The sequence below is a fragment of the Falco peregrinus genome, chromosome Z (assembly GCF_023634155.1).
Source record: "Falco peregrinus isolate bFalPer1 chromosome Z, bFalPer1.pri, whole genome shotgun sequence".
Lineage (NCBI taxonomy): Eukaryota > Metazoa > Chordata > Aves > Falconiformes > Falconidae > Falco > Falco peregrinus.
The window spans coordinates 71,755,730-71,863,020 of NC_073739.1; the positions used below are offsets into that span (position 1 = coordinate 71,755,730).

Here is a 107,291-nt window from a genome sequence, read left to right on the forward strand (position 1 = left end):
AAGTAATACTGACTTTGACAACAGTTGATATTTCAATGAAACAAAGGAGTTCAAACCTGAGTTCACTCATCCTTAGGGCTGCAGGTATTCTTGTAGATTTAAAATACTAGTATTGAAGAGAGGAAGCTGGTAAGGGCTCCTAGCTTAGCATGTATGTATTTATTATAAAAACTGGATTTCAAAATTAGACATAAGTCTTTTTAAGAATGAAGTTTCTAAGTGAAAAAGTAGCTGAGATCACGTGTGTTCCTGGTCCTGGTATTTGTACTCCTGGTTCTTTTACCGTCATTTTTATGAATTGTTCTCTGGTTTGAAGTGTAGTCCTGAGAGGTCCATAAACTCAAGCTTGAGCTAACCGAGCAGTCGAACTGACTGCCATGGGGCATGCATAGCTCACCTCAGGTCAGCACCAGCACCATTTAGAAGACAGTTAACTCAGCTCCTAGGAAATTGCTAAACTTGGAACCGTAGATGTACGATGTTTGTATATGGCTCTAGGTATTGGCTAAATTTCCTTTCCTGCTGTCCCCACAATGTTTCTGTTCTAGCATGTAATCAGTCTTGGTGACACTCTCCTCTGTTCATACTGGTGATGTGACTTTGAACTCTTAACTACCGCAAGGCTGACTTTTAAGAAAAACTGTTCTTACATGTGACAGAATTGTGTCCATATTTATAGCTAGTAAATCCTGTACCTTTACGATAAAGTTTTCCATTCAGGTGAGGAACTGTTTACTTGGAAAGTACAGACAATGATGTAAGGTCCAGACCCCTTTTACGAACTAATGGTCTACTGTGTGTCTTTACTTAGCCCTACTTGTCCAGGCTATAGGAAACCTAACACATACTTCAGGAAAATTGAGGGCTTCAGGTTAAGAAACTGTAAATGGTATTACAGTTTTCTCCTCCAAGCAGGCTAAAAGTAATAAAAAGCAGCTCCTGTCAAACCTGACTCATGCAAAATCAACAACTTGTGCAAGGAGCATCTATTCTGCGCTAGTGTGTTGTAAGAGGTTTCTCATCTACTTTAACTGTCCAATACTGCACCCCAGAGGTAGGAGAGCATTGCCAACTTTCTAACATGAAGGAAACCAAAGCGTAATGCTTCAGTGCCCTTTTGGCCTTCAGTGCTCATTTTAAGCACCATCTAGGACAATTCAGACCGTTCATAACCACTCCATGTCTTGCCATTGAATGTCTTGGGTTTGCATTTGAGAATTACTGTAACTAGTACGCTTTTCCAGGACAAAGGATTTGGTTGCTGCCAGTACACCGAAACCATCGCTAGCTGGTGCCAGATGATTAAAAGTGAGAAACTAGTTGGATGTGTCAGCAGTTTCTCATTGCAGCGTGCCCTGAAGATGCATCTTGGCTCCATTTTGGCACTGGCCTGAGTACTCAAACTTCAAATGGTGGTGAGATTCCAGCTAGACCACATGTTTCTAGATCGCTTCCCCTTTTCTCCTCTCCTCATCATATACTCTTTCGTGGCCATTGAATTCTGCTTAATTGAACTGAAATCCAAAAGTAGCCTGGAGCCCAGAATCTAGGTCAGATTCGCCTTTGAGTTGCAGCAAATTTTGCCTGCTGTGCTGGGCTTAGCTGTTCAGTGACAGATGTGCGCTCCAGACATGGCACTGCAGACCACTTGCAAGCCTTGGCCGAACATGGTATTAGCGTGTGTAAGCTTTGTGCAAATCTGCTGAAGCCTAGGCAGGTTCTGAGTGTCAGAAGACCCCTCTAGAAAATGAATGCACTTGTGCTGCCCCACAAATGACTGGAATATACTGTGTGCACATATTACAACCAATGGCTAAGCAAACCGCCTGACGGATGTGGATTCAGCGTACGAAAAAGACGGTTTCAGATCACAGAGTGCAGCACACTAAACATAACACAGTAGCATGCAAAACACCCACCTCTCAGTGTAACTCTCTGGTGTGAGTACAGTTAACTTTTCTCAGTAACAGAAAAATAAAAGTGTCGTGAAAACAGTGATTTTAACAAAATAAGTAGTTAACGTTGTCTGGGGAGCAGATTGGGTAGTTGCAGGTGTGGATTTCTGTTCCTAAATCTTTGATTCATGGTGTGGCCTTAGCTATATCAGGTCCTACCTCTTCATTTTCTCACATGTTTTCCCACCTTTTGGAAAATGCCTTCCTTAGGTGGAAGATAACATCTAAAAGCAAAGCATCAGCACTGCTGCAATTCTGTTGCCTTCTGAGCTGTTTCTCTTTTGATTCTCTCTGGTGAGCATAATTTCACTGCACAAAGCTTGCAGTCATTTTCATTATCTGTCTGTCTTTCTTTTGATTGACAAGCCATTTTCTAGAAAGTCTTGCCTGTCTGTACAAAATAAGGACTTACTGGATCTGATGTTTATAAAATGTAGCTGATTTTACCAGGCTTTGGAAACCCTGCAAATCCATGAATGGATTGTGCCTTCCATCTGCACCGATAAGGTACTATTCCTGTATCTCATATTGTTAATTTTATACTGCATACCTGCAAGTTATGGCAAGTGATCCCAGCCAGGTCTTTGGGTCTTCCTAATTATATTACTCTAAGTGTTACCATACTGAAAACAGGGAGAGTGTAGTTTCTGTAACAGTTTTCATATGTAGGAAAGTAGTCAGTTCCTTTTGGAACTAAACAGTCCCAAACTTTGAAGAACTCTAAAGTGGGGATTTTGCTCGTAAGTTTGCTGTGGTTTCAGTGCGAGAAGCCTGGAACTTCCTACTGTCGTGAGTCTTGAGGTAAATGTCTTCCTTTCCTCATTTGACCTGAACGGTCTTTAATGGATATCAAGACTGTCTAGATACTGGTTCCACGTAAAATCCATTTTTCTGGATTGTGGTAATTTTGTCTTTTGTAGAAGCATCCTTTTACAGGCATGCCTCCAAGTGGCATTTTGTTGTAACTTAAGTCTGAGTTTTATTTAAAACTTGAAGCAGAAAGCCAAGTACTCTGCAGGTAAATGACATGAATTGAAGAGTCCAATCTCAGTTTTGTAAGAATAAACATAATCTCTAAAATTGTCTACTCTTTTTCAGCTGTCAGTTTCCTTGTAGTTCTTTCCCATCCTATTTTGATCAGTAGTTTAATCAGTTACATACCAGCTTCCTTAGGTTTAACTGAATAGTCAGCTCTACAATAAGTACAATTCCAGTTTTTTTCTGCAAGGCGGTCTTTGCATATGTACAGTTGGAAGAGATTGCATATATAAATTTCTTGCCAGCAGTAGCAAAGGCATCATGTGCTGTTATACCTGACTGTTGCACATCAACAGATGGTCAAAAGTAACTGAAGTTTGCCCTTAGTTACAGGTAGTTAAACACCTTTCTCTGTCTGAAAATGTCCTGAAAGATCATAGTTCTTTCTTCTAGAACCCAGCATCCCACACCACCTCAGAGTACCAATTCAGTGAGTCAGAACAACAGGAATTGTTAGTGATGCTCTGTTCTCTTTTTGTCGTTTTCTCCAGAATGCCTTCTTTTACATATTCTGATTGCTCCTTGGTATTTTTTGTTTTCTATATTGATGTGCAATACAGTTTCATGTTTTCTGTGAAAACTGGAATGAATAAAATGTTGAATTAATGAGATAATGTATTTTGAGTTTTGTAAAAGGGTTGCAAGAGAGTTTTTCATTTAGACCTTACAGTTTCCTAATTTAGCTTGTAAAGTCAGCCTTATTACATTGCCCTCTGGTGGTATGAACTGGTAGTTTAAAATGCTTGTCACACGGTGATGGAAACTCTGCCTTGAGGAATTAAATAGAGAAAATTCACTTTATGCTGCAATGATATTACAGTTCAATATCAATGTGAAATTAAACAGCATTTCCTGCTCTGGTTGAATACATCATCATTCAACTATATAGAAATGAGTTTGCTTAGAACAATCGCAAAAATAAGTTTGAAGTAAGCTATAGTCATTTTACTGTCCTAGAAACTTCCAGTATGATCATTTGTCCTAAAAGTTTTCCAATATGATGCGTTACAAGAGAGAATTGAATTTTAAAGACCAAGATACTACTACTACTGCTACTACTACTTGATGATGATGATGATGATGATTTCTGATAAGCACAAACAACATACTTGCAATAAAACATGACTAGATATAATGAGAAGAGTTTTGTGCTGTTTGTATGAAGGCCTAGAAACTGTGGTAATCTGTCTGTTGCAGACAGAATTCCATTCTCATGCAGAACTCATAGATTACGACTAGAAAGTCGGTATTTTATTTTACCCAGAACCCTTTTTGCCCATGTATATCTTCCTAGAATGCCTAAACAGAAATAAATAATGAACAACCAGCCATAATGTGCCATGTTCCTCACCAAAGTTAAGTTTCTTACTATGTCACGAAGTTTCTCAGATACACTAGATTCTGCACAGATGTCTGGGGTGATGCATCCCTGCCTTAAGCCGATTACCTGCATTACTTTCTGTGAGAGAACAAAGTGGAATTTTCTGCTAATTATTCATCTATAAAATTTTATCTTGTAGGTGTGTTTAAATTAATTGGCATGAGTTTACTCTCAGTGTTACTGGTTCTGTATCTGCATCAGTACGCTGCTTTCAGTTTTGCCTAATTTGTAAGAAAAAGAAAAAAAAATTGTGGCCCACAACGTGTAGCTGAAATAAAAACTCTGCTTCTTGACCGTCCCCCCTCATAAGAAGAGATTTCATGGCGTATAGACAAAGCATCCAGTGTAGGCCATGCTTTCTCATCATGTGTTAGGGTAACTAAGAGCCTCCCTCTGCAGACCATGACTATGTGTGACTGGGGTGATCTTGGTTTTTAATGGGTACAGATGCTTGGCAGTAATAGGTCATATTTTGGCACACGTTGTTTCTTTCTTGCTCATGCTATGAAAAGAGAAAGTTGTCATCAGCTGCTGTGCAGAGGTTGTCTGAGGAGAGGCAGGTGAGCCTCTCAGGCTCCTGCTTGGGGTGTAGGATGTAACTCAGTGGCTCCCACCTCTTCTCCCCCTGCTGCGTTACCCGCCTCTCATACACTGCAGCACTGCTCTTCCCTCCCCTCCTGTTTCTGGACTGGTTGTGAACCTGGGACGCCAGCATTGTGTTCTGTCAGATTGCCACGTGTTCTTGCTACAAGCAATGTGTGAGCAATGGAGAAGTGCAACTTGATCACTGATATACCAACTAGGTAAAAGTGGACTTTAGAAGACAAGTCAGACAGGAATAACTAAAATTAGCCTTAGGGTTGTTCTTGGTATGGAGTCTTAGATCACAGGAAACTGAAAGTTTGCATGTACACCAAATTTTTTTTTTCCAAATGTATTACACTAAAACGTCAAGCAATACATTGCCAGTCTTTCTTATTACTCTTGGCATTTCTTCAGCATTTTAAGATAATAATTTCCTCCAGGCAGTGGTTTAGTCTTTGTCTCTGGAAAGAAGCACTACAGATGGTGGGGTTTAAATATATCTGAGCATGGAACAGTTTCAAAACATCTTCCTTCTAAAATCATCCCCAAAAAGTCCACCTGAGAATGAAAGCGAAACAATCAGGGCAGCCAAACAAAGCTGACATTGGATCTTAGCTCTGATCAAAAATATGCCACCATGTTTTGTATATACTTCAGATATTGTATACAGAATCCAGCAAGCTAGTTCGTTTTTCCTAAATATGGAATGAAAATTAATGTGTCATCTAGCAGAAATCTCATTGGATTATTTATAATTTCTCTTAAAAACAGTAAAGTGTGCTGTGACACAAAGCATTGTTTTTGAAGCTTTTTTAGAGTTTTTTCTCTTTCACTGGCATTTATGAAAAGATATTTCCATTTTGACTTTTAAATTAGAGAAAACAGGGTGAAGCTCACACGGTGCTTGTGCCTGCAGTCAGATTGGAAGGTTGGAGAGGAATGGACTTAAGTGATGTTTGGGGGTCTTGCCCTCCTTTTGGGTCTCTCACCAATTCAGTCACCACAAATCTTTGCAGTGAGGATACTGTCAATGGAGCCTCACGGTGGGAGGGGGAATAAAATACTTGCATGCACTGATGGAGGACATGAGCACCAGTGCAAGGCTTCTGGCCTGCTCATGGCACCCCTTTGCACTGTAACATGCAAATTCAGCAGAGGTCATTGTGCTTTCTGGAGTACTCCCAGAGATGTCTGTAAAGGTTGAAGTTCTGAGGATAGTGGAGATAGCTATAAATTTGCTATACATTTTTGGGAGAAAGGCAAGTCTGTTTATATTCCTTTTAACTGCTTCAGTCTTGCAAAGTAATTTCTTTCTACCTGTTTCTGTCACACTCAAAGATGTAGTTCCAGAGTATATCTGAGGTAGGCAGAGGAACCCTGCAACATTGCTGGGTTGCGTCAGATGAAACTGGAGAAAAAGTTATCCTAGTATTTGCCGTAAAGCTAAGCTTTTTGAAAGACTGTCTTAAGATTCTTGGATTCACTGTGGACCAAGTGAAGATCTGTCTTTGACCCTCCAGCACCTTACAAGCGGGAAGCACTTAAACTCTCATTGCAAAGAGCCCAACAACTGAGTTACATCATTACACAAAAAGCTCAAGTAAGGATGACTTATTTGAGGTAATATGTGCATCAAGTAGACCAAAATAAACAATTATCTCAGTGGCAGCCACTCCTTTTTCTTAACACTTGTTTTCTGCTACCTCTGTCCCCTGTTTCGTCTCCTGAACATTAGGACCAAGGCTTACAGCCAGCAGATTTCCATTGTACCACAACCGGTTGTGTTTTTCTCACTTGCCCTCTTGTCTCTCTGCTCGCCTCCCCCAGCTCTTCCGTACTTTCAATGAGCTTTGCTTGGCCTGCTAAATGCTTAAAGCTTCATTAACTGCAGAGCAGTGGAGCCTGACCCAGCTCTAGCCTAAGGGACAGTGGTCAGTAAAAACCAGCTAATGCCAGCTGACCTTCTGACCGCTGTAGCATGAACATAGCGCCCAGTATCTTGTTTCAGCCCAACTGTCCCGGGGTTTACCACAGCACGAGGTTAATCTTGCCTGTGTATAGATGGGCTGTAGTTAAAGTGGTCTGGGATAAGTGGCAGGACCCTTTGACTGGAAAGACCAATAAAACAAGTAGATCTGCATTACTGATTTTCCTGTATTTTTGGGTCTCTTGTATGGAGCTTGCATTGGATTTGGATAAGGAGAGCTTTGCCCACATTCAGTCCAGCTACCACATTTTGGCACCAATGCATTTATTTTCTTCAGCAGATGCACAAAGAAAGAACCACATGGGCTTTTCTACAAAAGACACCATTGATGCAGTGAGTCGCATGCACTGGGAGTGATGCTTGCGCATTTCTCCTCCTTACACTGTATGAACCATGCATGCTCAGTGCCCTGAGCTTCGTCTTAGAAGTAAAGAGGACCCCAACCTCAGTGGACAGTCTCCTTCACAATGCAGGCAGTCTTTACTTTGTGAAGCTAAAGTTCCCAAAGTTGAGTTAGAATGGAATGACACAACAGTAGAAGCAATGAGACATGATGCATATGAATCCTTTCATCTGATCTAAAGCACACATGCAGGCTTGATCTGATAGGGTAGAACAAATGGTTATAGGCAAGAACTTAACATTTTGATGGTACTGTAACTTGTACACACATCCTTTTCTCTGGGTATGTTGCGTAGCTGTTATTTATCTCTAGTGGAGAAGCTAAAACTCATAGTCATGAATCTAGGACACATTGTGTTGGACAACGTTGTGCTCAAATGTTTCACAAGTGTCTCTCCCTGCCCATTGGAAACCAGCCTTTCTGTGGCATTCCTCCTTCTTCCACAAACTTGTCAAACTTTCCTGGGAAGGATATGAAGAGTTGGAAAGAAATTTAGAGAATGAGTAAGCTGTACGCCAAAGGGATTTTACATGCTTTTTTTAAGACTGTCAAACAGCAGTACTTTGTGTTGTGTCAGTGGCTGTGAAATCAGTGGTGTAGAGCAGAATAGAATAGAACAGAACAGAATAGAATGGAATAGAGTAGAATGGAATGCAATAGAGTCGAACAGAACAGCATAGAATAGAACAGAACAGTGTAGAATCACTCAGTTGGAAGGGACCTACAGTGGTCGTCTAGTCCAATTGCCTGATCACTGCAGGGCTGACCAAAAGTTAAAGCATGTTATTAATGGTGCTGTCCAAATGCCTCTGAAGCACTGGCAGACTTGCGTTGACCAGCTCTTTAGGAAGCTTGCTCCAGTGTTTGATCACCCTATCTGTAAAGAAATGCTTCCTCATGTCCAGTCTAAACCTCCTCTGGTGTAGCTTTGAACCATTCCCAGTGTAATCCTTGATGCACTAAAAAGCTTTCATTTTGGAAGAAACAGTGCACAGTGACCCATACAGAGAAGCCGGAGTTATTCTGGAGTTTGCCAATTTCTGTAAAGTAAATTTCAACTTTGCCATTTCTAGCTGCTGCCAAACACCTTATTCTCTGCTGTGCTGAACCATGATTGCAAGAGGCAGCATCTTTTAGTCACTTCAAGGATCCACTACTCTGGTCTGTAATGTGATGAGAGAGCAGATTTTTTATTTAAAATGCTCTTCAGCTTTGCAGGTATGTCTTTGTAGTAGCAGAAGTTTAGCAGTCTTCTTTTACGCTAGTTCAGATTGTGTTATTTGTGGACCTCATAAACTTTGCTTTTCCAATATATGAACTCCGTAACACCTGTATAAGCTCAGCCAGAAGTGAAAGTAAGTTAGGGTGAGTCGCATTGCTTTACAGGTGCTATGCGCCCAGAGCACTCTGTGGTTTCCTGCAGCTCACCTGGTGAACAAAAACCATTTGCCTTTGCCCACAGGAATGATGTTACTGTAACATTGATCTAGATGCAAAGTATGAATTCTATTTTCTTGCACAAATTCTTGGCCAAGGATCTTTTTGGGAGGTCAGATGTTTAACTGAAAAGCTAGGCATACAGCTGGACAGCAATAACTACAGATTCATACTGAGTCCAGCATGGATTTTAGTTTTGTTGTTTATGTTTTCTAATAAAAAAAACCAGACCCCCAAGATGATCTTCTGTGTAGTTTGCATCCACAAGATTCTCTCTGATGTGAAGCAGCTTACAGGATCAATCCTGTGTATAGAGGTTGATGAGTAGGGACAGAATAATGCTTAAATAATTATTTGAACAAAAGAGCTGATCAAACATCTCTCAGGGCAGAATATATACTGTAATCCCAAGAAAATCAATAGAGGCTGGAAATGAGCTAAAGTCTAGATAAACTTGGGGATTTATGCTTGCAACATTCTAATCTCTTAATTAACAAGACGTTCTTAGCTGCACCACTTCACTTTTTGGTGATCTCAGCTGACGGTATGTCATCAGGTTCTATCTTTGTATGGATAGATCACAAACCAGCCCGTGTCCTCATACACCCTCCTTTCATCCACTCATTTCTCTCCTTGCCCTCATGAAACCAATTGTTCACATGCTCTCACCCAAACCTCTTTATCTTTGTTCCCAAGCCCTCCACCGAATTCCCATCCCTTAGCATTACCACCTCCCTGCTGTTTAACGCTTCCGCCGAGCCACATACATGGGGGCTGCTTTTACTCTGCTTCCAGAGAGAGTTTCTGGGCCTGAATGAGGGATGGCTCCACCCAGCTGATACCAAACCTAAAGAGGTAGTTTGGATATCACCGGCTGTTACACACCTTTTGTCCTACGGCCGTTCTTACCCGTTGCTACACCAGCTGCTCTGTTGGCTCCAAGTGGAAGTGAATGTGTCAGCCCACCAGTGCCTTGTATTTCCACTTGCCCTAAAAATCCTCTTTTGCTCTGCACCTTGGTGAATTTTAGAGGCACCGTCAGTTTTATCGGGTGCTGTGCACAATTTAGACTACAGGAGATCAATAGGATCTCCCAGCTAGAGATCTGTGGAATGCAAAACAGTTAAATGGTTAGGGTGGGGCTGATTCCCATGAATGCATTGTTTATAGTTTCTCAGCATTTAATTCTAAGGCCAGTAATAGGCTTCCTGTCCCTCTGGGGTGAGAGGGAGTGCTGCTGGAACCATGGACCTCCCTGGGGTACAGGGAAGTGTGGCAAAGTTAAGTGTCTGCTCCCCTTGCTCCTAACACCTCCATATATCCTGCTGGCCCTGGATGTGCCAGGGTAATGCTGGAGGCACATCCTGTGGTGATGAGGAGGGTTACACTGCAGTAACTCCCTGTCTCTGCCTCATGCTTTGGTTTTGTTGCCCTGTTTGCATTTTGCTTCACATGTGCTCAGAGTTCACAAAGGAAGGGAACAGAAAGGCTGGAATGAATCTGTAATGTTCTGAAAGCACTTCAAAGATGCCAATGTGACTGCTATTGCTGCAGTAAAAATGCATCTTCCACCTCTGTCACGCATGACGTGCTCAGATTCTGCCTGTTCTGAGGGCGCTCATACCAGCCATGTAGAGTGCTGCTGCCCTGCTGGCCCTGCTCACCTGGCTGTCCCTTTTCACATCTGACACATGAATTTTTATGCTGGCTGAATAATTACTCTCTGAAATTAAAATGGTTCCAACCATGGCTGAGATTTCTTACTCCAAATTAACATGAAATGTTGCGTGCATGAAGCCGGTATAGACTGGAAAGGGAGGGGTGGGGTTGCTTTGTGGCATCCAGTTCCCACATCAGATGATATGAAACGAATAAACAAGTTGGCGCCAGGAACTGGATTTTCACAGGCTGGCTAGAGGTGCAGTGGAAGATCTTCACTATGGGAGAGCTGTGACTGCAAACGTGACTTGAGCACAACAACTTATGAAGACAGTGAGATATTTACTTGAGCGAGCTTGGAAGGCTCAGACTGAAGCAGATTTGCTGTTTCTAGCAGAAACAGATTCCCCAGGACAATGTAGACATTTCAAGACATCTGCTTGCGGATTCAGACAGGGGATATTCTCATCCTAGAGAACTCTTCTCCACTTGATCTCTGCTATTATAAATGCCACTTAACTTCAAGCAGGTGAACAGAAGAGCTGTGAAATGAGCAAACAACCTGTTCAAATAGCTAGTTACTTAATGCTCAAGAGGACAATAAATATTGCATTGAAAATCCTAAGATCCATGCAGAAAACTTGGCTCACTGAGCTTAACAAAGGATGTTGTTTGGACTCGGTGATCTTTAAAGACCCCTTCCGACACAAACCATTCTATGATTCTGTGGTCCATCTGGCACAGGATCTGTGTCTGGTCATGTTCCTTCCCAGTTTGCTGATATGCTTAGGTAAATTCCTGACAGTGAGCAGTTGACTAGTTCCTATGGCCTTTGGAGACTGACAGGTGGATCCTGCAGGAACGCCTGCAATCCTGCGTAGGCTGGAGCACAGTATCCTATTGCCCATTCAGCACGCTGCAGGAGATGCTCTGTTGCTGAATCAAGGTGATTTATTCCCCTTATAAAGTTACTCAGATGCGAACTGAGAAGGCCCTTGATCATGTGAGGGGAATTCAATATAGGCCACTACTGGCACTGACATTCTGACAGAAAATAAACAAACATAATTTCCTGCCTTGTTCTTTCCCATGCTGGAAATTGCATTCCCTTTCTCACTTTCCCAGGCCCCCTCCCTTTTCTTCCCCTCCCTCTGCCTGATACTAAACCTGGTTTTAATGAAGATGCTGCTGCCAATAAAACAGTGGCTATATTTGTTTAATGAGCCTGTTCCAATGTGTCATGTAATTGCTCCATTATTTCATTTGTCAGCCTCTGGATAACAAAGTTATTGGTATTTGCCTGATTTTTCATGCTTGAATTAAAATACATCAGTAAATACAATGTCAGCTGCAGAGAGGAGCTACCAGCAAACGACAGGGATTTAGGGCCTTTTTTTTTTTTTCTGTCTCCTTAAACAGTAATTACTCAAGTAAATGAAACTTCTGGGAACTATTATTTCCAATCAATTTTTAACTGCTTGCTTCCTGGAAGGGAAGACAAGGAGCTTACTGAGTGAAGCATAAACAAGAATAAATACGGAGAGACTTAGTGAAAGACTCACAGGGAAGGCAGATAGTGTGGTGTTTCTGCTAAATGTTATGCCCTTCATATATCATATAACAAAAGAAAAATGAAGTAAATGAAGTGACTGTTACCGATGTAATGTTTTTATCCTTCCCTGAGGAGATATACGCAAAGGGCATTTCAGGTCCATTTTCTTATTTTCCTTTCCAAAGAGTGGGGCTTTTATAGCATGATCACTGGGAAATCAGAGCAGGAGGCTGCGAGAGGAAAATATTCTTCAATCCACATGGTTGGTGCTGTAAGGGAGAGACTAGACCTGGCTCCCATGATACCACCTCCTGCCCCACAGGGCACCTTTCTGACCTGCAACAGGGAAGGGAAGGGGAGGGGAGGGGAGGGGAGGGGAGGGGAGGAGAGGGGAGGGGAGGAGAGAAGGGAGGGAAGAGAGAGGAAAAAATAAAGTCTGATTAAATTCCACATTGAGCTTTCATTAGACCCGAAATGAGTGGTTGTGAAAGCAGGTAAGGGCAGAGTGTGACCCATAGTGATATCAGGCCCAGCAGTCATACTCAGAAAATGAGTGCATAAAAGCAGCTGAATGCTCTGTTGACTTTTTCCAAGAAGTTACTTCCAAGGAGGACTGATTCTGAAATCATCTCAAGTAACAAGAACAGAGTTTCAGTAGCCTTCTCAAGCTGCAGAAGACAGCAGCTTTCCTTCTGTGTTGCCATGCAAGCCCAGGCTTCTATAACCCCTTGAGACATCCTGTCATTGATTACCATAGAGCATCAGAGAGCGGGAAACTTGGAAAGCTGCCTGGGACTGGAACACACCTTCTGTTTTATAAAATTTATAAAACAAAAAAATAGATTTTTTTAATAAAATTTATTTTTGTAAAAAATCTGTGATTGCTGCAGGACAACATCCTTTCTAGCTCATTTCATTTAAAGGCAGGGCAGCAGAAGTGAGGTGAGACCATGTCACTGAATGTCCTACTGACAAGATAAGCTTAGTGAGCAGCAGAGACACAGAAGAGACCAGGGGAGGGGACTGCAGCATTCTCTGAGGCAGATAAACAGAAGGGTTCATGTTAAGATGTAATTAATAAGGTACAGCTGCCACTTGGGGACTGTGCTACTGTGCTCTTGCATCAGATATTCAGGCACTTTCATCATGGTTGTTCTGACAAGACTGGAATTCAAGCCTGTAAAGTGATGCAACAGTGCTTAACAGCTGACAGCAAGGGATTAGTTACCTCTGTGATGGAAAGGGGTGAAAGAAAACCTAAACATACAGTTTAGATTCTGAATTAGAACACAAAGGAGGATCTCCAAAATAAATGAGTGCTGTAGAAAAGATGTGTGACAGGTGAAGTTATATCTGCTGTCAAAATGATAAATTGATCTTTAAAAAATGATAACATCTAGAAAGTGCTAGTACTTTACTAAGGCTTCTATATGGGGAAAAGCTCCATGGGAAAAGCCTTAGGAGTCCCTTGCAGCACAGGATGGGAGATCTTGGAGCATGGCAAGGCTCAGGTTTCCAATGTAAGTTGCTAAGAGTTTATATTCTAATGATATTGTATGTCTTTGTTCTCCTGAACATTTCTTTTGATTATTGCATAAGGAATCATGGGATCAAAATACCTACCTTCTTTTAAATGGAATTTGTTGAATTTGTGAACAGACAATGTTACATGGCTGCTCATCTGTTTAAGAGAGAAAATCTCTGGATTTCAGTTCCTGCTTCAAGCTGTGCTTTTGTGTTTGTATTAATTGACTGTTTAATATAAATGTTTAAGTGTGCATTGGAGTAGAGGCCAGAGAACATCTGTGTTTCCAAATCACCAGACAACAGAATGATGATATTCCTAGCTCAGCATCTTGAATTCTTTTCCATGTGGTGGTAAAACTAAGCAAAGGATGAGACCATACTGTCCCCATCTGTCCCCATCCTGAGAGCTTTTTACAGGGCTAGTTCTTACCTCCAGGGCAGGTGCACCCTCTGCAACTGCGTAATGAAAGGTACTTTCCTTCTGCTTTATCCAAGAATCAGTCAAGGGGAGAGCAGCACCCTTTCGCTAGCAAAAATGAGCATGGTGGAGCAGCAGCTTTTTAGAAATATCTGTCTTCCAGAGAGGGCAGGGTACTTTGTGACCAGACAGACAGTCACTGCTGGATTACCCTGTGATGAGTTCTTGCAGGAAGACTGGGAGTGGAAAGTTACACATTGAATGAAATTTCATTTGAATATTCTTTGAATAGTTTTGAATACCGTAGAAACTGGTAGAAATTTTGTGCTGCTCATAGATTTAACAAGTCTATAGGTACTATTTAAAAACGTAGATTTGTATGTGTTAATAATTCTTCTGAAGTTAGTAATCAAAAACAGTAGGCATGAGCTCTGTAGAGTGATTGAAGTGACTTGCTGAAGTTTTTGAGTCTGTAGGATCAGAACTTCAGAAATGTAGGGGAGAGGAAAAAATAAAGTACTTCAAATGGGCAGCGGGTGCATCTATTTGACTGATACACAGTGAAACGTTTGCTTCGCCAGTTACCAGGCTGAGGCAGATCCTGTGTATATTTATTTGTACAGGCATATGTGTCCCTGTGTACATGTTGGACAACAAACACTCACTGTACTGGTTACCAAGTTGCATTCATACTTGAAACAGGAATTACAGGATTGCAGGTAAATTACACTGTAAATTATAATGAATAGGTTAGAATTTATAATAGTTGAAATATCATTAAATAAACCGGAGAAAGTCCCAGGGAGAATGTGAAGAAATATAAAAGGTTTGTAAAACATGCTATTAAGAGTGGCTGAGAGAACGGGGTTTGTTTAAACTGCAGGAAAGAAGACTGCTAAACAGCCACAGTCTGTCCACGTAGCAAGACTATTATAAAAAGGTCATCAGTAGTATTCTGATCTGGGTGGGAAAAGAAAAAACACACATCATCTTTTGTTGCAGAGGTGGCTTGAAGTGAACCATGGGAGATACTTCTGACTGGAGTGTAACACTGGTGTGGTTAATTGAAGATTTTCACAGCATGTTAGTTTTTGAGAACAGTTTGGACAAACATCAGTCAAAGATAGTGTTGGCTGTACATGATCTTGCCTCTGCACAGGTACTTAAACTGTGCAGGTCTCTCTGAAGCCCCCATTGCTGTGATACCAGTCTAGCCTGAGCTTAGTAGAGTGTAAAGGCTTGTGTAAAAATCACAAGGAAGTGAGATGTGAGAACTAAATAAAACAAGATAAAATGCAATGTGGATGCACGAGACATAGATGAAGGCAACCTTGTTGTATCATTTTCTTTCTGTAACTACTTTTCTTGACAAAAGCACTTTACTAGATCTCATTCAACATAGCATTTGGTATGATTTCTTGAAGAAAGTTATTACCTGAAGTGAAGATTGGCTTGTAAAGAACTGCTCAGGAGTTTGAGACTGGTTAAATGAGAAAAAAAGAGTTACATTGAAGTGGGGCTTACTAGTGAAGTTCCCCAGTTCCCCACTTGAGACAATTGTTAACAATTCTATTAATGACTTTGATATAAAAAGAAGTACTGACTAAATGCAATGAAATTCATTTGTGCAAAGTGCAAAGTCATTGCACTTAGGGACTAATAACAAGAATTTTTGCTATAAACTGGGAGATAATTAGTTGAAAATCTTTATAGGATGACTGCATGTAGAGAGAATGAGATGGTAGTAAAGCAGTAAATGAGATCTTGGGATGTGTCAGTGAAATATTTGGTAGCTATTAAGAGGAATTAATGTTTTTATGCATCTCTAACTTCATCTGAAATAACATTAGCAATTCTGGTCACTTATATGCAAGAAGGGTAGGGGCTCAAGCCTAGAAGAGAACTACTAGCACAATCAGGGGAGCAGAGATGTGTGGGAGTAGACTTGAAAAAATTTACTTAGTCCAGCCAAAGAAGGCTGAGAGGGAATACTGTAATTCAACTTGGGGAGTGAGAAGCACTACTTACCTGCTAGAAAGTATCTGGAGTAAGAACAAATGGATATAAAATAGTTTTATGAAAGGGAATTCCTAACCATTGGATAGGTTAATAAACAGTTTCCCAATTGTAATGATGGAGGTAAAATGCCAAATCCTAATTGTTTTTAAAATGGAGCTTTGTAAATTCTTGACAGGAGATGTATGATTTGATGTCAATGGTAAGAGGGCATCTGCCTCGCAAGCTCTTGCTTTTTTGCCTTCCTGTCCTCCAGTAATAAACATGCATGTCTTTTGCCATCACGTGCTGCTGTGGTAACTGGGGACATGAGAACTGCCATCCTGGATCACACCTCCAGTTCATTGCATTTGATAATTTGATTTTGGCAACAACAGCAAGGCAAAGCTTCAGGGGAAGTGCCAAACTGCTAAAGAGGGCATGTGATCTAGCAAGCCCCTGAGGGATTTTCCTCCTACTCAGCACACAGAGACTGGTGTGTCTCCTGAGGCATGAGAATTTCTGTCCCTTTTAAAAGTTTGTATACAAATTCGTCTAATGTGAGTATGGATGTTCTTATAGTCTTCATAAACATGGAGTCTCTTCTTGATTCTGCTGAAATATTCACCTCAATATAATCTGAAGAAACTAACTGTAATGTGTGAATTTTCAGTTTCTTATTCATAGACTGCCACTTTGCTTCTTCATGGCAGGCACATCTTCTCTCCACTTAATGGAGATCTTGACCATTTAGTGTTTTCTTTAGTAGCATTCCAACTATTTCTAGTCCTTCTATGCTTTTCTCAGTTGGAAGATTTTCCATTTCTCCAGTGTAATTTCTCTTGCTTTTCTTGGAATGCCCTTTTGCTGTTGCACAGTTTTTGAAATGATGTGGCCAAAGATGAACAGTGAGGAGCTGCTATTCAGTCCACTGGAGAAAAAACACAACTCTTTTCTGCTTTTATTTGTACTTTCTGGGTATGGACTTTTTTGATACTGCATTTCATACCAGTAGCTCTTGTGTGTCTTTTTGAAAATTGTACTTGAAAGAGATATTAAATCCTTAAATCAGAGTAATGAAATTACAAGTAAGGTGCGTAAAATCCAAGATGAATTTCCACCTATCACTTGTACTGAGCGACATGTCTAAAGGTAACATGGTTGTTCTGCACAATCTGTATTTTGACTGTTTTTAAAAAACCTAATGATTATGTAGCATAGTACAGTTATTTTACTGGTCATGTATCAGAGCTGCCTTCTTCCAGAGATGCTTGTGCAGATGGGAAAGACCCATGGCAAGTGGTTCTCTAGAATGCTGGGTGACATCTCTTATACTTCCATATAAATTTTTTGTTTCACTTGAAAGGTAAGCAGAATTCAGATCAAAATGCTGATTTAAATAGTTTTCAGGGGAAAATGCTAGGAAAGGCCACAGGCCCTCTGTCTGTAACGCTGAAGTTTCACATGATGTTCAGGCTAAGTGTGTGTTTTCAAAACGGGAATCTCGAGGAAAAAGCCATTCAGAGTTGCTGGAAATGTTTCCCTTTAGGACCACTAGATGTCAGGCAGAGCGAAGAGTTCACCCTGCCTGATCCGGGGTGAATTTCATCCCGCTGTCGGGGATTACTGCAAAGCCTGTGAATCCACTCGAGGAAGGGAGGAGGAAACAAGGTCACAGCCCGTGGGCGGGCTTTCCCTGCAGGACTGTATGTCGCATCCGTCACCCAAACTTCCTCTGCACTTCTCTGTGTGGTGAGGTCTCCCCTTACTGGGGTTGCAATTAGATACTGTAGGGACAGTGCATCTTTGGCACAAAAACACCCTGATGAAAGGGCTTTAAACCTCACCGATTTAGTGCAGCTTTTAGATGCAAAATTTCTGGTGCGTGGGAGCTAAAAAGCTGCTTCTTCTCTGAACCAGTTTCATGACATGAGGATAGATGGCCACTGCCCAGTCTCCAAGAGGGACAACAAGAAGCCTTTTTGCTTAACAGGCAGTGTACATAAATACAAAAAAATGCCAGTCCTAGCTCCAGAGAGCAACAGGCAGGAGGGAGAACTGAGTAAAGAAGGAGGGAGATGAAAAGGGGCAAAAATTAAACGAACGGAACTCCTGTCCTTTATGGTTTATTATGAATGTATACTTCATTCTTGATAGCAGCTGAAGAAATGTTTAATCTTGGCAAAAGTAGCTGATCGGCCCAGTGAATGATGACCCTGTGACTGGGTTATAACTGCTCACAGCCCTGACCTGTTAGGGGGAGGGAATCGTGAGTCTCATATTCTCTCACGCTTGGCACACTAGTTGGAACGGAGATATCACATTATACCTGGAGCCCCCGGATTTTACAACTAATGGTATTTGTGTCTATGATGAATTCTCCTAAATAAATGCTTTAGAGGTGTTCAAAATCAACATGTAAGTCTGATTTACCATGTACCAACCTGCGTATTTTTTTTCAGAACTGCTTTTCAACACAATAAAAACTGGTAATGCTCAGTATGTTGCAGGACAGACAAAACTTCACAACTTTGTAGTATGCCATTTCTAAATATGTTGGATTTTCTAAGTGATACGCTTTTAATAAAATGTTTTGATAGATTTGCTAATCAACAATAAAAATCCATAAAACATTTGCACAAGAACATTTTTAGTAATTATCTGCATTAACAAATTCCTAATAGTTTAATTTATAAAAACAAAAATAATTTGTATTAATGAAATTTTAAATTAAAACCTGAGTTCTACAGTGATGACAGCACTTTCATTAACAGATGATGAATAACTGTACCAAGTTGCTGGCTTTCTTTATCTGTGTTGCTTTCCCCAGCTGAAGGAGTGGTATGAATCTGGAAAGAAGTCTGTTTTCTGGAGTTTTTGCTTTCACGGTCCAAATAATTTGCCAAGTTCTTCAAGAGAATATTGCATGAAGTCCCAGAAGCATCAGAATCACTAAAGATGTATTTCAGGAAAGTACATGTAGGTGAGCTGAAGTCTCTGTGCTTCAGACTTTGAGCTTTCTCTGCATGAGTGGATTCGTTGGAAAATGGCAAAGCGCAGCTGTGCAGCTTTGTGCTGACATTTACAAGGTTGTTCTGAAGGTAAGCTGGATTTGCTGAAATTGTTTAAGGAATAGAAAAACAGGAGATGAGAAGATGTGACATAGTTCACCTGGTCTTTCTTACATTGCCCAAACTGCAAAATGATACTTACTGAGAGCTCTAAAAAGCAGGTCTTGCTGCTCCAGGTCTAGAAGACAGGTCTGCGCGGGTGGAAGTCATGTCAGTTTTTTAAGAAGTTTAACAACTGAACTTTGTAACATGCTGCAAAGTAAGATAGCATATCATACACATGAGCACACACAGCGTTACAAGTGTGAAAGCAGAAAATAATTCTTCCTTAAAGATATTAACCGTCAATTTGCAGGTGCAGGGTAACTATTTTATGCAGAACTTCAAGGCGTGAATCAGTGAAAAGCCACAGAAGGAATTACTAGTGCCATAGGATACTTATTAGCAGATGACAGGACAGGCCATGTTGTGTTGCCCAAATGCCTGCTGTTGTGGGACAGGTAGAAGAAAGTAAAAACATTAGAAATGTCCTGCTAATTCACACCAATACTCTTATAAACCCAGCATATTCTTACTGCTCTGCAGTAGAGACACTATTTAGTGAAAGCATGTGAGCTGGCTACTTCTGTGGGTGACTTGCTTAATTTCCAAAGTTGTTGTTGAAAGACTGCTGGAGGATTCGTTCTTCCTTATTCCTTTCGGTACCTGCTCTTAGGCCTGTTCATGAGCGTATATAATCCCTTTTTGAATGTGTTGATCCTGTTGCTTCTGCTGTGATACAGTCTGCTTGCACGTCCTGTGGCAGCCTAGTTCCAAAGTTCACTATCCACTTTGTAAAGCTGTACTCTCTTTTAGCTAGTTTAAACTCTGCATTTTTAAATACTCTCCCAGTAGTGTCATCAAGTTCCCCCTGCATCTAGCGGTGTTGGATATGGTGGATAGCAATTCTACATTTACCTGATCTATTGCCTTCTTGGTTTTGTTACTCTTCATCATACAGCCTCCGCAAGTAAGGAGTCCCAGCCTTTTTGTATCACTTCATAAGGCAGCTGGTTTATTTCAGTGTTCATTTTTCTGTACCTCTCAGCTCTTGTACATCCTCCTTGAAAGGCACAGACTTGTACTGTCTACAGAACCTGAGGTGTGGCTCCACCAAGGCCTTTATATAGCAGCAAATTGTGTCCTATGTTCTTCTTGTTTTGCCTGTCTTTGCTGAGGACACCCAGCATCTTGCTGCCTTTTTTGGCCAGTGCATTGATTCAATGATTTCGGGAAACTGTCAGTGACAACTCTAAGATCCTTTTCTTGGCTCATAACTGCCAGTTTTGAGTTCAGCGTCATGTAGACACGGTTTAGTTTTTTTTCCATAGGTGCACTGCATTGTCTAAAGGGAAGCTTACCTGGCAACCTTCCACCCATTCAGTTTTGTGAGCTCCTTCTGGAATTTGGCACCATTGGCAAGGAGTTTAACTATTTGAAAGAGTGTATGTCATCTGCACACTTGAAGAGATTTCACTGCGAACATCCTTCTCCAGGGCATTGATAAAGTTGTTCAATAAAACTAGTCCCAGCACCAATTTCTGTAAGGACTCACTTTGAACACTTCTTCATCTGAGTAATATTAGTTAAGCTCTACCATTTGTTTGTTATCTTTTAAGAAGCTTTAAATCCATAAAGGACCTATCCTCCACTCCATGGCAAGTTAGTTTCTGTATTAACCTTTGGTGCAGGAAATGGTCAGTGGCTTTTTGAAAATCCATACATAGTGTATCCACTAGTTTCCTTACTGGTGCACTTACAGAGGTCCAGCAGGTCCATGAGGCAGGTTCTCCCTTTGCAGAAGCTATGGCAGCTCCTTAGCAGTACTCTGTGTTTGTCCATGTGCTGGGTGGGTTTATCTTACCATGGCAGGAAGTCAAAACTGCTGCTGTTTGGTTCCCAGTATCTCCCCCAGCAGGCTTTTACCCTTCCAATCCTGTCTCTATTGTGTTCACAGCTGAGCTTCTATCTGCAGAGTGCTTTACCCACCAGACTGAAGTATACTGTGAAAAGTCGTGAATGGAAAGGAAAGAAGGAACAAGCAAAGGTGGACTCTGTTACTGCTTGTGGCTCTGAAATAGAAGAGCTGCTTTAGGTTAGCAGTAAAGAAAGTCCTGCTCGTGATCCTGGAATTATTTTCACAATTTTAAAACTCTTCTCTATATTTTTAACAAGTGATGCATTTTTTGATAGTGGTGGAGTTTCATGGTGGTTTGGTTGTTGCTAAACTGTGTAAGTCCTCGTGCAGTTTGACAAAGACATTAATTGACAAGAATATTTGTCGATATTTGCTGGAGTAGCTTTGGAGGGATGTTATTCTGGTAGGATTCAGTATCACAGATGTAGGATTCAGTATTACAAATGTCAAATGTTCAAAATCATGAGTTGGGCCCCTTTAAGACTGACTTAAAAATAGTAATTTGGATCTCTTTTTCTTTACTTTCTGATCCTTTATGTCACACCATGTTTTTAGACAGAAGCAAGGACTGGAAATGTATTTGAAGACAGCATAAGCAAAATTCTCCTAATTCTGAGTCTAGGATTTTGCAATACAGTACTTTGTAAGTACTGCAAGAGCTGGCAGCACTTCTGTTTTGCAAAGGAAGAGCTCAGGCCCTGGCCTGATGCCACACAGCGTGTGCTTCATGCAAGCACAGAGCAGCTGCATAGCTGGTAGATGTGGCCTTGGAAGATCTCATCTGACTCGTCTGAATTCTGAAGCAGTTCAGAGCTTTTGAGGCAAATTGTTGGCCCATGGAGGGGGAAACCCAAGGAAGTGCAGTGCTCATGCTTTGTACTGAGGGGTCTGTAAGCTGCTGGCAGGTTAGAGCAGTTGAGTCAGGGAACTAGCCTGGTCTGGACTCCTCTAGAGTTCTAGGATCTAGAGAAAGGAAACTGAAAAAGTTTTGTATGTTCTTCTCTTCATCAGGCATACCAGATGCTGTTTGGCCACAGCTGACAGCTTGGATGATACTTTTTCAGTTAGGTGTTACTCAGGGGTTCCTGTAGAAGGATTAACATTTGGCCTGACCCTCAAGTCCCTTCAAAATGCATTGTGTCAAAGTACTGTCTATATGTGTCAATAGGGACAAGGTACACATTCCAAGGGTACATATCTAGCATTTTTGTAGCACCTTGGGGGACATCAGATCATCAGATTGCTAAGAGAAAGCCCCGTCAAAGAGAAACAACTGGGGCTGGAAGAGATTAACAACTGCGTGTAACTCCCCGGTTTTAGCAATTCATGTTGATGCATTAGCCTATACACCGCCATTCCCCCAGTATCCAAAAGGATGCTCTAGGAGCCGTGGCACATGTTTTCCGTGTCACACATTCTCGTCTTGCCTGAGAAATGCTCAGATGAAGCACAGGCATATGAGAACACACATGCAGGAATCGATGAAGGAATGAAGGTGTTCACACCTGAACCTCTTCAAAGCCGCCTGGCAGGCAACAAGATGAATGACTGTATTCTTTATGTGAATAAATTGGATTATAATAATAGCATTCTGCAGCTGAAGCAAACTTTAAATGTTGTGCTCAACCTTTCATGAGAGGATTTAACTTAATTTTCTTAATTAAAGGGAAAACGTTACTTCTTAACAACATGTGCCACACGATGGCAGCATAATCCAATGAGACAAAAATTTTGGCTGTCATGGCTGGGAAACATCGCAGTTTTTAGGAGACAAATGCTGTCTTACAAAGCCACAGTACGTCTGAAAATGAAGCGCTGGCAGCATCTGAATAGCTCTTTTGCACTGCGGAGGCTAAGTGGCACAGTGGGTTAGTACCATAGCCTTTTTCTTCTGGAGACTCAGCCTTACATCCTGACTGAGCCTAGAAATGAAAGCACGTTGGGTGGTCTCATCTCAGTCCCCATTTGTGCATATCACAAAACCACCAGGCAATTTGGCATGGCCAGGAATTGCTGCCTGGGAGAGGAGCGGGATTCAAATAAGGGAGGAACTGCAGGTCACAAGCAAAGCGAACCACCAGATCTGTGAAGGGAGGTTTGTGTAGCACCTGCTCCAGCTGAAGGACAGTCACCGTCCGTAATCAGTACTAATTTTATTATGAATAAGTTTGCACTGTAGTTTATTCTCTCTGTGTGAACTCCAAGTCAGATCTTTATTTTATCCTTCTCCCTACTGCTGTTCATGGGAGTTTTGCCAGTGAGAGGAGCCAGCAAGCACCACGGGATTTGGCCTGTTTTTATGTACAATTATGTTGAACTAATTCATTTAGTTTTGTTTTGAAGAAAGGGTAATATAAATTCTTAAATACACCTCAAGTATCTGCAGCACAGGAGATAGTAGTGCAAAGGTACTGTGTACTAGGGGCAGATCTGCAGGGTCTGGGTGGTACACGAGACGTGACACAGGTGTCTCTCCTCCTCCGTTGCACAGGCTCCCCACAATCTTGATTTGTCTGGAAACAACCCTGGTACTAGGGCAATGCTATTGTCCCCATTTTATTGATTGGGAACTAAAACACAGAAAAGTTAAATCATGTCTATGTTTATGAAGCAGACCAAGAATACTAGTGAGACCTGAGCCTGGGTGTATGGAGACCTGCTGCTTCTTGGAGGAGAAGCTGTAAAAATGAAGAGTATAGCCGAGCGACCAAGTGGGATGGATGGAGAGAGGAATAGGGTACTGTGGAACATGAGAAACTGCTCGAGGCATTGAAATGAAACATGATGCAGGAAATGGATACAAGTTTAGGAGGAAAAATAATAGTAACAATAGAGGAAAAATATCAGGGAAGTTATTTTGTATCATTTTTTATCAAATATCCAGGAGTTTTAAAAAGCTTTTAGAAAGCCAACAGTATAATGAAGAAAAAAATATAAGCAAACAGGAAAAGCAGAAAAATGTGCAATGTCTGGAGAAAGGAAGTTGTAAAGAACAAAGAAAAAACATTAATACAAAAATATACTGCTAAAAATGCAGTTTGAAGCAAATACTTTTGAAGCTGTGCCAACTTCTGTAAATACAATTGCTTTAAAGTGAGGAGATACTATAGAGAAGTTGAAATATTTCATTTTGACATTTTCCTACAAAATGGTTCAATGGTTTTTTTTCTGAATTACAGTTCATTTTACAGCTGAGTTTGTTTTAATTTAAAATACAGTAAAAGGAATCCAGAAGTGACATAGGATGTTTAGGATGTTTCAACAAGTGGAGAATGAAACATTTCATTATACCTGAAAGAGACTTTCTTTTTTTTTTTTTTTTTTTTTTAAAGCAATCAAAAAATTGTTTCATGGTGTCCTGGAAGAATATTGTCCCCAGTTTTTCAGTTCTCTCACTGAAGTGAAAAATCAATTATTTGTGCAGCCCTAGTTGTGTAATGAGGCATGTTGAAGAAAAACTTTGGTTAGAGTTGCAAGTGCTCCTGTACTAAAATTTTGGAATTTTAGATATATCTGGGTATCTGAGAGACATCTGAGGAGCCAAGTGGGGGAAGAGGGGAAAGGAAGAAGCTCACCACGCAGGATTATATCATCTGACTGCAGCTCTCTTTGTTTGAAGGAATTTTGTTGCTTCATTGATGTTGCAATTCTGGGTTTTCAGTGTAGCGTGGAGGTGGACAAGTCCTTCTCCATCTTCTAAGAGTCTTTCCATCTAACTCCATCCTTCCAGGGTAAGCCATTCTCTTCAGAAAGATGACACTGAAGTCCAGGAACGGAGTGATCTATCAGTTCTTCTCAGATTTTTTACCCTGTTCTGGGAAATGGTTGATCACACTAAAAGCCTAAACAGATCACACACTGTTGATCACACCTAGCACACCACCGATCACATCAGAAGCCACTCTTCTGTACCATTTCCATTGTAGCATTATTAAACCAAGCATGTGTTATAGAGTTAGTTGAAAAAAATGCCCTAAATTTCTTAGGAGTTGCGACTGCATTGGAACACAAATGTCACTTTGCAAATTCAGTCCTTCAGAAGGGAAGACAGAAATACTTCCCTGTGCCAGTAGCTGATTACATGCATGGTCACTTTGCTTTATACTGGCCACACACCATTACAGACGCATAAATTCTTGCCCAAGGATGGCATGGCTGTTTTGTACCCTGATTTCCAAATGAAAACACTGCTGACAAATTATGGAATAACCAGAGATCTTTGTTCTGCATGGGGGTACAGAAGACTAAGCAAGGCCACTGTGCCAGTAATATCTCCAAGTGAGGCACTAACGCTCCTTATTTAGCTTTTCCCATCACCATAGTAATTCTAGAAACACAAAGATTGTTACCCGTATTGAGTAAATGACTGTGTAGATAACTAGAAAAAAACTGGGAAAAGCTATGCTTATGTAGTATAGAACACATGTCTTCTCTGAAGTTTTTTTACAAAACTGGTTGCATTATATATTGTTTTCACTCAAAATGCTACAAACAAATTTCCTAGAGGTCATTGTCCAGTGGCTTGTCATTGTATGTTCAGGAAAGCAGGATTTCTCCCTGCTGCCGCCATCTGCTCCAACCAACACAACTTTCCAGATGCAAGTGGTTCAGCTTGTGTTTTATATACCTTCCCAGCCCTTCTGACAAGACATTCCCTTTCATTAGATGATAACTGCTAGATGACGTTGTTGGCAAATGAACTCTGACCCCATCACAAACCACTTCTATGAGAAAAGCAGGGGATTGTCTAGGCTGGCTGTAATGTTATGACTGTCTAATACCCCGGTCAATGGGTGTTTTCCACCACCTAATTATACATCCCAAATGAACTGGCAGCTTTGCAGTAGCTGAATCATTGAAAATGTAAATACTTATTTTTTAATGTGTTTTGCAGATATCAATATGAATTTATATAATTTAATTTGAACAGGATAAACATTGGTTCTTTTAATTTTTAATGTTCTTCCCTGTCCCCTTCTACTTGTTTATTTTTGTTCATGAAACCGTAAGCAGAGGTTTGAAGTGAGGAAGCCTTGCTATATCAAAGCCCTGCAGTTCCTGAAATGCCATATTATAAGTTTGTGAACTCTGAGTTTGTGTGAAGCTTCTGTTATAGACCCTTTGAAAGAAACTTTAAATCAGAAAAGAGCAGTAATGTAAAACTATTTTTATTGAAAATACATCTACAAAGTAATGTTTCACAATCCACTCTGGATGCATACAATGCAGTACCAGTGAGGGATGGGGAAGGGAATCTTTCTATAATACCTGATTTTTGTAAGAACAAAGTTAGTATAAAAAAAGATCACATTCTTTGTGACACAATTCATTTTTCTCAGCTGATGTCATAGAAAGACAGCCATTTACATTGTCTTTGCAATGTATTTCCAAACAGAATCTTAACAAAAAATTAAATTGTTATGCCATAAATTCTACAGTTAATGTTTATACACACATTCTGAATACAGTATCTATATAAAAATATCTCTAAATACATATCAGAAAATGCCTGTCTGTATCCTAGATTGGCATTTTGTTAGAAAAACCCCCAAACCACATTTGTTTTCTTTTAGAGACCTGTTTAGAGCTTTGTTGGTTTGATTGCTCAATGCTCTGTGTTAAACCCTGCACACTTCATTCACTGGAGAGTTCCTGCTCATACTGTCTGGGTTACCCAGCTGGAGGAGATGGGCAGGAGTTTTCAGTCCTAAAAGAAGTCTTGCCTGGGAAAAGATTTGCCTTCACCCAGCATGCTAACATTTTCACTACAGTTACTTGGACACAGTATTTATGTTCTTTTAGTGACAGAAACAACATATTGAATGTTTTTTGAGAGGTAACTGGGGCATAGCAAGGGAATCCTTCATTTCCATCATCAGAATTTTTTGGTAGAGGGAGAGAGAAAGAAGAAAACTGAACATTTTAAGAAAAAAGATCACTCAACACTATCGTGCCTGTCGATTAGTATTTTTTCATTCCCCCAACTGTAACTGCATTATAAAACCTTCCACTTTAACCTTTATAATAATACAAGGCAAAAAGGAAAAACTACATAATTTATATTTCTAAAAAAGGGCTTCATCAGGGAATAATCTTGAAATTAACAAAAAATGCCACAAGATTACAAGTGCATTGTCTCCCTTTTTTCATTCTTTTCTTATCTTTTCCCTGAAAGAAACCTACAATATTGCGATTTAAAATCCTTTCTAATTAAAACTTCAACGTTTATTATAGTACTGACTATTTTGCAATTTATATATTTTTCCTAGTAAAAAGTAAAAAAGCACCCATTAGTTTTGCTTTCTAAAGGGTTATTTTTTCTTTTTGAGATGCTACTGATAAACACCAGGATTTCAAAATTTCACATTGACATAGGGAGCCTTCTTCAGATGGAAAAAAGTAAATCCAGCTAACAGCTCTGATAACTTATCAATGGGATGACCAAGCATTTGGGAGGTTTCCAATCAGAAAACCTCCTGTTGGTCTCAGGGGTTCAGATTTAGAATCCAGTCCCTTTAGGATCTGAGCATCTCACCCTTCTGCACCTTCTGCAGAAGGCTGGCACTGCCTTCTATTCCTATTATTGCTTATTAAGTAGATAACCAGTGTATCCAGAGTATGCTATAGGTTTTTTTTTTCCAAAATGAGATGAGATGTTTTCTGTCCCAGAGGTCCCAGCCTAGGACCTTGCTCTAAAGAACAGACACACAGATTGTTCAACTGAGTTGTGGTGTTGAAATTAAGGGGAAAAATCCAGACTGGAGGTACCTACATATATGTAAATGTTTGCAAGCCAGTGGGAGCTGACTAGGCTAAGTTTTTGTCAAGATCAGCTGAGGCTAATATGAAAAACTGTGTCTAGATAAAATAACTTTCTTAGAAATATTTCAACTCAGCCGATAAAAGAGCTCATCTAGGGTATATTTTTTATTTATATATCTTCCCTCTTTTTATCCTTTCGATTAATGTCCTTCTTTTTATTGTCTTGTTACTATTTTAACAATGATATAACACTAGAGAAAAAAATCAGATAAAAAAAGATCAGATAAAAAAAGCAAAAATCCTGTAAATTTACTTAGCTGGATGCAGTTACCAAGTTAGAAGTATTGCTTGTGTGTTTAGATGTTAGGAATTTTGCAACAAGTATTTAAAAAAATAAAACCGTTTCGGTCTCTGTTGTCTGTTTTTACTTTCCAGTTCATGTTAAAAAAAAGTTTCACAGGACTGAGTAACATATACACTGAATTTTGTTTTTATTCTATTGAAAATCTCTCTTTTTTTATCCCCAGTTAGCACATGTCTAGCAGGACCAGTGTTGTTGCCTGTCAATATTTTTAAGTGGGAAGTCAACATATAACACGATCACTGCTAATTAATTCTTTCCAGTGCTACTATAAAGGGAGAAATCAAGGAATAAATGAACTCTGTGATTTTAAGATACAAAAGGCTGGGAAAAGTGTGTATTTTCCACACTTGTAATGTTGGACTCATGCTTTCTCTACCCTACATCTTGGTTTCACTATCTACTGGCTTCTCACTCTCATTTTCTTGTGAGATCAGTTGGTATGGTTTCTTCATTTCATTCTCCTCTATCACAGAATTACCCATTTCAGCATCCCTGTTCTTCAGCTCATGCCGTGATAAATGTTCAACAATTCCTGCTCCAATGGAGTCTCCCAAGACATTGGTAGTGGTACGGAGACGATCCCTAAGGAGAAATAGTAAGTTAGCCTTGATTTCACTTGTTCAGGGAAACATGCAGACTAGATGTTAAAATGGCCTTTAAACAGCTACTAGATGATTCAGCTGTTTTTTACATATTTCTTTCTCTGAACTGCTAATGCCATTATTTCTTCTACAGAGATTAACAAATACACTAGGATTTGGAGTCACAAACACGTTCATACTCTTGGCAACTTCACAGCAAGAAACAGCTGAGTGATGAAGATAACAAAGGGAGCATATGGCAGATGCTTCTTGGAGGCATTTTTGTACTTTGGTGGTTTGGGTTGGTATCCTATGAACATGTAAGCCAATGAGAATCTACCTTGTTAGGGTCATTTCTCTCCTTACCATGACCTATGGTCATTAATTTAGGGTGGAATAGTGCTGAAATAATGAAAATTAAACTACATCTCAGCCCTCTCAGAAGGCTTTGCCCAGAAGAGGTAGGAGGCAGATTGGCGGGGAGTGCCTGGCACTGTTACTTAGTAAGCGTCCACATATATAAGGCTGTCTGTGGGCATGTGACTAGACAATCATTTGAAGACACTATGTTCTGATAACAACATGGGCAGCTTCTTGCAGGGATCACTTAGGAAAACTGAAGGGTAAAAGCTTCTAGAAACTGTAACTGATAGGTGTTAGATGAAACAGAGGTCAGAGGAAACCTGCCTTTGATTTTCCCCATATACCTACAGGTGTCAGTTAGTTTTCCACAGACAGAGGAATGGAAAAACTGAGGGGCAATACATCTGATGGCTGGATAAAAGAATTAGACAACTGGTTTTCATTTCTCTGTCCATGGAGTGACATGTAAACCTTTCCTAGATTAGATAGTCAGCAGGGCTGCAAAGAACCGGGTTGGATCTGAACCAGCTCTGAGCCTGATTGATGGGAAGGTTTTCATTGCCATCCTACAAAAATAGAAGACTAAAGCAATTATTTGCTAATTTTGTACAGTGCATCTGAAATTTTTCTTAGTACTCTAAGGATTCAGATTTTTAAGTAACCCTTTTGCATGCAAGAGGAGTCATCATTAACACCCCTCACCATCTGCTCTAATACCTTAACCACAAGAAATTGTGATTCTTTTTAACACTTCCTTCCAACTGTCTTCCACAGCAAAAGTACACTGCTGATTGCAGTATTGCCAGAATGTCCCTGGCTATTGTACTTCTAAACATGGTCTAAGCCTTTAGTGACTCCACAAAAATACTTACAAGAACCAGTCCACCGCAATGATAAGAGTGATATCATCTGTAGGCAAACCTACTGATGTAAGCACAATGACCATGGTGACCAGTCCAGCTTGAGGAATGCCTGCAGCCCCAATACTGGCAGCTGTAGCTGTGATGCTGTGCAGAGATGGGAAGAGCAATTAATTGCATTCCATAATAAACTCCCCTTATCACCTGGCAAACGTTAAAAACAGATATGAAGCAAGAAAGCATTTGCTCAGGAGTACATAAAAAGATGATCCCTGTCCCTTACCTGAGCACTGCATAGCTGCAGGGGGGTATGGATCTTAATTCAAAATGTTTACACTAAACCTTTATCCAGAACCCTTGAAACAGGATTTTGTTAGGTGTAAATCCCCTACTAGATGCTAAGGGCTAGACAAAAGCATTATAGCTACATGCCCACACCCACTGAACAAACTCACTCCACAAGCTTGAACATGTTAAAAGAGAAGTTGAGGAGGTAATTTTGTCCTGGCAGATCTAATGCAAGAACTTTTGTTCTCTATCCATCTCACTGTAACTTCACGCCAGATGAAGTATCTGTCCTCCAGCAGCTGGCGTTCTGCCATCAGAAAAGAGAAAGCTGCCAGAAACCCTGTCAAGATAGTAACTTGACAGAAATATTCACACCTGGTTTGAGAAGAATTTATTTTGTCAGGTGGTTTGGCAGGGAGTAGCTCTAGTACTAATGAACAAGGAACTATTGCCCTAGAGTGTGAAGACAGTTAGGCCTTCTGTTGATGAATATTGAATTACGCTGGTGGTTTTTATGGAGAGAAGCACTTCTGCTTGAAAATCTTCTACATTCCTGGTTCCACCGTATGTGTACCGTCAGTGTTCCAGAGTGATAAATACAAGTGTGTCTGTCCTGCAGTGTCCCTCTCTCTCCTTGCTGACATGTATTTCTTCTGCACATGTACCCATCACCCTTTCCTCTTGAACTGTTTGAGTAACATAGCAAAATTAATGCATATCAGTTATCATTGAGTGCTGTTTAGTGGGTTGTTTGCTGTTCTATTTCAAACATGAAGACTTGTGTGCTTGAAAACATACCTGTTTTCTCCACCTCTGTCTGTTGGTGTAATAAAAGATGCTAGTGCCCTTTACACAGCTTTCTCTGCTTGTACCCTGAAAACATCAGGACCAGTAAAACACTATCTCTCCTAGAATCAGCACTGCGATGCTCTTATGCTGCTGCTTTGTACATGTATCTGGTACTGATTGTAAGTCTGTAGCTACCAACAGCTGCATGAGCCTTTAAGAAAACTTAAAGGCCATTAAAAACTGTTCTTATTGACTCTACTAAGCGCAGTGATAGGTGTGTCATGTTACAGGTTTTTTTAAGGTTTACCTAATGGACAATACATGCTGGGGGGCATCTTCTGTGCAGAAGATGTGATTCATTACAGTTACTCATCTGCTGTTAGCAGTTCTTGTGTTTAGCACTAGATGGTTTCATTTAATCCCACATATAACAGCAAGAAGGAGTCAACACAAAGGTGCTGTTATTAGACGTAGGTAATAATGGCTTCTGTACCTGATTGTGATAATCTGCCCAAAGTTCAGATCAAAGTTGTTAACCTGTGCAATGAAAATTGCAGCCAAAGCCTCATATAAAGCAGTTCCATCCATATTGATTGTAGCACCAACTGGGAGTACAAATCTCGTAACTCGTTTGTCCACTCCGTTTATTTCTTCTAGACACTTAAATGTAACAGGTAGTGTTGCAGAACTGAAACAGAAAGAAAGAAGGTAATCTATGATATAAATTCTACAAAGAGGGAATGAAAAGAGTGTCAGGCATTGTGATGACAAGAGAGATTGTTCTGTTTTTCTTAATTTTTATGTGATCTACCAGAATATTTTTTTTAAACATGCAAAGGCTGAACTTAAAGACTTCTAATGACGGACATTCTCCTAATGCTCTTGGAAACTTTTTCTAGTGGTTAATTACTGCTACTCTCTATATAGTCCCTAGTCTGAATGTGTCTTAACTTCAGTATTTTGATATGAGATTCTTCTGCTAGGCAGAGGAATCTATTTAAAAATTCCTACTTCTCATTTTTTATGTTAGGATTCAGTCATCCCTAAACATTGTTTTCCTGAAGTTATACGAAATAAGCTATTCAGGTCTTCAGTAAACAGTAAGTTTTCTTTTTTTTTATTTGCTGGGCATTTTGTTGGACGGTTACATTACTTTACCACTTGTGGGTTAACACCATAGGCAGCTAAGCACCACACAGCCACTCGCTTACTTGCCCCCGCACCCTGAGTGGGACAGGCAAAGACAAAGAGAACAGTAAAAGGATAAAAACACAGAGGTTGAGATATATATAAAAAAAATATTAGTGCATCAAGGATAAGTGGAAGAAGAGAGAAAGAAAACAAAGCAAAAGAAATGATGCAAAGGCAATTGCTCACCACCTCCCACAGGCAGACCAATGCCCAGCCAGTTTCTGAGTAAAAGATGGCTAGCCTCCCTAAAACCCCCTCTTTGACCTTTTGTATTGCTAAGCATGATGTATATGGCATAGAACATCTCTTTGTGTACTTTCGGTCATATGCCTGGTTGTGTGTCCTCCCAACCTATTGCGCGCTCACTGTTGGGCAGACTGAGGAACAGGGGAGTCCCTAATTCTGTGCACTCACTGTTCAATAGCTAGAGCACCAGCCTGCAGTCAGTGTTGTCTTGGTCACAAATCTAAACCACAGCACCATATGAGCTGCTATGAAGACACTTAACTGTCCCAGCCAGGGTCTCTACACCACTTATTCTTGTTCCCCTGCTGCTAGATCCAAATAAGATATAAACTGTAATTCCATTTGAAGATGAATGCAACTGAACATTTGGGCTTCCTGTGCTACAGGAGTACCCAGTCGGCCCACGGGATGCCAAGATCCCTTTCAGAGGCACTGCCTCAGGAGGAAGGATAAGGTGGCTGCCTCTAGGAGCTGCCTGGGCTTGCTCTTCTGAAGGATATATCTCTGTATCTGATCACACCAAGGTAAAGAGGTTTTTCAAGACCCAGCAATTCAGATTACTCTATCTCAGTGACCTCTTCATTCTTAGCTACTTATAAAATGTAAAGTAAAAAAGAACTGTGGAGGATTGTGCTAGAAAAAAACTCTTTTCTGATGGTCAAGCTACAGTTGAACTTTAAGCAATTTTTAAATCCACTTGTAGTATATTATGCTCTTTTGCATTAAACCAGGTTCTTGCTGAGAATCTCGAGCACACCAAGTGCAATGTCTTACAGAAGCTGGAACACATCCTTTTAACACTGTTACTGTTACCCACCGAAGCTGTAGTTTTGTTTTATTTTCTCTTAAACCATGTTGACTGACATTAGTTTTATTAAATCCTTTTAAAAACCATTGCTAATCAAATTCTCTTTTAGGTGTTTCACAGATTTGCAAGGATTGATATCAATATGTCAAATGTGAAATTAATAATTATCTCTCTCTACCAATTAATGTACTGTCATGATTTTCTTAAGTCCTCAGGAGCTTTTTCAATGGTAGAAAACTTAACCAGATTCTACATCAATGCTCACAATAGCTTCTTATCCAGATCTTCGAAGTAATTCCCAACACCAGGGACTTGTATTCAGTAATATAGAATACCTGACCTAGAACATCTGACTTCAGGAGACAGTTTTAAAATCTATTAAAATGAAAGGTGTTTTATGAAAGGTCATATGGTATAGAAATGTATATTTTATTACAATAATGTTTCCTGTCACCATAGATGCAAACAGTTTTTTTTATTCACATGACATGCCTATGACTGCCATCAAAAAAGAGCCAAAGTGGCATTTCTGTTGCAGGTTGTGTATCAATCACTGGCTACCAGGATTTTGAGCACAGAATGTCAGCTGCAACTAAGGGCTGTCAAGCTCACTCAGAACCCCCACTGAACTTTGTTGTTTTCTGATCCATTTTGCCATGCATGTCCTTTGCCAGCTGCATCCTTTACCAGCAAGCCACTACAAACTGCTTAAAAATCTCAAACACTGAGGCTAATCAAAATCACAAGTGTTCCAGCCATTCAGTCAGCATCAGCAAACAGGCTCATTTAATCTCTGTTCAGGGATTCTTATAGAAAATAGAGTTCAAGTCAACATAATAATTATCTCTATCGGAGAGCAGCAGGTCTGAAATAAAGTGTCCAAGTGAATACTTGAATACAGAGCTAACCAACTACATTAGGCATCTTTTTTTCCTCAAACCAGTAATATTATAAAAACAGTATGGCCTTAAGATACTGTATTATACCTTGAAGATGTTCCCAGAGCTGTGACTAATGCCTGGATTAAGCCTCCAATAAATACCCAAGGGTTCTTACGGGTGATCAAGAAGTAGAGAAGAGGTAGGACAATGACAGCATGAATTAGCAAACCAATGATAACTGTTACAGTGTACATGGCCAGCTGACCACCGATCACACCCATATCTTCCATCTCAACAATTTTTCCAGCAATCAAAAAGAGGATTCCAAGTGGAGCATACCTGAAAATAAGAAATCAAATCAGTATTGTACTGAAGAAAACAGAAATTCACTCCTCCATTCATACCTTTTGTGTTTATACACATGCACGACTGTAGGATTTCACTGTAGAGGTGACTATTAAAAAGAAGTTCAACAGTTTAACTCTTTAATTCTTAACTGTTCAACCTGGATTAAACCACAGCAGCAAATGTTTCTGATAGGCTCCATTGGATTCAGGATCTGGTAAGGGTTTCAAGATGTACAGCATGCCTTTCAGACATGTAGGTAGATGAGCTACCTTTGGAATTCAAGTGACATTCAGAAGCTAATTTGGCCAATTCTGTTATAATTCTGTATGTATGCAGGAAGGCTCAGCTGACATAGTTGTGGACTATACAAGTGCTCAGTTCTATCATCTCACCAGTGCTGCTTCCCATGCTGTTGGAAAGGAATGCACAGGGAGCACTGGATAGATACTTTAGCAAGAAGCCACCATTTACAAAGGTTAGCTGCACTGTGGGGCGGCCACAAGGGTGGTGTGATCTGCTTTTTCCTATTGGTGAGCACAGCTACAGATGAAGAAACGGCTATCACTGAGCATAAACTAACATAATTCTGCTGCATCTGGGCTTTTGGTACTGCCTTATTTTTATAAATGTCCACTTGCTTTTTCACACTAAGTTACCATAGAATAAAATTTATCCAGAACATCTCAATTGCACTTTAAGCCATCAAATCCATGTAGAAATTTCTCAGATGTAACAATTATAATTCACTGCTTTATCATCTTAATCATGCTTGTAAAGAAGGAGGAAAGATTTTGGTTTCGTATAGATGCTTCCAGACGGAATAGAATTATTGGAAAAATACTGTTAGTTTTGTATCTGCTATTGCAATGTATCTGTGTGTGCTCTTGGGTATGCTTTTAGACTTGATTTGTTTGTTTGTTTGTTTTCTGCAGTAAAGGAGGGAACGAGACATAATTTCCTAATTACCCTTCTACCTGACAAATAACAAATCTTCGTTGTTGAAAAGACTTCCTACCTAACGTTTCAGTGAAAAGGTATTGGATTTATTTATCTATTGAATACAATAAAGAAAGTAGGGAAATTATGTGTATGTGTAAGCAGTGCAGCTACAATGCAAGGATGTGTGTATATGCTATGCAACTGCAGGAACCAGTTTGGTTGGAAACTAACAATAACAAGGTCTTGCTGCATAGAAATAAGATCATGGCAGAGGTTTGTCTGTTTCCTTTAGTGAAGGCAGATTAGGATATAAGGAAACTTTGATAGCATACTGTTGTGATTGCTATCTTTATGAAGACATAGAATGGCTCTGTATGTTTAACAAGGTCTGCCACAGACCCTGATTTTTCTCATGTCAAAAGCTAAACACACTGAAAGAGTAGGTGTGTTCAGGCAGATTATTGACATACAGAATTACAGTTCTTGTGTTGGTTTATGAAAAAAAGCTACAAGGTAGTTAAGAACCTATTGTCTGACCTCCTGCCAAACAGACTCTTGCTATCCGATACCTGACTGTGATGAAAAAATATTGTTAGTACCTTAAGACGGATTTTATCAAAGGGGCACTTACCACATGATTAGAGCTACCAATCGCATGATAGCCTCATTGAGGCTATCAAAGAAGTCTTTTAATGCCTGACCTTGCTCCTTCATGCTTCCGATCACCAGGCCAAAGCTTATTGAGAAGACCACCAAGCCAAGGGCATTCACTCCATTTACAGAACCTGGAACGGGAACTATTTCCTCTTTCATCTGGGTGAGGGTTTCCATTGCTTCTGACACATTGCTTATTATGGAAGCCACTGTGGATGTGTCATTGGATGGAATACCTACTTTAAACATTCTCTTTTCATAGTTAGTTTTGAACTGTTAAAACAAAAATAAAGATAGGAATTCTGTGAATTACAGCAAACAAAGGTAAAAATCACACATTAAATTATTAATTATTATTGCAGGACCTTTTAATTCTTTGTGTAGTATTTGTTGGTAAAATGTCTTGTGATAAAAACCTGGCTTTCCTGAAAGCAACAAAAATGTATATGAACTTCAAGAGCTAAGTCTTTTACCTCTAGCTTCCAGAATTCATTTTCTCATAAATATGTCAAAATCAAAGATGCGTATTTGTCATTCTCATGAGTTTTGTGACAAAACTTTTGATTATTAGTTTGCATTGTTATAAATTGCCATTTTTCCTACCAATATATTTCCAACTGTTAAATAAAGAGGTCTCTTTTGGCTAGTGAAAATACTTTCATGAGCTCTGGAATTTCTTTCCTTTTTCATCTCCTTGAATTAGAAAAAATTAGACTGAAAGTATCTTAAATGTAACATTCTTCTTTTCTCCTTTGCAATGGCAAAAGCCGTTAGTTTTCTATGCTTTGCCATGGCAAATCACTGCTTTTCTTAATTAAGAAAAGAGTGCTACCTTAAACAGTTCCCTTATGGAATGGGCAAATCAATTTAAAAATCTCAATATGCCCCTAAATGTCTGCTTTGAAAACCCATCTTTCGCCACCTAATGCTTTTCCAAAGAGAAATGTGCATTCTGAATATTTTGTCTGGGCTTAAAAAGCCCTGCAGCCCTGTCCTGATTAAATTCTCTTGAACACAAAGAATACTAATTATCACCAGTAAAATATTTGTAATATATCTCAGGATGCTAGATACTCTACTAAAGCAATGGGATGCTGGTGTCAAGGTTATTCAGGAACTTTGAATTTTTATTCCTTTAGGCCTGCCAACAAAAGACAAACATTAAATCTAGGAGCTGTAGTATTATCAGTAGTATCTGGAGAATGTTTTGCACTTCAAAAGTATTTGAGTGAAATGGAGTACTTCACTCCATTCCAAATGGGAAACTTAAATATCAGCATCTCTCAAAACTGACCTAATTTTCTGATATTCCCCACACATGAATAGTTGTATGCACTCCTTTCACATATTTGCTGTATCCCCCTGAAGGCTTTAAGTCTTTCAGAATTTCAAATCTAACTTGCTTACAGGAGAGTTATGGAAAGTTTCAGATTAAGATGTATCAGAACAAATCTCCATGGAGGCCAAATGCTCTTGAACTTTAAGTGAAATCTGCTGAAATGTTTCAAGATTTGGGCTCTGGTGAGAGGAGACAGCTGAGCTGTTCGAACAGTTGGCTGACACAGAAAAGCCCAGTTCCACTCCCATCCAACCTGTGATAATTTCCCATTGGTGTCAGTTCTAGTTGGATCTCTCAATGACCAATTCTACTTTTTAAAATGGCAGAAAATTACCAAGCAAAAAAAATCAGCCATTTTTGGGTAAAGGCTATGGAGGTGAAGTAGCTCACTGACTGATGAATGCAAGGGAGGGCAAAACATTGAGACTGGAACTACAGAGCCAGGGAAGGAGGGATGCAGTTACCTCTTTAAGTGACAGAGAAATATTAGAGTGGAAATGGAAATTTTCTAGAAGTTCTCACTAAGTTGTTTTTAATTCAGTCCTGACAGGAATGTTAAATTATTGCCTAAGGCTGTATATTAAACACTTCTATTTTTTTTTCTTTTAAATCTGTATAGGTATGACAATTGTGTTATATGTATATCTTTGTTACTGTTTTTCAGTAGAAAAAAAAATTGGGAAAATTTCCTTAATGCAAATATCTGAAGGGTGCAATTATGCCAGACTTGTGGGCATACAGATTAGACAAACATAAAAAATCAAGCTGTTTAATGAGGATTGGAATTAAAGCCTAATTTCCTAATGAATTTTCTATTAATTTCCTACTTCCACTAGCACTTCGTAACTGACTTTGTCCTGATTCTCCTCTGTTACCCTCAGGTCCTTCTCTCATTCTGTTTGAGTAGGTCAAAAGCGACATGTGATACGGCTGTTAGACGGCATTAGATGTGTGCTGCCTCGCTGCTGCCTGTTGGAACAGGCCACGAGTGGGGTCATAAACTGCTTTCCTTTCAGTGGCAGCACAGCCACAGTTTGTCTGAAAATCACCCCCCTCATGTCAGATTAGGTTGGAATTGGCCACTGGGCTCAAAAACAAAGACAGGACTGGGAAGAATTTGGGTAGCTACAGGGGAGAAAGCACAATCACATCAAGTTTCTTACCTTTAAAAACTCCATCTAGAAATTATTTTAGCTTGTAATATTCATATTCTTTCCTTTTTTGGTGCTAATTCTGGAATGCTGTCCCGGCACGAATATGCTTTTAATTCTTTATTAGTTAAACCTCTTTAGGGTTATAGTATAGATTTTAGGACCTCACTTAGCAAAGTCCATTTCCATTTTGGCTACTAGGCTGGTATAGAGAGATGTAGATACTACCTGTTGAGTCACCCTGCTGGTCAGACTTAAGTATTCAGAAATGTTACTAGGGAGTATCATAGTCTTTCTAGACACCCCCCCACCGCCCCACCCTGTGGAGCAGTGGAGAAACAGTTTATTTAGAGTGAGATTCAAAATGAGAATTAGAGCAACAGGAATAGGAGCAATCATTTGCTCTGGGACAGTCACTGGAGATAGCCTTTCTTTCATCATTGCTACATGAGGTTAAGGATAACTCTGTGGATGTATCTGCCTTCTTATGCCCAAAGTTGTCTGTCAAAGGTCATGAGAAGATTCCTGGTGAAGCAAAATAAATTAAAGAAAACCAAATACATGAAATGCAAAGGGGATGTCTATTGAGGAAAAAGTGCAGGCTGAGCTTTATTCTCATTAGTGCTTTTTCAGATGACACTAAAGGCAAAATACAGGATTGCTTGACAACACAAAAGAAATATTCTGTGTGTGGAATGGTGAAAAAGCCAACTGTTTATAAGAAGTGACAGGTTGAAAGACCACCTTCAAGGTGACAAAAAATGTCAAAGGTTTTGAAATAGATAATAGAAATAGGTAATAGTGGAGTTAACTATTACTGCTCTGCAGAGGAACTGTTGATAAGAGATCAGTTTGTGAGCTTTTATGAGATCCCTACTTTCAGGCAGATCTTTGTCTTCATGGGAATCAGTTATCAGCTGTTCACATAGCTTGAAATGACATTTTAATGTCACACTGTGATTCTGCTAATCCTTGTTCTTTTGCAACAGTAAGTAATGTCAGAAATTAGACAAATTAAAACTGCTCATATGATAGATCGTAGGCTTAAGGGTCTCAGAAGAGCTGCTTATGTTTTACTGGAAGTCCACACACCTACACTGATAATCTGTGATGGGCTAGACAACATCACTGAAATCCTGTCTTTCTGAGGATGGTTGGTGCATTTTGTCTCCAGGAAGAGTTATTTTTGCCTGGTAAGACATTAGATGCAAAATACTCTTAATTTTTCCTTAATTTCATGTATAGAGAACAAAAGAGGAACAAGGTAAATATTATTTAGAACATATTTGAACAATCTATTTTTTCTGCAGTAAAATATAAAAATAATGGCATTTCTGAATTTTTTTACAAGACACAGTGCTAATGAACAACTCAAAAATGAATTTTAATTAAGTTAGCTCATTATGAAATAGACAAAGTAATTACATTGTTGCATAATATAATGAATTAGTTGTTTACATTTCTATTATAATTTTGTTTTCGTTAGTGGTACAAGATACCCACAGTCATTTGACTTGAATATATCACATGACTTTTTAAGAAGCAACATTATAACACGGTAGTAGCACATTCCACTGCTTAACTTGGAGACAAAGTAATTGTATGGGTAACTGCTCTGAAAACTAGTAATTTAAGTCAGTGCTCTGAGATAGTGTAATCAGCACTGTTTGTGCTAAGTCTGTGTGATGGTGTAGTCTTTAGTGAATCGTGATATTAAAAGCAACAAGTTTGGTTAAATGCAAGCCTGAAAAAAATGAAAAGAAATTAAAATAAGGCAGTGATTTCCCATCTTCCTAATTAACTTTTTTTCTTTTCCATATAGACATGTCTGAAAATGTTCTTAATTGTCTGCGGAAGACCTGATGACACAGGTCAAAATATATCTTAACTAGCCAAAATTATCATGAGGATTAGACAGCATATATTAATTAATATTCACGTCTGGATGTGTGATCAACACTTCCAGTCCCCTTGATAAGGATGAGTTCAGGAAAGAATATTTAATTCAAAATATCTCAAAAGAAGTGCAAGTATCAGATGCACCTTTCCAGTTCTTTAAACTTCAGCCGGCATCAAATTCCACTTATTCACAGTAGAATGACCCTTCCCAAATTGTCAGACTGATTCTGTTTCTCTTGTCCCAAGCTCACTTGTATTTCTTTGACTTTTGATATATTCCCAGAGCACAACACAAAGAACAAGCAGTTAAAAAAGCAGATTAACAAGCAGACTGTTTATGACTGCTTAGCTCTAGGCTAGATAGCATATTTTAGTTTAGCAAAGAAAAAAATGAGGAGATAATGACCAGAGCTGAAGGATATAACCAAGGATTTTTTGAGATATCCCTAAACTGGGAGTGAATATAGTGGTATAGAGAAAATTTTGAACAAAGTAACCTAGTTTTAAGTAAGTGTGGAATATTTATCTGCAGTCAGCCTTTTGAGATTCTCGACATCCTGATAAAAACCACAGAAGCCCCCAAATGATCAGTGCATAGTGAAAGCAGCAACATATGTCATATGAAAAGAACGAGCATCAAAAAGTGTGCTGTTTGGATCAATGATCTGCTGTTTCCAGCAATCCCTATCTGCCACTGATATATTTGGAGGAGATCCTGATAGAGACAGGGTGCCAACAGGACTTTGATCTTTCACAGGGACAGTGGGAGTGATGAGTGAAGAGCAGAGTGAAACTAAAGCCCAACTTTTCCCAGATTATTGTTCATGACTTGACCTGCTAGGCAAGGTAACTCTTTGTCCCTTTAGACTTTCCTGACCCATGGGGCTGAATGCCACCAGATAAACTTGAAATGGTTCTGCTCCCTCAGCTGAAAGGTTTGATTGAAAGGATTTCTTTAGCTTTTCTGTGGGCTCTTTCTCTCCTACAGGGACTCCTCCTGGCTTCTGGGCCCCACAATGGGTTGCCTTTTTTTTGAGAGGAAGGAGCATTTTGTTCCACCACTCTTCTTGTTCCTAGGGAATAAAATGTGCAAAGAAGGAAGAGAAGAAGAAGCAAGAGGAAGAAGCTTTGCCTCATAGACTTGCTGGGAAAAACGAACAAGAAAAGGAATCCAAAGGATCAGGAGACTGAATGAGGAACAGTAGAAAATTTAGGAAGAGCCTTCCTAAATAAGTCCTTGGGTCCAATCTTCCTTCATGACTCTTCTCCCAGCAGCAATCCTGTAAAAGCTTTCCCAGCTCCATCTAGAAGCCCTCCTCATGTTGGTTACCCTCTCCATATAGCTCCATTTCATTTTGCATGAAAGCAATTCCATATCCAGAAAGCTAGTTTTACCTTGCTGAAATGAATTATGCAAAGGAAAGTAAAAATTTCCATGCTTTGGTGTTACAAAAGTTGAGTGATGGTTGATCTTTTGAGGTTAAAAACTTGGGAAATTATAGTTGGTCCTGTGTGGAGCTGCTTTGGTGTTTTGATGCTTGCTATTGATGGGGAAGTAACAGGTTCAAAACCCGCTGTGGGTACCAACACAGTCATTAGGGGACCTGTCTGCTGGCTGTGGTGAGAAAGAAACAAGAACCTTCCAGTGGGTTTCAGTGCAGGTCTGTCAGGAAAGAAACCTGCCTAGGGATGCTACAAGACAGATATGTGCACCTTAAATATCAAAAGATGTGATTTGAATGTGTAATGTATATGCCAGTGATGGTTTCCAGGTGTGCAAAGCTGTGTGGGGGTCAGTATTACACCCTTCAGTGTGTGACTATGAGTGTTTTGTGTTTTGGCCAGCAAACAGTGTTACAGAACCAGATCAGTGCCAGATGGATCATCCATCTTCATAAATCTTCTAAGAAACATATGAAAAACCTGATGTGAACTTTTGAAAATAAAGTTATGGAGTTAGATGGACAAAGTCATCTGGATACCTATGAATCTTACATATACTTGTTTCTCCTGTCTGCTACAATAAAATAACTTATACCTAAAAATCTAGATTTTGGTACCTGATTCAAAAGGTAATAGTATCAGTATGACAGATTCAAAATCCTGGTGCTTCAGTAAGCATAGCTGCTGCTGAAAGTGAGAAAAAACTTTCACCGAACATTTCCATTTTTTGGAACCATTTTTTGGAAATCCCTTTAAGCTGTAAAGCACATGAGAAATACAATATACTTAGTGTAAACAGAATCTGCAGGAGATCTTTGATTAAGAACATAGATTTAGGACTGCCAGTCACAGAGTCAAGTTTCCTGTTGCTGTAGGATATTTTATTGAAAGAATTCTTCAAGCTGTATCTTAAAACTGATGAGGTAGTTTGCTACCACAACTCCTAACTGAAGATTTTTCCAGGACCTCATGTAGGTAATGAAGGTTAAAACCTTTTCTAATTCCCACTTTAAATTCAGTCATAGTGATACCCACTTCTTACTGTATAAACGTTTTTCTTCATCTTATACAGCTCTGTTCCCACTTTGGTTTCTGTACCCGAATACTTTTAAATCAAGCTTCTTTTTGCTTTGTATGCTGTGTTCTTTTGATAATACCAGCAACTCCTGTCTCCATTGTAATTTTGCATGAATGTTACTGTGTAATGAGCTGAACATACTCAGTATTCCAGCCACATTCCTCTGGCTTTGTTTCTTTTGTTGTAGTTATGTCACCTAATATATCCTAGAGCTGAATTTGAAGGGGTTTAAATTTTGTTTTTCTTTCCATTGATGGCTTCCCATTTCAAAGCAGGAATTACTGTTTATTTCTAAATGTTTTATTCACATGTGATGAAGAGCTATGAGGAGATAACCATAAGATAACCATCTTATGGCCATATCATTCATAAAAGTACCAATTAAGGTACACTCATTCTTTCAGTCCTTCTATTGCTATCTCTACAAATTTACAGTTCTTACAGTAATCTTATCCCCTGCTCAACTATTTCACTTCCCTCATATTAAACCCTTTGTTTTACGGAAGTCCAAAGAGATTTGATCATTGTGCTTCCGTGGTGCACACACACCAAAAAACGGAACCCACAAAGCCCCACAAAACCGCCAAACCAAGCAAGAGAAATCTTCTGGAAGAAAGGTGGAAGAATATTCTGGTACTATCTAGGTTTCAGAAACCCATGTTATTCTTCACCTTGTTGGTTCTTTTGTTGTGGGTTTTTGTTTTTTTTTTTAATGTGTTTTTCATTTTTATTTGTTATGAAGCCTTTACTCTTTCCTTCAAGGTACTTACATCCTTCAGTACAACTGAACTCAAGCTAATATGTTACTAACCACTTAAATAAATTCCCAAATCTTGTTGAAATTGCAATTTGAAAGGCACTATGATTGCTTTCACCAGTTACAGATAATAACTTCCCAATTTGAGACATTTATTAAAAAAACTTGTTGCCAGATCTGTAACTTTATGCCCTAATTCTTTCATTATTTTGAGATACAGATTGTGTAATTCCCTGACTTCATTACATTATATTCTTTGACTTTTGTTTCTGGTTTAGATACAGACTTTTGTATTTCCATACTGTTATTCTGCGTCCCTGTCCTAAGTTCATCATCATACTTACTGAAAACAGAGGCACAGCATTTGTTGATTTTGGATCTGGGTGTAGTTTATCTTTAATGTTGACCAAATCTTTAATCTAGAAAGCCACAGTTTTTATTACTCTCTATTTATATAACTAAAGAAAATGTTACTGTTTCTTTTCAATTCTTCCACAAGACACAACTCAGCTGCACTTTGGTTAAGTTTCTACTTTATTCTCTGGCTTCTTGACCTCCATAGTTCAGCCTTTTTTTTATTTTATCGCTGCAGCAATAACTGGTAAAGAATATCAGTTCAAGACTGTCTGTAGAGTCAATATGAAGCAATTAGATTATGGAAATACATATTATAGGTTTCATTGAATCTATAATGTTCTCCTTTTAAAAAAAGAATGTAACTAGTTACTATTATTTTCTCCATAGAACAGTTAAGGTTAAGACTAGGCTAATGATAGAGGAGTTTGGGAAGCAAAATAGAAGAGCATTCCTATGTACCCCTACCATAGGTCACAGAAAGTCCTCTAGTTTGATTATTTATTGATGCCCACAAAATCATTTCCTCTGTTTCAAACCTATGCATGTTTTGAGCATGACATTCCTGAACATCCTCCAGCCTTTGTGCAGATGAGGCGTATCTCAGTATATCTCCATTTAACATAATACTGGTTGTGAAAAGTAAATTCTGTATTGACTTGAATGAAGCTTCCTGTAGACTTATGAATTTGACATTTTGAAAACCTCTTTTGTTTATTTGCTGTGCCAGGTGTGTTTTCTTCACTTTTTGTAGCACATACCGAGACAATATGATTGAAAGGAAAGCACAGATTTGGCTGGTTTAATTTGAGGGGCTTTTGACAGTTGGCAGCATACATAAGATTTGTTACTGCTGTAAGTACGTGATATTCCTAAAAAAAAATGCTATTTCATTTCAGTTTCTTACTTTGTTATGATCTGGTTGGAAATAACAAAAAATTTTTACCTGTTTAAAGCAAGCTTCCACCAGATTTGGAGGGAACATGTTTCTGTGAAAAAGAAACAAAATAACATGAGATGTAATCAGACTGTAGTGATATCCCAAGTAGGGGCACAGCTAATAAAAGAATTGACCAGCTCATTTTCAAAGGAATCCTAAGACAAATATGTAATTATGTATACAGTGAGTAGAGCTTTGCATATAGCATTGGCCTGGTTAGTGGGTTGGATAGATCCTAGCAATTGCAATCTGTGTATCCAATATTGTATAGAGATCCGATTATGGAGCAGAATATTAGCTAAGTTACCAAATGAACAAAGCTCTGTGGGTCAGTGTTGACTTTTAGTTTTGTATTTATTGATGCTTTCTGAATCCAGATTAATAAAAAGGTTATCAATATTTAATGTATTTCTACTTCTCAGTTTCTGCAGGCATGTAGCTTAGTACAACATGACACTTATCACTCAGAGTCTTGTCATGATTAAGAGATAAACGTTTCTGAACTCTGAGTATTCTTTAATAATAACACATAGACATATAATTATATATGTCTCTCTATATTTGTTACAGATGGGGGTTTGTTTCTTTGCTTTCCAAAATGGTGACATTTCTGAGGGAATTAGAAGCAGCCTAACTGAATAAATCTTGAGGAATCTGAGTGCAAACCTCTTCATGGGTCTTTCTGAAGTCCCCCTTCCTGGCAGCATGACTCTTGGAGGCCTTTCTCCATGTCTCTGGTTTCTCCAAATGGGTTAGTGGAACACAAAATTTTGGTGGCTTTACCTGTGGAAAAGCTCCCGAGTTCAAAACCTCAGCTTCCCTACTCCCTGGAATACATCTGTGACATATTAGCTCTATAAAAGAGGCATTGCAGAGTCTCTGAGCAAGGAGAAAACAAGATTTTATATCTGTGCCCCTCTATTTCAAGCATTTTACTTGCCTGTTCCTTGGATTTATTTCCCATCCATACAATTTAACACGTTGAGTAGATGCACCCAGATTGGTAGCTACAATTCAAAATTAAGATGAATAGCTAAATCAGGAATTCAAGTGAAGTAAGAAAACTGTAAAAGGTTGGAAGTAAAGGAAAGCAGAGGATTTTGGTAATAAGGACTGTGCTTTGGAAGGAGGGGAGAAGACCCATGCAGATAGCAGAAGAGAAGTCTTTCTTTTGTGTATGAAAGAAAGAATCTTTCTTTGAATATTAAAAGTAGTTTCTTCCCTTGCAAGAGCTTGATTGGAAAATAAATGCATGTATTCTTTTGTAGTGTTATAGTGTTTAGAGATATTGGTATCACATAGTTGAAAGAAATTTAGCTAGTTTATGCAGTCGCTGTCTAAAATTTCTACTTTGTTTTCACGTGAATCTAAATATTATTGTCGTTGCTATTGGTACAGAAAATGTGCAATGTCATAGCCATACCTGATTAAATCAAGAAAGGCATCTGCTGCTGTCACTTGCACAATTTTGCCTTCTCTGTGCATGTTTTCTTTAGTACCTTTCCCAGGGTGGATGATGACCACAATGATTATACCAATCAGTACAGCAATGATGGTAGTACTCATGTAGTAGACTACTGCTCGGATTCCCATCTTCCCTGATGCTTTACTATCCAGGGCAGCAATTCCTAGTAAATTTAAGCACAAGGATATTCACCTCATACAGTTGTGAGTAAAGAGTGTAAACTCAGCATGATGAAAACAGTTTTGTGGGAAGAGTTTTGATGACTAGTACATTTAAAGCTACCCAAGGTAAGTTGGCCCTCTTTTGCAGCTCATACTGCCGCTGTTTTCCCATCCCGCCCCTAATGCTTGTTATAATTTTCTATTAGAAGACTTACAGCTTTCTGCGCTTTGTTAACACTTCGTTAAAAGCAGGAATTATTGGTCTGATGCAGCGTGGCACTGTCCATATTCCAGTGAGCCAATTCATGGTTTTTGATTAGCATAGTTAGCATAGTCTGAAAAATGTGCCTTAGAAATGTGCTGCAGCTAATTTGTAATAGTAAGAAAGAAAACACAGTACTCTCAGGTAATGTTGATAATATTTACTTGATATTGTTGATAATATTTAGTTCATGTGTATGAAGTTTTCTTCATACCCTAATGGAATGACCTCAGTTTGCCTCTGTTCCAAGCCATGGGAGTTTAAAACAGATTAAATGCTGTTAGCTTGTTTCAGAAAATCCTTACTATTGTATGAATAAGCATTTAGAGTCTTTTGTAAGCTTTGCAAAACCTGCGACATTAATCCTAATTCTTGGCTTGTCTTAATGCATCTGATCTAATGTGAATACTGGGGTGCTCACAATGGCATCTGCTAAAGTGTTCGTTTGTGAGATTGCACCAGGAGGGCTGCGATGTGTTTTTAAAATGAAGGTGCAGTTCTGCCAGGGAAATTTCTGAGTCTCTGAGAAGGAGTGTCTCATGAGGACTGTCAGAAATGGAAATGTTTTTTCTCTTTCCAAGCAGGTCCAGTTAATGGTGTTCTCCTTTAAAAGCTCCTTTGGTGCTTCTCCTTAAAAGTAAAGTCAATAACTTCCCCATACTTCATCTGGAGGGCTACGCCATCTGTCCCAAAACATTGGTGATGCTTCTTGTTGGAACCAAGCTTTCAAAATGCATAATGAAAAAAAAGGTCAGGAATGGGTATCTTTGCTTTATCATCTCCTCCTATGGACCCCTATATAACACTGTCTAATCCAGACTTCTGTGGACTGCCCAGACATTTATTTTAGATGCCATCTTTGAACATACAACATACAATGAAATCTGGCCACCTTCTTCTCTGGGTACTTGTCTCAGAGGAGAAGTGTTTAAAGGACTGCATTAATAGAAATAATACGGAAACATTTGACTAGAATCACGACCTGGCAAAACGAAATGTTTTCTCAAATCATTGTAGATATATTGTACTTCTGCCTGTCTTCTAAAGGAGAAAATATGTGCTACTGGAGTTACAATGAAAATATTCTAGTCACTGATGTAACTGAGATCAAGGCTGTGTTCCAGGCTCTGATCAAATCTGGAAAGTATAAAATCAATCACATGCTTCATACTTACCCTTGCATTTCAGCTGGTGTTTGCCTGTTGTTTTGACAGAAGCCATTAGAGCCAGTAAGATCTGTACCCACAAAATGAATTGCAAAGGGAGATCACTAGATTTGCACCCCGAATTGCTTGATTTTCGTGTGTCATTGTGGTGGAAGAACAAAAGTGTTACAGGCATACTAAGAGACTGAAAATGGAAATCCAACGTTTGAAGCACTTAATCCTTCATTTCTTTGCTCAGCTTTTCCATCTGTAAAGCCTGATGATAATGTTTGTGGTAAGTTTACCTATATGTTTTGAAATTCTGTGAAGAAAATGGTAGATAGTACTAAGTAATAGATAGTTTTCCTATATTTACAAATAGGAGGTAAGTCCTTAGCCCTCTTGTCAGTGGATGAAGGATTGACTTTTTTTTTTTTGGCTCCTCAAAATATTGCAAATGCAAAATAATACAAGTAAAATTATGCAATTCATAAAAATATATATTTTTTTAGAATTTCAGATCTGCTGCTGAGTTGCACAATGTTTCTGTCAGACAGAATTTTATTTTCAAACTACCTGTATGCAACTTAAAACAAATTGTAATTTAAAAAGTGAAAAATGAACATAAACATACTAGTCCAGTCAATTTTATCTTTGTATATTTTAATTTGTTTTTAATGTTCTTACTTACTGTTTCTAAAGTAGCAGCAATGGGCTATGTATTTTTTCATTTTAGCCAAGCTAAACTTTTTAAGCTTTAAACTTGGTTACACCCTAAGCATAAAAATGTTAACATAGATAGTTTGGTAAGAAGGTTTGGAAAAGCACAGGTGTTAAATCAGTCAGTTCCCAGTACCCTGCCCTTGTCAGATAATAGATTCAGGGCCAGATGCTGAGCACTGTCAGTCTAGAGGGTTTTGCAGCCGTATGTGCTTACTGCTTTGAGCAAGCAAGTCTTTCTTTGTAATCCACATTGGCCACTAGGTTGGGTCTTCTGCAGTTGGAAAATCACTAGGAGTCAGTGTAGGGCACATTTCACCACTGAAGATCGCTGTGTTGAAGGATTAGAGTTTGTGATCCTGTTTCTTTCTTGGACAGATTCTGGGATTGAGTGGTGAACCATGTGCACGTGGTATGTCAAGGAGCAAGAGTCATGCACTTTGTCTTTATAAGCTGCTTTCCAGCTTGGTTTCCTATTATGCACTCTGGCTGTGAGTACAGGGCCCCTTATTTTAGGTTGCTCAGTCTCATTCCTGCTCTTGCTATCACATAAATGACTTCTCAGCTTGAAAGTAGAGAACAGCAGTTCCTCTCGTCTGGAGCTCTAACTGCTCATGGCATATATAGCAACAAGCATTCAAAGCATAGGGATGACAAGCCTAAGGATGAACAGAAGCTGTATGAAGAGGAAGCATGTTCTCACCTCAGAGAGCCCTTACTGGGAAGCTGCTGGGCAACCTTCCCTCCCACTGAAGTTAGTGGGAACTCAGGGAACTCACAAGAGGGACAGTCGGTACCATCCAGGGCTGAAACTGCAAAAGCTTCCAGCATACCAACAACAAGATTTATCTAAAAAAGTGTTTAAAATCTGTTTTCAAAACATGGGAAAATGAAAGGGGTTGAGGTTGTTTTATTTACACTTTTAAGATGTTGACAAGATTACTTAGCACTGAATGGGGCTCTGGAAGGGTCCTTGACGGAGAAGCAATAAAGTTTGCTCCAAAGCTTTCATGTGTCACAGACTATTGTATCCTCAGTGTGTCCTTTCACAGCCGGCCAGCAAAACTCCCGTTGTCCCACGGGAGATGTATGTGCCGCTTTCATCCTGCTCGCAGCTCTCTCCTCCACATTGCTGCTGGCTCCAGCACCTCTGCCTCCGCTCTTCCCTCCCCTTCCCCAGGGGGCCTGGGAAACTCTGCTGTGCCACCGGTCCCCACGCACAGGGATGCCTTGGAGTTGTCAAGGCAACCTGGAGCAGAGTGCCTGTAATTTTTCCCAGCGTGTGCGCGCACACAACATGAATGGGAATGATTTTTTAAGTGTTGATGGGGAGGGAGGGAGGCAGGGAGGGAGGAAGGGAAGAGAAGAAAGAAGGGGGCAGGCCTAAGTCTGTGGAACTGCAAAGAAACCCAAGCCCTTACCCCTGTCCTCTCCCTTCACCTACTCTTTCCCTCTCTTGAGAAGTAAGTGAGGAATCAGTCACACTGTGGGTGAAATAAAGACATGACAAGGAGTTCTCCAGTGTCAGGGCAAAAAGCAAAGCACTACATTGTTCTTTAACAAAAGTGTTAAGAGAAGAAAGGGAAATATTTTGTGTCATAGGAAAGGCAGCAAGCAAGTGTCATTGCAAGAGGAGGAGAAAGAGAGAAAAGTTGAAAGGAAAGGAGAAAAAATCTGGTTAAGGCAACTTGTTAAAAATTCTGAATTGTTAATCTGATAGTTCTGATCAGTCACCTGGCTTGATCATGTTTCTCTACATGATCTGATGGTGCAGCAACTTTCCTGAATAGCTACTATACTATGTCTGGTTTTGTGTCATTTATATTCTTTTATATTGTATTTATGATTCTAGATAATACAGAATTCCAAAATTGACAAATCCAGAGTTGCTTTATATTGTTTTTACTTTTCTTGACATTGAAAGCATGCTGTGCATAATGTATGTGTAGTCTTGGACTATACTAGGGCACACTAACACAGAGGAATGGTACTGTACTCATAAAATATACTAAGCATGTTTTCTTTAGATAACATTTAAGCCAATAATAGCTTTAGATCTGCTTGTTCAAAAATAAGTTCCAAGGCATCATTTTAAAAACCAAAAAGTAAAGCCTAAGCTAAAAAGTCCTACAGATTCAGAATATTTTCTCCTTTTAATTAACATGACTGCATCAACCGATTTTTTGCAGAACAGTCCAATGTCCTCAAGTCATAAATTATGAGCTATTTCAGTCTGAGATTTGAGTTTAAGCACATACCTCATTTTCCTGTTACAGTACCTACGAGTTTCTGTCTGTGGTTTTTTTGTTTTAGGAAGAGGGAATATTCATATTTGCACCATTAAACGGAACAAGCATATTTTTATTTCTAACCGAGCCCCTATTTCTCTGTGTAAACTTCTAGTCAGTAAAGCATTCTTGGACTTATATTTGTCCTTGATGTTAATCACTAACTAAAGTGGTTTGATGAATCAGGGTCCATAACTACCTGTTTTTAAATGGGATCTTTTTCTTTACACTCAACAATAAGTAGTATGCCACTGAAGAACTGAGCCAGTAGCAAGATTAATTTTCTTTTGCTTTTCCTAAAAAAACCCAGTCGCTACTTAGACTGATCCTAGTACCTTCAGTGATTTGTTCATTTCTCAGAGCAAGCAAGACCCTCTCACTGGGATGAGGGGGTGTGCATGTGAGTATATGCATATATACATGTATATAATTTTAGATTGAAAACCGTTAAAAAGCTCAGTTACCACTTTTCATGTTAAAGTCCCTGTTTCGGAAATCTTTTTGCTGACCTTCAAAAACTTTTGGAAAAACTAACAAGTTTATGTGATTGCTTTCCTATACTAAAATTCTTGCATTTGTAACAACCATCTAACATTTTGCTCACAATATTTTTAACCTTTGGTTTCTGTAAAATTACTTTTGATGCACAGTGATGAAAACTTTAAACATATAATAGAGTAGTTCAGTTGGAAGGGACGCACGACGATCACCTAGTCCAGCCGCCTGACACCGCTTCAGGGCTGACCAAGGGTTAAAGCTCGTTACTAAGGGCATTGGCCAAATGCCTCTGAAGCACTGACAGGCCTGGGGCATCGCCCACCACCCCAGGAAGCCTGTTGCAGTGTCTGACCACCCTCTCGGTGAAGAAGTGCTTCCTGACGTCCAGTCTGAGCCTCCCCTGGCGCAGCTTTGAACCCTTCCCGCGTGTCCGTCAGCGGATCCCAGGCAGAAGGGATCAGCACCTCCCTCCCCACGCCCCCTCCCCAGGAAGCTGCAGAGAGCAGCCGCCCCTCAGCCCCCTTTGCTCCAAACCAGACAAACCCAGAGCCCTCAGCTGCTCCTCATAGGACAGTAGTAACCTTAGTAGAGGAACCACAAGTTCAGAGCCTTGATGTGGGCACTTGGCTGAGGAGCCACTGGCACAAGGCTACAATCTGTGGGTATATAACAGAATGCCTCTACTTCGTAATCCTGCTGAGACATAGCAATATGTTCTTAGAAATACATAAAATTATGAAGCAGTTCTGAATGAGCATGCAGAACAAACTGTGCATTCCAGTCCTTCTAGATAATGGCTACTGGAAATAAAAGAAAGCATTTCTATGATCATGATGAACCTTTATTCGACGTGTTAGAACTGAATTGACGGCACTTCCTTGCTAATGTAGATTTTAACATAAATTTCCTTTAGAAGTTTTCGACTCAGTCTTTAAAAACAAAACAGTATGAACAGAGCATCTCTTAATTGCAAATTATTTTCCTGTTTATTTTTTACAGTATCTTCATTAGGAAGTTGCAGTTGCTTGGTAAGGCCTCCTGTGGTGGACCAGTAATAATGGCAACTGGTGACTGAGGAGTGTTGCCCTAATTTTGTTTCTTTAAAGTTGTCTTTCAGTCTCCTAATAAAGCAGTCTTAAATGGGCTACTCCCAACCCCCTACATCCCCTAAGTACTGTGTGATGAGTAAACTCTCAGTGTGAGACCATGAGAACAATCCCTCGTGTATGTTGATGAGGATTTGTGGAAATGAGTAGCACAGTGCAAGGTCATGGTAAAATATGCTGGCAGAGAAATTGTAGGGAAAAGCAATAGTTAGGTAAAGACAGCAGAAGTATTGCCCAAGTTTAATTAACAAGATTAAGCTCTACAGCTTTATTCTGATAGCTGCTAAGCATGTCCTGAGTGGTGCTGAGCATTCCCAGAAAACAAAAGTTAAATGGCATTTAAAGCTTTGACAAGAATTTAAAGTCCTTCGCAAGGCCAGGTCCAAAATCAGTCCAAACTCTAGATTATTATTCTTAATAGCAGTAGTAGTAAAAGAATAAAATTGCAAAGAAAAAAAGCTAACTAACATTTTTGAGGAACTATATGCATTGGTGAAGTTTATATTAATTGAATACAGCTAATGACTTCCTGAAGCCACATGAAATATGTGTCTGAAACATAGTTCTGTATGCCTTTTTGCATGAACTGATGGGACAAGCTGCCCCCAAATCTCAGTTCAACTTACCCTTATTTGGAATATGGAAATTTAAATAATGAAATTAGGTATTTTATTAACTTTTCCAGGTCCATTAGGAACACTAGGCAAACACCTCACAGGAAAATTAGCAGTTGCATTTGATCCAAAATCATGTGACTGTGATTAAGCCAAGCTGACTAATGAAATGCATGGCTGGGATATAGCAATGCAATTCAGTTAGCCAATTAAATGGCTAGGAGTGGCTCCTAAAGGACTAGACCTGCCCCACAGCTTTGTAGTCCTGTCCCATCCCTTGCCACCAGGAAGCTATTAACTTTAGGGTTTGTAGGGTTAGTTTTTCTGTCAATTTGTTATTCTGAATCATCTCAGAATCATGTTATGTGAACACCAAATCTTTAACAAGGGAAGCAGAAAGAAGGCATGTCAGGAAGCAGAAAACAAGCGTTTTGTCAGCAGTCTGCCATAACTTCCAGTTGGCTGTATTGTTAAACTGCATTCTTTGGTGGCAGCACTGCTAAAGCAAGTTAAGCATTCCTTACTTCTCCCTGCTTATCTTTAAACTGGCTCTGTTCTCATCAGGTAGCTGAGAAACACCGCCCACCATCTGATGACAAGGAGAGAGCACCTGGGCTCAGGAGAGATCTGGAGGGCCACAGCTGCTCAAGACAGTGCTGCCTTCAAAAAAAATTAACAGAAAAATATACCACTGTGAAGGTACAGACATGTTCCTGTTACACATAAGAAAAAATTTCACTGTGTGAGCAAATCAGAGAAATTACAGACTTTTAACAGAAAGATGGGATTTAACAACATGTGAAAGAGTCCACATAAGCACTTAAAGATATCAATGTACTTTTCTTTGTGGATCCTCCACTACCACAGCAAGGAGAAAGGTTGTAGATGATCAAAAAAGACTTCAGAAAAAGGACACTAACTTAACCCTGCCATACATAGTTATTTCTGATATTCATAGAATACTTGTTTTGAAATACCCTTGAATGTGGATGCTGGATACCTACCTCTCAGTGATTCTGAAAGCTTTTGCATGTGCAAAAGTGATGCAAACTGAACATTATACTCTTTCTGTTGGTCCCATACTTCTGTGTGGAAACAGCCTAAAAATAATGCCAGCAAACAGATGTAACGTATGCTAGCTTCAAATATATTTCCTCCATCCCTTTCTAATTCTTGTTAAGGGAAAATATTTTGTGACGGACCATACTTTTTCATTCTTTATACTCTTTGCTTCCAATGATGCCCTTCTAGCCACAGTTTATTCATCAGAACGAAAATGTCAAACCATGATAACACAATGCCAGAACATCACTGACTGGGATGAATGGTAGAGGCCCAAGTAATCTCTGGTGGCTTTACAGTGGCTTTCAGTTAACCATGAATAATGAAACACCATTTTGTTGTTATTCATCACTGTGGAACAACTTCACTTTATGAAACTCTGCTCAGTTTCAGTGCATCAAAATTCGTTGTTATCTTATTAAAAAATATGACAGTAATCTATGCTGGGAAGTATTTCCTGGCTCATAAAGTATAGCATTCTGATGCAGCAGGCAAATATATTACAGTCTTAGTTAGAAATTTATTGAGCTTGCAGTTCAAATCAGTTGCTATTTTTATCCTATTTTCATGGTGGGGTTTTCCACAGCCTTGCTCACTTCTTACTTGGCTTGTTTCTATGCACAAGTAACTTGACTGATCAACAGCTCAATATCCAGATGGAGGTCAAAGACAAGTCATGTCCCTCAGGGTTCTGTACTGGGACAAGTTCTGTTTAATATCTTCATCAATGTCATAGACAGTGGTATTGAGTGCACCCTCAGAAAATTCCCAGATGACACCAGGCTGTGTTGTGTGGTTGATGCACCTGAGGGATGAGATGCCATCCAAAGGGACCTGGACTGGCTTGAGAAATGGGCCCATGGGAACCTCATGAGGTTCAACAAGGCCAAGTGCAAGGTCCCGCACCTGGGCTGGGACAACCCTGGCCATCAGTACAGGCTGGGGCAGCCCTGTAGGGAAGGATTGGGGGTTACTAGTGGGTGAAAAGCTGGACGTGGCCCAGCAATGCCCACTCGCAGCCCAGAAAGCCGACCGTACCCTGGGCTGCACCAAAGGCAGCGTGGCCAGCAGGGCGAGGGGGGTGACTGTGCCCCTCTGCTCCGCTCTGGTGGGACCCCACAGGGGTACTGCATCCAGCTCTGCAGCCCTCAGCGCAGGGAAGACACGGACCTGTTGGAGTGGGTCCACAGGAGGGACACAAAGATGACCAGAGGGCTGGAGCACCTCTCCCGTGAGGACAGGCTGAGAGTTGGGGTTGTTCAGCCTGGGGAAGAGAAGGCTCTGGAAAGACCTTTCAGTTCTTAAAGGGGCTTATGAGAAAGCTGGGAACAGACTTTTTAGTAGGACCTGAAGTGACAGGACAAGGGGTAGGTTCAGACTAGGTGGAAGGAAGAAATTTTTTACAAAGAGGGTGGTGAAACTCTGGAACAGGTTGCCCAGAGAGGTGGTAGATGCCCCATCCCTGGAAACATTCAAGGTCAGGGTGGACAGGGCTCTGAGCAATCTGATCTGGTTGAAGACGTCCCTGCTGATTGCAGGTTGTTGGACTAGGTGGTCTTTACAGGTCCCTTCCAACACAAACCATTCTATTATTCTTCCTTTAAAATTCTTCTCTGTGTCAGGAAAACATCAGTCACTGAGGGCAGGGAAGAATTCCGTAAACCTCCCCAGCCTGTGCTTGCTGTTGCTAAATATTTTATAGACACCAAAGTGTTACACCTCCCAGTAAAATGAGATATGTAAATATGGTACACTCAGCTGCTTCATTTATTGAGTGTCTGTGATATTTGCGTTACTACAGGAAACCTCTTACAAGAATATGCTCTACTGTGCTGAGAAGTACGGTTGATTTACTTTTCGGGTTTGCAGTATGACAGAATACATTTGGAGAACCAGTAGGAGAGTACATTTCCTGAAACTCACATCTGCTGGAGAAAGACCCTGCTGTGGGTCTGTTTAGATACCCATTTAACTCTTCGCATTATTCCATCTTTTGCTCACAGTATTGGAATGTGCCAAACAATATGCTTTTTGAAAGGAAACTAGGGAGTAATTTATCTTCTTTATGTGTGCTAAGCAGAGCAGGAGGGAGAGGCAAGCAGGGATTCACAGCAAGCCATGGAGCAGTGATTAGTAACAGCTGACAGTCTCAAACCAAGACTCTCTTTCTTCGGTTACCTCATTGTAATAACAGAGTACAAAGGACTGACTGTCTTCAAGCCAAGAATCAGAGACCCAGGAACACAGAAAATAGCAGCTCACAATTTTTTTTGGTAACAAAACACTGCTGCTACCTGCACAGTGCAATTCTGAAAAGACATCCTTTTATGTCCAGACATTTGGACTAAGCTTTCCTGGAAATGGGATTCTTCTGTTGGGCATAAAGCTGTTTATTTTCTGTATCATGAGTGAAATAAGCAAGTACATTCCCTGAAGAAGAATCATAATGTAACACGGTAAATTATTTCAGTTTAATTAGGAAAAAAGTTAACAGTCGTATCTGATAAACCAAGCACATTAAGTTAGCTTGAATCCTACAGGACATGTTGTTACAAGACTGAAATAAATAAGCCAGTAGTTGTAGGACTTCTTCCCAGTTCCCCAAGGATGAAAATATTAATTTTCGCTTATTCTGAACATATTGCCAAAAGTATCTACTTTAAACATGAAACGCACCACATGCTGGCAAGATACCAGTGATAAAGATACATTTGCCTTCTGGATGGTGTTAAGCACATTACTTAGCACTCCATAAAAATCCATCATACAGTTTCGTAAAATACATGTGGTAGCTTTTTATCTGCTAAAATGCTGGTCTGAGCTTTGGTACACTGTGCCTGGTGTCCTTCACAGACATGTTGTTGTATGTGCAGCACTTACTAAACAGCATTCCACAAATGTACAGCGCTCTGTTATCTGACTGGCTGTATACCATGTGATGAAGCTGTGAACTATTTACTGTGCTATATCACTCCTGATCTACTTTAGCTGCTACTGAAAATGACAAACTTGAGAATACTTATGTGACATCAGAGGTATCATTAAAGGAACAGTCACTCACAATGCATCCTAATGTAAAAATGCATTTGCTTTTACATCTTTGGCATGTAACAGATGTCTGAAGACACACTTCTGTTGAATTTCTAGAAAAATGAAGTGAACATAATTCTAGTCAGAGAGGTGCAAGATTTAAATGGCCTCTTTAAAAAAAAGATAGAGACATATCTCTGTTTACAAAATGACATGGGATTTGGGGTATGGGATTGTACTGATCTGTAACTTGTCACGGCTGTACACTGGAGGCATCACCTTCTCACTCAAAATGTGATCCAGTATTGTTGGCCAGCTAGTTCTTGGCTTCTTCACTAAAACTTCCAATAATAGACTCTACTGCAGTGATAGTGTCTTTTATTTGGATGATTGTCTACTAGGATCTGACACTAGTTAAGTTAATTTTATAGAGTTCACGCAGAAGCCATCATTTGGAAAGAAGCTTTGCCCAGTTGGATGTGACTCAAACTAAGATTTGAACTAATGGTAGTGTGTTACTAATACATCTGTTAACAACCTAGCTTTTGGATTTCTGCTTGGAATTTTAATTTTAGCACAGTTTTTAAAACACTGAGATTATCTGTCTTTGCTAATATGACAATATTAATATTTTTTGAGTGATCTGAAGTTCCTTACTAAAAAACCCTGCATATTTTTATTGTTGCAGTAGCTACCATCTATTCTTGTACCAGGTTTACTTACTAGCAACAAAACTGCTCTGCCTTTTTTTTTTTTTAGAAATCTTGTCAATGACACAACACTGGTTGGTGCATCTATGTCCAACTTAAAAGTGATACATTTTCATTTTACTTTCAAGCTAGCAGTTCATTTGTCTACTGCTGTTTTATCCATTGATCTTCCAGAGAATTTGTCTGAGCTGCTCATGGAGCTGTCACTTTCCTTTTTGTCTGTGTTATGCACACCCTGCTGGTGTTTACATGTTCGTGTAATCCTTTTTCTTTGTTATATTTGTTCCCATGTGCCATGCATTTTTTTCCATGTGTGCTGTTTTGCAACACTATGTATTCTTCCATGGGCTGTTCTTGATGGATTCACACTTCCTTCACTGAGTTTCCTCCTCTCATGCCTCAAGTATAATTGTAATTTCTGCCAAGTTGTAGTGCTATCTGCATTTGCATGAAGCAACAGAAATAATCTTGAATGGAGCTCCATGCTGCTGTTGCTGTTCTACTCCCCGTATTGATACAAAATGAGCTCAGTTACCTATGACAGTGAAGTCAGCAATGCCAACATAAAACCTTCTCAGTGTGGAGAAGTCTGTTCTGAAAGACATTACCCTCAATACTGTATTGACTTGTGGTGCAGGAGCTAGTATAGTGGGGCCTCAGTCCTCTCATAGTTCTGGTAGAACTGAGATGCACCGCTACGTAGTATTATCTATCCATATCAAAAGCAACTGCATGGAGCTCCTTCATGTCTCTAAGTCATTATTTGCATTAGAAATTGCAGAACAGTAACTAATTTGGCAATATAGAGTTCTTTTAGATTCTCATTATTCGAAGAATCACACTTAGTTGGTTTTGATAAGAAAAATTCTGCATATAAATTTGTATATGGCATGAGAAAATGTGTTATTAAGAAAGAATCTAGAAACAATCTGAGACTTCCTTTATCAAGTATAACAGTCTATTTAAAGATTATGGGATTGGATGCAGACATAATTAAAAAAAAATATTATGTAGACTTTTTAAAATTTATGAACTAGCAGCATTTTAAAACACCACTGATAATCCATAAGTTAATATCTTAGTAATAACATACTAAGCATTTTTCCTTTTTTTTTTTCATGGGCCATAGGAGTAAATCCTAATGTAATTGCACGCTAAATTCCAGCCCCCCTACCCCCCGCCACCCCCCACCCCCCCCCAAATTTAATGGGTGACAATCAAATCAACTTTAGGAAAAAGATACTTCCTATTTGCGAATTTAAGGTCCTCTGGTAATATGCCGTGTGAATACTGAGGAGTCATTACTTTAGCTGCAATTAGTCTATTATGTTTAAAGCTGTCGTTATAATTTGGGTTTTTTTCACAATTCAGTAATGATGTTAAGGCTGTTGTGTGAACTCATTATGAAAGTGTGGAATTGGAGTTTCATGTGAACAGGCTTTTGTTTTCCTCCTTTTCTCTCCTTTGTTTTGGTGACCTCTTGAACTTTGGGTCACTGATTCAGTTACAGCCTTGCAACATCAAAGCCGTACATTTTTTATTATGTCTTTCTCCACCTTACAGACTTGTAGGAGGCAAGGGAAAGATGTTAAGATTTCATCTGGAATGCCTGATAGTAGCAATCAGTGTTTTTAAATAATATCATTCAGCTCTTTTCCAGGATGTTATAGGGCTAAGTACATTTGGCTTCCACAATTCAAGTACTATAGAGCTGCCATCTGGGCATCATCTGCTAGCAGGCAGGATTGAGGATATGAATTGCGATGAAAGGTCTGGGGTACCGAAGAAAATATCAGCTGATTTTAAACTAAATGGATGAAAGAGGGGTTTTTTTGATCACTGTTATTGTTGGACTGTGATATTCTGCAAAACAGAAGAGACGCCTATTTACTTTTTAATGAACTATTAAACCTATTATCTTGAATTTGAAAGATTTATTTTCATTATGGATGTGGGTGTTTTGCACAGCTTCATTAGCCTTCAGACAGATATTACCCAGGCTTAGTAAGCTAATGTTCTATAACTTTGTTTTCAGGGATTGTAGAGTTAAGACATACTGCAATTGTAAATATTGGACAAAGATGATTTTCAGTGCAAGAATGTATTCATTAATGAAGGAGCCATTCATTAGGTGAACTCTTGACCAAACCCATTCTCTAGCTCTGAAAAGAAACTATAGTCACTGGAGAATCTCTGATATTATCTAGGTATTCAGATCTAAGTTAGAAGTGGGTGTTGAAATATCAGAATAAAGTATTTAGCTCTGCATACAAGTAGAAAGAAAATAAAAGCTGCTTATGGAGGAAAGACTCAGCATCAGTATGTTAATTCTAGTGCAAATAGTGTACTTCTAGTACTATGATGTACTTTTCTTTTTCTTATCTACCACAGTAGGGAGCTAACAGTATAGCTGACTGAGGATGAAAAACAGATACTATCGAAAAAAATGTTAATTCTGTTTAAGTGTGTAATTATTACAAACTGAAGCCGGATCCTGAAAACAAGCCTAACTGAGGCATCCAAATAAATGTATGTGTCAATGTACTTAGTCCAAAAACCTCTTCACAACTTGTGATACACTTGAAGACCTTCAAACTCTTCAGTGAAGCAGAGAAGATGAATATTGCTTAAAGATTAAGAACAGATCTGATAACTCTAACCACTCAGGCACTACAAGTCATGCTTTCCAAACAGTGACCCCAGCATTTTTTTCAGATAAGTTCCCTTTGTTGTGTGACTCCTGAGTTTTCAGAATATAGTCACAATCTGGTTTTGAGCTTTTCTTCACAACCAGGGGGCCAGGAAATTCAATTTGCTTTGTTACTTGACTTCCAGAGATGTTGGGTTTTTAAGAATAACATTAAGATCTGAAAGCTGCTGTTGGCATGCGAGTTGAGCACTTGGCTGTTTTCTTTATTTGCATGTTTCTTGCTCAGTATTAGAACTGAATTGCTATTCAATTGTGTGAAACTGTAAAGAATTTTATCTTTTTGTTCCCATATGATATGACCTCAAAAATAATGAGTCCTTTTTTTGCACAAGTCTTTCTGTATCCTAGTAGTTCTTCTTTTTGTAGATCAACATTGGTATAGCTAGTTTTGGTAGACTTCTGCAGAGAAAAAAGTCCTTTCAAGACACTGTCAGTAGAAGGAATACATGGAACTTTCGTATGCAGTGAGCAGAGGAACCAAAATTTGAGAGCTTGCCATCCTAGATGCTTTTCTTGCTGCTTTGCTAGATACAGTCTTCACAGTAGCAGGAGCTGAAAGCTTGTGGTGTACTAAACAGCCCTCTTTTACTAGGTGCAAAAACCTGTGAGGAATCTGTATTTGTACTGATTGCACATGTCCCTCTTTCAGATGGAAATGCCATGCTTAGCAATGATGAACACTTGGCCAAGATTAAAAATACTAAATATGCAAACTTTGCTGACCTGAGAAACACTGAGACAGGCAACTCAAGAAAGTCAACATTGAGAACAGGTAGGGGCCTGTAGGAATTTCTTTTTCCCCTTTTCTGGAATTCATATGGCGCTTGCTACCTTCCAGAGACACACAGGTGAGTTTTTAGGTAAATTGGATTAACTTTGCTGTGGTGTGTATTGGTGGCATCATTCAGTTAAACTTGGGAAGATCAAGTCCCAGAGAGAAACAAAGGAAGAAGGTCTTGTGTAAATGACGAAAAATGTCATCAGGGTGGCTCAAGTAAAATATCTGAGGCAGTGCATAGAATTGACAGACTATGCCCAGACCTAGCCAAAACTGATGTTTTCTAGAATAATCCATCACCACAAAACCCAGTCGTTTTTGGAACCGCTGGTATGTTACAAGAGTTTTGCCTCAAAGTTCAGCTGTATAACAGCACCCTGGACCCGCTTGCTTGAAGAAAACTAGATCTGATAGTGTGAGCCTGAAAAAGTTCACATTCAGACACTTTCTGCCTAATCAAAAAAGGCTGGCAACTCTGTAAGGAGATTCTAGGTTTCAGCAAACATTTTGCTGTGCTCATGGCTGCCCAAGGCACTCATCTGGAGGCAACATTGCAACAAAAGAGTAAGGACACCATATTTTACCCCATGCCAGCCACATCTCTGCAAAAATTATCAGCTCTGAAGAAGAACTACAACACAACTGGAAAGCAACTCCTAGCAACGAGGCAAGCTCTTAAATATTTGCAGTGGTATCTTTTAAGAGACTCTTCACGTCATATACAACACCAATTTTTATATTTTGTTACATTCATTTCTCAAGGGTTGAAATGGAGGATATAGAACTGCCTGGAAGAGAAATAAAAGAAAAAATATGGACTATCAGGAGTGTCTGGTTGAAAGGAATTGTAGCTGATGCAGGATCTGGTTTGTGACTCTCTAACATGCAGCTCAAACCCCAGATATTGCTGATTCATAGTTATATCTGTAGTCTCAACAGATCGTTAGAGATTTCTGTCCTGAATATCTCTGGTTTTAACTTCTTATCCTCCACCACCAGTAAGAGCTGTGTCATGGAGCTGTATACCAGGATGAACAAGTATCTGGGCAGTCTTCCTTCTCTTCCAGACAATCCAGCATCTTACTGGAACCCAGACCCAAGGCTTGAGTCCTGTAGCTCTTGTGGTGCACAGTGACTCTCCTCATTCCCCATTGCTTAGAATCCAGGTAAGGCAGCCAGCAGTGCTAGCAAGAGACAATTATTCAGTATCTCTGCCTCCAGTAATGATGATAATGATGGATCTGCCTTATAGAAGTGTGTAAGCCAAATATGTGGATGAAGGACAGCATGTAGGGGATCCAGCAATTTGACAATTAAATGGAAATAATACATTATAGGTCAACAACTTCCCATTATCAAAACATGGGAAAAAAATCAGGGGTGAAAACAAGTGTGGAGTACTTAACGATAGAATTACAGTCCCTGTTTCTAAAAAATGACAACCTTTTGTGTGTGGTTTGGTCTGCAGGTGGTTTTCCTGTGTAGCTGATGCAGTGATCCAGAAAGAACTTGTTGTCTGTCAGATTTTACAGCACTGGTGAAAGGATTATGTATGTTCCTTCTGCTGGTGTGAAAGTACTCCTGGTAGTGTTCCTGGTGTCCCCAAAATGCAGCCACAGGAACTTTCTTGAATTAGATTCTTCTGGTCTTCATGAGCAGTTACGGCACAGACAAACCAACAAGAAAGCAAATACAATGGAGTTGTGCTACACTCGCATGTAGGAGATGGGGACGCAGATCATGCCATTCAGGCTAGAGGTAGATGGGTGAAAGGAGTAAAAACTGAAAGCTGTTAAAGCCTGAACAAAGCCTCTGTCCACCTAACTACTTGTAACTCTTCATAAGTTCTCAGGCTGTTTTTTGTCATACTTTGATAATGGCTATTACACTGTTGTGTACAGTTCTTTCCTTCTTTCTTGACATAGGGTTTGCCTTATCTCTTTTATTTTTAAGTCTAACTTCATGTCAATGGAGTGAGTTTACATTAGTTGAAGGTGAGATGAATCTCAGATCCTCGAAGAGCTTTTCCTTGGTTTTGAGCTGGCTCTTAAAAGAGGTATGTGTGTCAGGAAGCTGGAACTGCTGACAGTAGTCATTGCCTTAGAGCAGTTGGTAGTTGAAAATCTTATCAGGTCAAAACAGAGAGACCCCTTCAGTCTGATATTAAATTCTATGGAGTGCAACAAAATCATAAACCTTTGGGAAATTAGTTTGTCTGATGGTTGGCCAACCTATTGTTTTGTTTTCATTTCTACCTGACAACAGATTCTTACTGAAAGACTATGAGAAACAGAAAAAGATAGCATTCACTCCCCTTGCTGGCCCTCCCTGCATCTAGCCATCAGTGGGGACCAGGGACTTCCTAAATTGCTAGTTCCCCAAATGTAATAGTCAATGATGGCTACATCTATGAACTCTCTAGTTTCATTTTGAAACTATTAATTTCTGGGTTGTGGTGCTGTACAACGCAATTGTGTTGCATGAAAAAGTACTTCCTTTGCTTTATTATAAATGCACTCTCTAATGGCTTCCTTTATTATGAAAAATAATCATGAGATATACTAATAAACAGTTACTCCATCTAAGCCTCTACAAATGAGTCATGATTTCTGTGGACTTTTATGGTGATTTTCTACAGCTGTATCTTTTTCAAGCTGAAAACTTGTAGACTGTTTAATCCCTCCTTGCATTTCACTACAACACCATTCCACTAATAAGCCCTGTCACCTTCTCTGGACTGTTCACAAGTCTGAGAACTCTTGCCTGTCTACTAGTGGCCACCTGAGAGCTTGTGATTTGGTAGATTATAGGTGTAGCATATTTCTCTTTCCCAGGTGTATCAGTTTGCACTTGGAACCATTCCAGTTCATCTGTCGCATTATCAGAGGGTCATTCATTATTGAAAACATGTTTTTTTACAATTCAGTCTTTGATATACCAAATAAAATGCTTGCTCTCAGTGTCCTAATTACCAAAATGCTAAGGATACTGGGTTTTGCATTCTGGACATTTTGCTGCACAAAATACAAACCCAAGTCTTTTCCATTTACAATCTAATGTAGCTGATTTTACATTTAATAATATTTTTGAGGGTTTTAATTTTCAGGTGTGCTTTTTTCCTGAAAAAAAAAATTCATATTCATTTATATTAAACTCAAAAAATTGTTTGGAGTTGTCCCTAAGGTGTTTTTAGTCCTTCTGCCTTTGACTGAAATAGAAGTGTTAATAAAGAGACAGTGTGGATTTACAATGGTCCATTGGTGCTCAGGCAAGATGCTTTAACACTTACATATTCTTCCAAATAATTTTTGCATTTTGTTTTGCCAGTGACTTGCCCATCAGCAAGTCTTGATGTCACTTATTTGAACTAAAGTAAAAACCCAAAATTAAATCTTTGTGGATGGGAGATTGTTACCTATTGTCAACTCAGTTGGATTCACATGCAGAATGCAAACTGAGTAAGTGTGTGTGACAACCTGTTATTCAATATTTCATGAAACAGCTAAAAGTAGTGTTCTGCTAGGAAAAACTATATTTTGCATGAAATTTAAATCAGCCTTTAATTAAGGGCTTCTAGCAAACTTGAATGATTTTAGAGGTTTTTTTTTTAGTTTTGCTATCTTTAATTATTGAAGACCTTGTTCTTGAACACCCTTGCTGTTTGTGCATTACTACTTGCAGAGACTTAAGACTTCCAAAACTACTCCTGCTGTGTACTTTCTGCTTTTGGATGCTGTATATCATGCTTAGGTTTTCTTTTTTAAGGTATAATCAAATTTTATTTTATACAGTGTCATTATAGCAGGAATCTTACCCCTGCTCTTATTGGGTTTTAATTTTTAGTGGGATCTGGGTTCATGTAGGATTGTTACCTCAGGCTCTGTGAAGATACATTGTTGTGTACTTCCTATTGCAAAATTGTTGCAGAAATAGTTCAGAACTGAGTTCTATTTTCATTTTATGATCCTTTCTGTAGCTTCTTGGTCTTTGTACTTGTATAGGTTAAGTTAGATAACACTTTCTGAGTAAGAAGTTCCATGCAAAGCTGTATTTGTTGTATAAATATGTATGACATTTCATTAAGATTTTCTACCATCTATGCCTTGCACAATGCTTTCCGACTTCCAGCTGAGTATAGTTTGTTTCCTCTGGAGCATTCTCTGTGCAAAATGTTTTTCAGGAAACATATTCAGGAAATCATAGTCAAACTAATTGCCAACACACACTGCATCTGCAAATAGTTCTTTTGTATTTTAACTTGAAAAGTGATGTTTCTGGTGCTGAATATTTTCTAACCTACCTATTGATTTTTAAAAATGTAGCTGACTGCTACTTAAACTCATTTTTTTTAACTTATAGAAGTTTTATCCAAAATACTTCAGAATTACATGATATAATAATTAAACTTATCCTGCCTACATTCCCTTGAAGACTATGGAAGGGAACAGTGTAAGAAGGTTCCAATCTTTTCATATCTGAGTGCCTGTCTAAATAATGATTATTAGAGGCTGTATGCCAGACTTGATAGACATTTTCTTAACACAGTAATACAGGTACTGAAGAGCAGGATGTTTAAAGTAATTATGTGTATGAAGTTTCATGTTTATATAATTTTAGGTGATGTTGGCCCAAATGTACAATAAAGATGCTAGCTTGAGATTAAATTGTTACAGAACTTGGGTCAATACTAGTAATATTTCTTCAATTGTTTCTTTATCTGTACAGGAAATCCAAATTAAAAGTTGACTGGATCTTTACTAATTTAGTAATTTTCATGCCCACATTTTTAGCCAGTCTTGGTTTTAGACATACATAAATAAAAGCATGGGATTTCCTTTATTTGTGGAAAAAATTATTTGGATGTTTACATGAAATAGCACTGTCATCCAGTTATGCAAATTGCATGTCTAAATACTTATATGAATGCATATACTGATGTGTGCATGAAATGTACAAGTGCGTAAAATCAAAGATGCCATGCAATTCAGGTTTTATAGTATTCAGCTTTGATAAAACATTTTATTAAAAATTAAAATTTGATAAAATTTTATAAAATTCAGCTTTGATATGCTTACATAGTATTGGGGGCGGGGGAGGAAAAGGGAAGAGTTGCCTGAAAAATAAGTTAGGTCACCTTTATAATAACATTTTATGTATTAAAATAAAGGTTTAAGTGGAAAAATAAGACTCCTAGAATGGTCATGCATTGGTTACTCATAGTAGGTGTTACTACTATATGAAATATCTACAGGGTTCCTCTGTAGGAAGCTTGCAATACAAATATATAGGCAACTCAAATACTCTGGCAATCCAAAAGGTGCTTCACTTCTGGTGAATATGTCAATTCTCTTTTTTTTTTTTTTTTGCCTATAACTAGAGTCAACTGAGATCAGTATACACCTTTACATTGATTTGATAAGTTTTGATTATTTTGATTTCTAAAATAACTTCTTTAGGACATGCAAAGAGCAGAGATTTTTGGGAAAATCAGAGAATTTCCAATTTTTAGAATTTAGAAAATGGGTTAATTGCCTGGTGACCAGCTAAATGGAGCACACACGGCCTACTTGTTTCTCAGTTTTCATGTATGAACTATATGAACTAGAATCAGGAATGCTGTATTTCTTAAACTGAAACACAGGAAATTAAGGCTGACTTTCATTAATATTTTTGGCTTTCAGCTTTACTGTGAGTACACGAGGTGTTGCACAGGCACTGGTTTTAGGTCTGTTAAGCCAGGATGAATTCAAGGGAATTACTGCTAGGCCCCTCCTTTTTCTTCCTGGGAGAAGGATATTGCTGGCCTCGCAGTATTTGTTCCCTTCTCTGGAATCTCGCTGAATGAGAGACTTCCCATCTGTTGAAATTACCATAAATATTTGTAGCTGATATGAGACAGCACCTGGGACCTTGTAGTAAGCGATAGCCTTTTTCCTGCTATAGGCTTGTAGGCAAGTAGGCAGGAGAACACTGGAACTTTATGGACACTCCATGCAGTGTGGCTCCTGCTTCCACAAACCCAGACACAGGATGGATTCCTAGCCTCTTTTTTTGAAGAGGTGATGCACAGATCTCTTTATGAATAAAGAATGTTGGCTGCTATTAATTTAATGTGTTAATACAGGACATTACAACCGTAAAAATGAAAAATGCTTATCATTTGCTAGAGGATACATGTTTTGATAAGATTTAATAGCATTCACTTCCAGTTACATTTCATGGGTCATTTGCTGCCTCATTCCAAATATTGGAAAGGCAAATGTAAAACCCGATTTCTTAAGTTTAATAACATGAGACTAGAATTATGCCTTTACAAAAGACTGGGTACAGCTGCTATATGGATGTGGGAGGCTGTGCCATTGTATCGCAGTTCCCTGTCTTACAACCTAGTTTAGATCCATCACTCCATATGCTAACTTCAGTAGAAGTTTTTTTTTAACTTCATGGTGTGGTATTTCTACAGTAACTGTCAGTATGGTCCCATATACCATTCTTGCTGTAATTATTTCTTTATTTCCATCTCTACACTGATAAAACTGGAATAGTTATATGCTTTGTGTCTGCTGAGCTGTGACAACTTCATCTACATGCCTCCATTAAAATTTTGATCATGTATAGTCATTTTCTTTTTTGCTTAGTAGCTATAAAAAAACTTCATCAGTGCTACACCCGAAAGGAGAAAGAAGGCAGGGATACAAAAGGGACATGATATGCCTAAGGTTATACAACATGTCACAGCATTAATTTTCCTCATTTTACACCCATAAGTTGCTTTGAGCAAAATCTGGATTTGCAGCAGTTGAATCTGTTCGTATGCAGATGCTGCATTTTTCCTGACTTACATAAAGGAGTGGCTTGGATACTATTTTGAGTTCAGTTGTTTCTGTGAATACTATCCTTGTTTCATTATAGGTAATTTCAAGCAACTACATCTACAACTTGGCTGCTAATTGTGATCTCTGCTTATGTTTTATTTCATTGCTTGAGTCACTTTGTATGTCTTTCTTTTTATCTTAGTGAGGGGATAGATCATATTCCTTATTACTTGTTTTTAACATTGTCCCCATTCACTGCAGTCCTTTGAGTGCTGAAATCAAAAGCATCATATGTACATCCAGGGTTAGTTAAGAAACACCCACACATGGAAATGCCAGCTTTCTGCACTTTGTCAACACTTTCTATAGTTTCTGTAGTGGAAATACTATGAATATGTTGAAAAAAACCTGAGGAGAAAATCTTGTGTGTCTCAGCCTGCCTAAAGGAAAGGAACTTTTGTCTCCTGCAGTTGTCAATATTGTAGCCTGTTATTGAAATGTTGTGTCAAAGGTAGGGAGGTTTCTGTCTTCCAGAATACATGAAAGATAGTCATGGCATTATTTGAATTAGAAAGGTGAGTACATATAAAAATAGATGTGCTACACACTACATACTAAGATGCTTTTCTTCTTTGAGGTAAATTTTGCACACTCAGTCTTCTAAACTCTTACTATACAGCCTTCTTTTGTGTAAGAAGATTCACAGTCTTTATGTTTGTACAGAATCTTGCACATAGAATCCTTGTGTGTGATTAAGGTTCATTTGTACCATGTTAGTGCTATGCCTATTAACAGTTTGGACAAGCATTATCATCTAATTCACAGTGTGTTGTACTGGTATTGGTGACTGGGATCTTTCCTTGAATCTGTTACAACCTTTGGCGAGACAGTGGACCTCACTGTTCCACTGTGTCTGCATTCCCTTTCTCTTTCCCCAGCTTGATTTATGTTAGTAAACCTATTTTCTTACTGTTCCTGCTATGTACAACAAAAATTAGTCTCAGATCTTGACTGGGATTTTTATGCTTTGCTATATTTTACCAGACAAAGATATTTGAAAGAAATGCACAGGATTTGATACTAGTTTACTTGCATCTAAAAGTAGTGGTCCCTGTATAACTAAATGCCAAGCTTCCAAAATTTTTGGGAAGGAAAAGCAGCCTGTCTATTAAACTGAGCTGAGACAGGAATTGTGCGAAATATTTGCAAATAACCCTTATAAAATTTTTCTAGCTTTAATATTTGTCACAAATGTTATGATCCTACTATGCTTTTTATAAAGACTGATCATGCATTATTTTTGTGAATGTAATTGCAGGAAATATATAGTTTGGTTAAGAAAATTTAACTTGTTCTGATGCCCTTATATTCAACGAATCACTGAAATGTGCAGGTAGAACTTGGCCAGTTTGAAAGGATGGAATTTCAATTTCATTATGGTCTTGCTGTAACAGCTCAAAAAATGTTAATGTACAGTGCTCTTAATGCTGGCGCAAATCTTGCAGCCTTTGCCTACTTCATGATGAGTTTAATTGTTATCATATACATATGCATATTATTTTATATACCTTTTAGGGACAATGCATATTTAAAAATAATTGTGTCAAGCAATTTGTTTATGTTAAATACTTCAAGTCTAATGAAATAAGAAGGTATAAAATATTTTGAACTCCTACAACTGCAGCAGATTCAAAACAGAAATGAAGCAAAATTATCAGACCTATGTTTGCATAAGAATTCAGGTCAGATTTGGCCATAAAATAATCCAAATGGGAGTTTCATCTATTTCTTTAACTATTTATGCTGCCTCCCATATACCATGCTTTAATTTTGCCTTTGGCTTTTTAAGAGATACTAATTGGTAATGCTGACTTAGGAGTTCTCCTGTTTGAAAGACTGTAGAGAATAAAGACCAGCACTGAGTATGCAGGTAGATTTGTGTCTAAACCACAAAAGATAAAGAATACAGATATTCATATAATCATATTTTCCTATAAACAGTGAAAGATGGTGAAAGGTATGCAAGTAACTTCTGTTTTCTCCCAAGCAGCTGTTGGTACATGTCTGGTAACATACATATCAGGAGATAGAATCTCATAGGGAAAACTGCATACTTGCTTGAGCCATGTGTCATAAGGCAAATGTGAGTAAAAACCTCTGAATGTGATTCTGCATTGTTTCTTTCATGAAAGTACCAAAACAGTCTAATAGAGAAATGTGACTGCGTTGACTTCACCCTTTATAGTATATTTTCCCAAGACTCTGTGAATAAACATCAGAACTCTTTACTTGTGTAGCAGAAGTCTTCAGTTTCTCAATCTATCTTTCACTTACATATAACTATTTTTATATAGTTTATACATATATATGTATTTATAAAAAATATAGTTATGTTTTTATGGTTCTAATTTCTTCGACATTCACAAAATTTGCACGGGAATGTAATCATCCCCAGGCTATTTCTAATACCTCAGAGACCATGTGTTCTGATACTGTCATAACCAGTCATATTGAGCACACTTACATAAATACAAATGGAAACCCAGAACATTGTATCTGAGAGGCACTGTCATGTCTGCAGACAGCAAAAACATGTATTCAGTTAATTTCCAATCATAAGAAGAAATTATATTATCAGTGTGCAAGACCCTGGAGGAATCTTTTTGAGCTTAGTTAAAAGGCATCCACTTTGCTTTGCCAAAAAAAATACAGGAAATAAAAGATTTGACTCATGGATGCCAAGATTGGTCTTGAGACTGACTTTAGAAGCATAAGAATTTTACCCAATGAACTATCTTATGATGTGTTAAAAAATAAACAAATAACATCTACAAAATTGCACAGTAGTGCACATGTAAAGGTTATAGTTCATTATTATTTAGTTATTCAATAATACCTGTATATTTACTTGGGTATGACAGTTCTGCAGCAAATATGTAAGACCATCTTCTAAAAAAAATAATTGTGTATGCTATATGAAGAATATGTGTGGAAAACAGTTTATCCACAGTTTTTAGCAATAAACAGGGAAATGTCTTTTAATCCCCTGAAAAAAGACATAGTCTTATTGTATTTTGCAATTTTAAAAAAGAATGAAATCTGTCATTTGTGAACTGCAACCAGTTTTCTCCGATTGTTCTCTGCCTGCATAAAGAAATTTAAAATATTAGTTATTCACCTTGAAAATTACTGTCTCTACTTCAAAGGGGAACTCCTAGGAATAATCCACTTAATATTACCAGGCACTTGTATGATAATAAGACAGATCTTATAGGTAGATAAGATTTTCTTTGCCAAAAACCTTTGTGTAATAAAGAAAACTATTGTTATGAAAAAAAGACATAAAAAAGGATAAATGGCTCCAGAGAATTTAAAGAGAAAAAAAGCCATCAAAAAGAGGGGTACTGTTGAATCCAGAGACTGAAGGTTCTTTTCAGAATAGAATTAGTTGGAAAGTAATTATTCTGAAATTTCACAAAAGACCTGGTGATACAGTAAATTAACCTGTTTTACTGCAAGGCCAGCTCCTTATGACACTTGTGACTCTCTGAGGTGGATTTGCCGATCTGTACCTGAACAAAGTGTTCCTACTTAGAATTTTGAAAGTAAATTTAAATCCTTATGTAAGACGATCTACCTAATTTTCTGTTTTAACTTGAGCTCTCTCAGAGAGCCAATATGGGTGCAGAGGTACAAGGAACTGAGCAGGTAAATTCTCCTGCAATAACTCATCCTACAAAATGGACCATCTGACACTGAAAAATGGTAAATTTGTCTCCTTTTCTGCTTTTAGTGGTTATTCTATCAGTGTCCAGCCAACCTGGAGAGTTCTGCAGGTGAAAGATACAAGAAAACATTGAGGAGATACAACCTGTCATCAGTTATATACTGGTTGGGAATAAAACCTGTTATTGTTTCCTCTACAAGATTTATAAATTTCTGTCTAATTTCAGTGTTCATTAAACTTTCAGTATCTGTATAATACACATACAGAAACAAACCTTGCTTTCTCCTTGAAATATGTGAAGGCAAATGATTTTGTAAATGTGAATACCCTAGTTTCTGCTCTTATATTAACAGGTTATATATATATATATACATACCGTCTTTGATATCTGTGAAGATGCAGTCTATGTTCATTTGCATTTGTGAGAAGAGATCTTAACATTAAAATATTTTGAAATCAGTGAAATTGAGAACAGCTTATAGTCTCTGGATCCTCTGACAGTTAAGGTAGGGTATTAGGTGTTTAGATCTTAGGACTGCAGAGTGGGCAGTTTTAGTTAAGTTCTCCACAAGTTATACCACTGATATGCCGATAGACCAAAGTCCATGATTTCTTTTCTTCAGATAATTAATAGGATAAACAACACAGATGCACCATCAACATTCATAAAAAAACCTCAGGGCTCTTCCATGAAACTTAGGTGGAATGAAATGGCGTACATCATAATGAGAAATTAAATATTGTATCTCTAGCACAAGGAAAAACTTAGGGCTTGAAGCTTGATAGAATTGATGACCAGGAGACAGGAAACCAGAACTGATGGGAAGAATTTTCTTCCAAACCACTCAGTCTATCCCATCTATCACCTATTTTTTCTAATCTGTTGTTACAAGATTAGGATGCAGACAAATGTTTTACAGATGTGAGTTTATGGTTATTGGTTATTGCCCATGATCACTAGTTTATACTTTCTTGGGTCTTGGAACTGTTTTTCTGAGACACATTATCTTTGATAACAAAAGGACATTGTGGAGGAAATACCTGTTCAGAACATAAAAGAAGAAAGTGGGGAGCAGAGTCAGCTTCATAGCAACTACATACAATAACCTGTACAGTTAGATTGCCTTGGAATTCCATGTCTTCTAGGACATAGAATGTTCATTTGCTATGATTTGGTGTGTGTAGCTTTATCAAGTTATTTAAAAGAAAAAAAAAATGTTTCTTTTTTTACCTGTGACTAAACTGGATACAATTAGTGGCAGGACCAACATTTGCAGCATTCTCATGAGTAATTCTCCTGGAAATGAAAAGTACTTGACTTCCCGATAGCTCATCTTGTATGATCGGAGAGAAAATCCAAGGATTACACCTGAAGAGAGGGAAAATATATCATGACTTTCTCTTATAAAGTAGTAATAACATCCGAATGTGAACATCATAATTTCGTATTTAGTTGACGTATCTGATTGTAAGATGCACTTTTTAGTATGCCCTAGATTGCACTCCCGATTTGTTCCCACAAATACCAACTACTATTATGAGTAGTCCTACTGAAGACATTACATTTTTTTTCACTGTAACAGAATCAGAAGGTTATTCGTGCTGCTATATTTTAAAATCTGGATTAATCTAAAATGTACATCTTGAGCACTAATGAAAAGGAAACAGCCCCTGCTACTGCAGCAAAGTGCTTTGAATTCTGGAATTTTGAGTGTAATCATATATGCAATGCATAGACATACTAACTACCAACCTGCATAAGTCTTGTCTGTGCCTGTTTACTCTGTGGGGCCTGATCCTGCCGATGTGCTTCAGATTGGGTGAGATAACCAGGACAGACATATTTGAGAATGCCCTTGTGGCTTGGTCTTTACACAACAAAACAGCATCAGGAGGTCAGTAGTTTTACACATGCCTACCTTCAGAAACACAAGCACTTGTGAAAAAGTGGCTAATAGGGGTTGGAAGGTCTTACTGAATGATTAAGTGGTGAGTTTCAGTGCCTGAGGGAGTGGAGTAAGGGAGCGCCTGGATCCATTTATCTTGCTGGGAACAGATAAATAGTGCTTGAGATAATTTACAAATGGAAGTGATAGGTTGACATGTGACAACCTAAACTTCTCAGCTAGAACTTTGTAGATTTTGTGCTGTGCTTGACACCCACTGCTTTATTTGCTTCTTTGGTTAGCAAATAACTTATTTTGTTATTATTGTAACTAGTTACGTTTTACTGAATGTCAAATGATTTGGTGCCTATCTGATGTAGGTGTTCTATATCCAGCCAGGCAATACATGGCTTTATCTGGAACACCTTAACCATACAGATGGTAAAACTCAACTATCCCTCCTTCCCATTCCTGAATTCATGTTGTTCCCCACTGTCTAGTACTGGCATTTGTGCTAATTGTGGCTGTATAGAAAGTTGGATCAGAGAATTGATCCTGCTGCAAAAAGAATTTATTTTACTTGGTTAATTTTCATCTAAGTCAATTCCCAGAGATAATTTGTTTGCATGACTGCAAAAGTGTTGGTATCTTCACAAGGGAATGTACCTTGGTACATTGTACAAGGTACAAGCAACGTACCTTGGAGTAGGGTAGGACTGCTCTTTTTGGCAGATAGGGAGACTTATGTTTCCTAAAGCTTTTCATGAAACTGTGTGGTCAGTGATGTGAGGCAGAAGAGCATTCAAGCTCACTTCTAGACCATGTTAGCACTTGGAGATGTCCTGAAAATGCCATAACATTGAACACTTCCGGAGACTACTAGTTCCAATTCTTAATCACTTTGTGGTTTTGCCTTCTTTTTTTAAATCAGATTTTAGATTGGTACATCCATACAGCAGACAGTATCTTCATGCCAAATTTTACTAGCTAAAATATGCTGTTATGCCTCCTACACTAGCTTGCTGCCATCTGCTCATGTAAGGCAAGAGCTATAACCCTTGTGTTAGTGACCACTGTCTGATCATGCTGCTAGAGACTTCAGCAGGTTAGCTAGGTTAGAGTAGTCCAGAAATATCTTGTGTAGGATAGAAAATTTCAGTGTCATAGAATGGTAGAAAAATGATTAGAGGACAACTGGAACCAAGCACAGAGTTCACACTATGGAAGAAAGCGGGGGGACTAGAAGGCATTTGTTTTAGTCTCATTCATGTTCTATAGACTCAAGTAGTCAAAGTGCATTTTGAATAAATTATATTTTTTTTTAGGTAAAAGTAGATCATAAAATGCAAAGAGGAAGGACCTCTGAATTATTCTTGATTAAAGACCTGCCTTAGAGTTTTCCTTCTTTTCAGTAAGGTTCTAAATTCCCCTGCACTGTTACTCATTATTTTCTTTTTATATGGGAAACACATTTCTCAGATATAAAGAATCCATCTGGACCCATTGTTTCAGAACTTAATGAGCACTACATTTTGACAACGGGATAACAAGCAAATAGAGCTAGGCCAGTCTCTTACTTAGACCACAGTCCTGCAATTAGTTCCACATGAATTAATTTCTGTACTAGTACAAAGCCTCACTGAATTTAGTAAGGGTTTCTGAGGCTGCTATAAGAACTAGTTCTGACTCTATACTATAAGGGCTCGATTATCTGGTCCGCTACTGTCCACGCAGTACAAAGTAGCCTAAGAAAGAATCAGGACCTGAGTCAATGGCTGTTTGAATGAATATTATTGATAGTGAGAATGAGTTTCTGAAGTTCCATGTAAACCTGTTGAGCCAAAAATTACTGCTTTTTTTTTGTTCTAAAGTGCTCTATGCGTAATTACAGGATTACCCAGCACTGAAGTTGCAAAAAGAATTTCTGAGATGTGGGAAAAATGTGCTTGGTAATGTATTCTAGTGAACTGGTTGACACCCAGTAGTTACTAATTCTTCAGCCCTAATCTTAGCACTGCTGTTAATTTATATGCAGTCATGCCTAAGCCATAAGAACCTTTCCCTGACTCAGTTTCTTTCCTTGTAATATAGGTATAGTAGTAGTTGCTTCATAGATGTTTCTGAAAATTGATTGTGTTCACATAATGACCTTAGCAGTGCAAGAAGGAATTTAAGCAAATTATTTCCTCACTGTAGTGTCTAATAATGAAAGCAGAACCGCATAATTTTACCCATCTCTTTTGGTTTTAGAATATATGGTGATGATACTGGGTATTACATCCTGTCTGAAAGTCAAACTTGGCAAGGCAGCTTTGACTTCTTTGACTTCACTTCTCAGAACCAACATTCACATGTTTTAAAGAGTGAGGTAACAGCATACAATGATGATTTAGAGATAGGCACAATGATAAAGTATCAACATAAAATTGGGAAGTTGGACCTGGCAGAAGGTACTAAACCTCTGGAAGGTGTGCAGTATTTCAACAACCATCCATGTCTTTGTGTGTGGTAAGAGTTGTAGTGCTTAGCACCCTCCATGGTCAGGATTGAGAAGATTAAATACTGGAGCTGGCCTTTCTCTGTAAAAGTTTCAAGTTTCTGACTAATTCTGAGAATTTTAATGAAGCAAAGCTTTGTGTGAAACAAGTTCCCACAACCTGTTGTGCAGGTTTCTGACTACCCTTTGTAACAGAGAACAACTAATCAACAATCGACACTATCAGAGCCTGACTTCTCAAATGGTAAATGGTGTACCATTTCTGCACTGCAGGGAGGAGTAGATTTCTCAACAGAATTTGTTAATTTTTTTCTGGAAATAATCAGCAGTGCATGTTTAAGTTAAGGAGCTGAATTCTACACATGTGTATAGTTGTATAACAGAACCACTTTGCTGAATAATTTATACTGTTCATAATGAAGAAGCAAATCAGATTACAGTTATAAAAAGATTTTTGAGGTGTTCTTGTCAACGGTATCATCAAATTTATGGAAAACTTGGTTTGCACATAATCTTGATGACAGAACAATCCTTGAAATAAACCATTTTAGTGCATTTTTATACCAATGTAGATGTTTAAAATAAAATTCAATCTGTATGAATACAGTGAAGAGAGGATTTAAAACTTGAAAGGAGAAGAAGGTGAAAATAATTCTGACAGTGATGGGAATGAGATGGAAATGGCAAAAATGGCAGATATGATTTGGGATTGCTTATACCATAGATAGGAATTCACAGTGATGAATGGCCTAGGGTTTTCACTTCTAGGTGCTGCAGTTCCAGAAAGGAACAATAAAGTCTTCATGTCAGGCTTTAAAAACTATGGGTATACCTGTAACCACTAAGAAAATTACAAATTCTATATAAAATTTCTTAAATGGATTAACATCAAAGTGTGATGAAGTGATCATTAAACTCAGGATCTGAAGCAACGAGACAAAACATCAATACTTTTGTAATAGTTTTTTAGGAACAGATTTGTTATGGAGATGCTGCTTCTTCTTTATTTGTTTTGGTTTTTTCACAGAAAAAAAATATTGTAATGATATACCAGAGCATCATCAACTTACATAGAATTTCTTAAATTGAATTTGGGAATAAACTTCAAAATCCTCTATGGAGAAAATGAAGTTCTTAACTGTATTACAAAATGCCTTGGTCTCACAACAGTAGAGAGCTGTTTCACATGATAGTTTGTGTTGCATAGAGGAAATAGGTTGCACACCTACACGTGGGTTTAAACCACCACATCAGAAAAAAAAAAAAAAAAGAACCATAACTTTTAGAAGATAAGAGATGGGGCTTTATTCAGATCTAAATGCTCATTCAGGAACTTCAGAACTATCCTCCTCCTTGGCTCACTTAGAAAACTTAGATATAAAAATTTAATAGAGAGGATTGCTTTTTTCACTACTTCAAGTAATTCATAATTTTAAAGAGAATAAGGAAGTTTTTAATTGGCATGATGTTTTTAAATGAACAAAAGCAGAAGCTTTGTTGAATAACTGAAGTTTTTAAAATGAATCCTTATGAGCTTCTGGTCTTCATTTAATTTCAGAAACATGCAGGAATTAAGGCCATACCATTATTTGGAGTTAATATTTTCTACAATGTCCATGCTCTCTGCTGTATTTTCATTCAGAAAGTAGAAAATCTAGGCAGTTTCACTTTTTAATTGATCAAAAATCACTCAAGCATATTTCAAGAGGAAATTCCAAGGTGATATATTAATGACAGTACAAGAGCTGCCTTTTCTTTATTAGTGCTTTCCAGTTCAAACAGAACACACCAATAAGAGTTACATACACTTCTGCTCTTTACCGGTAAAACTCAAACCACTGTTGAATGAGGTTCCTATCAACACCTTTTCTGTAATAGGTGAGGTATAGACCTTTTATTTTCTAACACGAAATAGAAAGATTCATAGTAACTGGAAAATAATACCTTAAATTAGGTAGAATAGTGCACTAAAGTAACAGCTGTTAATAGTCCTCTTCCAGAAGACCTTATAACCAGCAAGCAAATAACATTTTGTTCTATAACAGAAATTGGGCAAAAGCCAGTAAGAGAATCAGGCTCCTACCAGTTTAATGGGACACTGTACATTTTTGTTAGCTGCACAGCCATTTCGTTCTTACATTCCTGCAGAGCTCTGGAATGAATGCTTTTGTTCTTTGGGTCATTTATTTCTGCTTAATTTACCATTTTGTTCTGACACCTTTTCCTCCAACAACTAGTTTCAGATAAGGCCACAACTGTATTTGCTTGAGAGAAAAAGTTAAATTAACTTCTCTAGTGGTAAGAAATACTTCAAGTTGCCAACAAAATCACAATCATTCTTAATCTTTTTCTTTGCTTGCCACAAGAACCACAGACTCACAAATTCATTTGCATGCTTCTGATTTTAATTTTTTTCCATAATTTCATATTGAACCTTCCTCCTACCCTCACCCCCCTTGTATATCACATGCTCCTTCCTTACTTTCTGGTTTTCTTTATGTAGGTAGAGAGGCATGTTCCCTTTGAAACCGTTCTGATGAACCTAAATGCTAGGTACCTAATCTAAATATTCAATACCTAAATACTACAGCAGTCTTTTTTTGGTGATTTTTTGTGACTTTTACTGATTATATGTTAAAAATTAGCTCTTACTATGCTAATTATTGTTTAGTTGCTAACTAGTTACTTTTTTTACTCAATTGATTTAATTTAGGACTGCAGTGGAGTTGCTGCTCTTAATCATGAGGACTATTTCTTGTATAATACATACCTTGGTACTGCCTTATTGCATCTTTTTGACCTTTTTTATCCTAAAGTTTTAAGATTATGACCCTCTCTAAAGGTTCTTCACACAAACTATATTTGATGGGAAAACCTAAAAAGTACTGGAGAAATGCCCTTGGTTCAGGAGAGACACTTACAGGCTCTTTTGTCCAAGTCCTGTGTCAGGCAAATTAAGTAAGGTAAGGAAAGGCATGTACAGCTTCAAACTGAGGGGAATAATGCTGTGAACAACACTAGATTGCTACAGTCAGGAAAATAATACAATTTAAGCTGATTCTTTTAATAGAAGAATTAAGTCTTTTAATAGACTAGACTAGAATAGAGTATTTCAGCTGGAAGGGACACACAACGATCACCTAGTCCAGCCGCCTGACACCGCTTCAGGGCTGACCAAGGGTTAAAGCTCGTTACTAAGGGCATTGGCCAAATGCCTCTGAAGCACTGACAGGCCTGGGGCATCGCCCACCGCCCCAGGAAGCCTGTTGCAGTGTCTGACCACCCTCTCGGTGAAGAAGTGCTTCCTGACGTCCAGTCTGAGCCTCCCCTGGCGCAGCTTTGAACCCTTCCCGCGTGTCCGTCAGCGGATCCCAGGCAGAAGGGATCAGCACCTCCCTCCCCACGCCCCCTCCCCAGGAAGCTGCAGAGAGCAGCGAGGTTGCCCTTCAGCCTCTTCTCCAAGCTAGACTGACCTAAAGTCCTTACTTCAAAGGACTTGTCAGATACTGAGATGAGCTCATTTGGGGGCTAAACCGGGGAGGAACTATTTTTTACTGGGTTAGATTTCTGCCAGATTAGTTCCCTGTACAGGTTTACTGCTGTGCTAGGTGGTGGTGGTGGTGCTGGTGTAATGGCAAGGGAGGAAAGAAAACATGTGGAAGTGGGAACATGCAACCAGGGACAGAGGTAGGACTGGCTTTAATCAATCACAGAAACATACCCTTAAGCAACCTAATCAATTACTCTTCCTATGACAATCCAGAACAATCCAGGAGCTAACAGGTAGCTTAAAATTTCTTTACTTCTCTTCTTCTGAGGCCAAATTCAGAGTAAATGTTTTCCACATGAGCTTTCTTCTCTGTTTCATACATGAAGAAGACCAAGTATCAACTGTCTTAATAAACTAGCTGGTATCCCTGTACAGTTGTCACCTGACAGAGACCCAGTAGAGAATCTCACACGTACAGGTGTATATATATTTGTGTGACATCTTCCTTCTCTTTTAACTGGATGATGCCAATGCAGTAGAGAGCTTAAGGAGCTCTGCACTAAGTAGCTTTTATAGGTGGCTGTACTGAAGTGGAATATGTTGGTTAATTTGGACACAAATAGCTGCCTCTCCTTTGCTTGAGAGTTATCATGAGGGGAGTCACTGGAGAAGTTCCATAGAAGAGCTAGACATCCTAGGCATGATTGGGATCCAGAAGATCGCAGTGGTGGGATATGTTGTGGTATGGGACGGTTCTAGCAGCAAGGTGATAACTTACAGCTTGTTGACAGTTCTGTCATTGAACTACCTGGTTTATTTGTATATAAAACACATACCTGCTTTAGTCAGGGTGCAGTACACTTATTGTGCACAAGTAGACTGACCATGGCAGTTCTGGGTGGCAGGTACTGATTTGCGGCAGGCCTGACACTCTCTGGGAGTGCTAAAGGCATTGCCCAAGGCTACAGCATCTACTGTGCATGCACAGATGCACCCTGGAGCTCTCAGAGACTTCCAGACACCAAGCAATTTAGCTGAAACTGCTGTCTCAATTAAGGTGTGAAAGATCAGAAAACACCAGGCCCCAAACCCTCCCATTCCACCTGGAGAGAATTCCAAGGCTGTAAAAAGAGATATGTCTGGAGAAAAGCAGATGTATAGTGAAGTAAGTTACATTGATGTCAATGAGTTTTTCCATGCATCGGAAGAGAAGTCAGTGTATCATCTTTGCTCAGGGGTCACGACAGTGCCATGGTGTTCTCAGCTATACTGAAAAGGGACAGAGCAGCAATCACTGTGCATCAAGGACACCTGCCTCCTGAGAATGACTCTGAAGGTTTGCTTTGTCCAGTGACAGCTATCGCCTCAATAAAATCACACCAGACTTCTAACATCATTATTCAGTTCCAATCTGCAAAGATTTAGAGACATTTTATAATATTTTATTTTTATTTTATAGTATTTTATGGGCATTTAGAGGTAAATTAACATAGATACATAGCCATTTAATTTGCAGCTCAGAACTAAGATGCTCAGAACCTCTGCCTGTCACTGCCTAACTCTGGAGGTTGCTGAACTCCTGGAACACCTTCATAGCTATGGCTGGGCACTCAGATGTTTTCTTTACTTGTAGATAAAGCAGCAGCTCCTCAGATTTTGTGGACAGAAAGCATACCATAAGAATGGGGAGTTTGAAGTTGCAAGGAAAAACTGATGTAGCCATCGGTGTTTTATGAGGTACTGCCTAAACCAGGATGCTTCTAATGCCAAATCTGAGGATATAACAGCATCTGTGTGCAGTTAAAACTATTTTAAAAAATCACTGAAATCTGTCCATTGGTACTTCTTGGCTCCAGTGTTACACTCACACATTTGTTCCTTTCCCTCTCTAGTTATTTGGTTCATTTGCCTTCCCCAATTAGGAGGTAATTTTCTTCCTTTGAGAACATGTCCAAAAGGTTGTTCTCTTTTTATCCAACTTTTGCTTCCCTGTTTGCCTTTAATTTTTTTCTTAAGTTTTTTCTTGTTTTCCTTGAACTGTTTCTATATTTATTTCCCATCTTTGATTTCTTTTTTGTTATTTATAAGACAAGAAATTGCAGGGCATTTGTAGGGGATTTGGAATGAAGAGTTTTCACTGCTTGCACTGAAGCCTACTGTTCTTTGTGGAATGGGGACATTATTCCTGATTTTATCCACAGACAAAAGGGTTTACTGAAAGACAAGTACTCATAGATGCATGTACTCTTATTAGTCTCTGAGCTATAGAAAATATACTTTTGATGCAAAAAATAATTCTATCAAAATTCAGGAATTTGCTCTTACTATGCATATAAAAAAGATAATGCATCACAATTACAACAGATTGTATTTTGTGAAGTATTATTTAGAGTTATGGTACTACTCAGTGCTTTACAAAGTGACTGGAATAACTAGATTTTTCATGCCTGGGTTTGCTTTGGTGCTTCACCTTCCTGATTAATGTTACTGGTTTTACTCCCATAAAGAATAGTTCCCAGTAGATAAGAAAACTGCTTTCTAAAGGTTTACATAGTTCCTTTCTTGCCTTTACATTTCTGTCTTTCCTGTTTTTCTTCAACTGGAAGTTGACACAGTCCTTAACAGCACCAAATTCTGGTTTACTCTGCTACAATTTCAGCTGATCATCTGTACTATTTTGTCTTTTTTACTGTGTAGATGCACTGAGGAGTTGCATTCAATGGGGTTGAGATCTCTCAGTGCCAAGAACTTTGTGCAAACATGCCCAGAAAATGTGCTTCAGCTGTACTCTGAAGAACTGCTGGTGTAGTTTAACAGAGAGCCTGAGGTCAGACCTTGATAGTTGCATTTATTTGTTTTTTTAATACCACCTCCGACATACACTACGAAACAGATCATTGTAGACTTGGCTTCCTTGATAGGCAGTTTCACACCATCATTTGTGGGACATTCAAATTATGCATTCATATCTCTATGGAGCAAACCCAACTTTTAATTCCTACAAAACCACCAGTTAATATAACTTAGTGTTGATAGTCTAAATCGGTAACCGAGTTCTTTGCCACTAAGGATTAAGTATTTTGTTGAATCAAGATATGCCTATGCCAGAACTGTTTGGGTCATGGAACATAACTCATGTGGCAGGCTTTGTTGAAGGATTTTAAAGAATTTTCTATCCAGTATTTTGCTGACACATGCAAACAACCTGGACAGACCTGGACAGACAGAGGAAGGTTTTCCTGCTGTAGAATACAAGACTATTGCTATATCAAGTGTAAGCATTACTGCAATCCTTTATGTTTGGTTTTTTGTTCAGTTAATTCTTTCAATAAAGAAACCAGGTTTGTGACTGAAATTTGTGGAATCATGTTACCATCTTTTTAAAAGGATAGATAGGAATCCTTCAGTCCCTAGCTGTTCAAATTAGTTACTTGAGCCACTTCATCCCTAAGAACCTCAATATGACTATGAAACTATTTGTAACTAAAACTTTCCATCTATTTGGTTTACTGGTTAACAGCCTCTTTCAACACATGAAAAAAAAAAGGTGTTTTCCAAAAGTGTTTTGTTTCAGTTGGTTAGAAAGAGGTCTTATGCCTAACTTCTTGTGAGTTAACTCATCTGAAGGATGTGTTGTAGCATAGAGGATTACTCTAGATGTATCCTCTGTATAGGTTATCATACTTGTCTTCTCACTGCTAGCCATTACTCAGAACGACAGAATTTCCCTATCTTAAAAGTCACAAAATTTGCAAAGGGAAACTGGCACCTGGAACAATTACACAATAAGTACTTGACTCCCAGTTGTGACCTTCAAAGTCCCTCTTGGTAAAAAAGCTTAGTTCTAGAAATCTATAAAGTTAAGAGGCGCTTCTCTGTTTTGGAAGACCCTCCCTTCTCACCATTCTGCTTGTGTTTCTCTTAGAATTGCCATGACCTAAACATCTATTTGCATATTTCCAAATTAAGTCCTAGGCATCTAGAAACTGAACACAACTGGCACATGCACACAGAGAATCACCTGGATTTGGGATGCCCTGCTGCGTTCCTGTTAACTTTACAGCCTGGGGCTCCCTGTTGCATAGCCATTAGGCTAAAACATCAAGCCACCTTTTGCTCTCTTGGCATATGTATTTGTGTTTCCTTCTGCCTGATGACACAACTTCTGCCTGATGATGAAAGGAATGGTGGAATTGCATCCTTCTGTAACTTGCCTTTTGAAAGGAAAAGAGTAAGCCAATTCCTCAAGTGCTGCTGACACCATTCCCCAGGTGAGGGCTCTTATGCTTTTGGATCTTGGCTGGGTGAAAATACCTGGCATGGTCCTGACTCAGAAAGGAGTGGGAGTAGGAATGCAAACCTGTTTGTTTGTTTTTCTCCTGGCAAGTTTTAGGCAGTTATATTTGTGGGGTTGCCCTTCTGAGCCTTCTAGCTCTTGCTCATGTACTAAAAAGACACACAGCTCTAAGATTTGGATTCCATATGCAGCTTCCTTTGCTTACATTTTAGGCTTTGAAGGACTAGATTGTACATCCATGTTTGTTTAAAGTGTGTATTCCCAAGTCAACGTTATTTTAAAAGACATTAAAATGTATGCAGTAGCCTTTCTTATCAGCTGCCTCTGGGTAGTGCTCCCAGGAATTCCCTTATTAATGGTCCTGCTATACAAAGGCAATTTTACTCTTTTTTTAATTTAGTCCTTGTGAATGGTAAAACCAGAGCACTTACTAGAGCCAGTTTGAGGGAGCAGCCTATGTTTCAGTGTAAATAATGCTTAATGCTTAAGCCTCATCTTTTATAGACTTTTTTCGAATTAACAAATTTTCAGTTATGCCAAGTTATAGTAAATGTTGAAAAACAAGGCCACGCTTTGTAACTGTTAAACTGATTTCCATTTATGATCTTCTATCCATGCCAATAGAAAATACATAGACATGTCAAATTTCAAGCAAGAAAATTCATTTCTTCAATGTACAGAACTGAATAACAATTCAAAAGGTGAATATAACAGCTACTAAGAGAACAGACCTGGGAGAACAATGAGATAAAATGAGTAACAGTAACATTTTGTTATTCTCCTGATTAACCTGTTACCCTGATGTTCTTTTCCTCTTTTCTTTTTTTAACTGTTATCCGTTTCACTGTTGTACAGTGCATTGGACCTATCATTTTCCCCTTTTCTTAAAAAATACCTTATAAAATCTTCATCAAAATACATTTATTTTGTATGGATTTTAAAAAGTTAACACACCCCATGGCTTCATCCTGTTGATTAAAAGTGCAAACTGTGTCAGTTCAACTTCAGGTCTGAAGGGCTGACATATTAAATGGAATAATCCAGCTCTCAGCAAAATTTCTCTGGAATAATTTCCATTTGTACTTTCCCTGTTTTCCATAGTTTCTTCCTTATTCCATATTGTCAATTTTTGTTGTATCAATGACTAACTAAAATTCCTTGGTCACAGCCTGGTTGTTTCTGATATATGTTGGAGACACTGTAGCATATTCTATGAACAACACAGTTGCAGAAATTAGTATGGAAGAAACCTCTTAGCTCTTTACTATTTTTTTTTTATTTATCACTTGCATTGCCTTACTGGTGTAGAGCTCCAGCTTGAACCGAGCTATAATATGCTAAGAAATAGATGTATGATGAAATATGGTAAGTCTTAAAGAATCATAGAACTGGTTGGGTTGGAAAAGACCTTTAAGAACTTCAAGTTCAACCATTAAGCTCACACTACTGATTCCACCACTAAGCCATGTCCCTAAGCTCCACATCTACACATCTTTTAAATACCTCCAGGGATGGTGACTCAGACACTTCCCTGGGCAGCCTGTTCCAATGCTTGACAACCTTTTAGGTGAAGACATTTTTCCTAATACCCAATCTAAACCTCCCCGGCACAGACTGAGGCGGTTTCCTCTTGCCCTGTCACTTGTCACCTGGGAGAAGAGACCGACCCCCCTGCCCACACCCTCCTGTCAGGCAGCTGCAGGGAGCCACAAGGTGCCCCCGAGCCTCCTCCTCTCCAGGCTGACCCCCCCCAGTTCCCCCAGCCACTCCCCACCAGCCTTGTGCCCCAGCCCCGGCACCAGCCCCCTGCCCGTCTCTGGACACGCTGCAGCCCCTCAGTCCAGCCCTTCAGTGAGTGGACTACTGGGTTATAACCTGAAACTTAATGAAATACAAAATCTGAAGGGAATGCGCAGTAAACCAAAGGAACTGGGAAGATGGAGAGAGGATAAACACAACTAATTTGAGTGCATAGATTATTTTATGCAGTTGGTGGTTCCAGAACAACTGTTTTTTTTAACAAGGCATGAAAAAATGTCAATATCTCTCAGCTCTAGAAGTCATTGCTACAGTACAAATTATCACAATCCCTGCATTTATATCTTAAATTTTTAGCATCCTTATTAACATCCAGAATATCTAATTTCCTTATTTAACACTCTTTGATATTGGATTTCTTTGTATAGTGCACCTTATCTTCATTCACCTAAAAAGGTGATATTTTTCCTTTGGTATAATAAAATCCCTGGAAACTTTTAGATGCTTGGTTATTTCAAGAAATGGTGTGAGAAATTTAAGCCACATCAATGAAAGTTTTGGGGATTCATGAACAACTGATCATGCCATCTTCAACTACACCTTCATTGTGGGCAACTCAAAAGCATTCCAGTGCAGATGACAACTCATTCTAGCTTTACAACAGCTAGGGTGCTAGTAAGGGTCTAACAATGTTAAACATTTACTCAGCATACAAATAACTGGCACCTTGCTTGTGTTTCTGATGTTTTGCAACCACCATAGTGACTACCATGCATGCCTGAAACAGGGAAAGGACTGGCAAGCCCTAATACTAGCTCATTTGATGCTGAAATGTCCTTTTAGTCCCCTTTGATGCTCAAATAAAAAAAAAAAATTACAGTCTTTGAGGTGACCACTGTTTCTGTTGTAACACATCTTTTGATAGCACGATTGCTGTATTCTACTGGCTTTCAGGGAATTTTTTGTAAAATTTCTGAGAAATCATGTAAACATCCTAAACATCTCATGCAGTTACTGTCCTGCATGCCACCCAGGACAGCCTTGAAAACTGCTCTGTAAGAAGTGGTATTACATAAATAAACTTAAATTTAATTTCTATAGAGAATTTTGAGAATCTCACCTTCCTTTCCACAAGCTGTATGAAGAGTGCAGTGAACGTAAGTTTGTCTGGATTGTTTTATGACCACTCAGATGTACTGCTTTTGAGCATCACTTTGAAAGCCCACTGATTTGACAATTTAGAGCAAATGAGAAGGTAGCAAGTATACATTTAGTACATTTTATATCTTTACTGTGCATATACGCACAGCTGCTCTCTCCAGAATGCTCAGCTGTGATTTGCAATGTAGCCAAGTTTTTTGTTGTTACTCTGTGCCATGTATGGCAATCCTACAACCAGCCCTATTTCATTTCAGTAACAACAGAGTGCATGGTAGTAACTTCAGATTGTGATCATAAATTTACATAATTTTATTCAGCAAACAACTGCTACACTAGCATACGGTTCACATTTTTCAGCCTGGCTTTTATTACTGGCTACTTAAGAGCAGAATTAAACTTTTTTGTATTTCTATACTTTTTCTCCATTTTGAAAAGGATTATCTCTTTAGAATTTTCAAGTGTTACTCTGGATCTGATGATGTCTGTTTGTGTGGGTTTTTTTCCCAAAATTGCAACCATTTCTTAACTTCAAAAAGGAGTAAGGTTTTGCTGAGCATTTTTTTCAGAGTATTATCTAGGAAGGTTTTGCTACTCAGTGAGAAAGCAATTGTGCTGCGCAGGTTCTTTAGAAAAGCGTTGGGACAGAGGCAGCCTCAGAGTTCGGCATATATACAATTAATTTCTCCTTAGCTGTCCCCAAACTTTTCTTGATTTTCTTCTTATATGTTAAACTTCCATCTGTTATCACATTTCTGTCTTTATGTTCTGACATATTCTCTCACCTATGTCTCACCTCCCACAGCTGTTTCCCCCATAGTGATGCATCTTTGCTTTATTATGCAAATTTTAGCAAGGCTGCCTTTGGCAGGCACTGTCACTGTGTTCATCGTCCACGGGTAAGGGGGATCAAACACCCTTCTCTGGGTATGTCAGCCTCAGTCTTCAGTGGATGCAGATGATCTGCCAGTGGCAGGAAAGCTTCAACACACAAGAGGCTGTGTTTTTGGTGGGCGTGATCCAGGATTCTGCCTACCTGTATATTACAGACTTGCAGCTCTTTGGACTCATTTCATTTGAAACTATTGTTCAGCCCAGACGTGCATTGGGGTGGGAGAATCTGCTACTCTGGACAGCTTTTTATGGTTCATATATTTCAGGGGTTTTGTTGCATTTTTGCCTTCTGTATTAAGACAGGCTTTATTTAACTCTGAAATTTTTTCAGAGACATATGGACATTGGCAATGCCTTCATCTCTCCTGTACTCCTGTACAACATTCTTCCTGTACTTTTCAGTAATTTTTTATAACAATGTTGGAAAGTTTTGGAATCCTATATATGGTGTGCTCTTTTGTAGATGTTATATGTGCCTGTCTACGTTTCACATCCAATGTGAGATTGCCTGCAATTACAGAAGACTGCATTCAGTAACACATCCAGCCCTGCACTCCTTCCCTCAAAGGTGGATAGGTGGTCAGAAAACAGAACTGGATCTATCTCCATCCCCCTTGAGTGTCCCAATGGATAGCTGTGGCGTATAACTTTGGCAGAGTCAAGAGGATTTTAACTAAAGATTTGGAGCTGTAATGGCTTCATAACTATGCAGAAACTGCTTCTTATAGTGCTTGTTTCACAGCCTCCCTCTACCTCACCGAGCCCCTCAGTTAAAACAGTATTTCTTTGGGAACAGCTTCTCAGGATCTCTGCTCAGCAGCTCTCTATGTCTTGATCTTTCCTTCAGTACAAGTTCAGAATCCACAGGAGATTCTTTGGCTTTAGGAGTCTTTGGCATTAGAGTAACGTCTGAGCTCCTGTGGCATTTTTGGAAAATGGGACGTAAGTAGCAGAGAATCAACACAGTCTGCTGAAGGAAGGGTATCTGAAAGGAAGGCAGTTTGGGGACAGGATGATGGAGCTAAGTAGTGTGGGAGAGAGGCATGGGAGAGAGGGCACTGCCTGAGATTTTGCTAGTAATTTGGCTAGGACTACAAAGTTTGTAAGACTTCCTGCAGATTTTCCATGAGCCACAATGACCCCTAGCCTACCTTAAATTGCTCCTGGTCCTCATGACACTCTGAATTTACCAGTGGTGAGCTTCCCAAATTTGTCTCACATAATTGTTCTAATCTATTTGCTCTTGCAAGATCCACTGCAGAAAACAAATTTAGTAATTCTAGGTGTCCCAGAAGAATCTGGAAAACTGCATCATAACTAACTCACTTACTGACCATGATTTTCTCAGTTTCTCAAAAGGCTTGAAAGCAGTTTAAATTTGACTAAAAATAGCAACAACAATCATCATGGCAATGTGCTACCTAATGCAGAATGTGAAGTCAGAAGGACCTTTAATGAGGTTTTTGTGAAATGGAGAATGGTGCCAAGTAATTCTCAACATGAATTATAACTTCTTGCACATTCATAATTAGGTTTTTAAAGATTAATTGGTTCTATATTGTAGCAGCTAGTGAATTCTGTTTAGAATTGGGTTCAGAATCAGAGGAATGGTAGAAGTTAGGGTAAATGGCTATATTTCTCCTTATCGTGTGAATGCCAGAAAATCTCTGCTTTGTCTGCAAGATATCAGTATACAACCCAAACAAAGGCATGTTGCAGCTACCAATTTCATAATAATGTTCATGTTTCCACAGACACTAACTAAAGTACCTGTTGCAAACTACAGCCCTGAAACTAGGGTAAGACATATGATCCTATCCACTTAACGTCTACCAGCATCAATCCTGCTCAACAAATAAATCAGAAATGCTCTATTAAATAGACTTTTTGATGTAAGTGCCTTGACAAAAGAGGCCTGAAAGAAATTTTTCTTATGAAATGTTGCTCTCTTTAAAGCTAAGGTTTTGCTTTTCCTGAGTTTAGCCTTTATGAAGATTGCTGGATGGTGAGTCCTACACACTGATGTCATCTGTCTGTTTAGATTACAGAGCATTAAGCATCATTTCTCATAAATGATTCAACCCTGGCTTGAGTATAGTTTGGTTTCCACCTACCGCACATCCAAGTATCTCTGATAAGACAGCAAGTGGTGCTAATTGATGGGTTAATTTAGCAATGTTGATTACTCTCTGCTAGGAAAGGGATCAAGCCCACCATCTGATTTTCCACAGATCACCAAACAACTGAGAGATGGTAACAATTTAGTCCTTGCCAAACTAGACAGATGGAGTTCAACCACTGAGTGTTTTCCAGACTCTTTCACCAACTGTCCCCTGCTTCTGAATATTTCCACAACAGCAAAAAACTCCAAAAACCCCAAATCTTGCCTTTTTGGGAGCTACCAAATGTGAATTACTGTTCTAATCATACATATGTACTGTAGACTTACACCACAAATAACAAATGTAAGAAAATTTTGGAGTATTCTATCGTACTAATGAGAAGACTTTTTTTCACATATGACACCATATATGTCTGTAGGTTCATGAGCAGAACTAGAACAGCCAGCTCATCCTAGGCTGCACATTTTTATTAGTTCTTCAACTTGTGTTCCAGCCTTATTGGTACTCTGACATTGCTGTATGTGGTAGTGGACCTGTGGGCATGCATTTGTCACTAGTCATCTAACACTAACTGGAACATGCAGTAACAGTAAATATACTTGTCCAGCCTACATTTCTGTTCTCACATTGCCAAATATACAGGAGTCACACTGGAGCTAGATGACAGTGGAAAAATTGCAAAAGCATATTGGTCTTCTGCAGTATAGACAGGTGACAATCTAAGAGTTGCATTCCTTTGAGGTTGGACAGCATTTCAAACCCTGTTTAATTTGTTCTGCCTTTCCTATCCACTGTAGATAAAATACCTAAATTTTTTACCCCTCATATTAATGGGAGTTTTGCATGGAACAAATTCTTATTTAAGAATTAAAATCACTTGTGATTGAATACTGTTGGCAAATATGAAAGACTGACATTTCTATTGTGGCAACAAAGTACTTGATTTTACCAACATGAAAATTAATGTAGTTGTCTCCCAGGCAAAGACCATCAAACCTGAAATGAATTTAAAAAAACCCCTGCAGATGCAGTATCAATGAACGATAGCGGTAAAGCCCTAAAATTTTAATTCTTGAAGAAGTTGTAGGAACATAGCAAGCAGATTTATACAGAACAGCATTATCAAGGACATTAGGCCCTACATAGGTGTAGGATATATACCCTTATCTTTCAAGTGCTAAAATTTGTGTTTTCATGAACAGATTCACAGTTTTAAATTTTAAATTACTTAGAAAATGAAAATGAAAGTAGTACAATAAAGCCATAATATTCTTACTCACACTATGAAGAATGGTATTTCATGAAACACATGGTGTCGTTTAGAAAATCTGTGGTTAAATGAAAATTACCAACAGTGATCATGCAATTATACAAAGGAAAATTTGTTTTAAAAATTGTAAGCCTTTCTCAGAAGATTGTAATGTAAATTCAAAATGTGTAGCAATATTTTAAATTTACATTTTGGTGCATTCCAAATCTAAATGCTATTTGATGTTTTGGATTCCTTCCCATATACACTAAAAAGGCATTCAGTCAGGTGCTATCTTGCAATCCTTTGAATAAGTAACATTGCCTTTGTTACCCCAATTGCATCTGAAAGATGCATGTATAAGATTGTGAGTAACAAGAGAGCTTGTACTTTGGTACAAAAAAAATGGTTTTTTTCCATTTATCAAGTGAAAACTGAAAAGACTGAGGCTGTAATATATACCTTTGCTTAGAAATGTCCCTTAATGTCATTAATTGAGGACTTCTTTTTGTCATTGCAAGGTATTATTTTTTGATAGGTCAGGTAAATAAAAGTTACATCTTGAGTGTTGTGCTGCAGCTGGATTTGGTAGGAAAATATGTCACTGAGAACATTCAGTTATTCTATCTGATTCTTTAAGGGAAGGATCCATAAAAGAGCTGGATTTTCTTCACCAAAATTTTCCTTTGGAGTACTAGAATAATTAAAATAGCTCTTCCCTAAACTTCAACATGCAGCTGACAAAGCAAAACTCTCCAAGCCAGAGCATTCTTATCGGTGCAGAAGAATTTGGGATCTCATTTGTAATGCAAATTGCCCAGGCAAATTGTCATTGTCAAATACATTGGAGAACAGAATATTCCTGTTGAACGAATTACTCACCAAGAATCACAGCAACAACCGTGAAAAGCACAAAGGCATTCCTCAATAAGTAACTTTTAACATCATCCTTTGTTATGCTCTGCACTTTTTTTTTTGCCAAAAGTGTACGTTTCCGGACTCCTTGTTGAATGCGTTCCATCCTACTTCCAAGTTTTGGGTCTTCTCCGTTACCTTTAGTCATCTATCTTGCAGAAAGTTTTCTTTTGTAATTAACTTCTGTCAGTATCCCTTGAGAGAAGTGGAAGACTCTTTTCCGTGGGAGGTACTGGAGAAACCTGCAAGACAAAAAATATCAAATCTTGCAATAGTATTTTAGAGAAGTGATTAGCCATTTGTTTACATGGAAGTAAATATTCTTCATGTTTCAGTAAAACTTGTATAATTTGTAATATCTAAGTTGTTGATTGCAGATTTTGATACATAGCCTCAATGACTGTGTAAAGAACTCTTTGAAAAAATGATTGTATAGACTGATCATGATGTGTCCTGTGTCTTCTGAAATTAATCTGAATTGCTGTCATACCATAAAAACCAGGAGTACCTCATTTTTTGCAGTTGCTAGCAATATACTAATGTAAAATCAGTACAATTTGTAGAAGCCTAAGGTGCTATAATGTTTAAAACTGCCAGCCTTGCTTTTCATCTGTTTAGCAGGCCTATATTATCTGAAAAAAATTTCTAGCTCGCTTTCACATTAACCATAGGAGAGAAATATTTTGCTTGAACTGGTACATTTAAAATGTTCTGTATTTTCAGATGTTTTTAAATGGTTGAATGCATTGGCTGAATTCCTCCTTTTCACATGGCAAAAAGCAGCAGGAATAGTTTATTTATCCCTCAGCCACTACTTAGAAGATATGACTTTGACAATTTTGTGTTGATAACATTCATCTTTGAAGAGTATAAACTATTCAGAGCACATCTGTAAAACACTGGAAGATATAACCCACTTAGCTTGTTGCTACAGACTAATACAAGTTCACATTGCAAAGTAATGATTGCCTTGGCCTCACAGCAATTATGGGGATATAATCTGATTTTAAGAAATCACATACTGAATCTGCCTTAAAACGTTTTAATATTAAAAATCCTTCATTAAAGACATTCTTCTTAATTTTTAAATTATCTTTTTTTGTGCCTGCTTGTGAAGCCTGCACAAATGTATTTTTCAGACTAAGAATCTCATTTTCTGAAGTCTTATTTAATACATTGGCATGCTTTTATAAAGAAATGGGAAATTAATAGATTTACTTGCTTCCAATTTATACACAGTCTGAGCCTAACACCTTACTTTTAATAAATCTACTGCATAAATAACTTTATTTAGAAAGCCCTTAGGATATAAATACACAGGGTTTTCAAGCAGCACGTTTTAGAGGAAATAACAAGTAACAAAATCACTTTGATGGGATTTGATCGCTGTTTCTGCCATATGTTTCAAGACTGGCACTTTAGTGCAACGCCCTCCCTGAATTTTAACAGATGCTTTTTATATGCTTTTATTTAGACAGTGGAAACATACTGAGCTGGGTATTTAAACTAGTAAGTATTGGAGCCTGGACGCGACTACTGTGTGCCAGCAGGATTTTTTTCAGAACAATTAATTTAAGAATTTTGTAAAAACAAAACAAAAAAAACCACAATTCGTTCACAGTGCCTTTTCTTTCCAAGATGAATAATGCAGCTAATCTGTCTTTTATAACTTACATTAAGGTCGAGACAGAACGTGGGTACAGCCACAAGGATCATTGCATTAAGTGGTGTACCAAGGCAGAGAGTGAAAAATGAAGACTTTGTACTCCAAACCCCACCAAATGAAACAACTGTCTCACCTTTTCAGACCTCCGGTGCCCCAAGGAGACGATGGCGGCAGATCAGGTAGTGGTTTCCCAGCAAATATCGGAGCTGCAGAGCTGGGCGAGTGGGAGGCAGGAAACACTGACAATCTGCATGTGCGCTGGCATACAGCAATTTACTATCACTGTAACTTAAGGAAAGGGGAGGAGACTGGCAGCCCAACTCTGGGGAAAAAAAAAAAAAAAAAAAGAAAACACATTAGAAGAGAGGGGAAAGCTGAGCTGCTGGAATATTGATTAGTCTTGGCACAGTGAAAGCAGGGTCACTTTCTTTGTTTTTCCTTTTAGACCACTTTCACGCTTTGTCAGTTCAGCTTCGTTAGAAATGCAAAATCAGAACCCAGGATGAATTGAAGGATCGCACACACACGCACAGAGCAGGGGAGGCTGGAGCACTTCTTCGTTAGACATTCCAGACTGGAGATCTGAACAGCCTAAACAAAATTATATAACACGACACCTGCGCTTTTTCAAATAAATGGTAAAATATGTGAGCATGCCAGCTTGTTCTAAAAACAGACGTGGTGTGAGGCTATCATGTATATTTTCATTCTTAAAGACAGTTACTCAAGATCTGCTCTCCCCAGGGTGGGGAAACAGGCATATCTTTCAGAAGCAACTGGAGCATTATCAAGAACAGAGAAAAACATAATCAGCTGTAATTCTTCGTATGTTTCTTGTAGATATTCAAAACACACTATGAGACGTGGCTCTTCTTTAGCAATTTAAACTCACTGGTACTAAGCCCCATTCAGCCTGTATCAATAGCATGGAATGAATGATGAAGGGAAAAGCATAAAATATCCACTTTTGAGAAATAAGTGGCCTTCAGGTTTTTTAGCATTTAAAAGTTTGTACTACTGAAAAGATACTTGCAGAGGAGTGTCAGGGGAATTCCCAAAGACCTTCTTTCACTTTTTAGAGGAACACTTTCATTGTAAATGTTGCTAAAGTCAGGTTAAAATATTCCATAACTATATTTCAGTGTATCTTTCATGAGATTTTTCAGTGTATTTCCTTATAAGATGAACAAATACGGTAAATGGAAATTTGTATAAATTTTTACTAAACATATAGCTTCAGAAGTTTGTTTATAGATGATGTGGCTTCTAATGTGTGGGGTTTTTTTTGGTGGAAAGTAATTTTAAGTGTACAGAAATGATCTTATGTACTAGACACCCAAAAAAATAGTTCGGTACAAAATAAAATTAAGAGCAGTGTTACTTCCACACAGTCACAGTAACGGTTTTACTGAAGTGTTTTCTAATTTAAATGTGCTTCAAATAATGATGTATAATGTACGAAAAATAATCTTACAGTAAAATGCAAACTTGCTCTTGACTAATGCAGGTTTAGAGATTGAACTGTGTACCATGGAATACCAATTTTAGGTATTGAATTTAAGAAAGAAATTAAACATCTGAATTACCTTCTTAATTGACTGAAAAAGGCAAGAAAAAATGTTGACAGCTTGTGTTGCAAAGATAAAAACACATGCTGTATTTTCCAATACCTGACAGCTTAAACGACTCTCCTTCTTTTCGTGTCGCGGTTTTAACATACTCTCACCATTTTGCCTGGAGATGGGAACTGGCCTTTTAACTGACCTTTGGCCTTTAGTGATCTGCTTGTTTGATCTTTCTTTTTGGATTATGGCATGCTTTCTGCGGGACATTCCAGATAAGGACTTCATTCTGCCCTCTGCTCATATGAATAGTGATGTACCAGTTGCCTTAATGGGACAGGGCTCAGGCCCCAGATGAGGTGATAAAAAAGTATGTCATCATTTAATGCGTTCATTAATAATGGAGTCTGTGAGAAACAAGGATAATCCTGTGAGAGAATGACCTATTCAGTGAGACAAAATGGAAATTGACAATAAGCAGTAGTACAGCTTAGCTTAACTTCAGTAGACTTTTATTAGTTTGCAGTGAGCAACAGATTCTGTTACACAGTGCTTAGAAAAACAGAATATGAAGACCTTTTTGGCAAAACGTTCTTGTTCAAAATGTTTTTCCTCTGTCCTTCATTTTGTGACATTAATTTCTTTTATTGATTTTAACTTTGATGGTGAAATAAAGGAACTATAAGGTATAAAGAGTATTATCCTTTTTATTACAGGAAACATGTATCTTAGATATCAATATATCTGGATAGAAATAAATGAGTCACAGTTCATAGCACAGTGTCACCCTGCAATACAAGAAACTGCAGTGTACTAGAACTTCCTTTTACATATACAATAGATTTAACAGATTTAATATACAGTGTTTAATACTAGGACAAATACAAAATGTTACTGGTTAAATGCTTCTATCTGTGATTTTCAGTGGTATTAATAGTTTCTAGAGGGAGCAACTTAAAACATAAAGTTACTAGAAACACTGTAGACTTGAAATCGGATCAGCCAACACTAAGAATATAGGAAAGCATCAGTATGTTTTGTAGAGTAACAGAGGGCAGCAGCCATTGATGTTATTGCCAGTTTTATAGTGACAAAACAGTTACATGCTTCTATATGCGTTGGTTTTTTTGTTTTGGGTATTTTTTTTTTTTCCTCATAAAAGTCAACAGGAAATGACCTAAGGCCTTATTGAGCCTGTCTATGTTGTCATATTAGATCAGCACTCTAATTTGTGCTTGGAGTTTCAGCTTCAGTGCTTCTTTGACAGTGCATCAAGTGGCTTGCAAAGCAGGGAAATGCAAGCGTAAGGTAAGGACTGGCTTTAACCTGAACCTCATCCTCACAGGCAGTGTGGATTCAGCCAGCTTCAACTCAAGCCCTGTTTGGTTGTGGCTAACAACATCAGTCAGTAAATGTACTTTGCATGTTGGCAAAGTATCTGAATGCCTTTGTAAAATAAGTAAAGGTATTAGAGTGGAAGCTGCTGTTCAAACATAAAGCATTGTTATTTTCAGCTGACTAAAGCTGTCAGACAAAAACCCAGGGAAGTCAGTTGTAGCAAATGCAAGAAGTGAAAATGAAGCAACAAATGGTACAACTGTTTCATTTCCCAGAGAGTAATATATCTAGTAGGAGAGTGCACGGATCCCAGCTGAAATAAGCTTTTTAACATTCAAAGTAACCCAGTCTTCACTTAATAAATCAGCACTACAAATTAATATTGGCTGAATCTTTGAAGTTTTGGAGTTTTAGATAGAAGTTCAGTGAAATATTATTGAAACCACAATAGCAAAATTGTAATAGATATCTTGTGAAATAATATGTTTATTCAAGATAAATGGTATGCCAGTATGTTCCCACTCTTCAATTAAGTTGGACAAAGTAAGAATATATGTGACTCCCTTGCAAGCTCCAACTGTTCGTTATTTTAAAAGACAAGCAGATGTGGCGCTTAAGGACATGAACTAGTGGTGGACTTGGCAGTGTGAGGTGAATGGTTGGACTTGAGGATCTTAAAATTCTTTTCCAACCTAAATGATTCTATGATTCTATGATTATACCCCATTTCACCAATGAAGAACGGAGTCTGTAAGAGGTCAAATTTAATCCATACAAGCTACCAAATAGTTGGCAAAGCTAAGACAGAATCATAGGTTCATGAATATTTCCATAAGACCGTAGCATATTTTTTTTCCTGACATACTTGGTTGGCTCTTGCTTTTTTAATGTTAAAGTGTGTGTAAGAAAATGAGGTTTGGTGTTTGTTTCTTTTCAAATCTGTTTATCAGAGTGGGATTTTACAAATATCCCAGTTTTGGCCAGCCAAAGGTGAAAAATAGACCTTATTTTTTATTGATCTAATGCAATGAAATTGCTTATTGAAGACACAGGGAAGAGATAGTGTGCTGTAATTTATATACTTGCACATGCTCTACACGCATCAAAAAAGACATAGGCTGTGTTCCGTTAGCAAATATGAAAAGCTGCAGGAAAACATCTGTAGATCCATAGTTGGTATTGTGGACATGACATTTGCCATGTATGCACTGCAGGACTATTACTTTGGATTAGTTCTAACCTTGTTTTGTGGCCCAAACACCCATTAGTGTTTGCACAGTATGATCTGGTTTTGTTTCTCCTAAAGGAACCCGGTTCACACCTTCTAAGACCACCTCCTAAATCAAAGCATGTTGCTGTTAATCACTTTCCACAGGAAACTTCCTTTATTGGTTACACCGAATTGAATTCATCTTTGATGCATCGCAAAGTTCAGTTATCAATATAAATTCTGTTGTAAAACATTCTGTTGATGGTAAGTATCAAATTACTATTATAAAATACTACTATTCCATCAAAAGAACACTTCAAAAGCAAAGTGTTTAGCCTGAGACTAGGCAGAATTTCTCTTCAGTGTCTCATTACAGTCTTAACATTGCTCACTCAAGCCAGCCAACAAATTCTCCTGGACATTTTTTTCCCTGCATTTTAAGGTCTTGTGCCGTGAGAATAACTGTGATTTTATGCTTTGCAGCTCTGTCGGTTGTCAGTCAGAAGCTGTGCAGCAAAACCACACTATTCCTTTTCTGCTCGGTCCAAATTCCCAGCAGAAAAACATGAACCTCAGTATCTCCACTCAGCATCACAGGCTGTCTGGGCCTGAACACATACTGGATGTCTGACTGGCTGAATAGACAACCTTGTTTCCTTCCAGCACAGGGGTTCAGATCACCCACTCCCTCCCGGGAGAAGGGGGAAGGGAAATGGAGTTATACCAGCAGAGGATGTGGCTCATGAACTTTTCCCCTGACGGTCTTATCGAGAATTCGAATGTCTGTATGTACAATGGAGCGATTCTCACCAAAGAACAGGCAAGGTTGTCTCCGGAGAATGGGAGGTAGGATGGGATTGTGTCATTGTGAGAAGCCTAATGGGATCGCATCAATAGCTGATAGCATTTCAGAGCCAAAGGGCTGTGTAGGATGGCTACACTGGCTTTTCCACAGCTAGCGGCAACCACTTAAATGGGCACAGAGGGACAGAGAGGTTTATTTGAAAAGTTAATACAGCATTGTGGCTAGTTACAAAAGAGTGTGGCATTGGAGCCAGAAACTTGCTACCCCCTTTCTCTCAGGTCCTTCTATTTCCTCTTCCTGATCTCTCTCTCTCTTTTTTTAAAAAAACAAACAAAAAAAAAACCCAACCCCCCCCCCCAAAAAAAAACCCCAACCAACCAAAAAAAAAACCCAAACACTTCTCTGATGAGGTGTAAACCAGTAGCTTGTGAATGGACAGAACTATAAGAGCCCCCTGGGGAAGCTCTGGCTGGAAGTACACACTGTCTCAGGTACTCTATAAATTGTAACCTCCAATCCCTGATGGTCACAGTAGCAACAGAGCAATGATTCCACATAGGTCCTATTTTGGGATAATAGCACCGTTGGTGGGTGCCCCACTGGCTGAACTGTTTTCTGTCTTTGTTCCCTACAAGACTGTTTATTAAAGAAGCCCATCGTTATACTGTACAGGCTTATCACTAGTACATGTGCTACACTGTGAAGTAGACAGGGTTTCAGTTTCCGTTTTCCTTTTTCCTTACTGTATTTTCTTGACATGATCTTAAACAAAGCAAGGGCAGATAGATGAGAAACAAGACTAAAGAGGAATGCACATTTCTGAGTTACAATCCGATATTATCTGTGCGAAACATGTTCTGTATAAACCACTGCTTTTCATTTGACATCTTATGTCCATCGCTATTTTTGTAATGAAACAATGACTTATCAGCTGTTTAATACATCCTAGTGTGTTGTTAGCATAGCAAGTAAGATAAATACAAATAAAGGCACTCATTTGTATGAAGTTCATTTAAGGAAACTCATTTATTTGGAGCAGCAAGCTAACGTGACTTTTTAAATATGCATTTGCTGCTATGGAATCATTACTGCAATCAAGATACACAAAAATCTTTTGTAAAAATAATTATACTTTAAAAGCACACAGCTCAAAGTTGCTGTTATAATAATGACTATAATAGCAACTGTTCAGCATTTGGACATTTTTTTGGCAGGAGGGTTTTGCATTGTTTATTGTGAGAAAGAAACAGGCTCTGAGAAAAGATGCAAATTTTCAGCAAGGGAAAAAGCAGCATCAGGTTTGGAAAACAGAATGGCAGAAAGTCTTCTATCCTTCTATCTTCCAGTCCACATAGGCTGAGGTGATTTAAAGTCATTAGGTTCTTGTCAATTTAATATGCCAGGGAAGATCTCAAAATATCTCTGTTTCATAGTATCCCTGGTATCCAGATACTCAGGCTGTGCGGTGGTCAGTGGTTTTTTGGGTTTGTTTTTTTTTTTTTCCCCCTGTGTTTTTCATTCTGGAATTCCATTCTCTGTCGGGATCCAGGGCCCACAGAACTCATTGGTAATCTGCGATTTACTTAAAAGAAAATAAGAACAGTTCTTTCATATTTATTACTCATTGTTCTTCTTGAAATGTTTTAAATGCCTGTCATCAAATCTATAGAAAAATTAAGCATTAGATAGCAGGGTGAATAAGTATGTTTTAAAGGAAAAATGATATGTCACTGGTGTGATATATTAGCTCAATTTTTTCTGTTCAGAAGGACTAGGTTCTTTACTTAGTGTTAGAGAGGATAGGATATGAATATTACTGTTGTAGAAAAGAAATTTATAAAATTGTAATGAAAAAATAAGAAAAAATCAAGAAATAAAAATGTGTCGAGTCCACATTTTAAAACCATCTTTTCTGTAACATCACAAAGGATTGATGTACTGTCCATTGTTTTTATTTTGATTCATTTAGCATACAATGAAAGCTCTTCTACACATTTGTAGAAAGAACACAAACAGTAGTCTTTTTCATTCAGACCAGAAATTATTAAAAGAAAGATGTAAATCAAATATTTCAGCCAGATAGTTTAGTATCCCATCCTTCACGTACAGACTCACTACATAATACATATCAGGTCTGCATTTTCATGCAGTCAATCCATCCCTTCTTCTCCCTTCTGAACTTCTGTCCCAAGAGAGCACTACCTCCCCCTCATGTCCTCTTTTCCATGGTAGAGTAACTGCTCTCTATGTTTCTGCAGGTTCATTGCTTTCCTTCTCTCTTTGCTTCCATTAAGACTATTTCCCTTTTTACTACTTAGCCCACCACTACTTTCCTTTGAGTCAGAGAAAAATGTTTAAGGACAGGTCTGGTTTTCATTTGGATCAGTGAAGCTAGGTTTTGAGGGAAGCTTAGATCTTGGCCCTGTTTCGTTCTCAGACACCTACTCCAAACCGTCCCTTACTTTATATTCCTTCTGTGTGTTGTCTGTAATAACACTCTTCTCTTTGTTCTCTCATGTCCCCTTTCCCCTGCAGGCTTCCTTGGCTATTTTGTTCTTTTTCTTTACTTCACTCTAGCTCCTTTTTCTCCCTTAGCTTCTCCCTGCGTTCTGCCTATACCAGCCTCTCAGCTGGGTTGGCAAAGGGCGTTGAAGGTCTCACTCATGTTGACGTGTGTTCATGGAGGAGTTTGTACCACAAACGTGTAGCTAGGGGTGTCTCTATACATCAGTGCATGTGCACTTACACTGCTGAGAGCTGGCTAGTTCCCTTCTCCAGTGAAACCATGACAGAGGGTACGGACAGTGGAACAGATTTCTGTTCTCAGCTGCGGGGGTGTCAGCTCTTCCCCTCCAAACAGGGATGTCTCTTCCACCTACAGACTGCATACAAAAAGGAAATTATTTTAATTAGTTTGTGAAATCAAAGGGAATGCTGGAGCAAACAGCCAGATAAGTTTCAAAACAAAAACATTTAAGCCAAAATAGGGGGAAATAAGAGACAATACATTTGAAGTGCTGCTTTATACAAGTCTTTCACATGGCTCCAAAAATGTCTGTATTTCTTCCAGTTATGTCTACCACCTAGTGTTAACTTCAAAATGGTGATGTATTGGGTGCTTTACTTAGCTGCTCTGTGAATGGATCCCATTCACCAGAAGTCCCAGCTCACTCCATATGCAGGCAAAACTCCCAGTGAAGACAATGGGAGTCCAGGTCTCCTGACTCACATTTTGCTCAGGCAAAACCCCCATTGTCCAGTGGCTGTGGCTGCTTTGCTCAATGAGCAGTGATTCAGAATTGCTGAATAGGAACTCAGTCAGCTGTGCTTTGATATTAATTTCCTGATGATTCATTTATGCTGTAAAATCACTATTTTTTTTTTTTTTTTTTGTAGGATTAGCTAGGAATTTTGGTTCAGCTTAAACATTAAAAACACATCACCTATGACAATGTGCCATCTTGGGAAAAGTATCCCTAAAGCAGGATTATCTCTGAGATCTGAATACTTCTTGAAAAGTATTTGCTATTCTTGACTTCTTCTAAGCCCAGGAATATGAAAGCTTTTGATTCTTTGATTGGGTTCCTGGTAAGTTATTGAAGAGACAATTCCAGCGATTCAGTGGCTCAAAATAAGAGAATAAAATGAGAGATGAATGAAATTACTTGATCACATACAGCTGCTTTTGTAATGCTGTATTCAAACAGCTTAGAACAAGTTATGTGAACTTTGGATAATCACAAGCTATTAAAGTCTACAATGGTTCAGTAACAAACGAAACTCAGAATTCTTGTTTGCACACAAAACATAGTTAGAATAGCTGAAATCTTGTTTGAACTGTAGGAATAATATTTTACTTTGATGGACCTATTTGAATACCATAAAAACGAAATATGCTTTGCCTCAGATTAAATTTTTGTATTTTGTATTTCCCCCTTTTTGTTAGTGATGTGTGAACAGCTTAATTCCCTTTTTTCCTCTGATACCTAAACGTTCTCTAAATGTAGTGCAAAAACCATGTAAAATGCCACTAATTTAACTTCCCATTAATTCCAGTGATGTGAATGCTTGTGTAGGTTGTGTGTATTTAATATTTATTCTGTAAACAATTTGAATAGAGTCTAATATTTACACATTAACAATATACTACAAAATTGTACTTTAAATAGATATGAAGCACAACCCTTAATATATTTCATTTGCATTACCAGGAACTCCAGGAACCATCTGTAGCAATGAGTCTCATCTTCCACAGATAACTCACTGCTCCATAAGATGTGAGAGCAGTGATCCAGAAAGTGCAGCTCTCTGCCTGCCACAGAACTTCCCCTGGATTACATTAAAAATGCAGATATTTAGCCTCTCAGAGACTCAAGGGTGACAGTGTAGTGTAAGGGTCATGAAGCACATTGTTTATATATCAGATGAATGTCATAGCCGGAAATTTATTAAATAGGAATCTTTAGATAATCCTGGAAAGGCATTTCATCCAGTATCCTGGGATGGACATCAGCTAGGTAGCATACTTCCATCACCAGTAATCAATCAAGTTTTTGCTTTAATTGGGATTCTGGTTCTTTCCTTTCTTTCCTCTTCCACATTAGGTATCCTATCACCCTCTTGTATGAGATAGTTTTTAGACATACTGTTCATATAAAATATTCCAACACTTTCCATCCTTCCAGAGAAAGCTCTCTACTGGTGGTTCTTTTCCTTGTAGGGTTTTTACTTAATTTTAATGGCTTTTTGAGGTGTTTTTTTTCTTTCCACAGAGGTAACCTTTCCCTACCACAGTGTTGGCTATTGTGATAGATACAGGGTAATAACAAGCCTTCTTCCCATACCAAATATTAATTTCCTCAAGTTTCTTCCAGTAAACATCCCACACTAATCTCCATAAAAGCTCAAATTCCCATACAACCTTGAAAGGTACATATAAACTCAGATATTTTTTTCCTTCTGTGTCAGACTGTTTTCTGGACTGTTTTCCTCTGAAATCACATTGATAAATGTAAAAGGACCGATTGCTGCTCTTTTCATAAGTTATTAGTATGTTCTAAACTTTTCATTATTTTTCTTTGTCATTATGATTACGTAGATTAGAATAAGAAAGCTGTTTGAAGAGGCATACAAGAGATATTTTAGCTACCTCTCATTTTTAATTTTTTTTTTAAAAAAAATATTACTAAACTGCTTTCCAGTGGGAGGTTTCAGCTCTGGACTTGTAAGCACTGTGAGAACTATTTATAGTTCTGTTCATTTTCTGAGTACTTCAGGTAAAAGACATGGAGAAGGGACATAACCAGTTCCCACAGTAGGGCATCAGTATCTGATAACAGCCTCTCCCAGCCTCAAGATCTCAGGATTATTCACTTCATTCTGGTACTTTTAACACAGTGCAATATAGCAGGTTTTTCATAGTCCTCATACATCACTTCCAGGTGAGGTCTCAGCACCCAGGATGCACAGCAATCTTCAACAAGCAAAATAATCTCTATTACAATCTGTCTCTCTCTTTTCTTTTTTTCCCCTTCCTTTTATTTTAAATTGCACACTTCGCTTCCTTTTCAGTGGAACAGGTCAATAAAGAAAATTGTTTTTAAAGCATGTTACATTTGTTTGGTTTCCTTGGAATACTTGTTTGTAAGTAGGGTTATGAATGAGTATAGTGTATGTGTAAAATAGAATCATAGCAGTCATTTTGAAAACACGATTTGTGACACACTGTTCTTGTATTTTATGGTACATGAGAGTATACCAAAATTAACATAAAATTTATATTTTTAAATTCATTTTTTATTTCTATTTGTTAAAAACATTATAAGCAATAGTAATAATATTTCACTAAGATATTTTTAAATTTTTAAAAAAGGAATTTCCATTTATGGCACTTTGAAATCTTTAACTTTTAGTAAAACAGCATGTATCCTTCACTGCTATCCATAGTAAAGTTGTCTGTGAAACAGTTAGGTACATTTTGACATAGTAGATCATTCCTGAAGGCAAAGTAAAGTTCAGTAAGTTTTAGGTCTCATAATATATGCGAGTAAATAGTATTGCCGCAAACAGAGCCCAACATGGAAAAATGGGTTTTGTTTTTATTGATACTTTGTGAAATAGAACTTTGAAAATGTTTTAAAATAATAGTGAACTGTGTGTATCTTGGTGTTTTGCTTTTTCAGATCTGAACTTTAAAATCTGTAGCAGGTTACAGCAGTCTGAGTTCAATAAAATAATGACTTTTAGAGTAACCATTACAAAAGAATGACTTTACAGTAACTACTAAAAAAGAAAATCAGCATAACATTTCTGTATAAAATCAAATAGTAAGATGAAATCTCAACTTACTGTAGAATATTGGTCATTATATTCCATGTATGATGCCACTTTTGTTCAATATGTTGGAATAACATGCAAAATACTTGTATGCACCAACCACACAGGTGTAATTCAGACTAAATAATCGTACTCAGTCTGAAAATTCAAAGTTATCCATACATGCCACTATTTTGACAAATTTCTGAACAAGAAGACATTGGACGTATTCAACCAACGGGCTAACTATTGAAACTTTTAAAACTGTTTGAATATATATTATTGAACCCTTACACAGTACGAACTTTTTCTTTTTAAATGTAAAATGAGAGAAATTATTCTGTAACTTCTACCAGATGCTAAATGAACTATGAGAGTTAGAAGGTTTTGAGGTAATTGTTACGCATCATTTAAAATAGCAGAAACTGTCCATTCTTCCTAGTATAGGTAAATTAGCATCTTTCTACACTGTAATGTTAAGATCCCTTGTAGAGAAAAAGTTTATGATTTTAGTTGGCCTTAGTACAAGCCAGTATCTTTGACTGTGCTGAAAGCTAGATGTTTTTAAAAGGTGTCACTGTGGACGATCCTGTGAAACAACTGTCTAGTAGCTGATTTTTATCTTGTTCAGGTATTCTTCAATCTGAGACAACATGTTAAGGCATACAGCAGTTGCTTTGGATATTTCTTAAGAAAAGGTTTGCAAGAAAGACTGTTACCCTCATGAGTATTTCTGTATGTGGACTTCTGATCACATTACTTGCTAGGAATAGTCTACAGAAAAGGAGACATATCTGTATTTGTCTTTTATTAGCTGCAAAATTTGCAATTTTATATTAACATCTATATGCGGCTTTTTAACAGATTCTTGACCACGTGAGATTACTGGAATATAACCTGGGCTACAAAGTAATCTAAAAATTGTTTAGGAACTTCCCTATTTCAAAGCTCCTTTTGCTTTGTAACTTGAACAAAATCACGAAAGGATCCAACAAGCATCAGAGCCAGGTAAGAATAAAAGACAGGAGAGTACAGCTGGGAGTAGAAAGGTGGGCAGAGTTGAGGGGAGATGACACTTTGGAAGAGCTGTGGCCTTTGATGATCTCACCCATCTCATGAAATTAACTGGCATAGGATATGCAAATTTTTCCAGAGAAACAAAGGAGCATGTTTAAGCATATGTTGTGTTTACTGACACACACAGCACTGCTTTTCCATTGTTTGTTCATTGTTTATTTGTGTATCAGTCCTTGACTAAAATATTAAATACTTTTGCATCAAAGACTTAGTCTTAACAGTTTTGAAATGTTGTTCATGTAATTTTTTTAAATGATGTAATTTTTTTAAATGCCTTTTGGATGAACTTAATTTCAAAAACAGCTTTGGTGTTATGCATAAACCGAATTCAATCTATCTTTCAGAAAGCTGTAAACAGTTAATTATATGTATAAGTCCATTCATTATTTAATATCGTTAGCTAACACAGGTTTTTTATCATTTGGACTGAAACTACAATGTTTGTAAATGAGAAGTGCTGATTTTTTTTCCCCCTTTTTTTGGTCATAGACAAGATAATGTCTGTGTTTGCTGTGACAATAACAGAAGATTTTAACATCATAGTTTTTAGTCTTAAAGAAGATGGTAAATGAAGGAATAGTCAGATTGTGCTTTGTGAACCAAGAGGAACTGCAGCCCACAGCCATGGCTGAGGTGCCCATGGGAAGCTGTGCCAGACAGGCTGGTGCATTACAAGCGCGGGGCTGCAGGACTGGCAGACTGTAGCTGCTGAGTGTGTTTGCCAGGAGCAGGGAGCAAGAGAAAACACAAACAGCAGTGGTGACCACAATCCTGTCAGGCAGCTGAGAGTCAGAGCTTCTTTGGAAAATGGTTGTCACTGGAAATACATAGTTTTCTGAACTTGGAAATTAGCTCATACTTAGTGAAACAGGATCTTGTGCATATTTCTGAAAATAAAGAGCTACCAGACCATCATCTTTCTAGTCAATAATCTGCTCCTGCTCCTGCAGCTGGATAAGT

General features: G+C 38.4%; 1 protein-coding gene across 1 annotated transcript; it reads right to left on the reverse strand.

The window, feature by feature from the left end:
* Positions 1-26,117: 26,117 nt before the first annotated feature.
* Positions 26,118-94,338, reverse strand: SLC1A3 (solute carrier family 1 member 3). Its single transcript, XM_005230397.4, has 10 exons — positions 94,158-94,338; positions 92,326-92,600; positions 73,323-73,460; positions 46,424-46,628; positions 45,007-45,049; positions 36,017-36,312; positions 34,204-34,437; positions 31,466-31,660; positions 29,908-30,042; positions 26,118-28,673 (listed from the first exon to the last, which is right to left on the reverse strand). The coding sequence occupies exons 2-10, from the start codon at positions 92,504-92,506 to the stop codon at positions 28,469-28,471; spliced, it is 1,632 nt and encodes a 543-aa protein (XP_005230454.1). The 5' UTR covers positions 92,507-92,600; positions 94,158-94,338; the 3' UTR covers positions 26,118-28,468.
* Positions 94,339-107,291: the final 12,953 nt, after the last annotated feature.

Bases quoted from the DNA above. Each gene is read 5' to 3' on its own strand.
- SLC1A3 (XM_005230397.4), bottom strand. From the start codon at position 92,506: ATGACTAAAGGTAACGGAGAAGACCCAAAACTTGGAAGTAGGATGGAA. The intron at 34,438-36,016 runs GTAAGTGCCCCT...TCTTATTTTCAG, and splicing joins TTGGTAGCTCTAATCATGTG to GTATGCTCCACTTGGAATCC. The intron at 30,043-31,465 runs GTACAGAAGCCA...ATCTCTGCACAG, and splicing joins GGGCAGATTATCACAATCAG to CATCACAGCTACAGCTGCCA.